This window comes from Camellia sinensis, chromosome 12 (assembly GCF_055761805.1).
Source record: "Camellia sinensis isolate YWXY chromosome 12, ASM5576180v1, whole genome shotgun sequence".
Taxonomy (NCBI): Eukaryota; Viridiplantae; Streptophyta; class Magnoliopsida; order Ericales; family Theaceae; genus Camellia; species Camellia sinensis.
This window is the reverse complement of record NC_138972.1, coordinates 48,235,826-48,380,004: the sequence shown is the minus strand read 5'-3', so window position 1 is coordinate 48,380,004 and position 144,179 is coordinate 48,235,826. Positions and strand designations below refer to the sequence as shown.

The following is a 144,179-nucleotide window of genomic DNA, read 5'->3' as shown; positions in this document are numbered from 1 at the left end:
TACACACATGCACATGTTAAGGCCTAAATACTCAAGCATCAAGGGGCATCTTTCAAGCACACTTAAAAGGGAATAATCAAGGACATGGGGCATGCATTAAGCTCTGAAATCATGCAAGGACATGGTGCCAAACCAAGCAAACAAGATAGGCTAAACATGCAACAAATGGCCCAAGCATTCAAGGCAAGCTAAAGGGGTATTTGACCACACTTAGCAAGACCAAACATGGCATGAATTTAATGACCAAAAACAGAGTTTTAGCACATAAAACAAAGCCCAAAAGACCACTTAGATGGCATCTAAATGGCTTGAATTCAAAAGCATGCACAAATGCACTTTCAAGGAGCATACCACACAAGCTCATAAGACATCAAAGGGGCATCCAAGGCAAGCATACAAGCATGCAAAGGGGACTGAAATGATGCCATAAATGGTGCCAAACCATTAAAATAAAGCAAGTAATGCATGCTACACACTCACACACTTAAGGCCAACAAGCCAAAATGCAAAGGGGCTATACTAAACATGCCAAAGTCGACCCAAACAACTAAGGACAGACCTCAAACATAGCAAAATAAGCACAAAAGCTTCACAAAGCTAGACCTAAAACATGCTCGAGCAATGGTTTACAACCTAAGGCATGTTAAGGCCTAAACATGGCATTACAAGGTAGGTACGCTAAGCATGCATGGTGTACCAAAACCAACATACAACAATGCTATTTCATGGCAAAATAAGCATAAATAACAGCCAAGGTATGGTCAACATGAGGCTTAGCTAGGTGCTCATTAAAGAGGCAAAAATGGCCCTTTTCAAGGACAACAAGGAGAGGGGGGGACCCTCTCCTTCTTGGGACTTTAAGGCACCATCCTTACCACTGAAATCCCTCAAGATTTCAGTGGTGAGGAGGCCCAAACACCAAAGTCCCGGAGCTCACTCAAAATGGCACAAAATGGAGCCTCTCAAGGCTTAAGAGGGGTCAAACACCTCCAAACCACAAAACACTCTAAACAAACTATTTAGAGGGCCTAAAAAAAGAACTTTTTTATATTATACACTAAGCTCAAAAATAGTTCTAAGATAGGTAAAAATAGTATGCAAAAATGGGGAATAAAGGAGTAAGATTGTTACCCTTGAAGACCCTCTTCACAAATGAAGCTCCAGCAGCTTCTTTGAGCTCAAAACAGCTCCCAAGCTTCAAGAACAAACCTCTGACCCTTCAAGAATCAAGCAAAGGTGTAACACTATGTGTTTGTGTGCAATAGTAAGACACAAACACACTTATACACACACAAGAGAGAGATATAGAGATAGGATATGTATGAAACCCTAACCCTAGAACTCAAACCCTAGAATGGCTGTCTAAAATGTTTAACCCTTTTTTTTCTAACCCTCAAGCCAAGAGAGGAGGGCTCCTCTTATAGAGAAGCCAATCTTGTACAACTTACTCAAGAAGCTAACAAGGAAGCCATCCCTCCATACACGTGTATGGAGGGGAACAAAATGCAAGCCAGCTGTATTAAAATATCTGCAAAAGCAGATGAACAGTAGTCGACTGCTCAAAATTGCCATTTTGACAAAATGGACTGCCGACCGGCAACAAAGAATGCCGACCGGCAATATACATTGCCGGTGGCAACAAAACACCAGCCGGTGGCCTCTGGCCATGGCCGGTGATGTGTGGGGATGCCTCACAAGGCATTCCCTGCCCCTCCAAGGCAAAACACAAGTGTTTGGTGCAAAACCAGACACTAAACAGTCGAGTTCGGAGATCCTGAGGCAAAGCGCGTACCCGAGACCTCCAGGAACTCCAAACGAACACAAACATGGATGATCACCGGGTGTTCAAACGGTGACGTCCAAGTCTTGAAGACGGTCAAAAATGGGGTTCTACAATCACACTGCCAAAGATTTCACATTTTGCACAAAAGCATTCAAAACACCCCTATGAGAGGTTAAGGTTTCTTGTCCTAGCTTTGGAGTGATCTACAGTTCCACTATTTCAAACAAGTGGTATCACATCATCCTACATAGGGCGAGCATCCTGTCCTATGTTGACTAGTCACTAGAGCTCACTACATACAATAGGCCGATTGGTCCAAAAGGGTACCTCAGAAAGATCACCTAATATACCTCTCACACCTAACACTGAGAAGTGAAAGGAGGATCAAGCGGTACAGCGGTAATCCAGATCCGAGGGTTATGTTTCCAGCATGGCAGAGCCCATGACCGGTCAGTCTTTTGGCAACCTTTTAGGCAAGCCTTTGGCAAACCATCCAAGAATACCAGATGGAAAATACTGTGACTTAAAAGTAACAATGCAAATACAATGCAAAGAACATATATAGGTAGATAAAATTTCACATCATAAATTTCAAATCAAGTTCCCTAATTCCCCAGCGGAGTCGCCAGAAACTGTAGCTTGCTTTTCGTGCTTCTTTCGGATACGATTAGCCCTACAGTTCGGACTCCCGTGGTTCTGAATCTGATTTCACAAAGTGCAATGTGAAACAATGAAAACACAAAAAGAGTCCAAATCTGGCAATTCTTTTGGAAAATCGATGTTTGAATCAAATGCCAAAAATGGACTGCTTTGCCAGATTTTAGAGTCGCCACCTAAATATTTTTGAAAAATTTAAGAAACCCGAGACTCGTGCCAAAGGCCACTTATCCGTCATCACCTAAGTGTCTCGGCTCGGGAACTTAGGTACAAGAGGGGAAAGTCATGAATTGAGCACCCCACTCACCCGATCAAAGATTGGCCTCTACTAATCATGATGTGATTTTTATTTATGTTATATGCTCTTGTTCTAGTTATTAGACTAACATTACTATGTGACGCACATAAGTATAGACTAATTTGCAAAGATCAAAACATTTGATTTTATGTTCATTTTGAAAATTGTTTTTGATACTCGTCACTTGAAAAGGTAAGTTTGTATGCACATTAATCAACTTATCCCAATTTAAGCTATTAGCCTTCAATCACCGGCATTCAAACAGGTATATCATTTAAACAATTACCCTCATGGAAAACATGCTTGACATGGCAACACGAACATTCAATGCAAGATGCTAAAACAATAAATTCTCACCTAGTACTCCGAGCCAAAACAAAACAAAATAATTAGAAAATATACATGCTCCTAACTAATGCAATATAACTAAAGCCAACACACACGTTATGTAATTTTAATAGGCTCGGCTATGAACATAGCATATGATTCCATTCAAGACATGTGATAAATCACGTATTGAAGCAATGAATTTAAAACATATGGGTTGATATGATGAGCCAAACCTTAGATGCATGCACGACAATGGATGCAAAGCATAAAGATGCTAATTTGAAAAATGATGTTCTATACTAACCATCGTAAGCAAATAAGTAAAAGGAAGAAAGATGTGGGGTTGGAAGACATACTACTTATTACAATTTGTGCTCGCACAAGAGGGTCTGAATGAATGTCCAAATGTCCGAAATAAACTAACTATTACAAAACCAAATGAATGAATAAAAAACTAATTAGCTAAGTTATTACAACAAAGGCTAATAATGAATAATAAACTAACTACCTAATTTAACTAGCTAAATAATTACAAATAAACCAGTACTACAACAACACTAATTACAACAAGAATAATTTACAACACTAATTACAACAATAATATTACAACATTTAATATGAACTAAAGATGCACGGTTTTCAAAAGCTACTATGTTGCCTTCTGTGCAATTACTTTGTTTCACCCTCAGCCACTGTCTTCTGCTTCTACCAAAAATACACTGCTTGCCAAAACATTGGGGCCTGGCCGGCCCCTAATGAGGCCTGGCCGAGTCCAAACAAGGCAGGTCGTGCCCTAATTTCATGCAAAACCTATTTTTGTGCTATGATGTGAAAACAGCGTAGACAAAGCAACTTAAGCCCTGTTTGCCCTCTGCTCTTCTCCGTCATGTGGAACTTTAAGAGAAGAGCGGATTTGGTTCCAAAATCATCAACAAGCACATGTTGATGGCTTGATGATTTCGAACACAATTGGACAAAAAATTAATAAATGCAATAAAAAGGTGACCACCCCTCCCTCTTATCATTAATTTAGCTCAAAGAGGAAGGCAATGACGCTTCAAGATTCATCAAAACATCATGAATTAACATATGACGACCCTCGACATGATGGACGCAGCATAACGTCCAGCCGAACCCAAGCAATACAACTCATTTTCTTTATGTCGGTTGACTTGCTTTTAAGCCAATTTTATTAATCCTTTTTTATTTACCTTTCCATTACTTAATCAATTTGTCCAATAATGAGAGTTATGTCCACTAAAAGGAGAGAAGCATCAAATGAGAAGTTGTTTTCAACATTAGAGAGATGTAATGCCCTAATAATGAACCTTCAAAGAGATTAAACCGTTTAGCATTGTATGTATCTTTCTCATGTTTAAACAATATTCGGTTGAAACAGCTCTCAAGAAGAAGAGAAAAACCAAGAAAGAAGGAAGGTTGGAGAAATGATTATGCAAGGTTGATTTACTACACAAGTGAGACTCTTTACATAGAATTAAGTAAGAAAGAGCTATCAACTCAAATGACTTGGTGTCTAAGGCCCAAACAACCAAAGCGATGAGGACTTACAACACAACAATCATAATATTCAAAGCATAAACTATTTAAATAAATTAAAATAGCCCTAAAACAGCCCCTGAAGTGTAAAAGCCAGTAGCTAAAACCATGTTAAAAGAGCCCAAAAAGATAGGAAAAAACAAAGAGATACAAAGCCAGTAAGCAAAGCTAAGGAGGGGTGGCTAACCCCTTCACTTTTGGGACTTCTAAACCATATTTTAACCTCTAAAAATAGTCCAAAAACAGTCCAAAACCAGCCCAAAAACAGTGGCTAAAATCAGAGAAATAAGTGGGAAACACAAGGATATAAGTTTGGAACAAGGTTCGAGGAAGGGTGGTTAACCCATGCACCTTTGGTGTCTCTACAATCACAAATTTCAGCCCACAAAACAGTCCCAAAATAGTGTACAAAGCATGTAAAAGAGAGGAAAAGAGAAATAAGGAAGAAGATGCAAAAGTTATACCTCTTGAAAGAGAGGATGCTTGTAGTTAAACAAACTTGATTCCAACACCCTCAAGTTTTATGAAATAAGGCTTGAAACTTCAACAAAAACTTCAAGAATAAGCTATAATGGTGTATGTATTGTGTATGTATAGCTAAAGAATGTTTGAGGGTCAAAGGAGGAAGGAAGATGGAAGGAGGTCTATTTAGCTCTTCAAAGCTTTTGAAATTTTTTCTAACCTTGAATTCTGAAGGAATATAGAATTTGAGCCAATTTGGTTGAAAATATCTTCAAAAAACAACAGCTGGCGAATTCCCGCTAGCTGTCCTGTTTCTCGCCACAGAAACCCGGTTGGGCCCCAAAACCCACGGCCGGGCCAAAAAAGCAAGTCTGAAAAAGTTTTCATTGAGGCTCAGTCGGGCTTAAATGAGGCAACGCTGATTCTAGTGGACCCAGCCGGGTCCAAAAATCTACATTTCAGGCCCGACTTCAAATGGACATATCTCCCTCATCTAAACTCGGTTTTACGTGATTCTTGAGTCTAAATTGAAGCCTCGATAGTCTAATTTCCAATAGTGGTGACCTCACATCTAAATTATAAGTGGTCATAGCGATATTCCTAATTTAGTGAAGGTTACTCATTCTTTTTCAACAGTTTGATGCCCGAGCTCTTCCTAAATGAGGGTTTTAAGGTCTAAAATAGTTTGGCCAAAATGGGGTGCAAGGTTTGGGATTAGATCTTGAATCCAAATTTCTTCATTGAGAATTCAAAAGATCGTACAATATAACTTTCATCATTGGGTGTTCGAAATAAAGCGCCCAAGTCTTAAGGCAGTCAAAAATGGGGTGTCTACAGTGGCAAGTCGTGAAAAGGAATGCTTTACCAAAAACACTCATTCTGATTCCAGTCCCAAGCCCATGAATACCCAACCAACACCCGCTAACCCATTTGCCAATATTTCCAAAACTAGTGCTCCCTGCTCCCAAAATCGAACCTTCGCCCATCTCCATATGAGCCTAACCTGTGCATTGAAGGTACTGACAAAGAAAGGGTATCTCAAATCTCTCAATCCTTGACCTCTCCCTAACCCTCTCCCACCTAGCCATGACTTTACCTAGTGTTGCATATTCCATCAACAGTACGGTCATCACACTAACTATTGCTTTCGCTTCCGCCACGAAATTCAAGACCTGATTGACAAGAAGGTCATAACCCTACTGTAACCAGTCCGCATGGGGCCCCGCTACAGTTCGGACTCTCGATTTGTATCACGGTTCTTAATCTGAACCAAAGAGTCCAAATCTGGCAAATCGTTTTGAGAAACAGATTTTTTGAAAAGAAGTGCCAAACATGGACTGCTTTGCCAGATACAGAGTCGCCACCTAAATATTTTTTAATGGGGAAATTTAGGAAACCCTGACTCGGTGCCGAAGGCCACATGTCCGTCATCACCGGAGTTGTCACGGCTCGGGAGCTTGGGTACGATCGGGGAAGGTCAGCTATGAGCACCCCCTTTCGCCCGGTTCGAAGACCGACCTCTACTAACCGTGATATCTGATTTTGAAAACGTTATGTGTTCTTATTCCATTTATTAACCTAGAATTACTATGTTATGTGCACAGCAAACAAGTATAGACTAGATTGCCTAATTTGGAGACAAGCATTGCATATCCGTTTATTTTGAAAAGCGCTTTGGAATTTGCTACTCGCAAGTAGGCTAAAACACGGATTTCAACGAGTTTTTCCAACTCAAACAATCCAACCTTCACCCACAGGCATTCAAACAGTTTATCACATAAGCATCTAGCCACATGGTAAACATACTGTCATGGCAACACTCACACGCATGCGGGATGCTAAAGCATAAATACTTACCTCGTACTCCGTGCCAAAACAGTAAACTAGTTTGCAAACATGCATGTCCTAGTTCATGTCAATTTGACTAATGCAACACATACAGGATGCAATTAGATAGGCTCGGCTAACCTAAACATGGCATGTGAAATGCGATCAATTGATGCACGTATTCAATTTGGAATTGAAGTACAAATGCAGTTAGCGTGATGTACCGAGCCTAATACATGCAATACAAATGCATGAATGCACACATGCACATCATAAGGTATGCTAATTTTAAAAATGCCCTAGTCTACCACCATAAGCAGGTAAATAAAAGGGAAGAAAGACGTGAGGTTGGAAGACATACACACACTCACGCACACTTATTACATAATTGCCCTCACTCAGAGGGACCAAATAAATATTACAGTCCAAATAATAAGCAAATAAATTATTACAGAATTTCTAATTAATTAATAGAAAGGATGCAAAAGAAAGAAGAGGATGGCCGCAGCCTCTGCCTCGGGATGCGCGAATGATGCGTGCTCGAAACCCGGCTTTCCTGGAAAACCCGTACCGCACCTCTGCCACCTCTGTTTATACTGCCCTGTCTCTTTGAAAATTGCCAAATCCCCAGGACAGGTTCCCTGTAGGCTGCAGAGTACCACCGGCTAGGGGAAATTCCCACCGGTAGTGTGTAATTTCCACCGGCTGTCCCTGGATTTATCGGCCATTCAAAAAGTGCCGGTCGGCACTAAATTCTGCCAGTCGGCAGAAGCTCCCTGCAGAAGACAGTTTTGACAGCAACAGAGAATAGACAGTATACGGCATGGGATTTTCAAGCACATGTGAGCATGGTCATGCTTCCCATCATGCTTTGAACTCAAGGAAGCATGACCCTCGATCCCCGAGCCATCAATGGTGCATGATAGCCCAAAAAATCAAGTTTACCACTTGATGTAAAAATGCATGCAATCACACAAATGAGGACCAAGACCTTATCATGTCGAAGTCAAAGGCCCCGCTGACCGAGAGTTAAGGTACGTTTCATCACTTATGGTATGAACGCCCCTTAACCCTCACACTTGGTTTGACACCCCAAACCAAGTAATGCAATGCATGTTATGCAAACATTGTTCAAAATGCAACATGATAACAAGATGCAAGGCATGCCAAGGGTCATGCAACTAGTATGACAAGCATGCAATGTTAGGCATACAAGATGCAAATGCAATGTAAATATGGACACTTTAAGCAATAGGATCAACGCAATACCACATCCGATGAGACAGTCATACAATGGACATAAGACAAGCATGCAAGAGAGCCTTATACCATAAAGGGACAGGCCTTGATCCACCCAAAAAAGTGGCCAAAAGTGTCTAAAAGGTGGACCAATACTCATGCTAACAAGCAAACTAATGGTCCTAAGGTTAAGGCACAAAAGGGAGGCATTTCACTCCTACCAACATGACCACTCATGGCATGACTTGGACAAGCCAAAACAGAATTTTTACATGCAAAAAGGGGCTCCAAAACCTCCTAATATGACAGCTTAGGTGGCTCCCATGAAATGTATGCACCAAGGCTCATGTGTAGGCATAAAAGGGCGCACCCTCAAGGCATGAAAGAGGTCACACATGCACACATACAAACATGATTCTTGGACTAAAATATGGTCCTAAATGATGCCAAATCATGAGGATGATCACAACTATGCATGTTAGAGGTCAATATGCTCAAAGCTTACAAGCCAAAACACAAAGGGATGACATCAAACCATGCAAGCATGACTGAAATGAAGGGCCAACAGACCTTAAACATGGTAAAATAGTGCCAACACCTTCATGGAACCAAGCCAACACATGCAAGAATCATGGCCTAATCATGAGATACATTCCTAGGCCAAATAGGGGGATGTAAAGCAAGTATACTAAGCATGCAAAAGGCCATAGATCCGACCAAAAACAGAGATTACAAATGACCTAAAAACACCCAAAAACCTCTGAAGTAGGGCCAAAAATGATCAAGCATGCATGTTACCCTTTTGAGCCAAAATGCAAGGAAACAGGACAATGAAGGGAGAGGGGTGTCCCTCCCCTATGCAAGACTTCAAACCACCTCCCTCACCACTAAAAATCCACTGGTTTTCAGTGGTGAGAAGACCAAAACACTTAAGCAAACAAGGCCTTACCAAAGAGGCACAAAAAAGGCCAAATAAGGCCTAAGAGGGTGAGTTTGAACTCAAACCATGAAAGACTCTTAATGAAAGTTCTTAAGCATGAAAATACAAGCATTTTTTATGTTATGCACAAAAACTAAATCAGCAAGTAAGATAGGTAAAAGACTAGTGCAAGTTTGGGGAAACTAAAATAAAATGCTCACCCTTGAAGCACACTTCAAGAACAGCCAAGGCAGCCCCCTCCTTTTGATCAAGAACAGCCCAAAAACTCAAAAATCAACCCTCAAAGTCCTCAATCTCGGAGCAAGGTGTAATAGTGTGTGTAATGGTGCAAAAGTAAGGTAAAATCACACTTTTAGGCCAAGAAACACACACAAGGGAGGAGAGAGAGGGAGATATAGAGAGAGAGTGTATCTATATATGTAAGCTCTGGTTTTTGCCTTCCAAGTCTTTAACCTAGAGCAAGGAGAAGGCCTCTCCTCTTATAGAAGTCCCTCTTGCAAAGCTTACACAACAAGCTTGCTTAGAGGGACATCCCTCCATATACGTGGAGGGAGGCAGAGTTGGTGCCAGCTATCACAGCTGGCACAAAATATCTACATAAAGTAGATGAACAGTGGTCGGCTGCCCAAAAATGTCATTTTGACAAAATTTAGTGCCGACTGGCAACAAACAGTGCCGACCGGCAATAAAAAGTGCCGATGGCATCAAAAACCAGCCGATGACCTTTAACCACTGCCGGTGGTGTGTGGGGATGCCTCACAAGGCATTCCCTGTCCTTCCAAGGCAAAACACAAGTGTTTGGTGCAAAACCAGACACTAAACGGTCGAATTCGGAGATCCTGAGGCAAGGCGCGTAGCTGAGACCTCCGGGAACTCCAAACGAACACAAACATGGGTGATCACCGGGCGTTCAAACGGTGACGTCCAAGTCTTGAGGACGGTCAAAAATGGGGTGTCTACACCTACCTGAAAATCCAAAGCTATCAATAAACCTCTCCCTCACCGTAATAGATTGCCACCCCATAACATAATCACATCCATAGCTTGCCAACAACCAACCTTGACCCCAGAAAGCATGGTAAATGAGATGTGTGGGGACAACCGGGGTAATTGTGAGGCTCAATCTGTGAGACCCAATTTGAAAGCCTAAAATCAATCCTGCTGGGTGTAGATGTTATATTAAAGGCAAGTTTGGACTCTCCTATGGGCTACTTGAAGTTGTTTTTGAAATTTATAGATGGACTTGGAGAGTGAAAGCCCCTTTATGTCTCAAGGATGTTGATTTTGTTTTGAGTTGTGTCCTACAAATAGTTGTGCTGTGAGTTTATTTTCTTTCTTTTGTCTTTTCTTGTGTTGTTGCGTCAATCGAGTCTTTTCCTTTGAGTCGCTCCCATGTACCCTCAGGTCTTTGTTTTGTTGTTTTAATAAAAAGAAAGTAGGAGTCAAGTTTTTGATCATTTTGTTGTGCCTACAGTAATGCATGTGTGACCTTTTGAAAATGGGAAAACTTTGAAATTATTTTTTGAATGAGATTCTATTAATAAGCTCGAGTGTTGAGAAGGATCCTTCAAATGGTTTGAGTGAGTTCTGACTTATCGGTGCAAAGTCCTTCATGTTTCAAGAATTTTAAGTTGTTTCTTTTGCAAACTTGCAAAGATAGGTTCAAAATTATGCGTGGTATTCTACATTGTCCTGAGGATTATCTTCATCGTTAGGCAATCATTTTGGCAAGCACAAGGCAGCTTTCAGACCTGCAAGTACAAAATGACTTTCAGACCTCACAATCATAGAATTTCTCCCCCTAGTGTTTTCATTACTTCAAAAATAAATGCATAAAAGAAACCTAAAAAAAAGAAGAAGAAAAAAAAAAGAAAGAAAAGAAAAGAAAGAAAAAAGGAAAAGAAAAGAAAAGAAACAAAGAAAAAGAAGTCAACCATCGAGCCAGGGGTATCCACTGGAATGAAATCCAATCAACTATGAGGAAATGAACTTTTGTCTGAATTCGAGGAAGCTAATACAAGAAGGTACCACATTGCAAGAAGAACCAACTCTGAAAATGGAGCAAAAGAAAAGAAGAAGATATGCATAAGGGATGGAGAGCCAAGTTCCACTCAAGATGAAGCCAATTCCAGTGTTAGGGCAAGGATGATTATTCACCACAAATGTTATAACACTATCCTTGAGATGCTCGCTAGGCCGAAAACTCGAAAGGGCGACCTAGGCAAAAGTTAGAGCATGAAAAATGAGAAATCAAACAAATAAAGCTCGCAAGGTTGAAAACCCCAAAGGGGCGACTTTGGCAGAAGTTAGAGCACAAAAGGAGAATGTCAGTACCCGAGTGAACCTTAGCCATGAACTACGTTGACCTAATTCTCATTCTTGGGATATGTAGGCAACTTTATCCTGAAGTTCAATTTCAACCATATCCATCTCATCCATCTCAACCCAATCATCTTGCCCAATTCATGTCATCAACTTCACATCAATCCATGAGCTACACCGACTGCTACGCATATCATACTTGCGTTGGGTAAGAAATAACTAGCTTGAATCAACAAGTAGAGCAATTTTCAATACTTGAACTTATCAGTGGAATCTCTATCTTAAGCAAAAAAGAAATCAAAACTCTGGTTTTACAAAATTGATTTTTAAAGGGAACATAAGTAATACTAGGGGCACTATGAATGATTAATTACCTTAAGTCTTTTCCTACTTTTGGGTCAGTTGTGAGTTCTATTGTGTCGTGCCTGATGTTTGTTTTAGTCTATGCTATTCATCGAGTCCCCATAAACGTGTTTATTTCTCAAAAGTGCTCTTCATCGAGTCATCATAGCATGTCTATCGCTCAAAAGCGCCCTTCATCGAGTCACCCTAGTGAGTCTGTCGCTCAAAAGTTCAATAGAGCGGCATCACCAAAATTCCATACACGAGCGTTCGCTCCAAACTTAAAAACAAGTCCATGTGTGGAATTCATAAACAAACTGAAAATGCCCATACAAGGGGCATCGCATTCAATATCATTGCAAAGTGCATGTGAGGAATCTATCACTACCTTGTAGAGGATTGGAGTAAGTTCTCAATATGTTGGGAAAGAAAAGAAGCATGATTCTGATTAGTTGGCCACTGTTCTAGGATTTGATGATCCCCATCACACATGCCTCCATAATGTTGAAAAATGTGGCCAATGGCTGGACACTAGGGTCAATTTTTAGTATATCTAACTGGGACATCCATTGAAAAATGGGCATGAACCCAACCGATGGCCAATGACTAGACACTAGGGGCAATTTTCAGTGCATCTGATCGAGTCATCAATTGAACAATGGGCATGGATCCAACCTTTCTCTTCATCCTCTCAAAGCCACTTGTTGGGCACTTTCCCCTAGATTAGGGTAGTTTACCCCCATGATGATTCTGATATGATTCAGCTTTCGAAAGTTGTCTCCAACCATTTCAAAACTCTCTTGGGATTGTCATCTTCCCTCCGATTAATACATGTGCTTTGGATTATGCATGCATGCTCATACACTCTGGTTAACTTGAATTGTGTGATTAATTGCTCTTGCTCTTGACTTTGTTTTGTTTTGTACTTAATAGTGTTTCGCTGAGTTGCCTTCCTTTGTGTTACATTTCAATAAGCTATGGCAAGTTGCCCGACACTTATTTCATAAGGTACATGTTGCACTACTCTATGTACTACTCATTTCCCTCTACATACCATACATCTTTCCCATGTACTACACTGTTTTGTGCACCTTGCATCGCACTATTTTGTGCACCTTGTATTGCACTATTTTGTGCACCCTGTATCGCACTATCTTGTGCACTTTGTATCGCACTGTTTTGTGCACCCTGTATCACATTGTCTTGTTGTAGACGTCCCCGAACGCCCCGGGAGGATGAGTGCCGTTCTGTTCGTTGTGGGGCTCACTACAGTTCGGACTCAAATTGTCACGGTTCTTAATCTGAATCAAAGAGTCCAAATCCGGCAAATCGTTTTGGAAAACAAATTTTTGTAAAGAAGTGCCAAACATGGACTGCTTTGCCAGATACAGAGTCGCCACCTAGATATTTTATTTTGGGAGAATTTAGGAAACCCTGACTCGTTGCCTAAGGCCATGTGTCTGTCATCACCAAAGTTGCCTCGGCTCGGGAACTTGGGTACGATTGGGGAAGGTCAGCTATGAGCACCCCCTCTCGCCCGATCCAAAGATCGGCCTCTACTAACCATGATATCTAGTTTTGAAAATGTTATGTGTTCTTATTCCGATTAATTAGCTAATCTTACTATATGACGCGCACAGCACAAAAGTATGGACTAGATCGCCTAATTTGGAACAAAGCATCGCATATCCGTTCATTTGGAAAATGGTTTGAAATTTGCTACCCGTGAGTAGGCTAAAACACGGATTTCAATGAGTTGTTCCAACTCAAACAATCCAACCTTCACCCACAGGCACTCAGGCAGTTTATATCACATAAGCATATAGCCACATGGTAAGCATGCTGTCATGTTAACATTCACACTCATACGAGATGCTAAAGCATAAAAAGCTTACCGAGTACTCCGAGCCAAAACGAAGAATTTGTTAGCAATCAATGTATGATCTAAGTCCATGTTAAGTGGCTAATGCATTGCATACAAAATGCAACTAGAATAGGCTCGGCTAATCCTAGGGTGGTATGTGAAATGCACAGATAGCATGTATTCAAGTTAGATTTGAAATACTATGCAGTTAGCATGATGCGCCGAGCCCAGTGCGTGCAATACCGATGAATGAATGCACGCATGCATAGCATGAGGTATGCTAAATTAAATATGCCCTAACACTAACCATCAAAAGCAGGTAAGTAAAAGGGAGAAAGAAGTGGGGGTTGGAAGACATGCACACACACACCCACGCTTATTACAAATTCGCCCTCGTTCGGAGGGGCCAAAAGAATAATACAAATTAATTAACCTACAAGATAATTAATTAAATTATACAACACTTAACTAATTAACGAATCAATTAAGCTACTGAAAGTAGTAAAAAGGCCTCGGGAAGAGGGATGAATGCATGCATGTTTGGCTTCGCCCGGAAATCCATCGCCATGTCACAGTTGCCTCTGTTTGCACTGCTCTGCTCTTTTGAAAATTGTGCAAGTCTCAATGATGCTTCTGAAATGCTCCCTGAGTGCTGTGGGAGATCACCGGCTAAGAGGCAAGGCCACCGGCCATGGGAAACTGGTCATCAACCATGTGTGAGGCTCTCGGCCAAATATGGATAGCCGGTCGGCAATAGAGATGGTCGACCGACCATTTATTCCTGCAGAATCGTGTTTTGACAGCAGCAGAGGACAGACAAGGCATGGCAATGCATTTCAAGGCAAATGTTTGCACAACCACACTCCATATCATGTTTAAGACTCAAGGGAGTATGGTGCTCGACCCTCGGACCACCAATCACGCATTTCAATGCATGATGGCCCAAGAAGCTAAAGTGTGCAATTTCAATGTGGAATGAAATGCACAAAACAAATAATGGGTCCCAACCTCTATCATAATCAATTCAAGAGGCAAGAGATGCATGCTATGATATGCAACCTAAACCTGCAAGCTAAGCATGCAACATGAGCATGTGAACATGCAATATGCAATATGCAATAGGCATACAACCTAAACATGTGGACGTTTATAGCATACAACAACATGCACAATGAAACAAGCATGCAACAACATGGTGAGATTGACTTAAACTAACATGGGTAGCTCTCAAGCATGCCAAAATCAGTGGCCAACCATGATGAAAACTAGGCACCAAAATGCACACAAGCATGCACAATGCAAGGGCTCAAGCCTAAGGCACAAAACTCAACTCTCCAAGAGCATGGGAAAGATGAAACAATGAACACAATGGCATATATTCCAGCTCTGAAATAGCATACAAAATGACTCCAAAATGATGCAACAACTCACACGAAGCATGTTGGATGGCTTAAGCATTGAAACTAGTGAAGTGTGTTACACTATAGGTATGCAAAGCAAGCATCATTCGACCAAGGGGCCTCAAAACCAGAGCTAAGGCGGCCCAAATTATTAACAAAATCAGTTTAAAACATGGCCAAAACATGCTAGCATCAAGGGCCAAAATAACATGCAATGTGAGCTAGTAAGCATGGTTTACACTACAAGCATGTGAAGCAAATGAGGGACCACCAAACCAGCCAAAAAAAGTTTCAAGGCATGCCAAAATAAGCCCAAAAAGCCACTGAAACATAGTCAACACATACTAGAATGGGGTGCTCCTTTGATAAGCCAAAAAGGGAGTTACTCTACACATGCAAGAGGCAAACAAAAATGGACCAAACCAGCTATGGAAAGAGTCTATGCAAGTCCCAAAAGTCACCAAAAAAGGCTTGAACCAAGCCTCCAAATGATCTAAACATAAGCCCCTTTGTAAGGCTAAAAATGCCAACAAACAAGACAACAAGGGAGAGGGTCACCCCTCTCTGATTTAGGCCCTCAAAATAGCAAGTCTACCACTGAAAATCCACTGGATTTAAGTGGCTAGGAGGCCAAGCAAAGACTAATACAAAGGCTTCAAGGTATGGCACAAAACAAGGCCGAAACAAGCACGCAAGAGGGTAGACGACCCCCAATAGTAAAATGATCTTAAACAAACATCAAAAGGGCCTCAAAACAAGGATTTTTTCAGTTTATGACAAAGATCAAATATGCTTTCAAGTATGGCAAAGATATGGATCAAAATAAAGCCTTATAAGGGAGATGAAGCATACAAGGGGGTAGATGACCTCTAACAGAAAAATGTCCTTAAACAAACTTCAAGAGGAGCTCAAAATAAGACCTTTTCCAGTTTATGACAAAGCTCGAAAATGCCGGCACATTGTTCTGGTCGGTCGGCACAATGTTTGGTTGGCCGGCAGGAAAAATCTACTCTGCATGTCCAAATTCAAACTGGCATAACTCCTTCATATGAACTCCTTTTCAAGTCATTCTTGTGTCCAAATTGAAGCCCCGGAAGTAAGCTTTCCAATGGAACCAGCCTTTCATAAAAATTCCTACTGTGAAAAAAGTTATGCTTGTTTTGGTGAAGGTTGCTCAGTTTCGGTCCAACCGGGATGATGCCCAACTTCAACCAATCATATCTTCCCCATCCGGACTCGGCCTTAAGAGATTCTTGAATGAAAAATAAAACCCCGAAAGTCTTCTTTCCATCGATGGTAGCCTCATAGCTTAACTTCAAGTGCATAGACAGATAAGCTTGATTTAGCGAGGACCGCTCGACTCTCTCTTAGCGGTTCATACCCAACTTCTTCCTCAGCTAGGCTTCTTCTCTCTTCTCCTCTTTTCTTCAACTCCAAACCCCCGAACAAGGTGTTTTGAAAGATTTTTCAAAGATTTCATCTCTCTTTCATTCATTTCCACTTTGTCCTTGCTCGGTTTATCGAAAAGCGTATCATTTGACAAAATGTGAGCCTCGAAACATTGTAGAAACTTTATTTCAAAAATGTTTTGAAAGAGAGGGTTTTAAGGTCTAAAAACCATCCAAAATAGCTTTGGTCCAAAATAGGGTGTGGAGTTAAGATTTGTCTCTCTCCTTGCCGAAGAAACTGAATCTTTGCCCTGCACACCTTTCTCTACCAAGTAAACCATCAGTAATGCCCAAGTCTTGAGGGCGGTCAAAAATGGGGTGTCTACACTTGTGCACTTGCATCGCACTGTTTTGTGCAATCATCTTACATAGCACTGTTTTGTGCATTCACTAGCATTGTACTATTTTGTGCACCTTGCATCGCACTATTTTGTGCATTCATCTTGTATCGCACTATCTTGTGCACCTGTATCGCACTATTTTGTGCACCTTGCATCACATTTTTTTGTGCATTCTACCTTGTATTGCACTATTTTGCATTCACCTTGTATCGCACTATTTTGTGCACCTTGCTTCGCACCATTTTGTGCATTCACCTCTCCCCGCACTATCCTGTGTACTCACAGGGTCTAGGAGACCTTAAAATCCTCTAAAGGTGCAATTCCTTTGGTTTTTGTCATGCCCAAACGGCTTTAGGAGGTCTAGTATAGCCACCTGACTGTGTTTGTAGTGAGTTCCCAGGAGATCAACTGAGACGGTGGAAACTAGAGTTCGAATGGCGATGCCTAGAGCGCAAAAGTTTGGAATTTTCAAGACTAAAGTTTGGTTTAAATACCCAGGGGTGTATCCTCGAATTGAAATCTGTATGGTAGCCCCATAGGTTGAGGTTGCTTACATGCGCCTTAATTCTGGATACTAAACCAGCCTAGTCTGTCACCCTGTTGGAGAATAGGGATAGTTACAAACATAGCCAGGGAGAAAAGTAGTACCTATGGTTTGGAAGCACGTGAAGATGAACCAAGAAGAAGTGAAAGATCTCCAGCAGCATGAGGTGAGTCATCGCCAATTGCCTCTGTAAGGTACTTTCACTTCCCAGTTGCTACATCGTATCTATTATTATTTATTACCTCTATAGCATTGCATATGGCATCTATCGCATGCATCTACAACATTATCCATCATATCCATTACATCATGCCATTTTATTACCTGCATCCTTTCCATGTTAAGCTTAGTTCGACATGTGCTCATACCTTTCCCTCGTTGAAACATCGTTCTGACATATGTAAGTACCCACGCTACGCTAAGGCCAATATTGAGGGTGTCAACTCCTTTTCTGTGTTAGACGTGGTTTGTTTTGTGTCCATGCCTTTTCTAAGTAAGACGCGGTTTGGCCTTCGCCCCTTATTCACTTCATCCATTGCATCCATTGCATTGTACTTTGTCTTGTTGCATTCAGCATTTAGGATCATTACCTTTCCCCAGCAGATCATCCTCACTTATATCATACCACCAAATTACTTGTACTCTTTCTGTGAAAAGCATAGTTTTACATGTGCTCGCACCCCTTTTATTTAAAACATGGTTCTGTTATGTGGAAGCATCCATGCTGCGCTAAGGCCCGTATTGAGGATGTAGGCACTTAGCCTGTGTTAGGTGTCATTTGGTTGTGCCCACTTCTTTTCTATATAAAACGTAGTTTGATTTTGCTTCTCTATTCCTTTGTGGTATTCCTGTGTTTTGCATTGCTTGTGGTTTGATTATTTTGTTACATTATATATCATTAGATTGTTTTGTTGCATTATGTATCATTTTGCATTCTGCCCCTGAACTACGCTGGTTTGACTCCTTGCAAAGGGATATGTAGGCAACCCTCGTGTTCAACCAACTATATTTGCATTTTTTTTGTTTGCCCAAGTCTTACGGCCATGTCAAAATGGGTCGTCTTCAGGCTTTGACATTCACTCACGTCATTTCATGGCTTCAAGCTCTGTCAAAGAGGGGCAACTGTAGACACCCTATTTTTGACCTCCCTTAAAATTTGGGCGCCTCAGGTTGATCACTTGATAATGAAAGTTATGTTATACAAACGTTCAATTTATTCAGCAAGAAGAGCTTCTACATCCCAACCTTACACCCCCTTTTTAAACAAAACTATTTTAGACCTTAAAATCCTATTTTCCAAAATATTTTTCCAAATGTTTCTACAATGTTTTGAGGCTCGCATTTTTTTTAAATATTACACATTTTGGTAAACTGAGTAAGGACAAAGTGGACATAAGTGGAAGGGAGGTGAACTCTTTGAAAAATCTTTAAAAACATCTTATTTATGGGTTTGGATTTGGAGGAAATAGGAGGGGAGGGAAGAAAACTAGTTGGGGAAAAGATCGAGCATCAAACCATTAAGAGAAAAATGAGCAGCCTTCACTAAACTAGGCATATCTGTTTGTACACGTAGAATTTAGATATAAGGCGACACCATTGGAAAGTAGACTTCTGGGGCTTCAATTTAGACTCAAGAATCACCTAAAACCAAGTCTAGATGAAGGAGATATGCCCGTTTGAAGTCAGCCTTGAGAGTAGTTTTTTGTGTACGACCAGCCACTAAAAGTGTATGGCCAGCCAGTTGTGAAAAATTAGGCCATTTTGAGTGGGTTGGCCAGCCAAGTGTCCCCATAGGCCAGAAATGAGTATACGGCTGTCCCCTTTTAGTGTACGGCTGGCCACTAAAAGTGTACGGCCGGCCAGTTGTGCCAGCAGAACAGATCTTTGCAGATATTTGTTGCCAGTTGTTCCCACAGGTGCATGCACTACACCAGCTGTCTATATACAGATATTTCTAAGATAGTAACATGTTTTTCTATATATAAGGGACCTTTTCTCTTGGTTTTACGTTAGAAAAAATTCCAAAAGCTCCAATACTTCTCTATCTTTCAACCTACACATACTCTCTCTCTCTACACTTCCTAAACCAAAAATTTAGCTCTTCTTGCTAAGGTTCTTGAGCTCAAATCTCAGTCCTTGAGAGTGAGAACTTGTGGGTTTGTTAACAAAGAAGGTACCTTGCTTCAAGAGGTATAATTTTGAGCATCTCTATACCACTTCTTTCTTCTCTTTTTATTGTTGTTTTTGAACTATTTTTATACTATTTTATAGGCTGAAACTTATGGTTTAAAGCTATCTAAGGTGGGGGGGTTAACTGCCCTTTTTTAAACCTTGTTTTTTCAAGCTTTTACCCTTGTGTTTCCCATCTCTTGCTTAAATTTTTTCCAAATTTTTACACTGATTTCCAGAGGTTTTCAAAGGCTAAAAATGTGGTTTTGATGTCCCAAAAATGGAGGGGTTAGCCTCCCCTCCTTATGCTTGTTTACTAGCTTAATTTTCTCAATATTGTAGCTAGCTTTTTCAAACTTTTCCATGTGAATTTCAATGCTACTTTTGACTGTTTTAGGTTGTTAGTTTCATTTATGCTTTGTATAGCATGCTTCTAGTGTAATGGTCCTCATGGGTTTGGTGTTCTAGGCATTAAACACTAACCTATTTGAGTTGATGGCATTTATTTAGTGATTTCCACTTGTGTTCACCTCTAATCACCTCTACAACCTACCTCTTTTCATGGCTTTTTCTTCACTTTGAGAGTTGTTTCAAACAAGTATTGTTTAAACATGAGATAGAGATCCTTGTGCTTAATGGTTTAATCTCTTCAGAGGTTCATTACCAAAGACATGGCATCTCTCTCATGCCCAAAACAACTCTTTGTTTGACACTTCTCTCCATTAGTGGACTTAATCTTCATTATTAGACTAAAATGCTTAATGAATGGAAAGGTAATTAAAAGAGGTAATAAAATTGGACTAAGAGATAACAAGATAATAAAATGGTTTGGGGTTCAATCAGATGTTAATTGACCCCATTGAGTCTTGAGTCATTTCATACTTGTTGGTGATGAAAATGGTTCAAGAGTCAATGTCAACCACTTCCCTTGATCAATATCATGATAGGGCGGGTTCATGAGTCTTTCCTTGTCATATATCGAAATTGTATCCCTTGATTCATAAGCCATCATGCAATGAATTTGCATTGATTGATGGTTTGCGAACCGAACCTACCCCTTCTTTGATCTGTTTGATGATAAGGAGAGGCAGGGTGGACAAACATCCCCTGAAAATACACTATTTGTGCTCTATTATATGTTTGTTGTAGCAGGGAAGTACCAAACATTAGTGGCCAGCCGACCACCTTTACTGTTCGGTCGACCACTTCTTCTAGCCGGCTGACCACCTTTTTCAGCCAAGCAATGTCCTTTTTCTTTGCAAAACAGAGGAGAGGTTGAGGCAAAAAAGTAGTGCAATTTTCTGACTATGCAATAGAAGCATTCTTACAGCAAACACAGAGCATTTTCGGGTGGAAATCTGCATCCATGCATGAACCATCCCTCGTTTCTCGGGGCCCGTTAAAATAATGTTTTAATAGTAGTATGTTGTACTTAAAGTAATGGACTTGTAATAATTAATTCCTTGGTTAATTAATTCTGTTTTATAACTAATTAGTTAGTTTAATTAATTTGTGTTAATTAGTTAGAATAGCTAGTTATGTTTTATTTTGTACTTAATTAATAGCTAGAATAGTTAATTAATTCGTGGCGTTGTAATAATTAGCTTAATTAGCTAAGACATTCATTTGGACTCTCTTATGCGAGGGTAAATTTTAATAATGTGTATGTCTTCCAATCCTCATTTCTTTCTCCCTTTTATTTATTTGCTTACGATGGATAGCTTAGAGCATCATATTTCCTTTAGCATTTTCCATGACTTGCATCCATGTGTTTTGAATGCATAAGGTTCGGCTCATCATTCTAACAAATATTGTCGTTTGAATACTTCTTTGAAAACGTGCTTAAACCACATGCTATCACATTGATTCACATGCCATGCTAGTAGCCGAGCCTATGATTGCAGATTGCATGTGTTGCATTAGTCATGTTGCATTAGTTAGGATCATGCATTTTTTTTCTAACTAGTTACTCTCTTTTGGCTCGGCTCGGATATTGGGGTAAGCTTTTATTGCTTTAGCATATTGCATGTGTGTAATTGATACCATGTCGAGCATGCTTTCCATGAGGCTAAGTGCTTAAATGATATAACTGTTTGAATGCTGGTAGATGAAGGCTTTTTTGCTTAAGTTAGGATAATTTGATTAATGTAAATATGAGCCCACTTTTTCAAGTAGCACATATTCAAAACAAACATGAAATCAAAGCATTCCAACATTTGTGAATTAGTCTATACTTGTGTGCATCAAATAGTAAAACAGCCTAATAATCAGAACAAGAGAGTATAATGTAAATAAGAATCACATCATGATTAGTAGAAGCTGATCTTTGATCAGTCGAGTGGGGTGCTCAATTCATAACATTCCCCTCTCGTACCTAAGTTCCCAAGCCGAGACACTTTCGTAATGACAGATAAGTGGCCTTTGGCACAAGTCTCAGGCTTCCTAAATTTCTCAAAAATATTTAGGTAGCGACTCTATAATCTGGCAAAGTAGTCCATTTTTGGCATTTTTTATTCAAAATCGATTTTCTAAAAGATTTGCCGGATTTGGACTCATTTGTGTTTATCTATTTCAAATTGCACTTGTGAAATCAAATTCAAAACCACGGGAGTCCGAACTATAGGGCTATCGTATCCGAAAGGAGCACGAAAAGCAAGCTACACCTTGTCTGTGTCAAAGTTTTCACTTTTTCCAATAGAGGAGCTTATACAAGATGTTTACCTTTGTCCAATTAGGTGCTTGATGGGGCCTTTTTCTATTACTTGGATGCTTTCCATATATGACACCTATCCCGTTGTCCAACTGCTCTTGTATCTTTTCCACTGACAACTCCAAAAATCTCTTTCGTTTCTCAATCTTACCATTGTAAGCCCTACTCTTTCGCCTTTCTAGGTGGTCCTCAGACAAGTAATATCGATGGTTAGCGTACCCAGTCTTACTTCTCAAAGATTCAAATTATGGTTCATCAGTACAAGTGTAGCAAGAATAATGACCCTTTATTCTCCACCCAGATATGTCACCAATCGTGTATTGTCCACGACAAAGTTGCATGCATTCAAAAAGTCTTATTGGTGGAGGCATCGTAAGTTAGTGCATCATTTGTTCATAATTCATTCAACTCATCCACTAATTGTCGCATGTAGACGTCAATATCAATCCCTGGTTGCAATTCTCTAGGAATAAGTAATGACATCAAACAAAATGGATCCTTCATAACCAACCAAGGTGGCAAGTTGTATAGAATGGGCATGACAGGCCACAAACTGTAAGAGTTGTTCATGTTCCCAAAAGGGTTAAGCCCATCAACGGCCAACCTTAGCCTCACATTGCGAGACTCAAAGGAAAACTCAGGATGTTGTGCTTCGAATTCCTTCCACTCATCACTGTCAGTGGGATGCCTCAATATCTCGTCGTCCACTCATTTGTCTTTGTACCATCTCATGTCCTCAGCCCTCTTCCTTGACATGTACAATCTTTTCAACCTTGGTGTCAAAGGAAAGTACCGCAATACTTTATGGGGGATCTTCTTACCCCTTCCACAAATGATCTTGTATCTAGATGTCTTACAAGTCAGACATTTATCTAGTGTTGCATTCTCCTTCCAAAATAATACACAATCATTTATGCAAGCATAAATGAGCTCATATGAAAGCCCAAGTCACATAGTATTTTCTTAACTTCATAAGTTGACTTTGGAACCAAATTTTCTTTCAGTAAAAGTCTACTTAAAAACTCTAGCATCATGTCAACTGACTTATTGCTTCAATGATTTGTTACCTTCATATTAAGCACCTCGATCACAAACTTTAACAAAGTATAATTTATACAATTAGGGAACACCTCACGCTTGGCATCAATCAACAACTTATCAAAAGTTCTCACTTCCTCCCCTTGGGTTGTATCAGTCGAGTCCCCTCTTATTCGATCTTCCACTAAGGCATCAATACCACCTAAAATTTCATCACCATCAAGTTGCATCTCATCCTCATGATAAGCCTCGTTTGAAACACGGGGTTCCCTGTGCTAGTGCCATATAGTGTAAGTTTGCATAATCCCATATTGAAGCAAATGAATTTCCACATTTTGCAAATTTTGTCTATAAACATTTACACACTTTATACACAGGCACAAAATATTACCATTTTGGTCAAAAACTCCCACTGCAAATTAAAGAAATAACTTGACCCCATCATTATATAGAGTTTACTCATCCTTCCATCAGTCGTCCTACCTAGGGCAATCCAACTTTTATCCATGTCTGATCACAAATGAAAGATTAGGGACAATATAGGATAATGTAGATTTGTGTATTTATGAACTATTTAAATTGAAAAATTCAATAAGAGATTCACCAAATATATGTACAAATCTTTAATAAAGATTCTTATACAAGTTCTAAGGTTATATGCAAGCAAGGAATAAAAACTAACAAAAATGGTCATTAATAATTTTAACACATCTTTAACAAAAAAGATCATTCAAAATCAACAAAAATCACCACATGTCTACACATCTTTAATATATAGATATATTTCGTTTAAAAGAAATCAACAAAAAGTGAAGTTTAATTCAATGGTAAAGATTGGATATAGTGTCTATACAAACTAATGTGTACACAAGGTAAGTACCAATATTTCGACAAAACCAACCACACAAAAAAAAAAAAAAAAAAGAAAGAAAGAAAAACAAACAAAAAACAAACAAAAAAAATATTAAATGAATCAAAATTAAACACTTACTCTCCTATAGATCACTAACCACTTGACCCATCATTATATTTGTTTTATAACATATTGACAAAATCATATTTTAGGTTCCCTAACAATGGTCAATTTGACTAAGCATAGCAACATTTTGCCACACACATTTGACGAACAATTAATTCGAGCTAGTAGGTGAACAAAAATACTCTCTGTGATTGATTGAAATAGCATAATAGGTGTAACTATTAGGTCCTATTTAAAATGTAATAGATTAACTTAAATAGAAAATCCCACTATTTGAATCAATTACAAAGTATGTTTTGTTCACCACCAAAACACTAGATCCCTACACAATTCCATCTCACCCTCTCACTGTTCACTACCAACATGTACATTCAAAGTTGAACATAAACCAATAAATAAGAAAGCGTTAACTTGTTGAGAAAACAAATGAAAAGGAAAAAAAATCAAAATTCATTGCATACTTGAACTTTCTTATTTTTATTTTTAGCAAATAAACAAAACCCAATTCAAATGATTTACATATATATATATATATGGAGGGGAGTATTTTGCGAATGACAGCACGTGGCGAAGGTGACGCCGAAGTGTTGGCCAAGATGCCACGTGGCCTGGTCACGCTACCAAGATGATCTTGGCTAGGCTGAGGTTATCTGCAGAGATGACGGAATCTGAGATAAGCAGATAAGAGACAAGAGTCCTAGAACAGGGGAGGATCTCAGCCTGGATAAAGATAAGGCTCAAGGAGAGTTTATCTCTATCTAGCTGAGTTTATCTCTATCTAGCTGAGTGACTAGAACGAGCATTGAGCCTGAGTCCATTGAAGTGAGGCTTCTACGGGAACAGGTCACTGCTAGTTATAAAAGCATGGCACCCTCGTGGGTCTAAGGTAAGTTCTTTCTTGTGAATTTAAGTACAATTTGCTATTTTTGAGAGATATTGATTACTGACTTGATCGTCGGATTGCCCCCGAGTGGATGAACCACCGACGGCTTCTCATCTTCTAGTTACAGGTTGTTGGACTTAATCTACTTTGCCAGTGCTCTCTAGCTGAGTTCCCCTTTTGATTGTGTGGTCGGAAATCAACACCCACAATTTGGCACCGTCTGTGGGAACTTAAGGAGAATAGATGGACAACAATGGGCAAGAAGAAAAGATTAAGGATGACATCCACAATGAGAGCGGGGAGCATAGAGATCCTAATATCGAGAAAAAAAATTGTAATGAAAAAGTACAGGATCCGAATCTCAGGGAAAAGAACGTCAGCAAAGAGCACAATGCCCGGAAAAAGGGAGGCCGAGATGAGTATTATAATGAAAGCGACCTCCAGGTGTGGAAGGATAGATGCCTGAGGAGGGATAGAGAGATGAAAGAAATGGCAAACAAGTTGGTTGACCTACAGTCAGTGGTCAACTTCATGATGCAAAACAACGAGATACAACCACCGTTCCCGTTTACACGTCAGCACCAACAACCAAGCCTGATGCCCAGAAAGGGGGACAGAAAGCGATCCCAGTAGTTCCACAGCATGGCAAGGGACATGAGCACTCACATTAGCTATCACGAGATGTCGGGCGCACGGAGTTAGTACGAGGTGAGTCATAGAAAACACCGTGAACAAAGGGGACTGGTGTCAAGGAATCTTGGCATATCCAAGGGAATGGACTGTGTTTTGATGCAATGGATGAGAGGAAGTCCAAGAGGACGTATAACTACACCGGGAGCCACATGCCAAAGAAGCTGAAATCTGTTAATAACCGAGCTCCCAGTAGAACAAAGGAGGATTTGAGAGACTACCTCTAGAGGAAACGACTCAACGCCAAGATCACATCCACCGTCAAGCCGAGGACGTTGTTCTCGGTGGAGTTGGATACGTTTGCGGCCCCAAAGAGGAAACATATTGAAGAAACAATAAGACTAAAATTTAAAAGAAATTAGTGACTTACCGATTAAAATAAAGGAAACGAACGCCGGGATAAAGATTGCCGAAGTCAAACAACGAGAATGATCAAAAGTAGATGATGAAAAGTTCGCCGAAAGTGGTGATGAGGCAGTTGTAGGAGCTTGAAAACATGAAAATGGTGGTTCGAGAGGGAAAATTTAGAGAGAGAAAGTCTGAACATAGATAGAGAAATCAAGTTTGCAAAAGCGAGAAGACGAAGAGAGGGGTTAAATTTTTTGTCAAAAATTGAAAAGGCGGAAAACCAAAATAAGATGCCTTGGACGACGTGCTTGTCAGGCGGCGTGAACAAAATCAACGTGACTTGATGGCGCGTGCCAAGTACGAGCCAATAAGAATATGACACGTGGAAGAAATGGTTAAAAAGATTGTGCGTGATAGCTCATGTGCAATTAAAACTCTTGAGATTCTTGAAATAATGAGGCAATAACCTCAGCTAGAGGAGCAATCTCGGTTGAGATGCTTAAAGAACTTGATTCTTGGTTCTTGGTCCTTGATAAAGTGGCCAATTGAAGTCCTGGTCACTTGAGACCGACGAATTGTGATCTCGGTCAGAGAAAAGAATGAATTTTTAGCCGACATGTAGTGCGAACAAACGATGTAGGTTCCATTTCCTCAGGTTGCCGAGGTAATAGAACCTAGGGGCAGTTGTGGGGGAGTAATTTGTGAATGACAGCATGTGGCAAAAGCATGGCACCCTCGTGGGAGTAATTTGTGAATGACAGCATCTCAGCTAGGCCAAGGTTATCTGTGAATATGATGGAATCCGAGATAAGCAGATAAGGGACAAGAGTCCTAGAACAAGGGAGGATCTCAGCTTGGATAAAGATAAGGCTCAAGGAGAGTTTATCTCTATCTAACTAAGTGTCTAGGATGAGCATTGAGCCTGAGTCCATTGAAATGAGGCTTCTAAAGGAACAGGTCATTGCTGGTTATAAAAGCATGGCACCCTCGTGGGTCTAAGGTAAGTTCTTTCCTGTGAGTTTAAGTACAATTTGCTATCTTTGAGAGATATTAATTACTAACTGGATCGTCAGAGTGCCCCCTGGTAGACAAACCACCACCGAATTCTCATCTTCTTGATACAAATTGTTGGGCTTAGTCTATTCTGTCAGCACTATCCAGCTGAGTTCCCCCTTTTGGTTGTGTGGTCGGAAATCAACACCCACAATATATATATATATATATATAATACATATGTCCCCAACAAAGAATCCAAAACCCAATTCAATTAATTTTCAAATTTGCTTAACATATAAATATATATAAATTCATGGAACTTATGGCTTTTATCCTAGTAACAAATAGAAAACCCAATTCAATTCACTTTGTATCTCATATAAACAAACAATATACCCATTGAAACTTATCTTTTTGATTGACAGCAAAGAATACAAAACATGACTCCCTCATTGGAACTCCCTTATTTCAGTTCCACTTCTTTGCAGGTTGAAGAAGTTTTGTATTTAGAGCTTCCTAATATATTAAGTTGGTGTTCTCAAGGGTTTCTAGGTGCCTTGTGTTACAGTTTGTAGCTGTACTCCTTTCTTGTTAAAAAATGAAATTTGTTTATAAAATAAATTATTTATCAAAGAACTAGATTATAAAAAATAAAAAATATTGAACTCTAGCAAATATCTTCTAAATTCCAAAGATTGAACATTTGTAAATAACAAGCATAGAACAGAACCCATAATGCTTTTTTTAAGCAGCTATGTCTTTAAATTTTCACAGAAGTAATTTTTCATATATTTCAGGAACAACTAGAAGAGGAAAGAATTCAATACATGCCTTGCAGTACTTGTATATTGCCTTTGTTTCTACCAAGGAAGGGAATAATCAAGTGCGGTGTGGGAACAATAAACCTAGGCAAAAATCAAATGAATAAAGGTTAGCAAGGCAACACAAGTAGATATAGAATTAATCAAAATAGAATCAGCAAATTATTTGCAAATGAAGAACACCATTCAAAGTTATTGAACATACTAATGACAAGCACTGATGATGGGGAATAAAATCAGTGTCTATAGGCCATTTACTTATATGTAGTCATGATTTTTTATTTAAGTGCTATGGGCTAGGCTGGTCAACCCAAAACATCTCAGATGGTAAAGGTTGAGAATTTTTTTTAAAATGGGTAAACAAATGGGAAAGTTACTCTTCTATCATTTGAGCAGAAATACTAAATACTAAATAAAATAAATCCTTATAACCCATTAATGGTTGACAACACTTACTTTAGTCTCCCTTCAATAAATTATAAAGATCCTCCATCCAATATGAGCTTCAGTTTCTTCATTAAACTAATCTGATCAGTAAACAACATATGGGAACATTCAGGGAAAGAGAACTTTATCATATGTCAAGGCCCATAGAAAAAAGAGTACTTTTTTTTTTAATTTAGAGGATTTAATTAACATGGCGAAACGACCTCTGGTCCATCACATGGCAAAACGACCTCTTGTCCATTTCATAGTAAAACGACCTCTGGTCCATCACATGGCGAAATGACCTCTAGTCCAATGTACAACAACTGTACAGAATGACCTCTGGTCTAACACATTGTGGAACGACCTCTGGTCTAACATACAACAGTTGTATGGAACGACCTATGGTCCAACATATTGCGGAACAACCTTTGGTCCAATTGTAGCTCGGTTTTTTCGCTCCCCCTTTCGGAAGCTCGAAAGAAAAGCCCTACAGTTCGGACTCCTGTGGTTCTGAATCTAATCTCACAAGTGCAATGTGAAATTGATAAACACCAAAGAGTCCAAATCTGGCAAATCATTTTGAAAAATTGATTTTGAATCAAAAGTGCCAAAATTGGACTGTTTTGCCAGATACAGAGTCGCCACCTAAATATTTTTTATTTTGGAAAAATTTAGGAAACCCATGACTCGTGCCAAAGGCCACGTGTCCTTCATCACCAAAGTTGTCTCAGCTCAGGAACTTAGGTACGAGAGGAGAAGGTCATGAATTGAGTACCACCGCTCGCCCGATCAAATATCGGCCTCTACTAATCATGATATAATTTTTATCAACATTATGTGCTCTTGTTCCGGTTTATTAAACTAGCATTACTATGTGATGCGCACAAGCAAGTATAGACTAGTTTGCTCAATTTGGAACAATTCAACTCATGTTTGTTTGCGAAAATGGTTTGAATTTGCCACCTCAAGTGGGCTTAAGGTTTGAGAATTTGCCACTAAACATAGTGGGCTTAAAACTCATTTTCCACTCAACAAAGTGGGCTTAAAACACACATTCGTTGAATCGTTCCAATTCAAATAATAAGCCTTCATCCACAGGCATTCAAGCAGTTTAGCAAGTAAGCATTTAGCCTCATGGCAAGCATGCTAGACATGACAACATTCACACTCATGCAAGTATGCTAAAGCATAAAACTTACCTAGTACTCCGAGCTAAGAAAATATGAGTTAGAAAAACATGCATGATTCCTAACTATACAAGATGCCTAATGCAACACATGCAAAGAATGCAATTAATAGGCTCGGCTACTAATATGGCGTATGATGCAATTTGATAACATGCGGTTAACACGTATTCAAAGAATTAATTGAAATGACAACGCAGTTTGAATGATGCACCGAGCCTCGGTGCATGCAATACAAGCTGAATGTATGCAAGCATAAGGTATGCTAATTGAAACATGTCCCTAATCTAACCATCAAAAGTGATTAAGTAAAAGGGATAAAGACGTGGGGTTGGAAGACATGCACGTTATTACATTACGTTCTCACAAAGAAGAGTCCAAATGAATAAACTAAGCTAACAAGCAACTAATTAGGGCTAAGCTAATTATGCTAATCTAAGCTAATTAGACTAATTATTACAAACCAAATGAATAACTAGCTAGACTAATTAACTAATTATTACAACACTTTTAGTTGAATTAATTAGTAAACTAACTAATTAAATTTCAACACAAGTGTAAGCAACTAAGCAATTAAACTACGCTGCCACTACTCTGCCTCGGGAAGTGGAAGATGCACATGCTCAGTTTTTGCCCAAAAAGACCTCCATTTTTCTCTCGAGAGCCTCTGTTTGCAGAGTTGAACATTTCCAGAACCTTTCTGCTCCACCTTACCAATATTCTGCTGAGGTTTACATCAGTGGCCAACCGGCCATGGATGGATGCTGCCAACCATCTGCCGACCAAAAAGATAGTCTGCCGGCCATCTATGGTGCACTGCCGGCCATGGATGGTGGCCTACTGGCCATTGATGCACTGGATCACCATGCTGCAACGAAGTACAAACAGAGCAAAAAAAGGGTTTTTCCAAGGATTGTCTGCACAATTCACCCCTCCTTTTCATGGATAAGCCCAAGGAGTTATGAACTTAAGTCACAAACCACCAATTCAAGAAATTTCATTTCATAATGGCTTGTGTTTCAAAGTGTGCAAGCTCAATGAATGCAAAACAAGACACTCAAGAACCATCACCCTATCATACATAATCAAGGGCAATGGAGACCTAGGAAACTTGAGACATTTCATCACTTTGAGTATGAAATGTCCCAATTTTCCTTGTCTTCAATTAACGTCCGATTGAACACACAACACACAAGTTATTATCTTGCTCAATTTTAGTCCCAAGTTGTTAGTCACTCATTTTAACTTACCAACCATTACTTAGTCAATTAAGTCCAAAAGATGAGAGTTCTCCAAAGAGAAGGAAGTGTCAATCAAGAGGTGGTTTAAGGCATGAGAGAAGCTTCATGCCGTTGGTAATGAACCCTCAAAAGATGATTAAATCATTAAGCATGGACCTCAATATCTCAAGCTTAAAGAATCTCAAGTTTGAAACAACCTTCAAAGCAAATTAAAGAGTGAAGAAATGAGGGAGGTTGCAGAGCTTTAGGTACTGAAATGAAGTGCAAAACAATACCAAAATATGCAATCAACTCAAACAAGGGGTGCCTAATGGCCTAAAGCACCAAACTTGTAAGGACTATTACACTACAACCATGCAAAACAAGACTTAACTGACCCAAAAAACCCAAAAAAAAAGAGCTAAAGTAGTTTAAAATAAAGGCAAAAATATGCTGGAACAAAGCTACAAAAAGCTAAAAAATCATGCTAACACATGGAGTTAACTAGGCTAGCAAACAAGACACAAGGAGGGGAGGCTAACCCCTCCAATTTTGGACTTCAAAACAAGTTTTTTGCCACTAAAAATACTCTGAAATTCAGTGGTTAAAGGCCCAAAAAGGATGGTTTAAAAAAATGGGAAACACTAGTGGAGAAGCCTTACAAACAAGGTACAAAGAATGGTGAACCATCCCTACCTTAAAATGGCTTCAAACCACAAGTTTCAGTCCATTTTGACATAATTTTTATGACTCAAGAATGGCCCAAAAATAGTGGGAAAAGATGGAGAAACAAGTGTACTAAAACAAGTTTGAAGCCAAGCACCACTTTAGGCACAAACACAAGTCAAAACTACCTTCAAGAGCTCAATCAAGACCTCAAAGGACCTCAGCTCAAAGGTGATCACTTTAGGTTGAGGATTGATATGCAAAAGTATAGTGTATCAAACAACTAAGCACAAAATTTCAAAAGAGAAAGAAACGTGGAGAGAGAGAGAGAGAGAGAATTTTGAGTCTTAAATCTTCCAACCTCAAAACATGAGAGACGGCCTCCCTATATATAGAAAACATGAATTCTATACAAGGAGATCCAGCCCTCCACGTGTGGACAAATGCAAGCATCTGTGCAACCAGTTAGCACAGCTGGCATAAAATATCTGCAGAAAATACTAGTGGCCGGCCGGCCATCAGTGATGGCCGGCAAGGCACATCAATGGCCGGTAACCTTCATAGATGGTCGGCAGGCCACCAAAAACTGCAAGGGAGGAAGACCAAGATATGGTCCAAAAAGGAGACAAAATGGATGCAGGGTTTGAAAGGCTCAAACCTGTGGCATTCCACCGAGGACTTCGAACGCTTGGCGAGCAATCAGACTCGTCATCGGATGTACCTACAAGAACATCCAAGTCTTGAAGGGCTGTCAAAAATAAGCTGTCTACACCAATATACAACAGCTGTCCGGAATGGCCTATGGTCTAACATATAGTGAATAAGACAAAACGACCTCAGGTCCAACATATTATTCATACAGAATTCATTTAAGGATGTCACAACAAATTATCAAATGGGAAACTCATTCATTCATAGCAAAACAGAATTTTAGAAAACATAACTTTTCATAATGTTTCAAATTAAACACTTAAGAACATAATTTCAAAAAAACTCCTCATATCATAAGTATTTCGAATTTCTTAGCATATCTTATCATTTTGAAAGTACTTAAACTTGTCATATCATGAACAATCAGAAATTCATAACATATCTTACTATTTCAGAAAATGCTTGTCTTATCAAATATCTCATAAACAAAATATAGGTTTCATAAATCATTGAATCATCGTATAGCAAAGTCAATTTTGAAGTCGTTTATACGAAAATATCTTTACAAAAACATTACTTACCTTGTCTAGTTCGATGTTTCACCTCAACATTCCAACCTACATATTGCACATAACCAAACAAATTAAAACACAATCTCAATCAAATACTTTTCTCTTTAATTTATTTACGTATGTCGATTTCTTACTTTGCTTCTATAATCAATTAACTTATGTTGGTTATTAACTCAATAATCCTTAATGAGGCTTAACTCGTGTCTAGGAATGCTTGGAAAGAGATGAGGACGAAAATACAAATAAGATGCAATATCTCTACATGTGCTAAAATAGGCATGATCGCTCAGGCGGACCTTTGGTCACTCGAGCGAACTGTGTTGTCTGCAAAAATACTAGATGCTTGTTATGTGCACTCGAGTGATGACTATACGACTCAAGCGGTCGGTGAAATTCTAGATTCCGAAATGATGTAAAAATGGCATCAGACACATTTTCAAAATTTGTGGTCATGCATGACTTACTCAAAAACATATGAATACTTTGGAAAACACTAGTACATGACCATTTATAATTTATTTACTCAAAATCTCATCAATATAACAAGATTTCAATTAAAATCTCATGCATGGAAAGATTTTCCGACCTCTCTCTTTGTTTGAAGAATAAAGCATGAAATTGACTATGAAAACTCATGAATTTATAAAGCAACAAGCAAATTATAAACTTTCATGCATGCAAATTATTTCATAACTCAATATTCTAGCTCAAATTCTTTATGCATGCAAAGATTTTCTAACTCTTTTCCCTTAGCTCATCAAAACATGAAACGGAGACCACAAATTCATGAATTCCTAGAACATTATGTAAGGCATGAACTCACATGCATACATGAACTTCAAAATTCAAACTCAAAATGATGAGACCTTACAAAATCTCGCATAAACATGTAGTAAACTTAATTCTTACTCAAAACCCAATTTCTTACAAGTTACAAGAACTTGATTCCATAGCTTTCTTAATTTCAAGTAAAATTTGAAGATTCTACATAAATTAAACATAAATTTCTTACCTTAAGCTTCAATTTCAGAAATTATTGTTGATTTCTCCTTGGTCTCTTGTTTTTCTTCAAAAACATGAACTTCCCTTCAATTTTCCAGCACAATTTTTGGGTTTCTCTCTAAGTTTATTTCACTCTTTCTCTCTCAAGACTCTCTAAGTTTCAACACAAATATAACGAATACAAACCCACCTCTTAACTTAAGGAAATTCTCAACACCTTACACATATACACACAGGGGGTTGGTTCAGTGGATAAGACCTTTGAATCGCTTGCTTAAGACTTGGGTTCGAGTCTCCATAGCCTTTTGTTAGGGTTAAACATACTCTTTAGTGCCTAGAGCACGCAGGGGCTGAAGCTTCAGCCCTGACGTAAGTGCAGTAGGATTCCCTCCAAATATGCTATAGGTGATAAGGGGCAATACTCCCTGACGGATATATTGGAGTAACCTATCTGCATATCCATTTTTTGTATCAAAAAACATATACACACACCCACTTTGAAACACTACACATGAGCACACACTCAGCACAATGCACAAATACACACAGATTTCTTAGCGCGCACACACAGATTTCTCAATACACCCACACTCACATACACCTTCAAATTCTAGACCATTCCACAATTTCATTTATGATTAAGATTAACTTAATTAATCAACACTTAGTCTTAATAAATCTTGGTTAGCACATAATTTAATTAGTCTAATTGACTTCAATTAAGATCCAATTAATTATATTTAAGTTTTACCAATCTGAATAAGATTTTTAATCAAACTCCTAAAAGGCTCCAAATATCAAATTAAACTTATTGGCATTGTCAATTTTGATTTCTCAAATCATTAAGTCCTTCAATTTCATATCAAACTCAAAATCTCTGTCAATAGATTACATATTCAAATTGGACACCACATGAGTAAATTTAATTCATAGTAATTATAATCCCTGATCCTCATAACTTAATTAACTTAATTAACTACAATTCAGACTCAATTAATCAAATCTTAATTTTACAAAACTGAATCGAATATTTAATTAAACTCTCATATGGTTCAATATTTGAGATTAAACTGATTCAACTCACTAATTTCACATTTTTAAGCCATTATAACAATTCTGATTTAGACCCGAACCATTTGATATTGTGAATCCGAGTTTTCTTGTCTTGAACGAGTGTTGTTGTCTTTGTTCTCCTTATTCTTCATTGAGTTTGGTTATTGAGGTTTTTTGGTTGCATTTAGAGTAGGTTGGTTGCTTTTTTTTTTTTTTTTTTAAACTATTGTTGCCCTGAATTTTGTCTCTACGCTCGAGCGGTGTTTGAAAACTCTCAGTACTTTTACAGGTTTGCAAAACTACTAGGAGAGCGCATTCTTCGCTTGAGCGGTGATTCCTGCGCTTGAGCGGTCACACCTTATTGTGTCTGGACGCTCGAGCGACACTTCTTTTGCTCGAGTGGTCTGTCTGAATTCAGCAACTATAAAAGTCACTTTTGGTCACATCTAGATCACTTTTCTCTCTCTTTTCTCTCTCCTTCTGCCATTGTTGAGCTTTCCAGCTCTATTTACCTGGTTTTCATCTACTTTTATACACCTTTGACCCCTAGTTCCATATACCAAACATAGAGCTTGACAAGGGCGTCCGTTTGATCTAAGCGGATCGTGTTTTCGTTGAAGTTGGATTTTCAGGCTTTCTTCTCTTCATTGCTTAAGGTAGGGATTTCTTTGTTCCTCTTCAATACATCGTCTATGGATAAATATGTGGTAGATTTTATTGCATGGAAATCAAGTCCATTATGGACTTCTTTGAAAAGCATATAAGGAGATCTAAGGTTGGAAGTGTTTGGGTTAAAATTGTAAAATTTATGGTTGTTTAAAGGATAGATTAACTTGTTTATTTTGAAAATGAGAAAAAACCCTAATTTCATATTTGACCTAATGAATTAAAAAGGAGTAAAATTGAATAATGTTTGTGTTTAATAATTTGAGTTGTTTTATTGTGTTGTTAACATAAAGGGGGAAATTAATTTTAGTATTGGAACTTATTTGAATAAACATATTGAGTTAAGCTGGGTTATGGCTTGGAATTCATGAATGAGGTTTTATTGAAATGTGGAAATTGATTTTTGGAAAGAAAAGGGCTTGGGTATGTAAATTTGGAAAATAAAAGAGTTGGTTTTGAAACCATTGAATTCTGTTATTATTATCATCGTTGTTGGACTAAATGTCAAGTAAGTATCGGATTATCTTATTACATGTGTTTATATATTTTGCTTAGAGGTTTTGTCCTTGGTCATTAGTGGAGGATGATAGTGTGATGTTGAATAGATTTTGTGTATGTAGTACACTCGGGTTATTTATATCTGTGAGTTATGTGGTAGTTGAAAATGTGTATGTGCTGATAATAAGGGGTACCATTACCTTCCAGCTAGTGCCTGGCAAATTGGCTGCGCTAAGAATGTGGGGTGCCAGTACCTTCCAACTAGGGCCTGGAGAACTTGGCAGAGGTACCGTTACCTTCCAGCTGGTGGCTGGTAAATTGGCGTGAATATTGGAAAGGTGTATCCTTGGTTTACCGTACTTGAGGTAGGTAGAGCGTTGTTGGGCTTCTCGTTATTATCTTAGTTTTCTTTATGTGTTTCATGCATAGTGATGATTATTTTGTGGAGGATATCATTTGTCTTATATGGTTATGTGAGGAGTGTTTTATATGTATTGATGTATTATCTTCCTGTTTGTTTGGGATAATTCTATTCATAAATTGTAATTTGGAATTGGGCATGAGTTCAATAATTAGGATAAGTAATTGGATTTCACGGGTTTGTTTTCAAATACTTGTTATAGTTTGGAAAATGTAAAGTAAAGAAGTAACATGAGGAAAGAAAAGAAAATGGTTTTGGTTGTTGGATAAATTGAATGATTTTGAGAAAAGTACCTAGGTAAATATGTCGTCATGTATCAACCGATACTTATGTATATGGTATGACTTAAAGCATTCATGATCATAGCTATCTGTATGTTGTTATTGTTTAGGATCATGTTAGGATCCCTACTGGACTTTATGTTCATCCTACGTTGCTAATCCTTTTTTAGGTGAATGTCAAAAAACGATTCTAGATCGAGGATCTTCATTATCTATTGGCCATGGGGCCCTTTAATTGTTGGCCGGATGTCATTGTTGTAAAAAGGGTTAAACCCTTTCTCTTTCATATAATGATGTAAGCCTGCGGGCAACTTACTGTAATTATGTCACATATTGCATCTATTTATATATGAATGAGAGAATCTTCATTGTGCTATCTTTATTAAGATATTGGAACTTCTATTTGTTATCTCTGAAATTGTTTATAATAATGATTTGGCAATGTTACCCGAGTAATAAAAAGTGGGGCGTAATAACTTGATATTAGAGTGAGCCGGGTTTAAATACTTTGAGCTCGTGGGAAGTGTTTTTACCACACCAGGGTTTGCTATGCTTGGTGAGGATGTTGCATATAGTTAGGATAAGTGTTAGGATTTATATGTTGCATTTATGTGAGCATGGGATTAAGTTTCTTGGATAGTACTTGTAGCCAGTGAACTTGCTTTGAGGTTTTATCGGAAAACACACCTTGATCAACGTGGTTTCTGATGAAAATTCCTTGAGAGTTCCAGAACAAGTGATTATCCTTGTGAACTTAATTCGATTATTTGACTAAGTGTTTAATTGTTTATATGTAGTAGAACTGTGTGTTTAGGAGTTAGTCTATCTTGTAGCCTAGAGGTGGTGAGTGTTTGTGCCTTGGGGAAAGGCTATGGTGTTGTGCACTAAGTTGGTCTTGTTTTGATTTTATAGGATGTCTACACAAGGAAATAGAGGACAAGTTACATATAAGAGTGCCGGCAGAGGCATAGGGGTTCCAAGAAATTTGTCTGAAACAAAAAGTGAGGATGGGGACTCCTCATATGGCTTTACTAGCCTTCAAGAATCAGATGAGGATGATGGGTGGAAAATGCATAAGTACAAAGAGTTCAAACCTATGTTTGGTAAGCAAAATCCTATTTTTGAGTTGGGAATGATTTTTAATGGTAGAGCATAGTTTGTTGGGGCTGTTAGACATCATGCCATATTGAATGGTAAAGACATTAGGTTTAAAAAGAATAAGGGCTGCAAAGTTAGAGCAATTTGTAGACAAGGCTGCCCTTGGACAATTTTTGCATCTTTGAAACATGGTCATAACAAAACATTTCAAGTAAAGACCTATGAACCTAAGCACATTTGTGGTAGGATTTGGGTAAATAGGCTGGTCAATTCAAGTTGGTTAGCAATGGTGTATTTGAATAAATTTAGATCAAATCCAACAAGTTTTGTGTCTTTACTCATTGAAAGGATTAGGGTTGATTTTAATGTAATGGTTTACCAAAGTCAGATGTATAGAGCAAGGAAAAAGGCTCTAAAAAAACTTGAGGGAAGTGTGAGTGAACAATATGCAAAGTTGTGGGACTATTGCCAAGAGATTGAGAGGACTAATCCAGGTAGTACTATTTACTTGCATTTCAAGCCATATAGTGATGGAAATCCAACTAATTTGTTTCAGAGGTTCTATGTTTGTTAGGCTACACTTAAGAAAGGGTTTATTGAGGGTTGTAGACGTATCATTGGTGTTGATGGTTGTCACTTAAAAAGTGCTCTTGGTGGATTGTTGCTCACTGTAGTTGGTTTGGATGGAAATAACCAATTGTATCCTGTGGCATATGCACTGGTAGAGGTCGAAAACATAAGTGGTTGGACTTAGTTTCTACAATATTTGATAGTTGATATTGGGATATGTAATGATCCAAGTTAGACTATAATCTTTGATAAGCAAAAGGTAATATTTATTCATTTAACTATGTCATTTGGTTTGTTTACATGATTATAATGAAATTTGTGTTTGTTGTTTTAATAAATATTAATGGATGATTGCAGGGTTTAGAGAAAGCAATTAGTGACTTACTTCCAGCTGTTGAACATAGGCATTGCGTAAGGCATCTACACAATAATTTCAAGAATGCTGGATTTGTAGGGCAAAAGTTTAAAGGACAGATTTTGGAACTTGGCTAGAGCAAGTTATGTGGGCAGATTCAATGCTAAAACGCAAGAACTAAAGATTGAGAACAAATGGGCCTATGAATGGTTGGTTAAGAAGGATCCAATCTATTGGACAAGGTCACACTTTAGTGATAATACAAAGTGTGACATTCTATTAAACAACATGTGCGAATCCTTAAATGCTTCCATCTTATTTGCTAGGGACAAACCTATCTTATGCTTTGAGAGAATAAGAACATATTTGATGGATAGATTAACTAAGAGAAGAGAGTTTTCTATGAAATGGCATGATGACATAGGCCCCAAGATTCACAAAATACTAGAGAAGAATAAAAGTAATGCTACTTCATATATCCCTGCATTCGCAGGAGATATGATATTTGAAGTTAGGGGAATGTGTGTGGTGATCAGTTTGTTGTGGATCTTAATGAGAAGACTTGTTCTTGTAGAAGATGGCAATTAATAGGAATCCCTTGTGCAAATTTAAGCTATATGGACTTCAATGAAAGAACCTGAGTCCTATGTCCATGATTGCTATAGGAAAGAGACTTTTCTCAAAGCATGCAACAACATCATGTACCCTAACAATGGTGCTAAGATATGGGAGAAGACAAGGAAAGAGGCAGCTTTGCCTCCAGAGTACTCTAAGCCACCTGGTAGGCCAAAGAAGGCAAGACGAAAGGAACCAGGTGAAGCACCTAAAAATCCTACCAAGTTAAGAAAGTTTCATAAGAATCTCAGCTGTAGAAAATGTGAACAAAATGGCCACAACACCAGGACTTGCAAGTTAGAGGTGCAATCTTTAGTAAGTTCTTCAAAACACCTCTATTTTGTTTAAATTAATTTTTTTCCCAATGTTTTCCTCAAGTCAGATTTTTTGGTGTTTGTAACAGAAGAATAACAATCAAATGCCTCCACCTGTGAGGCCTCCACAAGCATCGCCTGTACCATTCAACCCTCAAGGTCCTACGCATAGGAGGCCACCACCATTCAACTCTCAAGGTCCAACTCCAAAGAGGCCACCACCAGTTGCAGGTCCAACTCCAAAGAGGCCACCGCCAGTTGTAGTTTTCAACTCTCAAGGTCCAACTCCAAAGAGGCTATCGCCAGTTGCAGTTTTCAACTCTCAAGGTCCAACTCCAAGGAGGCCACCACTAGCTGCAATGTTCAAGGCTCAAGTTCAAGAAGGCCACCACCAACTGCAATGTTCAACATTGAAGGCCTAATGGGTGGAAGACCAACAACACTTGCACCACTTACACTCTTTGCCACTCAAGGGGCAATGCCTAGGAGGTCACCACCATCTGCACTCTCTTCCATTCAAGGGCCAATGGATGTCAATCTATCTACTAAAAAAGGTAGCTCCAGTTAAGGGTGGCACATCAAAAAAGAGAGGGTCAACACAGTAAAGCTGAAATATTTTTTGTAGCATTACCTATTTGGTGTGCATTCATGATGTCTTTATATTATCTAGTTTTTGGGATGTAATAACAACAACTAGAGGCAAAACTTGAAAAACATTATTTAGCTTTAGTTTTAAAGTGTTGTTACTTTTGTGTAATCAACTAGAATATTTTCATGAATGCAATGATGATTATTTTGTTTAAAATGGGTGGGGTAACGGTTGGTGGTTCTTGATTGCTTTTGTTGATTAGCTTTTGTGACTTTAATTATTTGGTTGTTGATGTGTTTTAGTTTATGAAATAGGTTCAATGTCATATTAAAGTTCTAGTGTGATTAACTTTTGTTATTTTATTTACTTTGTTGATTTGTTTTTGTTTATGAAACAAATTCATTAAGCAAAGGTTATGGTTAGTCATGTTGGTCATGTTGGTTCTTTATTTAGATCGTTTGGAGACAATACATCATAACAAGTTCATGGACAAAAGGTATTTAGTCTCTCCATTTTTTTCAAACCTATAAATCCTCTTCTCTCTTTAAATATAAATAGATATGCTTAAAATATAAATTTTAATTTTGAATTAAAAACATATCTTTTATATTGTTTATTAAGTTCAAGTTTTGTGTCCTTGCATGGAAAGAAAATTACTTGGTAAAATGAGAAAAGAAAATTCATGGACACTAATATTGACACTTAGCGCAAGGAAAGAAGACTAGTTGGTAAGATGAGAAAAGAAAATTCATAAACACTAGTAAGTTGTTCACGTTTAATAATAATATAGATATGGGGTGTTTAGAAAAAACTCTTTTTAGTTTTTTTGGCTAAATAGTACTAAAAGACAAAATAAACTAAAATAATCAATAAGACAAAATGTCATATCAAATCCATAATCATTTTACTTTTTCTTTCACAAATATCACATCCAATCTAACTATAAAAAAAATTAATTATCCTTTCAAATATAAAAATTTTAGCCTCTTAAAATAATTAAAAAGGAGATTTTTTTTAAGGTCCCTAATAATAACAATTTAGAGCATAAAGGACACCCAAAAAAATAGTGATGCATCAGGTCCCTGAACAACTTGGCGCGCATTTTTAATTATTTTGTGGACCAAAATACCCTTGCCAAAATCAACACAGAAACGAAACTCATTCCGACGTCTGAGTTTCATTCCAAACATCCAACATCTTCACGAACAGGAGAACAGCAGAATTAGGGTTTCAACATCATCTGCACCATCGACATTAGAGCTTCGTTATCGTCTCCAAAAATCATTCCCATTCCTTCCTCACAAATTTCTTTGACCTAGGTTAAAGCTTCGTTTTCACTGCTCATCATCATCTCAGTCCATCTTCGTCACGTCGCATCTTCATCTCGAGCCATATCAGCTCGTCATTCAAGTTTCATCCTAACTCTGGTCAGTTTTTCTACAATACAACTAGATTTTCTCTGGAAACACAGTTAATAGCATTTTATAATAACCTTCCATAAATTAGGGTTTTAATTTCGTAATAAAAAGCTACCTGAATTTGGAAAAAGTTATTTCTGTGTGTTTTGAACTTATTCTTGAACATGTTCGTGTGATTTTATCTGTAAATTTCTCTGGTATTTGAATTTCTCTGATTTTTGCTTGATGTATGTTTCTTCTTTCAATTTTCTCTGGCATGTTTATTTTCACAAAAACAATTTTCTGTGTTTTTATCTTATTCTTGAACATGTTTCTGTAATTTTGTCTATAAATTTCCCTGCTCTGTAAATTTCTCTGTAATATGTATTTTTAATTCGAATGTCTATCTTTCTCTAGAATGTCTATTACTCTCTTGCCTTTGTCTAAGTTTCTCTTGTATTTATAATTTTCTCTGACCACATCACATCACTTCCCTCCTTTGTGTGTCTCTATCATTTTTAATTTTCTCTAGAATTTTAATATTATGGACTGGAATGAATGTTTCTTCTTTGAATTTTCTCTGCCATGTGTATTTTGAGAAAAAGTTATTTCTCTGAATTTTGATTTTATTCTTGAACATGTTTCTGTGATTTTGTCTATGAATTTCTCTGCTTTGTAAATTTCTCTGGAATATGTATTTTTCTCTGCAATGTCTATTACTCTCTTGCCCCTGTCTAAGTTTCTCTGGTATTTATAATTTTCTCTGACCACATCACACCACTTTCCTCCCTTGAGTGTCTCTATCATGGTTAATTTTCTCTGGTTGTGTATGTAAATTTCTCTTGCATTTAATATAATGAATTAAAATTTTCTCTGGAATGGAAATTTCCTCAAGAATGTGTAATTTTCTCCGGAATGTGTATTTTTCTCTGGTATGTTTATTTTGTTCAATTCTTGGTTTCAATATGGTGTAATTCTCAGTGGCATGTTTACATTACTTTGTTTATTTTATCTTGCTAATTGTGGAATGGAAATTTTCTTTCGCTTGCCATGTTTACTTTTTTCTATCATTCATTTTCTCTGGTATGTTTACTTCTATATGTAATTTTAACAATTATTGAAAATTTCTCTCCCATGTTTATAATGCTGTGTTGATTTTCTCTGACATTTAATTTTTAATGTCAAATTTTCTGTAATTTTTCCTTATCTGTAATTTTCTCTGGCATCTCCAATTTTCTCCCTTATCTGTAATTTTCTCTGACATGTCCAATTTTCTCTGAGATTTAATGTTGACATCTTTATGTTTTAATCATTGTCTAGAAAATGGCAAAACGTAAAAGCAGCGAAACACCGGAAACACCAAGCAAAAAACAGAAACTCTCTCAGTCTTCTTATAGACTAAGATCAAAAACCAGCAGCAAAACACTAGAAACACCAAGCAAGAAAGAACAACTCTCTCAGTCTTCTTATCATCGAAGATCAAAAACCACAAGCAAAACACCACAAACTCCTCACCAAAACACACAAGTCCAAGCTGATGAAGCAACTAGCATCCAGATGAGTACCCCAACTTCAAAAGACTCAAGCTCAAGGAGGAAAAAACCTGTTAAACTCCACAGAAAGAGAGCTCACTACAACATTCAATTCCGATCCAACCTCTCATCTGTCGTCTCCTTTTTTCAAACACTTAAATTCAATTCAAAACAACTTCTAAAGCTTCAAAAGACCCCATTCTGGTATTTGATCCAAGCTCTAACCACTGGAAGGATGGATCCAAAGAAATCTAGGAAATCCAATGATGATGTAGTTGCCATAATCCAATGTTACAATGAAAAAAGAAAAACATTCACAGTTGGTAAGAAGAACCTGACCTTTACAACAAATGACATGACCTTGATTTTTGGTTTGGAAGGAAGTAAAGGAGCCATGTCATTAAGATACTCTAAAAAGCCAAAATCTGCATTCCTTAGGAAAATATTCCAAAAGGACACAAGGCTCACTGGTCCCGTTCTTAAAAATGCCTTGGTCAAAGCAATGAAAGGCAAGCAACCAACTGACTTCAAAGATGTAGCAATCATTGTTACATTGTACTTGTGTCTCACCCTATTTTTTGCAACAAGTGGGAATTCAATAGGTTGGGTTTTTATAAAATATGTAGAACCTCTTGAATCAATGAAACAGTATGATTGGCCGGAAGCAATCACATCAACATTGATTGATTCTATCATGGCATTGCACAAAACTCTAAAAAAAGTTATGGGGTGTGTCATTGCATTGCTGGTAAGTATAATATCCATTCAAATTTGCAGTTATTTTACTTACAAATTTGTGCGTTTAGAAAATTTTATTTACTTTCATTTTCATCACAGTATTGGCTATGTGAACATGCAACTATCATTGACTCGGAAGATAGTAACACAACTAACTTCCCAAGATGTGCCAAGTGGAACCTGCAAACCTTGACGAAACAGCTGCAGAAGACACCAGTCCAATCTCTTGCACCTCAGCAGGTTAGATTCCAATTGCTACTGAAATCTCAATGAAATTCTAAAATTTCTCTGACCACTGCTTTGTTTCCCTCCTTGTGCATTGATTGATTAAGATCAATTTTCTCTGAACTATCAATTTATGTTTTCTTCTTTGGTTACCACTGGTCTATTTCTGCCATTGTAATCAATTTTCTCTACCATCCAAATTTCTCTGACCACAATTGTAATACATTAACTTATATGCCCTGATTGATTTTCTCTGATATTTAAATTATGCTGATTGTTTCATAATTTTCTCTGGCCCATCAAATTTTATCTCCTTGTGTGTAATTTTCTTTGCCCATAACTTATGTGCCTTGCATATTTGATAAACACTGTTTATTTCTACCTTTCTAATGAATTTTCTCTGGAATCCAAATTTCTCTGACACAATTGTAGTAAAACATTAACTTATATGCCTTGAATGATTTTCTCTGATATCTAAATTATGTTGCTTGTTTCATAATTTTCTCTGCCTCATAAAATCAACTCCATGTCTCTAATTTTCTCTGGCCCATACAATTTTCTCTGAAGTTTATTTCCCATTAGTATCATTTAGATGAATTTTATTTTCCTTATTTGAATTTTTTCTCTCAGTGAATTTTGTAATATTTCTCTAATAAAAGAGTCTCCTGTTACAGATAGATAACAAGTAGCTAGTCAAAAACCCATCAGAGGAGTTCTGTCTTGGCAAAAAGACGAAGAAAGAATAAAAAAAAGCAATTGTCAAATTCAAGGAGACATTACAAGATCCATCTGAAGATGGAGGGAATGAACAAGCAGAAGGCAACATAGAAGAATACGAAGCCAGCAATGGACAAGAACATCAAGCAAGCAGCAGAGAAGAAGAAACCAGAGAAGAAAGTGAAGAAACAGAAGCAGAAGACAAAGAACAAAATGAACAGAAAGAAGAAGACAGTGAACAAGAAGATAAAGAAGAAGATGAACAGCAAGAAGAAAACAAGGATGAAAGTGATGAAGAAGAAAATAATGAGCCGATGGACCAACAACGTGATAGCATTTGTGGCTCAACAATGTATCAGCCTGAAGAATTTGAGGAATCAAAGGATGCCCAAATTGCTGATCTACGTCAAAGACCGAAGGCACTTTCTCAATCTAAAAAAGAAGAAGACAGAAATTGGATTGAATTACTTGTTGAAAAGGATATTTCAATAAGAATCCTGACATCACTTAACTCAGAACTTCAAGAAAAAGAAAGCACAATCCAAATGAAACTAAGGATGTTGGAGATTGATAGAGCAGACGATACAAAAACAATTCAACAGTTGAGGTGTTCAAATTCAGAGCTTGAAACTGAAAATGCTAAATTGCATGAACAAGCTCAAGAACTATCCGTCCAACTAGCAACACAACTATACCGAACACCAACACAACTTCAACCACAAGATCAGTGAAAATCTTGAGCCACAAAAAGTTATGTCCTTGTGTCAACATAACTCAGAGAAATTTCTATTTATTATAATTTTATCTAGAAGTTATATTTCTCTGAACACATTATTTATATTTCTACTGCTCATTTCATTTTCTCTGTATATTTTCTTATTCCATTTTTGGGGCTTGTTTGATTTTCACTGTGTATAGTTGGAATGCAAGTGAAACAACAACCAACAACCCAACAAGAACAAATGGCACACAAAGAACAACCGAAACAAAAGACAAAAGTCTATGGTAACTGCAAAATATTGAATCAAATAAATTTACATATTGAAATATCATCTGTTACTTCAGAGAAATTTCACTTTTCCTAATATTTTCACTATCTACAGTCAAAAAAGATCCGACGTCAATGATAAAAAATTTAAAGGCAAAAGAAAGGAAGAAAAAGCAGCATGATCCAGAATTCCAATATCCCAAAGTTGCGAAAGTGACTAGAGCTTCAAAACAAGCTGCAAAGCAAATTGAGCAAAGCACGAAGGACAAAGAAGTGCTTGATGCTGATGCGTACATCTTGCCTCAACCTATAAACATCAGAAAATCTTGGGTCTTTCCACAAACTCTTCCGATTTCAAGATTGATAAAAGATCATGTAAAAGACATCTTGCAGCACATATCAAATGTGTCTGGGCTTGAGTAAGTACAACAAACAAAATAGAACATAACAAACAACAAATTACAAACTTATATTGCATTAACAACAATTCAATCCCTTCTTTGTCATCTTGTAGCGCTTTAATTTGGACAAGTGAGTTGAATCTCATTACCTTCGAAGACATTGGAAACCTAATAAAGCAAAAAGAAATTGCCAACAATGTAAGTCTTTCCCTTTCATCAAAATTTCTCTGCAATGTTCCATCAGCCTTTATAAACCAATATTACAATTATAAATCATATTTTTCAGGTCATTGATGGCTATGGAGAGATCCTTTTGGCTGACCAAATGAGAGAAAGACAGCAACCAACCTCATTTTTTTTCACATCCATGAGCTTAGTATGTTACTATTATTTTATTTGATTTTCTCTGGAATTTACTAACTACTTTCTCTTCTTAATATACTTCTTGAAGCCAGTTGTGTCACTAGTCACAACAAAACCATTTTTTGATTTTCTCTGAACATAGAATTTCATCAAGATGACAGAAAATCAAATTTTTCAAGTGTCCTTATTTGACAAGCATATCGAAACAGCATGGAGGAACTACAGGTTCCTCCATTTCCCAATAAATACTGGAGGTAATGAAAAGTCCACACATGGAAATCACTGGACCTTGCTTGTCCTGGACAAACAAGACAATTTATGGAGGTTCTACAACTCACTAAAGCCAATGAGGGATGATGCAGAAGACAAATATGTCAAAGATGCAAAAGAATTGGTAACAAGTGCAAATTTCTCTGATGATAGTTTTCATACAATTCCATTGATTTATCCGTAAATTTCTCTGTTATTTAAAAATTATTTTTTTGCAACAAGATTACGTGGAGAATTTTTTGAAAGCTTGCCTTGAAAGAGACGCTTAATCACAACTCTCTTTCAAATTAATAAACTCACAAAACACAAGTTACGACTTTGAGTATGTCAACAGTGCTCCACAACAAGAAAGTGATTCGTAAGTTTCATACATCTATAAATAAGATAATCTGATTTGCATGTTTCTTAAAACTAACCATACCTGCAGTCTGGATTGTGGCCTCTTTGTCTGCTATATAATGAAACAATATAGCAAGCATGAACCTATCAGCTCCAAATTGTCCACACAAGAGATAAGATTGATGAGGGCAGAACTCATAGAAAGATTTGTGATCGAAGTTGGCTGGTCATGGACTGAACCAATTGAAATACCTCCAGAAGAACCACAAATGTAATAGTGAAACTAGTGAAAGGAAAACAATGTACATAACCACACAGAGAAAATTGTCTCACATATATGTATATATCCATACAGTATTAACCATTCAGTTTTTTGTTGATACATTGAAGGAATGATGATCCTTGACATATATGTATATATCCTTTCTTGACTAATCTAAATTTCATTTTTTTTATTTCGACTAATGTGAATTTCATACCTATCGATGGTTAAATATATATATATATATATTTTATTGTCATTCACAGAGAAAATTGTCTGCCAGAGAAAATTGTCTGCAGAAATTTCTCTGGTATGAACTACCAGAAATTCACAGAGAAATTTAACTTGTATCGTCCCAAGGGGATGCCTATATGATCATGTAATCTGTAATACTTTGTGTTGGTACAAAACAATCATCAAACTCAACAAAACACAAAGCGCACAGTAATTTTATCTGCCACTGGAAAATTTCTCTGGATGAAATTGACGGATTCAAATGGTGACAGAAAATGGAATTTCTGAGTTATGAATTTCTCTGGGTTGAGTGATTTGGAGAGGAGGAATTTCTCCGTGTTGGCGAGGAAAATTTCTCTGGCTTTGGCACAAATTTCTGAGTTGAAGTGAGTCCAGAGAAATTCTTCCCTGGTCCAGAGAAATTCTCAACTCAGAGAAATTTCAAAAGAGCTTAATTTTGTTTCTTGGTTATACAATAATTTTTTGTATGCTCTGTCTGGTGTGCACATTTCTTGAAATGACTGGTATGAAGCTACCAGAAATTCACAGAGAAATTTAACTCATATCTCGCCAAAGAAGGTGCCTATATGATCATTCAATCTCTAATGCACCGTATTAGTACAAAACAATTATCAAATTCAAAAAACACAATCCACACATTACTTTAGTCTGCCATTGTCAAATTCATGTGGATGAATATAAAGTTTCAAAACACAATACACAGAATTTTCTCTGCCATAAGAAAATTTCTCTGGATGAATTTGACAGGTATTACAAACCCACTGCCTATAGTATATATCAACAAACACAATGTACACTTTAACTGATATTGAAAAATTTCTCTGGATGAATTTGATTGATGTTATTATATACACTGTCTAAAAAATACATTTCACAAAACAAAATACACAAAGTAATCATCAAATGTATTATTCAATCAATAAAATATATAATCCTCAACTATTTAACAAAGGTTCCTTGCATGTCCTCTTATTATGGTGACCAATATTCTCACAACGACTACACTTAATCACCCTTTTAAACTCTCCACTAGAAGCAATTCTGTTTTTCTTCGGCCTCCCAGCAGGTCTCTTGCTCAATGGAGGTAAAATCATAGCATCTTCAATACTACACACAAGTTTTTCAACGGTTGGAACTGGGCCAATCGAAAACGAGTATGCTTGACGATACATATCAGCATGAAAAAATGGTTCAAAAAATGAATTCAAATTCTTTCCACTCCTAAAAATTGCAGCAACAGCATGCTGACATGGATACCCATTTGTTTCCCATTTTCGACATGAACAAGTTCTCAACCCAAGATCAACCATAACCGAAGGAAAACAATGCACTTCAAAGACATTATCAGATGATAAGCTCACATTCCATGTCCTCCCATCCAAAAAAGACTTCTCCAACACACTATCCATACGAGGACAGAGAATTTTATTCCATTTACTAGAGAGCAGCCTCCTATCAGACCTCATATTCATGATTTGCAACTGTATCATGTCCACCAAATTTGTTATTGGCAAGTGCCGAGCTTCTCGTATCCATGAATTGAATGACTTAGCAGCATTTGAATACATCTCACCATAACGTTTCCCCGCAAAATATGCATCACTCCAATTTTCATATGGTAAACTTCTCAAGAAAACACTCACAATGTCTCCTCCCTCACTTTTTAATTCATTTAACTTGAAATGAAATGATGCCTTTGTTGGAGCATATGCACATTCTGAAAACTTCGACACAAGTGTATCCCTAACCAAATTTGTGTTTCCACATGACAACTTATCCCTCAAATTTCTTTTCAGATGTTCCAGACAAAATCCATGAAAGCAGTTAGGGAAAAACCTAGCAATTCCCTCCACAATACCACAATGTCGATCTGATATGAAACTTATCACCCTTGCTGATCCCAATACTCCACATAAATGTTCAAGAAACCAACACCAATTGTCTTTATTCTCAGCATCAACAACAACAAAAACTATAAGAAAAAAACCTACAAAACAAATAGGAATAAGCATATTAGATATACACATGCAGAGAAAAAATAGAACAATAAACAACCAGAGAAGTTTGACACTGCCAACATCCAGAGAAAATTCACTTAGTGCCCAACTCCAGAGAAAATTCACACATTGGCAACATCCAGAGAAAATTGACTTAGTGACCAACTACAGAGAAAATTCACACAATCATAATATCCAGAGAAAATTCACTTGGTGACCACTTACAGATACAATTCACACAATGACAACATCCAGAGAAAATTCATACACTGACCAAAATCCAGTGAAAATTCTCACAGTGGCCAAAACCAGAGAAAATTCACATTCACTCAATTCCTACATGTATAGAAAATTCACATACTTAGATAAAATTAGATATATTTACAATTACCTTCATTCCTATCTTTCCCCGTTACAGCAAGCATAACTCCTTTGTATTGTCCTTTCAAAAATGTTCTATCAAGAAAAAGCAATGATCGACAATATTTGAAACCAGCAATGCATGCATGAAAAGCCACAAACACTCTTTTGAAACGCTTGTTATCTTTAAAATCTAACTCAAAACGACTACCTGGATTGTTCTTCAATGCCTCATCAAAATACCACCGTAATTGATCAAATGACAAACAAGAATCCCCATATGTACTACATTTTGCTTTTTCAACACCCAACCAACCACAGTTATAACTGATTGAGACCCCATACTTGTCTTTCATTTCTTTCACAACATCCACTGGACGAGTTAAAGGTTTTGCACTTACCTCTTCAAGTATCAGCCCAGAAACGAAGCTGGAAGTCATCCTCGAATGTTTACTCGTACGAACTGCCACACCACACGTATGTTCATTGTTCAAAGTCCTTATGTAGAAGAACCCATTTGTTTTTTCAACAGAAGCATGTACACGCCACATACATCCCCTTGATTCCTTATATGCACATTCTGCCGTAACCCTCAGCTTGTCATTTTTAACATACGTAAACTGAAAACCAACCTCAATAGCATACTTGCATAAAAAAGTACGGAACTCAGCCACACCACCCTCAAACTTTTGTCCAACACTTGTAATATTATTCCGCCAACTAGCCGACAATAACACCTTTTCTTGGTGAGAACAAAACTTAGAGAGTGAATTCCTTTCAATATCCACTAGCCTATCACACTCACCATCCACAACATCTATCCAATTACACCCCACTTCATCCTCTTCATCAGAAGTACTACATCTAGTAACTGAAACATCAACTATATCAACACCGCGTGCACAAACAACCCTCAACATATTCAAAAAATCAATATTATTTCGAACCATACAATTCGGATGACCCAAAATAGAATATGAAATACACATAGTCTCAGGTTTCAAATTCTCCCATGTTTTACACAAAATGCCAACCAATTCCTCAAAATTCAATTCGCATGAAACATTAATGACAATAGTATCATTCCCATATTTGCACAGCAACAACACTGCACTGTCCATAGAAACACTTTACAAGAACAACATAAAAGTCCAAAGAAATTTCTAAAAATTATAATTTTCTCTGAACTTAAAATAAAAGTCCAAAGACATCTACAAACTGATATTCACCTTCAAGATGATAAAAAACAAAATCACAGAAACTTAATGAATCACAGAGAAATTTACTACTAACTATTAAACACAATCATAGAAAAAAATCACACAGAATATCTGTTATGAAATTATAGGCTTCTCCATGATTTTCACCTCACTACAACCTAACAATTTTCTATGCGTCATTCTGTAATATTGCATTCATAGAAAAATTCAGAGAAATTTACAAACTTATATACACCTTCAAGATAACAAAAAACACTGCATTGTTCATCTAAACTGAAAGAAAAAACACAAGAAATAACTTTTGCTTAAACAAACAAAAACTTCTATTCATCTTCTACAAACATATAATTTTCTCTGAACTACAAACTGAAAGTGAGTAACAAATTTACAATTTTCTCTGAACTACAAATACAAGTCCAGAGAAATTTATGAACTTACATTCACTTTCTCATATTCTATCTGCATTAGAAACTTCTAATAATATGTCTATATACACTTATAATTTCCTCTGGACTACACAAATAAAAGTGCAGAAAATGAAATTTCTCTGGTTTGAAAAAACATATAACAAAACTTATCATTGATCAACATGTTGATAAAAAACAGAGCACGAAAAATGAACTCTAAACATCAAAATCACCTACACTGTCAACACTATTTGAAATTGATCAAAAAACAAAGAATGAAAAATTAATTAATTACAAATATAAAAATCAACTCTATCAAGCTGGCCTCTCTCTAAACAAAAATTCAAAACAAAAATCAAAATCCATGTGGAATCTAAATCGAAAACAAACCTGATTCAACTCCACTAAAAAACCTATGCGATCAACACACTGTCAACACTCTTTGAAATTGATTAAAAAACAAATAATAAAAAATTAATTCCAAAAATAAAAATCAACTCTATCAAGCTGGCCTCTCTCTAAACAAAAATTCAAAACAAAAATCAAAATGCATGTGGTATCTCTATCGAAAACAAACCTGATTCAACTCCACTGAAAATCTACGCGATCAACACACTATAACACCACTGAAATCTCCGACGAAATCTACACGATCGTAGCAATCTTTCTCGTCAACTCCACTGAAATCTCCGACGAAAACTCCGACGAAATCTCCACTACAAATTCGGTTTTCAAAATCTATCAGTTAAGTCAACAATATAATATTCAAACAAATTTATGTTATAAAAGAAGGATAATTTTGGTACTTTACAACCTAAAATAAATTTGAGAGACCTTAGCCATCAAATCATATTATTTTGGACCTCTCCTCCTATCAAAAGTAGAAGGGGATCTTAGGCCAATTTTTTTTAATTAAAAACTAAAATAACCTATTAAAATATTAACTTTCCAAACAACCATATAGATAGATAAAAATCACAATAAATAAAATTTTTGATAAAAGGTTAGAAATGGTCCCAATGAGTCCAATTTGCGGTCTTGTCCCCATAGTCCCTTCCCAGGATCATACCCCCATCAATTTCCAAACTCCACGGAGACAGAAGAAAGTCTCGCCACATTGGGTGTTTGGTGTGAATTAAAAAGTGATTATTACTTATTTTAATTTAAAAATTTGTATCAAATTATTTACATTTTTTAAGATAATTTAATAAATTAAGAAAAATTCAATATTTAAAAATTGAGAAACAACGCTTGGTTACTATTTTTTCAAAACACTTTTTAAAAAATTTTACTTTCTTATTTTTCGTGTTTTTTTGTTTTTATTAATTTTTTTTAATATTTTGAGCAATTTTTTTAATTTATAGACATACTTAACATAAATATACTTAAAAAGTAAAAAAAATTAAAAAAAACCTTTTAAAAATTCACTAAATACCAAAAATACAAAAAAAATATGAGAATTCAGTACATTTTTTATATTTTTATGTATTTACTAATTTTTAAAAATATTTTTTCACAAATTTTTTACTTTTTAAATACGTCTAAATAAAGTGCATCAAAAAAAAATTTAAAATTTTAAAAATATTCACTAAAAATAAAAAAACACAAAAATTAAAAAATTCAATTTCTATACAACTTAATTCAAAAAAACTCGAACTAAACGCACTTTGTTCTCAATTTTTAACTTGGATACGCTGTACCAGACACCACCATTTTCTCTCTACCGGCTTACTCTCTCGCTGCTTTGGTCTCTCTCTCTCTCTACTCTCCAATGGCGGAAACACTGCTCTTCAACGTCACAGGCCTAGTTCTCTCTAAACTAAGCTCCCTTGCTCTTGATCAGATCGCTATTTCTTGGGACACCAAAACCGAGAACACGCTCGAGAACACGCTCTCCACTATCAGAGCTGTGCTTCTCGATGCGAATGAGCAACAAGCGACCAACAATGAAGTCAGAGACTGGCTCGAAAAGCTTCAAGATGTTGTCTACGATGTCGATGACTTGCTCGATGATCTTTCAACTCACCTCTTACTCCGAAAATTGAAGTTCCAAACCAATCTTCTTCAAAAGGTATTGATCTTTTTCTCGTGCTCGAATTTGATTGCATTTCGATTGAAGATAGGTTATGAGGTGAAGCAAATTAGGGAGAGATTAGATGAGATTGCCTCTAATAAGAGAAATTTTCACTTTATAGAGCAAGTTGGATCGACCCTAATTGCAAACAAAGTGAGGGAACAAAGTCATTCATTTGTGAGAGCATCGGATATTATTGGAAGAGAAAATGATAAAGAGGTTATTGTAGAGCTCCTGCTGAGCTCTACTGATAATCACGACAATGTTTCGGTCATTCCTATTGTTGGACTTGGGGGCCTGGGAAAGACTACTCTTGTTAAATTGGTTTATAATGATGAAAGGGTAGTGAAGAACTTTGATTTAAGAATGTGGGTGTGTGTTTCGGAAGATTTCAATCTCAAGCAGATCATAGAGAAAGTTGTAAGATCCGCAACTGGGGAGAGCTTTGGCCATCTAGATATGGACCAGATGCAAGCTCGCTTGCGAGATGTTTTAGATGCCGAAAAATATTTACTTGTCTTGGATGACGTATGGAATGATGATTGTAATAAGTGGATGGAATTGAGAGATTTGCTAATTAATGGTACTAGTGGAAGTAAAATTGTCGTTACTACGCGTAGTAAAACTGTTGCAACAATTACAGGCACGGTGAATTCCATGTACAATTTGAGGGGTCTTTCTGATGATTACTGTTTCTCGTTGTTTTTGAAATGTGCATTTAGGGGAGAGGGCAATTGTGACCCTAATCTTATGGAAATAGGGAGGGAAATTGTGAAGAAGTGTAGTGGAGTTCCTTTGGCTGTCAAAACGTTAGGGAACTTGTTATTTATGAAGAATGAGGAGCGTGATTGGTTGCGCATAAGGGATAATGATATATGGGAGATGGAGCAAAAAGAGAATGATATTTTGCCTATATTGCGTTTGAGCTATGACCAAATGCCATCCTATTTAAAGCAATGCTTCACTTATTGCTCAATTTTTCCGAAAGGTAATGAAATACCAAGGGAGGAATTTATAAATATATGGATTGCACAGGGGTTCATTGAGTCGCCCAAGGGAAATAGGCAATTGGAAGATATTGGGAATCAATATTTCAATGAGTTATTATCAAGGTTTTGCTTTCAAGATGTAGTAGAAGCATTTGATGGCGAAATATTGGCATGTAAAATTCATAATCTTGTACATGAGCTAGCGCAGTCAGTGGCCGGTACAGAGTTCTCATATGTGAAGTTTCATACCAAAGCCATAACTGAAAGAGTCCGGCATGTATTGTTTCAAGAAGAAGATTTTTCAGGGAAAGAACTTCCTGAATTTTTACTTCAAGCAAGAAATATGCGGTCCTTTTCTTATTCATTTAAAGTTGGATCTATTGGAAAATCCTTTGTTGAGACCATTACATTGAATTTTAGGCACATGCGTGTGTTAGTACTGATTTCACTAGAGCTTGAGGAGATGCCAAGTTCCATCGGCAAGTTAAAACAGTTGAGGTATCTTAACCTTAGCCGCAACTGTAACATTAGAGCTCTTCCAAGTTCATTATGTGGGCTTGTGAATCTGCAGACTTTGAATCTCATTAACTGTGAGCAACTTCAAGGTTTGCCCAGAGACAGTGGGAAGTTGGTTAACCTCAAAACCTTATATTTAACTTCAAAACAGAGGTTTTTACCAGATAAATGTCTCCAAGGCCTCAATTCTCTTCAATGTTTGTTGCTTTACAAATGTGACCGCCTAGCATTACTGCCAGAAGGAATGCATCACCTCACTGCTCTACGAGTACTACGTATTTATGAATGTTCCGAGCAGTATCAAATATCTGACTGCTCTAGAGAAGTTGTGGATTTGGGATTGTCAAGAGCTTACTTTGTTGGAAGGGGAAGGCATGGAAGGCCTAACCAGCCTACAATCTCTACTTCTAATGGGGCTCCCAAAGTTGATTACTCTACCCGAAGGACTTAAAGAGACAGCTGCAAGTAATCTCCAGTATTTACGTATAGCTAATTGTCCAAGTTTGACAGCATTGCCAGAGTGGCTGCAAAACTTCACAGCGCTTCTAAGGCTCTACATCGAGGATTGCCCTAATTTGTCATATTTACCAGAAGGAGTGCACCACCTCAGCGCAAAAGTGCACATTAATGGGTGTCCACAATTGAATGGAGGAAACTGAGGGAAACAGGTGAGTATTTGCTAAAATATCTTTTCTTGTTACTTTGGGCTCTCTGGATTATCTTATTTGTGATAGTTATCTGATCTTACTTTTCTTGTTTAAAACAAAAGCCAAAACTGTACTCTGTAATGGCTTTACAAACTTTACAATTTTCAATGTTAAAATGTAGAACATTGAACTAGGTGGTTGGCAATTTCTAATGAATGCATATTGAAGAATTTTCCTCCTATGAACTTTAAGGTGGTTTAATACTTTATTGTGCTGTGATTCATTGGAGGCCTTTCATGTTCTTTGATGTTTCATTTGGCTTGAATAGACTAGAGGTTTTTTCTTTCTTTCTTTATTTTTACAGTTCATTGTTCAATGTCTCATGTGTCCAGATAGAAATTGGAATAATCAAGCCTTAATAAATGTGTATGTACTTTATGTTGTATGCGACACTGTTTTCTAATTTATAATCTCTCTCTGTGCATTGCATTCTATCCTTCATCTGCCTATATCAAATTCTACCGGTTATTTTTTGGCTTGGATATCTAGCACAAAGACGGACAAACCTTATTTATTTATTTTTTACATTTGTGGTTGTAATGGTTTTTCAATTTAAGAAGTCCTTGTGTTTCCTTCAATTCTCAACTCATATATTTGTGCATTGTCCATTTTTATTTAAACTGAGTGACCGGGCTAGCTTATGCGCATCTTAACTAATCCTAGGGACCAATCCCACCCCCAACTTGCTGGGGGCCTAGTTAAAGCCAGAGCAAACGCCTTGAGACCTGGAGGGAGCACACCCTTAAGCCTCAAGTTGTGCCCACTAGGAATGGCAACGGTCCGGGCCGGGGCCGAGGATTACACTTCCCGTTCATGATCCCCGAAGGTATAAAATTCCCTGTCTCCGCCCCTTGATCCCCGGCGGAGAACCCATCACCCCCTTGCTCCCGCCCCTTAACGGGGATCAGGTTTCCCCGCCCTTAAAAAATCCCCGTACAAAAACAACAAAATCATCAACATCAACATCATCAACAACATCAACATCATCTGTGTATTTGAGTGTGTCACAGAGAGAGAGAGAGAGAGAGAGAGAGAGAGAGAGAGAGAGAGAAATTTGAGAGAGATTTGCTCAAATCTGCCGTGGCGGAGAGAACCGACGCCAAAGTATGGAGGTTCGGCGACTCTGGCATCGTGGCAGTAGCGGCGACATGGAGGAGGCGGCGACGGTGACTGCATTGCTGCGGAGAGAAGAGAGAGAGTGAGAGAGAGTAGAGGGAAGAGAGAAAGAGAAAGAGAGAGAGAGGGGGGGCGAGCCTTGCCTTGCCGGTCTTCTCCTCTGGCCTTTGCTCGTTGATTCGGTGCTCTCTCTCTCTCTCTCTCTTTGCTCTCAACTCTCTTTCTCTTTGCTCTCTCTCTGTCTTTGCTCTTTATTCTATTGTCTAATGGTGGATAGAGGGGTATATATATGAATGGATATAGGGGTACATATGTAATTTCAGTTCGGGGGAAACGAGGACGAGGCTTGGAAAACGTATCACTGTCCCCGGCCCGAAAATTGTCGGGGATTTATTTTCAAATGCCATTCCCAGCCTGTTGGGAGTATTTTTTTAAAAAAAAACCATTCTAATCGGGGTTAGGGGGTCGGGTCTCTGTCAGGTCGGGTTCAAATTGCCATCCCTAGTGCCCACTAGGCCAACTCCTTGAGGTTTCCATGTTTTGTTTTCCAACGAATTGCTGAAGGGAAAGAAAGTAATGATAATGAAGAGATTAAGGGAACTTCACTTCTAAAGCTCTCTCATTAAAATTCTCTTTATCTTTTAAGTTTTGGTCTATATTTCACTTGGCATGTTAGAGCAAGAAACATTATTGATAAAAATCTTGTTTAATTCCTCTTCTCGTCCTCTCTATTTTTCATTTGTAGCCATTAACTTTCCATCTTGTTGCTAGGTGCTTGCATTAGATGCTGAATATATATATATTTTTGATAAATAACGTTAGATGCTGAATATCCTCATATCAAATGCAATATAGGTTAAATGTTTGCAACCAAGTTCCCATGTTAGAACATTGTGTTGTGTTAACCTTATATAAAAAGCAGCTAAGGCTTTTACTATGGCAACCAAGTCTCATATGTTTGTGTTACTTCGGGTCCAACCAACAACCAACCTCTCCTGCTACTATGGGTGTTCAAAAATATCAATAGAACCAATAAACCGATCCAATCCGGTCCAAACCGCCAGTTTGGTTTGGTTTTTATTAGTTTCGGTTTTGGTTCCATTTTCGAAAATGGTGGAACTATTTCAAATTAGTCCAGCTCCTAGTTCTAAGGCTTTAGCTATGGTTTTGAACCGGACCAAACTAAACTGTGATATATTTGTTTACTATTTCTTAATATTTTTGGATGTAAAAATAAAAATGTAGAAGTTACTAATAAGATTTGACACAAGTCTTATTTTGAAATTAACAATAACCAATTTAACTAAACTAATTGTTGTTAGTTTATTTACTATTATAAAATAAATATGGAGCTGCTATTCCCACTCCACTTTGCTCCAAATAAACTCCCTTTTTTGCTCCAAATACATTAATGCCCTTGGAATTTTGGTTTTTTTAGGAAATGTATTTTGTATAAAAGGGTATTAATGTAACTATGTATAATAAAGGACAAGGAAGGGAGTGTATTTGGAGCAAAGTGGAGTGGGAATAGTGGCTCCCAATAAATATTATATTTCTTGTTATATTAAATTTCTAGAACTGAACCGAATTAAATCGGTTTCTATGGGTCGGCTTTGGTCCAGTTAAATATAGGTTTAACGGTTCGATTACGGTTCTTATTTTTCTAGAACTGTAGGGACCCATTCAGTTCCTGATTTATTCTAAAACCAAACCAATTCGATGCTTGAACACTCCTACCTATGATTGAAAATGCCCCAAGTAGATGTTCAGAATCCCAAAATTGTGGCAACCCACCCTTGTTGGCAATATATGTGTCTTTGTTTTGCGACTATGTGTCTTCCCATTGTCTCTCCATGTGGTTGTGGAGAAGTGCTACAATGCCCTACTGATGGCATAGCCAACCAAAAGCTCCTTGTTGCCCCCAGAACCTTCCTCTGTTTGGTGCATGGTGCACCATTCTCAAAGAGTAGATAGGTGCCATCCTATTACAACAACGTCGTCCATCCAACACAAATCTTGGAGAAATCCCCTTCTCACCCAACTCAACACCGTCCTTACACTCGACATTCCCACCTTTTAGAAAATTCTCCTCTTTCAATTTCTCCAACAATTCTCCTTTGCCCTCCTTGAGGCTATGTTGCATCCAACTTAAAAGTGACATTACCTGATCAACCAAGTTTCCAACGGCTGCCTTGCACCACTGCTCTGTCTTCTCATCTGTAACTAGAAGAGAAAATGGTCATTTGGTTTAAGAGCTAGGGTTGCTACAATCATGATAGAGGTTAGTTGGCTTTAATGATGCAGAATGTTGTGCCCACTAATTACTTGACATTTTGCGCATGAGCTATGCATGATCTTTTTGGCGAGGGATGAGATTGAGATATGCTTTCTAATGAGGAAAGATGGTATTGATGTGTTGCATGAAACGTATTTGTTGTATTGATATAGTAGACTTTCCTCCAAAATCTTGGATTGTAATTTGATATGTAAGCTCTTTGTCTTGCATTTACATATTTATTTATAGGGTTATGTGCACTTTAACTTGCTATGGTTTAGCGCGAAAACTCATAGCCTCCCTAAGGTCTCAAAATATGCACATAACCTCTCTACTAGTTTCGATTAAAGTGCAAAGTCCAACTCCATTGATCATTTTTGACAAAAAGTCTATATTGCGCTTATTTTTATTTTTTTTTTCTATTTTTGACTTTATGTCTTTACTACCACAACATCTCTTTGTCCCTCTGAAAGCATCATTTGGACTTTAAGAAATTGAATCTTTCGCTCTCACCCATCACCCAAGAATACTGTAACGTTTCGAGTTTCCAAACATTATTTTAAATAAATTTTTTTCCAAGATCCATGGGTTGGCCAATTTACGAAGTTAGTTGTTTATTTTCTCTTGTGTTTCCGAAGTTAAGCATGTGATTGAACCTCAATCATTTCAATTATGGCATTGCATTTCATTCCCGTGATTAGTGAGAGTTGTTGGGGGATTTTGGAGGTGGCACTTTCACTTAGTCTTTACACCAAAATGCTTGAGTGATCCCTTGAGTGGTGGTTTGACCGCTCGAGCAGTCTTGTGCAGCTGCAGAGATTTGATGTTATGAACTTAGGTTCATCATTCAAGTGGTGGTTTGACCGCTCTACTGGTCATTGCAACTTCTTTTTATTTTGCATAGTGCAAAAATTTGGAAATTAGAGGGATTGCTTGAGCGGTGCGACATATTCAACTTAGATTTGGGCCACGTGGCCCACTCTCCTTCACCCATTTTTACCCTCTTTTTTGTACCTGGGCAATAATTTTTGCAGGATATATCATTTTCCACTTTCCACTCTCTATATCTCTATTTTTCTCCTCTTTACATTTGGCCATTGTCAACACCATCAAGCTTGGATTTGATCTACCTAGAGTGAGAGCCGGTCTTCCATCTGAGAATCAAAGTTGTAGATCTCAACGAGGGCTACATTTCTGAAATTTCAATTTGTCAAATTTCGCACTTAGGGTTTCTCTATCTCCTTTGTTCTTGAGGTAAAAGGTTTCTTCTCTCTCTCTCTCTCTATATATATATATATATATATATGTTATTATGCATTTTCTTTAGTTTCTTTTACATAATCATGCTATAGTTAGGTTTTAGTTATATTTGTTCATATCATTCATATTTCATAGCTTATTCATGGAATTGGTAGTAGATTGGTGGTTGTTATTTGTTAGATTAGTGCTTGGAACTCCCTTGGTGGAAAACTCCTAATTTTGGCTAAGTTGGGGCTTTTGTTTAGAATCTTATTTATCTCTCATATCGAAATTGTTGTTGGAGCATGTTTATTAAATCACATGAATCACGTCATCGAATATTGTTCATCACACTTCATGAAGAATTGTCAAAATTGAATTCAATAACCATGTGTGGGTTTGATTTTCATATTGGGAACTACTCAACGCGGTAGGAATTTGTGTGAGTCTGTTTGTGGAATAAAGCAGCTTGGGTTTCAAGCTCCTAGTGAAAAACTCGAAACTTGGCCAATGGGACCACCACGGGTCCTTCTAGCTAGCAAGAAAGTCAGAATATTATATGATTTCTCCGTAGGGAAAGTGCATGGAATTGGTGTCACGCAAATCGAGAGCGTGGTGTGGTGTGCACGTGTTTGTGAAACCACGAAATTCATTTATGAGGAGTTGATCAGATATTGGTTTTATTTTATTTAATTATCACAATTCATACACTTCACAACATTCACATTTCATAGGCCAGCATTGCATCATTCATATCTTAATTGTCGATTTTGTATCTTTCTTATAGGTTAGCTCAGTATATAGAACTTATCAGGGGCGGAGCTATGCTTTGAACAGTGGTGTCAATTGACACCACTGAACTTCAAATTTTTGATAGGGTATATGTAAAAAACTATGAATATTTACAAGTTGAACGTAGTGTGCCTAAATAAAATAAATTAATTTTTAAACTTTTATAAATTGACCCTAGTAGGTAAAAACAAAATCAAACTTTATTAAGAAATTTAGGCTTCTAGAAACAAATCAAACGTTTGTTTATTCCTCTTGGAGACTGGACATTGACTTTTGGTTCTCTCCATCGACTATTGCTTTGGTTGTCTCTTACTCTCACGTTGCTTCTTCCTTCATTCTTTTTCTCTCCAATCTTGTTCATTTGTTCGGGTCTTCATTCATTCGTTGCGGTAGTTGTGATTGCCAAGACTTTGATCTAGTTTAGGCCCTTTGGTCTTTGATTGTGGCACCAAGGTTAGCTTTCTTTTACTCTAAAACCTACTCTCTCTTTTTGTTCTGTGTGATTCAATTATGTTGATGGGTTTGTCAATATTTGGGATTATATAGCAACTATGGCTAGGGTTTATTTGGGTGACAGTTGGGTGAATGATTGTTTGGTTACATATATTGAAAAAGATCTGTTTGATAGAATAACTAATGAGGCCATTATGCAGCGATTTCAGAAAATGAAAAGTCGTCACGGACAATTGTAGTAGTGTAGATATTTACTTATTTTTGTTGAAGTAATGGTGTTAATATCCCAATATTTTGTTTTTACTTGTAATTTCACTAGTTTAGGTCACTTTTGTCAATGTGATTTGGGAATATATGAAATTTACAGAGTATTATGTGAATGTTAATGTTGACAGATTGTGTAGAACTAAAAATATGATATATGACATTGATGATGCTTTGTTAAATGACCCCGCTAAAGGAAATTCCTGGGTACGCCACTGCGCACACTTAACAACACCGTGTACCATGATAGCATATAAGTTTGTAGAAGATTATTCTCTACTAGGCTAGTTAGCTCACTCCTTCGCTTTTAGGAGATGAGCAGAGGGACTGCATTAAGCTTGTTCAGGATTTGAAGAGTCACTTTCATATTTAGGTATTTTGTTGTAATATTTGTAATAGTGAACTCTTAAGACTCTAACTTCGTTTAGACTTGTTGTTTATGTTAGGAAAAGAGGGGCTTGGGATAGTACTCAATCTGGGTGGGGTTCCCGCCGTATGTTTTGGTATGGGATTTGGAGTCATTATGGGCGGTCTTGGATATTTTATTTCTTTAGTTAAACTCATGTATTTATTACTTGGGAGGCTTGGTTTGTAAGCCTGCGGATCATTGTAATTTGTATAACTTTATAGTTTTATGAGAACCACTTGGGAAATGTTTGTATGTATGCTTGTGAAGGTGAGTGTGAGGTCACAAAACCATTCCATAGTGATTGTATGTAACCATAAATCGAGAATGATAAGTTTTCAAAATGTCACTTTTAAATGTTTAATTAATAAATGAATCTTTATAAATTATTTGTTACCTGTCACCTTAAGTTACTGTTACCGTTACTGTTATTGTTCACGGTTTTGGGTCATCTGATTTAGGGCATGACAAATACAATTGCCTAGGTAACCAAAGTGAATGCTTTTATCACTTCCCTCTATCACAATTCCAAGCAAGGTTTTAAAAAGCAACTGTAACTGCTACATAACGGTTGTGGTGGTTATCGCCACTCGTTATGGCAGCTATAGCGATGTGATAGAAATTCACAACTGTAACGGCCGCCACCATTACGTATAGGCTGTAACAGTCATTACATTGCTGCTACAATACCGTTACGACTGTTATGCTTCTATTTTTAATTTTTTTAATTATAAATTTTGTATATAATGCTATTTTCTCTTTTTATTTTCTAGTTACATAGAACTCAAGTAAAAGTCTTATCTGTTCGTGTTTTGAATGTCCAATCTTCAGGTTCTACAAGATTTCATTACTTTTTCACTTAATTATATTTGATTATTAAATTTATTGAACAAAATTTAGATTTCATGTTATGCACCTTTACATTATTATATTGACATTTTGTATTTTGAACTTATGTTTATGAGACTATTATTTTTAATATTAAACATACTTCATTTTTTTTTTTCTTAACAAATTGGAAGTTTTCCATAAGTACAATTCGTAAAACAAAGAAAATTAAATAAATCTAACAAAAGGAAAATTCTCCATAGCGACTTAAAACTAATATAAAAATTAGTGTATACATATTGGATCATGTTTTAAAACTAAACAAAAATACTAAAAATCATTTTGAACCTCACTAAATGTGATTTTGAAATAAAAACATGCGTATCGTTATGTTTCCTAAAGTTGTGTGAATTATTAAAAAATTCACTGTTCTAGTTGCCGCCACCGTTACACTACAGCTGTTACACCCCGCAACCGTGCCAACGCTATTGTAAACACCTCATTTTTTACTGGCCTTAAGACTTGGGCGCTCCATGAAAAGCTCCCGATGATGAAAACTGAGATCGCTCCAAGCAACAAGTTAGGGATGAAGAAAGACAAACCTTCCTACGCCCGTTTTGGCCAAAGAGTTTTCTGGACCTTCAAAACCTATTTTCAAAATGTTTTGAAGGCGAGTGGAAACACGACGGACAACTTGGGCCCGGCTGGACATGTCTTATTCGATGAAAACCATTTGGTGTTAGCCAAACAGGCTTCTTATGAGGTGTCCCATGGCATCTTGGAATATGCCATCCATCCCAAGGGATCAATTGTCATATTCCAAGCCCCCAAGCCTATAAAAATCCCTCTCTTTGGAGAATTAGGGGTTCTATTTCCCAATTCTAGGCTTCAATTCCCTAAATTTCAGATAATTACTCTCTAAATTAATTATTTGATTAGGTAATTTTAATCAATTAATTAATTTGAGCGAGAGCTAGTGAGTCCTGGACACTAGTATTCATACATTTGGACTATTTCTTCATCCCTTTGCTTGGAGTTTTGGAGCTAGAGATCTCTATTGGCTAGAGAGAGCTTGGATTAGAGTTTGTGACCAGCTTGGGCCTTGTCTCTGCTAGCTTAGAGGTAATCCCTACTTCCATTCTTGCATTTCTTACAATATTCTATCTTCTCTGCCTCTTTTTCTTCATTATTGGAGCCTTCTTGAGATTATTGTTGAGTCGTTGATAGTATAGTTGGATTCTCTCTTTTTCTACCCCCTTTCTGTAGTTAGTGGAGGCCTGTATAGCGACTTTGGCTCCAAATTCCTTTTTCTTTTTTTTTTTTTGATGGGTTGAAAGCCCAGGTACGGCTTCCTCTATGAGAAGAGGTTGGTTCTCTCCTCTCGAACCTCTTTTACGTGAATTTGAGTAGTTTATACTCATTTTCAAGAGTGGGAGGAGGAGGAGGACCCTTCTCTTCTCATTAGAGTCTTCCCCTTTTCTCTTTTCTGATTGATTTTTTTTGATAGAGAAACCCAGGCACGGTTTCCTTCGCAAGAATAGATTGAATCTCTCCTCTCGATATCATTTCATGAATTTCGATAGTTTATATCCCTTTTCATGTGTGGGTGGGAATCTCTCTATTCTCATTGGAGTCTTCTTTATTTTGTTCTATTGCTTTTATTGGATTATTGAGGATGTAGAAACCCATACACGGTTTCCTCTGCGAGGATAAGTTGGACCTACCTTCTCATCCTTTCACGGATCCGGGTAGTCTATACTTGTTTCCATGTGCTTGAAGGCTAGGACCTCTTTATCCTCGCTGGAGTATTTTACTTTGTCTTAGCTTTATTTTAGTATTCATTTGTTATACTTGTCGAGTGTGTCGGAATGGGTTTCTTTTCTCTCTACCCTTACTTTCCTCTTCCCTCTATCTAGCTTATTTCGCTTTTCTTATTTTGTCATCATGGCATTCATATGTTTAGCTTAGGATCATGCATCTGAGCTTGGACCATTTTTATTTTGATAGTTACGTGGTGTGTAGCTTTTGATGATTCATATGTCATCCTAATAGTGTTCGAGTTCGTAAGACTCATTTTGTATGAATCCTGCATTTTATAGATCTTTTACATATAGGATCATGCATATTTCTAATTGGTTGTCTTTTGTTGCACTTGGTTGGAGTACCCGGTGAGTCTCTTTATTTTTCTTTGCATACCATCTAGCCTAGTATCTAAGATCATGTATTGATTTCTAACCCTTTATGCTCATGGCATGGTGCGGAGGAGTACTAAGTGAGCCTCTTTCATCTTTGCATCCTCTGTGTGATTGCTTCTTATTATGTCCAGCATACCACCATGAAGCTATGTGCTTACGTGTTATATCTCTATGAAGGCCCCATTTCCTAAGTTGGGATGATTTCGATCTCTTTGCACATCAGTTATCCCATCTTTTTTTATGAGATTTCTGCTTTCAAATCCTTTTCAAATGGCGAGAGATTAGAACATTCCAAAGTAGGTGATTCGGTCTATATTTGTCTGCTCCACATAGTAAAGATAGCATTAATAATTGGGTTATATGATATAATTCTCATATCATGAATTAGTAGAGGCTAATCTTTGATTGGGTGAACAGGAGTGCTCAATTCATGACCTTCCTCCCTCATACATAAGCTCCCGAGCCGGACACTTTGGTTATGATGGACAATAGCCTTTGACACTAGTTAGGGTTTCCTTGTTTTCCCAAAAAGATTAGGTGGCAACTCTGAGTCTGGTGACGTGGTCCTTATTTGGCATTTCTTGTGATTAGTGGATTTTCTATGGATTGCCAGATCTGGACCCTCACTTGCTTCGCATTGCACATTTGTGAGCCAAATAGGGTTTTTTTTTAATTGTGCGGGCATGCCGGATACCCTCCGGAGGAGATCCTACAACTACCATTACTGTTATGGTAACTGCCACCATTATTTAAAACCTTAGTCCCAAGCTAACTACATCAACTGTCTATTGCATCCCCAACCTAACTACATTAGCACCAAGGTTCAATTTGACATCCTCCAAATGACATCCTCCAAATCCTTGATGCAATCTCTTAAGCCATGGGCAATGCTTCAACCACTTATATAAGGCTGCTTACTCTTACTGTTCGTCTCATTTTCCCCCGCTAGCTCTTTATTACCATCACATCCAGCCTCCATATCAGTAACTCATCGGGCTTCCCTCAGCTCCATCCTTTTGGTTCTTGAGGCCTCTTCTTGGATATGAAATACACCTTCAACATTCCAAGAGACTATTGGAATGTGTCCCACATCGTTTGGAGTTGTCCCATTTGTGCTGGTTATAATACTCTAGTTTCCCTCTCTTCAATACCTGGATTTTAAGGAGAAGTGTGGATTAGGCTTTTCAATTTGCTATCGAAGCTTGGTTGGGCCTGTGACTGGTGTGCCATTTGTCTGGCTATTGTATGTTGTGGTCTAGGAGGGTGTGTTGGAATGTGTCACATATCGCTTGGAATTACCCTATCTATGCTAGTTGTAAGACTTCAGTTTCCCTCTCCTTAATACCTGGATTTTAAGGAGAAGTGTGGGTTGGGCTTTTCAATTTGAAGTAACACAAATTAGAAGAAATTATTATCTTTTTGTTTTTGTCATTTTAAGTAAATTAATGTCATACATTTTGGTGTTTGGGCTGGCTACAGGGCAGCCATGGCTGCTGTTAGGAGGGGTGTAGGTGGTAGTTTCTACCGTAGGTTTGAGGTTGATGGTGGCCATTGGTGGCTGCTGATTGGTGTTGAAGGGTGGGCCTTTAGGGGGATGCTCTATGGTGGTTTTGGGGATGTAAACAGAACCTGATGGTGGTGGGTTGAGGCAGTAGAGATGGTGAGTGTTGAGGAAGAAGATGGGAAAATATTTCAATAGGGGCAATATAGTAATTTTCTCCCAAATTTTATTATAGCACAATTGTCACGCACCTCACCAACAGTTGACCGAAATGAGCTGTTATCTTTAATGGAATCCATTAGTTTTGCATTTTACTTTAGACCACATGGTGTTATGTGTACATTTTTAAACGTTAGGGAGGTAACGTGTTTTTGGATTAAACCACATGAGGTAAAGTGCAATAACCCTTAATTATATTTCAGAAGCTAGTATAACGATTCTAGTTTAGACCCGACTCATTTATTGCTTTTGGATCCGAGAAACCGTGTATTCAATTGTTGTTCAACTCATTTTCAATCTTATTGCTCATTTAGTTTGGCTATTGGGAGTTTTGGTTATGTTTGAAACATGGTTGGAAGTTAGTTTTTCAAGGTGTTGTTGCCCAGGATTTTGCCTATTCGCTCGAGTGACGATTCCTGCGCCCGAGCGGTCTTTTACAGTCTATAAAACTTCTGAGAGTTTGATATCTTCGCTCGACCGTTCCTTCTTGTGCTCGAGCGAACTTATGTAGGTCTGAACTTCTGGGAGGGGTTCATTGTGCGCTCAAGCGGTGGTTTTAGTCGCTCGAGCGGTGTCACTTTTTGTGTCTATCGCTTGAGCGATCATTCTTGTGCTCGAACGATCTGTGCGTATATCAGTCCGAGAGACGGACCTTTTTGATGACTTTTTCATCTGTTTATCTCTCTAAACATTCCAAAACCATATATCTACTCTGTCTCTCTCTAGTTCTTGAGCTGTTACTCCAAATACTCTCAATCTGTTGATTTCCTAACCCTCACCCTTTGGAGTAAAAGATGGAGCACGTTGAGGGCTTCGTTCTAATCAGAGAAGTTGGCGTTTTTGACTCCGTTGAGTTCTACCCATTGTTTCTTCTTGTCTTCTACTTAGAGGTAGGAATTTCTTTGACTCTTTTTATGATTCTTAGCTTAGTTATTTGCCTTTTGAAAACAGTTATGTGTTTGAGAAAATTTTGGTTAAACTTAGGGTTTGGTTGAAATCAAAAGAGGGATTTTTCAAATTGACGTTTGAAAATGGTGGTGAGAATGTGGTGAAAATCTATTCTCAAAATTGATTTTGAAAAAAAAAAAGTGGTTTTGCCCAAATTTTGGATATTTGAATTCATGAAAAGGGAAATGGAAAATGAGGTTGGATATTGTGAAATTGAATTTAATGCTATGTTGATGAAGATGGTGGAGTTGGATATGCAATATTACTCCCATTGTAATTGATAAAATTGTATTTTTTGATTGGAAGTTATTTATTGAATAGAAATATTTGTTTTGGGCTATCGGTGGAGGATAGTCTTGATTGTTGTAGACATTGTATGAGGATTAGGTTGAATTGAAACTAATTTCTCATCCATTGTGCATTGTGCATCATCATACATTGAACATTGTAAATGTATTGATTTTTGAGAAAAATAGGTGAATACCTTGGTGAATTTGGTTAGAGGGTGTGGTTGTGGTTACGATGTTGACTTGTGTGTCCTTGGTGAAAGTTCAGAAACTTGTACGGTTAGGTGCCGATCCTTCTGGTTAGTACTGGTAAAATGGCTTTGGTAGTACTTGTATAGGCTACTGGTAGACACGTACCTAGAGAGTCTCAGTGTTTTGTATCCATTGCCCTGTTTTCTCTATTAAAAAGAATTATTTTCATGAATTGATATATAATCTGGCATTGCATTATTTTGAGATGGAAAATGAGGAATGTTTGAAAAAGAGCATGCATGTGTATTCAGCTCATGATTTTGCTAAGATTCATATACTGTCTTAGAGTATTCTTACTGGGTTTTAGCTCACCCTATGTGGAAAACAACTTTCAGGTGCTGATGATATGCCTCTGCCAAGGACATAGCTTGGGAGGAGTCGGAGCTTAAGGCTTCCTTTTGTTTCTTGTTGTAACTATTTTTGTTCAAGCCTCGGGTTTTACTTGTATTGAGTTAAAACTCATTTTGTTGTAACCAAGCATCGTCTTGAAAAGTTGTAAGCCATTAGGGCATTTATTTATTTGGTTTTATCTGTCTTTTACTCTTATATCCATGCCATATGCTATAAATTCAGAATCTAGGATTTGTGAATGTATATTGCATATGTCATCTTTTGTAACGACCATAGTTAAAATGAACAAAGGATATGAGATTGTTGATCTATTGTAGTACTGTTGTGAGATGGGTTTATGTTAATTATTTCGGGGCGTTACAGCTAGGGTTTGTATTTAGCCAATGTATGCGAATAATGGTCCACTGTAGTTTTTGTATTAAGCATTCATAGTGCCCTTATGAAAACTTATTTATTTCTGGACTTGCTTATAGGCTGCAAGCCACCATTGGCACTGCAATAGTTTTATGGTACTTTTTTTGTTCAAAGGTTGAATGCTTGCCATGATAGATTTGTGAGTTTCTCATCAGTCGTGCTTATTTTTTGCAAAAGCATTGTAAACTTTCTCTGTTAGATACTACTGAGAAATTACAAAATAAATTCATATTCTTTACAAAACATCCTGGTATAGTTTGTCTTGGATTGTGTTTTGTTCTTGCACATGTGACCTTTCTCTGAAACGTAAATATAATTGCCTTAGAGCTGGAAGATTTAGACATTCTTATGCAGTGTTTAAATCACTTTTTTTTAAAAAAATTACCTTGTTGATCTATATGTGTGTGTGTGTTAATTTTTCATTCGGGCATTTTCCTGGTGGCAACCCATACTGAGTGCTTTGTGCATAGGGGATTGCTAACCTTAAACTAATGAGAAGTTGGTTGAGTATGGCATTTGTTGAAACCTGTAAATTTTTTTTTTACTATTTTATAAGTTGGGAAGGAATTACAGAGTATAGGATATACAGCTGAGAACCTATCGCTGTTGTTGTGTTATTTTTACATGTGAAATCCTTTACCTGTAGGCCGTAGTTAATTTTTTTTATTGACAATGCGAACCACGTAGCAAATAAGAATCAGTTTCTTTCTTTTCTATGGATTAATAGTCTCTGGGCATAATAATTAAGTTTGCTATTGTAGTCATTGTTTCCTTTGGAAATTGCAGCTTTCATGCAGTCTTTTATTACACGAGCAAGCTTTATTTTTCACAAATTTAACTGTTGTAGTCTTTTCAGCCATACATTGAAGTCACTAAACTTTGGATTGTTCCTCAAATATATAAAGCTTCTTAACTTTGATGTTGGCTCTGATGTATTTCCTACCTTTACAGTCAGACCTATGAGTCACAATTCTTGGTAATTACTTATTTTTAATTCTAAAATTTGGTGCCCATCTGCATGCTGTTTTTTGACACCTATCTTGCAAGAAATGTTCACATGATCTACTCCACCAAACATACAATTGCAGTCTTTGAATTCCACACTGCTAATTATGAAGAGGTTTACTTCTTCAGCCTACAAATAAGGTTATGAAAAAATGTAGGCACCCCGCAAATGTTGGTTAACACTATTAAAATGTGTTCCAGTTGAATTTTTCGACATAGGAAATGCCATAATTTCATTTATATGGGACTGTTCTAGCCCTTTTGAAATTCTTTTTTGTTTTTGTATGTTAAATGACTAAAAGGTATGCAAATTCCTGATTGTGCACACCTGCATCATGCAAATGCTGAAGATGATTTCGCCACATTTATGTTGGTGCATTTGCTGTCTATTGTTTCTTTTGACTTGGCTAATTAGCAACTGTTATTTCAGTTCTCCAAGCAATATAAAAAACTCTTGACCTTCTCAAACTATGTGACAAGAAGACCATGTTTGAAGGTTAGTCAGTCCTTTGGTTTGTTGGAGTTGCTCTATTTGAGTTCTATGCTTTATGAGATTTTTTTAACTATTGGTTGTTAATGACTTTTAACTTCTCTCGGAATTTCTTTTGGAGCATCCCAATTCCAATATAATGTTTCTACATTGTTAAAGTTTGATACTTGAAAGTCCGAGTCAACTGATTATGCAATTGGTGCAATATTTTCCTTTGTTTCTGTTTATGGGTGCAAATTTCAAGTGTTCTCTTTAAGAACAGTTTGGGTTATTTTAACTGCAAGGCGACCCCACATGCGTAGTGTGTGTAACATCCCCAAATAATTAACGTATAATAAATAATAATCCTGATTGAATCCTTTTCAGTTAAATAAACATGAAACTCCGGTCATCATTATACTAATCAAGTCTCTATAATTGTATTTCCTTGATATATGAGAGATTTACAAAAGAGGTCCACATGCAATTACATATTCAATCTTTGTTTTCTTTTTGAATAGCAACAAAAACAATTTTATTGAAACAAAGATGATAACAAAGGGAGGACAAGAAGTCCTCCTACAAAGTTAGAAAATACAAATCGCTAGACCAAAGAAACAAAACCAAACCAAGACACATCACAACCAGCACTAAGCATGACAAACAGCAGCCCAATCCCTAGAGATTAAAGACAAGGGTATGTCCTTGACAGGAGGAGACACACAAGCCCAAACTGATGCCATATGTCTCACCCTATCCCACAAAGCTTTCTCTGATCCTTCATTCTCATTAAATGATCCAAAAAATAGAACAAACAATGCAAGACCACAATGTTTTGGCCTTCCTATTCCTTCCAAACCCTCCAAAATAAACTAGCATCATGTGCATGCACTCCCGCGGGGCAACCCACTGTACATCACACAGATCAAAGAGTCGCTGCCAAATTGCAAAGGCCACCGGGCAGTGTAGAAGTAGGTGATCCATCGATTCCGCATCCATTTTGCACATTATACACCATTGAGGACCAAGAGCATGATTGGGCCTTCTCCTTTGGAGCTTATCAATGGTCATGACACTCCCATGAGCTAAAGACCATATGAAGAACTTCACTTTATAAGGAACAATCGCTTTCCAAATTTTTTTGTGGCAAGGAAATAAACGAATAGAAGACACATCAAAAATTTGGTCAAACAGAGATTTACATGAGAAGATTCCTGACGAGATGATGGTCCAAACCCTCCTATCCCCCCTTTGAGGCACCAAAGAAACCTCTTCAAGCAAAGACAACAAAGAAACCAACTCAAGTGACTCTCTATTACTAGGATTCCTAACAAAATTGAAGTTCCAACAAATTGGTGCCAAAATAGAGTATGCCACCGACGCAATTGAAACATTCTGAACTCGAACCAATTGATAAAGAAGCAGAAAAACAATCAAAAGAGGACTCCCCCACCCACTCATCCTCCTAAAATCGAATACTTTCCCCATTTCCCACTTTTAAAGACATGGATGGAGACACGATAGGTAATAAGCGAGAAATAGATTTTCATGGTGATCAACAATTGCTTTTATTAACCACAACAGAGTCTCTACCATTGGCCTGAACCTCATACTTGCTTTTAATAATGGAATGCCATTGTGAATCGCCTTCGAGAGAGAATCTCCATAATCATTTGCTTAAGAGAGCAATGTTCCTTGCAATAACATTCCTAATAGCAAGACCTCCCTCATTTCTAGGTAGAGTGACAACCTCCCATCTGACTAAATGAAACCAGAACCCCTCATCACACCCTTCTCACAAGAAGTCCCTCATTAACTTCTCAATTTTTCTGGCAATTCTAACCAGGATCTTAAACAAAGACAAAACACACAGGGATACAAATCAATACGGATTGCACCAAAGTATATCTCCTCCCTCTAGATAACAACGCTCTCTTCCACCCTTCCAACCTTTTCCTAATCATTTTGAGGACAGGATTCCAGAAAGCCTCCGACCCAGGATTTCCCCCAATGGTAGCCCCAAGTATTTTAAAGGAAAACTTTCAATGGGACACCCCAAGATGATCGCCAAATCCTGCACATAACTAGACTCGAAGTTTAGTCCCACAACACTACTCTTAGTGAGATTGACTTTGAGTCCAACGATGATTCAAAAGCCCTCAAGAGTGCAAGAAGATTGCTGACCTTCTTCTCCTCTTTTGACGAAAAAAACATGGTATCATCTGCGAATTGTAAATGAGTGACATATATCTTATCCTTACCCACCACAAATCCCTTAGTCTCACCTTTTTCTTTTGCCTTGTTCATCAATCTACCCAACACATCCACTACCAAAATGAAAAGGAAGGGAGATAGTGGGTCACCTTGCTTTAACCCCCTAGTTGCTTGAAAAGACTTCCCAGCTCTACCATTTACAATAACAGACATGTTACATGAAGACATGTACCCCCAAATCCATTTCCTCCACCTTTCTCCGGAGCCCTTCTTCTCCATGACAAAATCCAAAAGCCCCAATCTACATGGTTATATGCTTTTTCAAAATCCACCTTAAATAAAATTCCTTCCTTGTGCAAACTCCTATATTCCTCCACTAATTCATTGGTTGTTAGAACCACATCCAAAATTTGCCTTCCTTGCACAAAAGCTCCTTGTGATGAAGAAACTGTCCCTCCTAAAACAGCTCAAAGTCTCTTTCAAAGCACCTTTCCCAGAATTTTGTAGAGAGATGTGACCAAACTAATAGGTCTATAGTCCCCAATCTTCACTGATCTCTATTTCTTAGGGATCAAACATATGAATGATGCATTAGTGCAAAGGTTAACCTCCCCACTTTCAAAGAATTCCTCGAACACCCCCATAAGACCATCTTTCACTATATCCCAACAATCTTGTGAGGTTGCCATAGAAAATCATCCGGCCCTGGGGCTTTATCTCTCTCACATTCAAAAACCTCTACAGCATGTGAGACAGACAATATAACAAAAGAAATAAACACAAAATAAAGTCCTTCGGGCCACAGGTTCCAAGGCTGCCCGGTTACAAGTAAATGGTTTACAAAACCCAAACACATAACCCCTTGGCTTGTCAAAATACAGCAAATAAGCAAAAGAGCCTTGCGCTCTAAAAAACATCCACTCGCCTTCACTAAGGCAGAATCACCACATCCTTTCTTGCACAAATCCACTAGGGGTGAGTGCAAAATCCAGTAGACAAATCTTAACAGAGTATATATGTTTTAAGCAGTCTTGAAATATGGATGCAATGTCATGTTGTGCTCCAAAACCATGTGTTTTATTCCTTTGAAATCACATGCAATGCTCTTTTCGAAAACACGTTATCTCAATGAGTTCGAAATACAAATACGGGGCGGTAAATACGACTCAGGTTAGTGTCTGCAAGTGTATCAAGCACTATTAATCGCTACTTTACCCGCTCCTAACCATAATGAAGTTTGGAACCTACCACGCTGGTTTCTAGACTTTCACCAAGGACCTCAAGCCAACTTAACAAATACTACACTTCACCCCTTATCCGGACTTACCAAATGTATTTACCCCAAAACATTTCAAGTTCAAAGGTTTCTCAAAACCATAATTCGATTTTCCAAATTGTTACTTTAATAAAACAAAACTCAAAAGCTATGCAATGAATGAAATGAAATGCAATAGAATACATTCTCATTACGCAAATTTCCAAAATTCACAAACATTCTCTTGATGTAACACAATGTTCAACATCTCTCAAATTACTTCTCAAAATGATTTGACAATATCAATAGATATATGTGATATATGACTGAGAGGGAGATTTATGATTTGAGATTGGGCTGTGACGTTAGCCGGATAGATTTGGGCCGAGGTATTGGGCTCCAAGATCAGGCCGTGATATTGCTCGGTAATGGAAAAGCCCACGTGGAACCGAGCTATATGATCTCGGTTCCGCGAAGGGCGGACAGGTGGAGGAACAGCCCAGATGAGGCTCCCCGGCTCACGCGTTGCAAGGTTGTAATGCACGCACCTTAACCCGGTAGGAAGGCCGGTGCTTGGAGCTTGGCCGAGAAGGTTGTTGGCTGACCGTCACGACCAATCTCCAGCTCAGCTTTGCTGGAATATAGTTGAGCACGGCCGGAATTAGGCCCGGTAGTAGGACACTATCAACTGCATTTCGGCATGATCAGTATGGCCGTTGATAGCCGAGATAATGTTGCCCGGCTGCCGTGCTCCCAGCAGAGTGGGCTGGCAGTTGGATTAGGTGATGTATAGCAAGATTTGTGCTGACAGATGGGATAACAGAGCCACGTGTCGAGAGACCAATGGGAGTAGATTTGGGGCGCAGAAGGGTATATGAGCATGTCTGCGCCCCCCATACGGCAGACAGGAACATTTTGTAAGGAAATTCTTACACTCTAACAGTCCTCTCTCTCTCTCCCTCTATCCTAAGGTGTGTGCTAACTTGATCGTCGGAGGGTTTTTCCGGCCACACCGCCGGGTAGCTCACCGTTATTTGCTCGCAGGTGATCGGACAGAAATGGAGCTCGGAAGAAAGGAGTACGGGCTCACCGGAATATTTGCTCCCCGTACAATTGGCGCCGTCTGTGGGAGAGCTTGACAGACAAAACCTTGTCTTCCAGGCTAGTCTGATCGCCGTCCATGGCGAACAACGACGAGTTTCTGTTGTCTGCCATAGACGGAGCCACACCGGAGTATATACCCGAAGGAGAGAGGGACCTCCCGCCATCCATTCAATGGCGGACTTGGAGACGCCCACCGGAGGACAGTCAGGAGACGCGTGGGATAAGCGCGGAAGAAGTTATGGTCATTCACGAAGTCCGGACGGTCATCGGCGGTGGAGAGAATCACATGCCCGACGTCTGGAACACAAGTTGAAGGACCAAGACGCTGTCATCTGGCGAATGGCAGTGGAGATGGAGGAGCTCAAGCGGCATGTCAAAGGGGAAGGTGTAGCTGGAGTGGGTGACCACAGTGAGCGCACCCCATCCCGCCGTTCAGGCGGACAGAGTCAGCGATGCACTCCGTCCATTTCTATTACCAGAAGTTACCAGGTTGGTGATTCCGACATGCATGCAGAGAAGTCTAGCGCGCAAGACAGCACCTACCGGCCCTCACGTTCGGTGACGACGTCGAAGTACTCTTACTCCGCTCATTCAGAGGATTTGCGGGCGGTCTTGAAAGAGCGGGCTCGCCGGCGCGAAGCTCAGAGGATACCGGTGTTCCAGCGGTTATCCTACGGGGTTCACGCCAGCGAAGAGGTCGGAATGCCTCCACCCCGCCAAGCAGCGCCACTCCTAGTGGATTCAGATTTGGCTAGGTTGAGTGCCACCCCTTTCTCCCTGGAAATAGAAACAACACCGCTTCCGGCGGGCTTTCACCAGCCAAAGTTCACGCTTTACGACGGGAAAACCGATCCTTACATGCATGTAAGTCATTTTCGACAGGTCATGGCCGGACATAGGCGGAATGACGCTTTTATGTGCCTCATCTTTCCGTCAAGTTTGGGCGAACTGGGCTTGAAGTGGTTTGAAAGGCTGCTGGGGGGGAGTATTGAGAGGTGGCATCAGCTGGCCGAAGCTTTTGTCACGCGCTTCAAAACCAACACAAAAACACCAAAGGAAGTCGATCATTTACTGAGTGTCAAGATGGAACCGAGCGACACATTGAAGGCATACAACTCTCGGTATTGGGAGACCTTCAACGAGATCTTAGATTGCCCGGTCAACCTTGTAATCACTCAATACAAGCGTGGTCTCCCGGTCGGATATAGACTGCGGGACTCGCTTACTATGCACCAACCGACGTCCATGGGCCAGCTCATGCAGCGCATCAATGAGCACATCCGAGTCGAGGATGACGCGTCAGTAACTACCGTGAAGGCAACTCCGGTAGCAACAGACAAGAAGACAGCAGGCAAAGTGCACGCAGTTGGGCAAGAGTCCAGCCGCTCAAGTGATCGAGCCGAGGAATTGGACCGTGGCTCGAATCGCAAAAATCGGGGTAGAGGACGTCGGAATGACCGGGATGACTACCCCCGAGATGACGTAGCGGATGCCAACAGAAGGTTGAAGGCAAGGACTGGCATAACCACGGTCTTCAAGATTCCGATCTATCGCATACTTAGTGAAATTCGAGACGAGGAGTATGTCCGGTTTCCTGCTAAGTTGGGCGATGAACAAAAGGGCTACAATCCGCGGTATCGTTGCACGTTTCATCGGGAGCGAGGCCACCGGACTGAGGATTGTTTGCCATTGAGGCAACACCTGGAAGAGCTAGTTGCGGTTGGGCACCTGGATCTTTACATTGATGGGGGTGTCAAGGCAAATCAAGTTCCGGTTGATCCGCGGGGACCGGACGACAGGGATGCACCTCCTCAAGGGGTTGTGAATGTCATCCACGGCATAGTGGAACCGGCGCGTGTTTGCGAGCTACGTGGTATGATCAAGAAGGCAGAGCACATGAGGGAAGTTTTGTCAGTACAGCCTGCGCTCAAGAGGGGGAAGACGGAAGCGAAAGATGTGATCAGTTTCTCCTCAAGGGACTTGGAGCGCATTCAGACACCGCACAATGACGCCTTAGTAGTCACACTCCGCGTCAAAGATTTTGAAGTAAAACGGATCTTGATCGATCAGGGAAGCTCGGTCGAGATCATGTACTACGACGTTTTCCAACAGCTCAAGCTCCGAGATGCGGATTTGGCCCCGGCGACATCGCCGTTGGTTGGTTTCAACTCACAACCGGAGTGGCCTTTGGGAAAGATTATCCTGCCAGTCAAAGCGGAATCCGTGGTCAAACAGGTGGATTTCTAGGTATTACAGGTGCCATCTACTTACAATTTGATCCTTGGAAGGGGGTGGCTTCACGCTATGCAAGCCGTGGCATCGACTTTCCACCAAGTAATGAGATTCCCCTCGGCTATGGGGGCAATCGAGGAGATTTGGGGCGATCAGGTCATGTCTAAGCAATGCTTCGTGGCGGTCAACGGGAGCCGGGCTACCAAAGGATTTGTTCAAATGATTGAGGGACCGAAGGACCAGGGTGTCTTGGATGATGTGGGCACCAAGGCCGAAGACAAAGCTGTCGAGGAATTGGTGGAGGTGCGAATTGATACTGAGCAGCCGGACAAGTTCTTCTTGCTCGGCTCAAGCCTTACAGCCACAGAACGGACCGAGATGGTTGAGTTTTTGATGGCCAACATCGAAGTTTTTGCATGGTCGCCTTACGACATGCCCGGCCTCGATCCTAGTTTTATTTGCCATTATCTCAATGTCTTCCCCGGTGCCAAGCCAGTCATTCAGCGAACGAGGAGATCGGCGCTGCATCACGCCGAGGTAGTTGCGGAAGAAGTCAAGAATTTGCTAGAGGCACGAGCAATTCAAGAAGTACACTATCCTCGTTGGATCTCAAATACAGTGGTGGTACCGAAGAAGAATGGGAAGTGGCGGGTTTGCGTTGATTACAAGACCGTCAACCGAGCTTGTCCGAAAGATAGCTTCCCTTTGCCTAGAATTAACCAGCTCGTGGATTTGACGGCTGGACATAACAGGCTAAGTTTCTTGGATGCCTACCGCGGCTATCATCAGATTGCCATGCATGGCCCCGACCGAGAAATCACCTTGTTTACTACACCAAGGGGACTCTTTTGCTACCGAGTTATGCCTTTTGGTTTGAAGAACGCCGGGACAACTTTTCAGAGGATGGTGACCAAGATGTTTGCTCCTTTGCTGGGCCGGACAATGGAAGCCTACATTGATGATATGGTGGTTAAAAGCCGACATCAGGCAGATCATTTGTCTGACTTGTCCGAGATGTTTGCCATTCTCAAAAAACACAAGCTACGCCTGAATGTGTCTAAGTGTGCCTTCGGCGTGAGATCCGGAAAATTTTTGGGATTCCTAGTCACGAACCGAGGTATCGAAGCAGATCCTACACAAATCCAAGCCGTGCAAGAGTTAAAACAGCCTAGCTCGGCAAAAGACGTGCAACATCTGGCCGAAATGGCCGCCGTGCTTAATCGATTTATAAGCCGGTCATCAGATTGCTGCCGCCCTTTCTTTCAGTCCTTAAAATCAAAGTTCTCCTGGGATGAAGAGTGTGACCGAGCCTTGGCCGAGCTCAAGGAGTATATGTCTTCAGCGCCACTGTTGGTCACACCGGAGCCTGGGGAAGAGCTCTATCTTTATTTGGCCGTATCACAGCATGCAGTCAGTGCGGTGTTTGTCCGGGCTGAAGGAATCAAGCACCTCCCCATCTTCTATGTTAGCAAAACTTTGCTACCGGCAGAGTTGAGATACTTGCCGTTGGAGGAGCTTGCTTTGGCATTAATGATGGCTTCAAGAAAGTTGGCGCACTATTTCCATGCACATACCGTCATCGTCTTGACCGAGTTCCCCCTCAAAGCTTTATTCGAGCGGGCAGACTTCTCCGATCGGATTTTAAAGTGGGCGGTCAAGTTGGGACAGTTTGATGTGAAGTTCTAGCCGCGCACTACCATCAAAGCCCAGACTTTGGCGGACTTCGTCGCCGAATTCTCACCTGGAACTCATCCGATATGCCCGGTCGATATTACCGCGGCCGATGATGAGGTGCACGCAAGACCTTCCGAGATACAACCGGATGGTGGAGGTAGCGACGCGGAGTTTGCGCGCACCACTGAAGCACGCTCAGTTTGTACGGTTTTACCACCCGGTAATGCGATGACGGGGTTGCATATCACCGACCAACCTGCTCTGTCCGGTCCCGCATCACCAAGGGGGGAAGAAATGGAACCACACAGCTCAGAACCTGCGGCCGGCATAATACCGCAACCTGGTGATTCGCCTACAAACTTGAGCATTGCAGATCAACTTGCTGAGTCCGGTGTCGAATCATCAAGGGTGGCTGAATTGGAAACAATCAACACAGAACTCAAATCCGAACGGCCAAGCAATAGTGATCCCATCAACCTTCGTAACTCTTAGGACCCTTAGCAATGTTGGAAGCTCTTTGTGAGGGAGATGTGGAAACTTTTCGTTGATGGAACATCGAACCGCCACGGTGTCGGGCTAGGTATCGTTCTTATCTCGCCGGATGGCCTAACTATTGAACATTCTATCACCCTTGGCTTCCCAGCATCCAACAACGAGGCTGAGTACGAGGCACTTTTGGCCGGACTCAAAAGCGCCCTTCAGATGAAGGCTTCCGAGCTAATGGTGTACAGTGACTCCCAGCTTGTGGTTAACCAGGTCGCTGGGATTTATGAAGCAAAGGACGACAGAATGGCAAAGTACCAAGCTTTGGTCAGGGAGCACATCAAGCAATTTCAGGCAATCAGAGTTCAACAGATTGGCCGAGAAGAGAACAACCGAGCTGATGAGTTGGCCGGCCTCGCCTCAATGGTTGATTGCGCATCTCCTAACCCCCTGTTAATTGAATATCTTCCACGGCCGAGCATAAAGGAAGCCGGACAGACAGATGTATTCTGCACCGCGCTAGGTCCTTCCTGGATGGACCCTATAGTCCTGTTTCTCAGAGATCGGATTCTGCCAGCCGAGAAGAAAGAAGCGCACAAAGTCTGGGTGAAATCAGAGCGGTTTTGGCTCTTTCCATCTGGAGCGTTGTATAAAAAATCCTTCACCGGTCCTTATCTGAAATGCGTGCACCCGAGTAGCGTGGAGGCCTTCTTGTACGAAATTCACGAAGGCATCTATGGTAGCCACATAGGGGGCAGGTCCTTGGCCTATCGCGCTATTTCGCAAGGCTATTGGTGGCCGTGCATGCAAGCCGACGCCCAGAAATATGTTCGCAAGTGCGAGAAGTGCCAGAAGTTTGCGCACCAGATTCATCAGCCGGCCAGAGAACTTCTTCCCCTAACCAGCCCTTGGACTTTTGCAATATGGGGATTAGACATAGTGGGGGCCGCTCCCAACAGCACCAGGCAACCGGGAGTTCTTCATCGCGGCAACAGACTACTTCACCAAGTGGGTTGAAGCCGAGCCTTTGGCAACAATCAAAGAGAAAGACGTGAAGCGGTTTGTCTGGCAGAATGTGGTAACACGGTTCGGCGTCCTTAAAATTTTGATCTCTGACAACGGCACCCAGTTTGACGGTCGCCTATTCAGAGGGTTTTGTGAAGATTTGAAGATTGAATTCTACAACTCCACTCCGACTTACCCGCAGTCCAACGGTCAAGCCGAGGCGTCAAACAAGATTATTCTTGACGGACTGAAGAAGAGACTTGAGAAGGCCAAGGGAAAGTGGGCCGAGGAGCTTCCCAGCATCCTTTGGGCATACCGAACTACCCCTCGGCGTTCTACCGAGGAAACTCCATTCGCTTTGGCTTATGCCATGGAGGCGATCATACCTTTGGAAGTAGGTATGCCCACTCTCAGAAGTGAAAGTTTTGAACCCGAGCTAAACCCCGAGGCCATTGCTCTGGAAATGGATCTGGTGGAAGAGCGCCGGGAAAAGGCTCTCATCCACATCGCTGCCCACCAACAAGAGCTCTCAAGGAAGTACAATAAAACGGTGCACCCCAGACCGTTCAAAGTAGGTGATTGGGTTTTGAGGAAAGTTATGGGCAACACCTTGGTGCCCGGTGAAGGCAAACTAGGGGCAAATTGGGAAGGACCCTACAAGATAACCGGTCTGGCGGGCAAGGGGGCATACCACTTGGAGGATCTCGATGGTAAAGGAATACCCCGGCCATGGAATGTGGCCAACCTCAAACTGTACTATTTCTAGCTTTTGTTTTCTTTTTGTGCAAAGGAATTTTTTGCCTTTCACTTCAGAATGTATTTCTTTTTGTCAATATATAGAGGTGTCTTCTTTGCCTTAGCATTTTGATCGATTGCTTTAAAAATTAGAGATTCTCAACCGAGATGATTTATTCCGGTTGAAAGAGTTGATGTTTTGTTCAACTTAAGTATTCTCAACCGAGATGATTTACTCCGGTTGAAGGAGTTGGTGGCTTGTCCAACTCAGAGATTCCAACCGAGATGAATTATTCCGGTTGAAGGAGTCGGTGGTTTGTCCAACTCAGAGATTCCAACCGAGATGAGTTACTCCGGTTGAAGGAGTTGGTGGTTTGTCCAACTCAGAGATTCCAACTGAGATGCCCTACTCCGGTTGAAGGAGTTGATGGTTTGTTCAATTCTCAGAATTAAAACCGAGATGTTAACTCCGGTCAGGTGAGTTGGTGGTTTGTCCAACTCAGAGATTCCAACCGAGATGAATTATTCCGGTTGAAGGAGTTGGTGGTTTGTCCAACTCAGAGATTCCAACCGAGATGAGTTACTCCGGTTGAAGGAGTTGGTGGTTTGTCCAACTCAGAGATTCCAATCGAGATGCCCTACTCCGGTTGAAGGAGTTGATGGTTTGTTCAATTCTCAGAATAAAAACCGAGATATTAACTCCGGTCAGGTTAGTTGGTGATTTGTACAACTTCGTGATTGAAACCGAGATGTTCTGCTGAAAATAGAGTTCGAGAAAACCGTGCGAACACTTGTTGCAATTAAAGTTATTTATTGATAGAAAGTTAATACAAAAGGAGGGGCAGAGAGCCCGGTTACATGTGCAAAGCAATTAAAAAAAAAAAAAAAACTACGCTAAGGGGGAGAGATTGGTGAATTCATCATCTGGAGTTGTCTCCAAGTTCACTACTGGAGATCGGTCCTCAACACCGGGCTCAGTTCGGCCGGGCTGCTCCTGTTCTGGTTGCTCCTCTCCGTCAGTATCTTCCCCGGCCTCTTCCTCTTCAAGCCCTTCCTCGGCCTCAGCCTGCAATGCACTGAAGACGTCATTGGCATATGGCACGAGGTAGGCCGGTAGGGAAGCAAGCGGCAGGGTGGCAAAGACGTCAGTATCAGGTCCCTGACCGAGATGCTCGCAGGCAGACTTCCAACCCGCTTTGAAGTAGATGTCTTGGGTAGCGAAGACCTGCTTCTTGTAGCTTCCCTCGGCTTCTAGGAAGCCGGCGTTGTTTGCATCTGGCAGTCCTTCTTCCTTGACTTTTTCAGGGCATCCAGCTCGGCCTGGAGCTCATCGCGCTTCTTCTCGGCCTCGTCAAGCTGACCGTGCAACCTGTTGTTGTCAGCATTGGTGATTTGGAGAGATGCTTTTGCCCGGCCAAGCTCGGCTTGGAGGCTTTGGACTTGGCTGTCAGTGTCGGCTGCCTTTTGCTGAAGTCGGTGGATGCGCTCCATGACTAAGTGTTGTTTTTGGATGGCCTGCAAAAAGGAAACCTGATCAGAGAAGAAGAAACCGTGCAAACACTAAGAAAATTGGAGTAGAAGGTTGAGACTTTTACCCTGGTCATAGACTTCACGGCTGATTTCACCAGCCGGGTGTCAGGAACGTGGTCGCTGCCAACCACGTCGCTCGGCAGGAGAAGGGCTTTGGAGAGATCAAAGGCAAGAAGATGTTCTTTGTCTCCCTTGACGGAAGCCGTTGCCGGGATCTCTTTTCCCCGGTGCTTGAGCTGCGGTCTCCATGCCGGCGTTGGTTCAGCTGTGACGATAGGTTGCTTAGTGGATAGTTCGGTAATCAGCTCGGCAGACGGGTCCGCGCGAGCTTTTTTGCCAGCCCGGCGTGTTACTTGGCTTGACTCCTCGGCAGCTTGAGAAGCAAGGGCGACCACGGTGCCCCTTGACTGACCGGCGGCTGGAGAGCGGGTGGCGACACTCGGTATCTCGGCAGACGTTGCGATGAGCAGGTTTTTGATTCGGCTTCGTTTGGCCATTTCTTGCTCTTCTGTCAACCGGATTAGTGGAACGTCTGGCAAAGTTGGATCTGGTGGAGGTGATGGAGCACGGAGGAAGTCTGTAACTTTACTCCGGTGGGGAGCAGAGTATCTGTAGGTTGGAGTGTAGCCGAGCAGCTCGTTGCAATCTCGGTTGCGATGACGGAGCACGGTCCGAATTGCCTCTACGTTGGAAAATTGGTAGTTGGCTTGCAAGGCTTGGATTGCTGCAAAAGAAACAAGAAAACTGGTTAATTACAGAATAAAGAAGGTAAGCTGACCGAGCAAGTTTGAGCGGCTTACATGAGGAACCGAAGTTCTTGCTTATAAACCAGCCCGGTACCTCGGCTGTTTCGTAATTACCCGACACCCAGAAAAAATCGTCATCATGCAAGTCTTTATCCGGGGTGCCGGTTACAAGTTTCTCCTTGCCTGGTCTGATTTTCAAGTAATAGGCTAGGTCGTCACCGGTGTGACCCATAGTGTATTGCCTTAATATCTCGGCTAGACCTAAGTTGGTACCTAGCCGATTGTTCAGTTCATGGACGCCGTTGATAATTTGGTAAGTGTTGGTGGACACTTGTGTGGGTGCCAGCCCTGTGCGGCGGAGGAACTCAGTGATAAGTGGGTTGAGTGGGAAGCGGAGGCCTCCTTCGACGATCAACAGCACGGTGAAGGGGCATTGTTCTGTTTTGTCCCAAGGCGTGGTCTCTTCTTCTACGAGCTCTAGGTAGACATCGGTCGGGATGCCGCACTCCTCCCTGAATGCAGCTAGTGCAGCCGGAGTATCTACGAGGAAGCGGAATTTCTCCATTTACGACCGGCTAAATTAGCTCGGCTTTGGTTTGGCACTGTCAGGTGATTTGTGGCTGCTTGGTCTTTAGGAGCCTCAGGATTGGACAGTGGTCTCCTTGGACTCTGCAGCAAAAGGAGGGCAAGTGTAAGTGGGAGCGCGGTCGCGCAAAGCGAGCTTGACTTTAGCTCGGTCGTCACGAGTGCCAAACCACCTCGGTCGTAGAGGCTGACAAGGAGCTCGGCCGCCCAAGCAGACCAGATTTTAGCCCGATTGAGTGGCCAAAGACCTTTGTTATCCCGATTCTTGCTACGGTTATATCTAACAGGTTATTTGCTCGGTCGAGATGGTTTTTTGGATCAAACGAAGATCGGGAGCCCGGTCCGCCCCAGTTCTTCGAAGTTCATCAGCGAAAATAAAGAACACTATGAACAGTGGGAGGTTTGGGATGATTTCTATGGCCTACGTCCTAAGAACTATGTTTTAGTACCCTAATGTGTGAAATATTTAAGAAGATAGCAACAAAAGAGGAGTTGAAGGACTTACCAGTGAAGGGCAGGGACTATTCCTTCGAGCACGAAGAATGGCAGATGAGGCTTGGAGAAAGTTGCTTGAGCTCTGAAGCGTCGGATTGCAGAGAGGCAGTAGGAGCGAAATGAGGAAGAGGAGGCTTGTATGTATAGACGGAGAAACCGCCAAGAATTCAAATTCTGGCGGACGGCTGGGTTGGCTGCTCGAGGTCCAATGGAAGCCTGCCACGTGTCCCCATTTATGACGACGTCAGAACTGAAAGGACAGGTTGAAGAGTCGAGGAGAAAACCGGGCAATTTTTGAGGAAGAGGACGTCTACCGAGGAGTATAACCGAGCAAGTTTGCAGATAGGAATGTCAACTAGCCTGGTCGCCATTTCGCATTCTGAGGACTGAGGAAGTGTTGTCCCGGTCGAAATAAGTAATCCCAGTCACGTTTTTGCGGACGGAATTAAGGGGCAATTGAGAGGGAGATTTATGATTTGAGATTGGGCCGTGACGTTAGCCGGACAGATTTGGGCCGAGGTATTGGGCTCCAAGATCAGGCCGTGATATTGCTCGGTAATGGCAAAGCCCACGTGGAACCGAGCTATATGATCTCGATTCCGCGAAGGGCGGACAGGTGGAGGAACAGCCCAGAAGAGGCTCCCCGGCTCACGCGTTGCAAGGTTGTAATGCACGCACCTTAACCCGGTAGGAAGGCCGGCACTTGGAGCTTGGCCGAGAAGGTTGTTGGCTGACCGTCACAACTAATCTCCAGCTCAGCTTCGCTGGAATACAGTTGAGCACGGCCGAAATTAGGCCCGGTAGTAGGAAACTATCAACTGCATTTCGGCATGATCAGTATGGCCGTTGATAGCCGAGATAATGTTGCCCGGCTGCCGTGCTCCCAGCAGAGTGGGCTGGCAGTTGGGTTAGGTGATGTATAGCAAGATTTGTGCTGACAGATGGGATAACAGAGCCACGTGTAGAGAGACCAATGGGAGTAGATTTGGGGTGTAGAAGGGTATATGAGCATGTCTGCGCCCCCCATACGGCGGACAAGAACATTTTGTAAGGAAATTCTTACACTCTAACAGTCCTCTCTCTCTCTCCCTCTATCCTAAGGTGTGTGCTAACTTGATCGTCGGAGGATTTTTCCGGCTACACACCGCCGGGTAGCTCACCGTTATTTGCTCGCAGGTGATCGGACAGAAACGGAGCTCGGAAGAAAGGAGTACGGGCTCGCCGGAATATTTGCTCCCTGTACAATGACGATATTCCATACTCATAATAAACATCAAATTTTCATAATCCTAGCAAATTCAATCATGCTACCAAAGATAATTTCTCGACAACACAACACAACCCATCCATCTCATGGGTGCCACAACAATACATCACTTACGAAAGTTAATCATTTTTCTCAATGAAAATCCAACATTTGCGTGAGTCCTTCACAAATCAACTTTTCCCCAATTTCCAAAATCTAGGGTTTAACAACTTTCTCTTATTTTCAAAATATGTTTTTCTCAATGGACTTCCAAGAGTCTCATAAGTTCATAAACATATCAATTTGAGCTAAATCATGAGAAAAATCACTTTGTCAAACTCTTGCAAAACCCAACACTTCCAAATTCCAAACTTCCAACACATCACATTAAAATAGGCCAAGACATGCTAAAATCATATATGTAACTCTAAGAAACTCCCTAGCTCAAATTTGGGGGAGAAGGATGAGAAAAATCCTAAGATTTTGTCGGTGTTGAAAGCCGATCTCCACCGTACAAGATGTAGCCCTTAGGGAGCTCTCCAAAATTGATGAAGGAACTAGGGTCAAATCTCCAATGGATTTGAAGAGATTAAGAATTTATGGTGGTGATTAGGTGTTTTTTAGAGAGAGGGGAGAGAGAATGAAGTTTAGAGATAGAGATGTAATAGAAGTTAAAAGGAAAGGAAGTGAAAAGGAAATTTTTGGACTTCACTAAACGTTCCTGCACATGCGCACTTTTTGCCGCACTTGCGGCGCCCCTTTCCCGCAGTGCGGCCCCAGGCCACACGTGCGGTTCCTCTCCTCTGCACATGCGGTTTTTACCTCCCGCATGTGCTTTTATTCCGGAGGCTACGCAACAAAACCTCCCCCTCACTGCACGTGCGACACTTCACCCCGCACGTGCGGCTTCCTAGCAGAAAGTGATTCAAAGTTTAACTAGGTGATTCTCCACCCGGTCCGCCTCCTTACTCGAAATAAGAAAATTCCAAATCCGGGAAATGATCTAGGACTACGATATAAGATCACAAGGCATGAGGAGCTCACACGGCCTGACGAGTCCTCAGATTGAAATCGAAAGCTTGGATTAAGGAGTTAAACCAAAAAAATGAAAAGGAAGAAATTCCAAGTTAAGTATTTGGGACATCACAACATGTCGGGTCCAACACATATATACAAAATAACATGTATACATCTATTATAAATTTATAATTGGTCTCTTTGTAGTTGAATAAGATTTTTCTCTTTCAACCTTGAGCTAGTGATGACTGGTCTTTAAAAAGTTATTGCTTGATTGAGAAATTTCTTTCTTGCCAACCTTTGTACTAATATTAAAAGATGAATACAAATACAAAGGAAGCCATGTGCCATAACTCTTAAAAAGTTGACTTTACTTTTTGGCAACTTCATTATTAATTGAAAGAATTTGCAAGATTATATGATCAAATCTACGATAATAGAATCTTCAAGATACCACTATTACATTGCAGGATGCATAGAGTAATATGAGTTTCTGGTTTTTTTAAGACGTCTAGTTGTGAATCTTGGAAATGAAATCAAGTCAGTGTAAGTGAAATCATGAAGTGCAAAGAACATCACTTTGTTTAAGTGTACCCTAAGCAATTCTTCCCTCTGAATAATTAGATTCAGCTTTTCTAGGCAGAAGATAGGAAGCTGGTTGAGGATGATCACTTGCTAGAAGTAGTTCTTGTTTCTCTGGGTACTGCAAAGCATTTTATTGCAGAACTAGAGGTGATGGTGAGAGTATGAAGAAATAAACAACACAACCAAAAGAACAATTGATGGTTGGGAAGATGTCTCCGGTTTGTTTCTTTAACAAGAAACAAAAGATATTATATAAAATAACAACTTAGTACATAGTTGAAGTTTAGATATAAATCTTAATCGAGAAGCTTTGGACACATCCAATAACAAAATGGGGCAAAAACATAGGTGCCGAATTTATTTTTATATCTAAGGATGTGTATTGAACTGCTTATTTAGCTAGTGCATCGGCCGCGAAATTTGCTTCTCGGTATACAAAATGAAGCTGCAATGCCTCAAACCCTTGTGCTAGAGCTAGGCCGTCCAGAAGTAGAAGCTCCAGCTTGCGATGATGAACCTCCTCCTGCGAAAAGCATCAAAACAAAAACCATAAGGGAATCAGTTTCAATAGTGAGTCTAAATATTCCGTGTGCTCAGTCATAGGATAATTCTTCACGGACAACCCACATTTCAGCCATGGCATTAGTAATGTAGCTAATTGTTTTAGCAAATGCTAGTTTAAAATTGCCAGCCTTATCACGGAAGATTCCATCAAAGCCCGCTAACCAAGGATTGCCCATTGCGGTGCCATCAACATTTAATTTTACATACCCTTCAAGCGGTGCAACGCAAGTGATAAAAATAGAAATTTGATCCCTCATAGGCTGTTCATCTCTCCTTTATTTATCCAGCCATGTAAGTAGTTAGCATATAAGGAATTGGTGTCCGGATCCTCAAGAGTTCCTTCTCTAGAGTTGTCATGCCGTTTCTTGAAATGTCGTCGTTTTGGTCAAAACGATGTCGTTTCACTTGGTGCAAAAAAAAAAAAGAAAAAAAATACGCCACAAATCTCCCCCCTCTTCCTTCTTCCTCCTCACCCTCTCGCTGGCGGCCGGCGATTGGCAGCCACCCATCCCCAACCTTTTCAAGCTACTGGCTGTTGAATTGGCTACAGATTCTGGAGGTCACCCCATGTGAAAGGGGTGATCCTCATGTCAACAATGGAAGGCCACCAACCTCATGTCAACAATGGAAGGCCACCAACCATGTCAAAAGTCAAAGAATGAGGGCTCTCCCACCTACTCCTTTGTGTATAAATAGAGACGGGAGGGAGAGGATATAGATATCAGAATTTGGAGAGCTGAGAGGTGTGAGCTGAGAGCAAAGAGAGAGAGAATTACAGAGAGTGTTGTAATTCACCATTTTGTTCAATATAGTGAATCCGCTGCCCGTGGACGTAGGCGACTTGCCGAACCACGTTAAATCTTGTGTGTTATTGCTTGTTTGAGTTCCCTGGTGTGCCCCCGATCCTCAACAATTGGTATCAGAGCTCGGGTTGCGAAAAATCGAATTTTTCCCGAAAGTGCCCAGATTTCGAAGTGCTCAAAATCCACTTTTGACCATACCAGGAGGAAGAACTCCCCGAGAGGAGTCCAAAACAGCAAAAACAGAGCCCAGAAGCCTTCACACGCGCCCTCACGCGCTCTCTGAACAAAGCGCGTCAGCCCCAGTCGCACCACGCGCCACCACGCGCCGTTGAGGCAACCGGCGCGTGATCCCAGTCTCATCCACGCGCCACACGCGCGTCTCCAGGGAGAAGACGAGCCACGTGGCGCCACGTCAGTGCCGCGTCATCGCCACGTCATCCGCCACATCATCGCCACGCGGCCGACAGTCAGGCCACGTGTCAGACACGTGTCAGCCACGTGTCAGCCACGTGTCAGCCCAGTCAGCCTGAGCCGCTGACCAGCCGCGTTGACCAGCCGTCAAGCCGTTGACCGCGCCGCCGATCCTCCGTTGACCGCGCCGCCTGCGCCGTTGACCGAGCCGTTGACCAGCCGTTGACGGGAGAAATTATCCGGTGCATCTCAGCGCACCAGATTCTGCAGATCTGACCTGTCCAAAGTATTTTTGCCAGAACGGAGCCATTCGGAGTCCGTTTTTGACGATCCAATAGTGCTTCCCAACTATTTGGAGTATTCCGGACACATCTGTATGGTCAATTTGTTGAATTGAAGTTTCTAAAAAATGGAAGAATCTAGAGCATCCGAGTCCGTAAGTAATCCAGCCAGTACAAGCACTTCTAGGCATTGGACCCCGGTGTCCCATGCCAAGTTCGAGGTAGAGAAGTTCGATGGAAGCAGCAACTTCGGCATGTGGAGATGCGAAGTTAAGGATATGCTTGTCCAAATGAACCTGCACTTCACTCTGGGAGACAAACCAGATGACATGGACGAGATAGAATGGGAGAGGGTGAATCTCCTGGCCTGTAGTTCCATCCGACTTTGCCTTGCAAAAGAGGAGAAGTATGCCTTTACAGAATATGATATTGCGAAGAAGCTTTGGAAGGCGCTGGAAGATAAGTTCATGACAAAGAGCATTGAGAACCGGCTCTACTTGAGGAAGAGGTTGTTTCGTTTCGACTACGTTAAAGGTATTTCGATGAACGAACACCTAAATAACTTCAACAAAATTATTACGGATTTGAAGAATTTGGATGATCATGTTGGTGATGAAGATAAAGCACTGTTATTGTTAAATTCCTTGCCTGACTCGTATGATCATCTCACTACTACTTTACTGTACGGTAAAGAGAAGATCAAGTATATTGATGTTGCAAACGCCTTGGTGAACAATGAGTTCAGAAGGAAAGATAAGTCTGCAAACAGGGACTCAACATCCGAGGCATTAACAGTCAGAGGCAGAACAAATAACAGAAGAAATACAGGGCGAGGAAAGTCTCGCTCAAAATCCAGGGGGAAACCTTCAGACAAAAGACGTCTTGCAAAAGACGAGTGTGCAGCTTGTCGCCAGAAGGGGCATTGGGCAAAAGATTGTCCAAATAAAGACAAGACAGAAGAGAAGGTGAATATTGCACGAGATGGAGATAATGATGAAGGAGGAGCCTTCACAGTTTCATCATATGGCCAGTCGGATGAATGGATAATAGATTCCGGATGTTCATTCCATATGTGTCCTAACAAGCAGTGGTTCTCGAGCTTACGAGAGTTCGATGGAGGAGTTGTGCTGATGGGCAACGACCAAGCTTGCCAGACAAAGGGGATTGGAACAATTAAACTGAAGATCCATGATGGAACAATCAGAATTCTTGAAGATGTACGGTATGTACCAGATCTAACCAAGAATCTCATCTCAGTGGGAGTTTTAGACTCCAAAGGTTACAGAGTAACCATGGAAGGTGGAGTTCTTAAAGTTGTTCGAGGAGCATTGGTTGCAATGAAGGGTACTCGACAGGGAAATTTATATTTCCTAGATGGCTCTACAGTCACAGGGAGAGTGGCTGTCTCCACCAGTTCCAGCTCAGAAAATGATGCATCAGACACTTCCAAACTTTGGCACATGCTCCTAGGGCATGTCGGTGAGAAGGCTTTACAAGGATTGGTAAAGCAAGGCCTGTTGAAAGGCGCCAAGACGGGGAAGCTTGAGTTCTGCGAGCATTGTGTATTGGGCAAGCAAACAAGAATCAAGTTTGGTACTGCAATTCACCGTACCAAAGGGATTCTAGACTACGTCCACACTGACGTATGGGGTCCTTCCAAGAATGCTTCGTTGGGAGGTAAACACTACTTTGTGTCGTTCATTGATGATTTCTCTAGAAGAGTTTGGATTTATACAATGAAACACAAAGATGAAGTCTTAGACATCTTTCTTACGTGGAAGAAGATGATTGAGACCCAGACAGGCAGACGGATCAAGAAGCTCAGATCTGACAATGGTGGAGAATATACATCAGATCCCTTCTTTGAGGTTTGCCAGAATGCAGGGATAGTGAGACATTTCACAGTTCCTGGAACACCGCAGCAGAATGGAGTTGCAGAACGCATGAACCGCACTTTGGTGGAGAAAGTCCGGTGTATGCTGTCACAGTCTGGATTGAGCAAGGCATTTTGGGGCGAGGCATTGAACTATGCTCGTCATCTTGTCAACAGACTACCTACTGCAGTATTAGATGGGAAGACTCCCATGGAGGTATGGTCAGGAGTCCCAGTTACTGATTATGATCAGTTACGTATCTTTGGATGTCCAGCATATTTTCATGTTACAGAATCTAAGTTGGATCCAAGAGCCAAGAAAGCCATCTTATTGGGCTTCGGTGACGGTGTCAAGGGATACAGACTGTGGTGCCCTGAATCAAAGAAAGTTCTCATCAGAAGAGACGTTACCTTTGATGAGTCTGCAATGCTGAAGCAATCAGATCCTCAACAGAATGAGGAAGCATTGAAGAAGTCAGTGCAGGTGGAGTTTGAGACTCCAACAAAGACTAGTCAGCCAATCAACCATCCTGAAGAAGTCTCAGAGGATAGCTCTGAAGAGAGTTCAGATGAAAATGAAGATCCAGAGGCTCCGCATCAATCAGAACCCATTGCAATCAGGAAAGGGAAAAGGGTGACTAAGAAACCCAGTTGGATGACCGATATGGTAGCCTATGCACTTCCAATCATTGAAGACAATATTCCTTGCACTTTCAAAGAAGCCGTGCATAATGTAGAAAGTGTCAAATGGAAGGAGGCTATGGATGAAGAGATCGGGTCACTTCACAAGAACCAGACTTGGGAGTTGGTGCAACTTCCAAAAGGCAAGAAAGCAATTGGGTGTAAGTGGGTTTACACCAAGAAGGAAGGCATTCCAGGCAGAGACAACATCAGATTCAAAGCTAGATTGGTAGCTAAAGGCTATGCTCAGAAGGAAGGAATAGACTACAATGAGGTATTCTCACCTGTTGTGAAGCACACGTCTATTCGCATCTTGTTAGCTTTGGTTGCACAGTTTGATCTCGAGCTCGCCCAACTCGACGTCAAAACTGCCTTCTTACATGGAGATCTTGAAGAGGAGATATACATGTCCCAGCCAGATGGTTTCAAAATTGCTGGAAAAGAGAATTGGGCCTGTAAGCTGAACAAATCGTTGTACGGATTGAAGCAATCCCCGAGACAGTGGTACAAGCGATTTGATCGGTTCATGATAGAGACAGAATACACAAGAAGTCAATTTGATCATTGTGTATATTTCCGTAAGCTTCCCGACGGTTCCTTCATCTATTTGCTCTTATATGTAGATGATATGCTGATTGCATCTACGAGCAAGGTGGAGATTGACAAACTCAAGGCACAGTTAGCAAGGGAGTTTGAAATGAAGGATTTGGGAGAAGCAAAGAAAGTTCTTGGCATGGAGATCAAGAGAGACAGGAAGAAGGGCACGGTTTGTCTGACACAAACCCAGTATCTGAAAAAGGTGTTAGACAGATTTGGCATCAATGGGAAAACCAAAGCTGTAAGTACACCATTGGCCCCTCATTTCAGGCTTAGTGCTTCGTTGTCTCCACGCACAGAAGAAGAACGGAAGCATATGGCACAGGTTCCATATGCAAATGCAGTTGGTGCATTAATGTATGCTATGGTTTGTACACGGCCTGACATCTCGCATGCTGTGAGTATGGTAAGCAGGTATATGCATGATCCAGGAAAAGATCACTGGCAGGCAGTGAAATGGATCCTAAGGTACATACATGGCACGGTCAATCTGGGATTGAAGTTCGAGAGAGATAACCGACTCGGGCAGAATTTGGAAGGATATGTGGACTCAGATTATGCTGGTGACTTAGACAAACGCCGGTCAACAACAGGGTATTTATTTACGCTTGCTAAAGGGCCGGTAAGTTGGAGGTCAACGCTTCAGTCAACGGTGGCTTTGTCTACTACAGAGGCAGAGTACATGGCAGTGACGGAAGCCTTTAAAGAAGCTATTTGGCTACATGGGTTGATTAAAGACTTGGGAATTGTTCAGAAGCACGTTGAGGTGTTTTGTGACAGTCAGAGTGCCATTTGTTTGGCAAAGAACCAGGTTCATCATGCCCGCACCAAGCACATTGATGTCCGTTTCCATTTCATCCGAGAAATAGTGAATGAAGGGGATATTCTGCTTCAAAAGATTGGTACTGCAGATAATCCGGCCGATATGCTCACAAAGGTAGTTTCTGGGATCAAGTTCCAACATTGTTTGGACTTGGTCAACATCTCTCGGAACTGAGCACCTTCGGGTGCATGGCAGTGTTGATCGATCACTATGTTGGATAAGAGAATCCTCGCCAAGGTGGAGATTTGTTGAATTGGCTACAGATTCTGGAGGTCACCCCATGTGAAAGGGGTGATCCTCATGTCAACAATGGAAGGCCACCAACCTCATGTCAACAATGGAAGGCCACCAACCATGTCAAAAGTCAAAGAATGAGGGCTCTCCCACCTACTCCTTTGTGTATAAATAGAGACGGGAGGGAGAGGATATAGATATCAGAATTTGGAGAGCTGAGAGGTGTGAGCTGAGAGCAAAGAGAGAGAGAATTACAGAGAGTGTTGTAATTCACCATTTTGTTCAATATAGTGAATCCGCTGCCCGTGGACGTAGGCGACTTGCCGAACCACGTTAAATCTTGTGTGTTATTGCTTGTTTGAGTTCCCTGGTGTGCCCCCGATCCTCAACACTGGCCAACCCTCTCTCCTCCTTCTCCTTCCCTCCTTCCTTGCTACCACTCCATCCGCCACATTCGTGACCACCACTGTCGCCGCCATCGTGACCTCTGTTCTTCTCGCTCTCATCATAGCGATTGGCGATGGCAGTGGGGAAACGGATGGGAGGTGAGATCTTAGCGGTTGGTTAACGACTATCTACTTTAAAAACTTAAATTAGTGGAGAGAATAATAACTTTATTATGCATATATGCAACAGAAAGAGAATGCCTCCTATTTGGTCTAATGTTGGTTTTTTTGTCATGGATAGTCTAAATCTCGACTAATCACATTGAGTATATTTGATTTAATATTGTTATGACAAATTCCAAAACCCTTATGTAAAATTTTGATTGCACTGAAAAATTATATAAAGTAAAGGGGGAGGAAAATTAGGGCCATACCTGGAGATAGAATTGATTTGAGAATATTGAGTCTTTTAAACAGATTGAATCTTCATATGTAATCAATTTCAATTTCAGGGACATGAGCAATCTTGGGCCAATCCTCTCCTATTCCCTTTTCACATCTTCTACTCAAGTGTTTGCACCCCTTGATGCTCAGACAACGTAGTTCAGTGAGATGTTGCATATCTTTTGGCAGAGATAGCAAATTAGGGCAATTATAAATTTCAAGTTCTTGAAGTGATGTGAGACATGGGAGGACGAACTCTGATACTGTTGTCAAGTTCTCACAACTTTGAAGTTTGAACTGATTGAGTGTGTCAGCAGCATCTTGAAGTCCCTTGGGCAAACTCACCAACCGCGGCAGATCAACCAATGTTAGTGATTTAAGTCTTCTCAGCCCCTGCAAATCATTATCCCCTGAGAATTTGAGAGCAAAACAATAGCTAATCTTCAGATGCTCAAGGGCAGTGAGGTATCTCATGCCAAATGGCAATGAAGTTAGCATTGGACATAGTTTAATTTCCAACTTTCGTAGGCAAGTGAGTTTTCCTATCCCTTCACCTAAAGCAGTCAGTTCAAAACTATCATATAGCTGTAATTCCTGGAGAGAAGTCAACCCACCAATCTGTTTCTCAGGCAAACATGTCAGCATTGATGATAAACCCAAAAAACGTAGGTTAATTAGTTTCCCAAAATCTTCAGGCAATTCACATAGTGCTGAACCATAAAGATTTAAATATTGCAAGTTTAGCAAGCTATTGCCAAAGCCTTTAGGGAGTGTTTGCATACCATAACAGTACTTCATGTTAAGGTACCTTAAGTGCTTCAAATTTACTACGTTCTTGGATAAGAAATTAAAATGTTGGCCATGGTTGTCTTCAATGTCAGGGTTGTTAAAGTTTACCACTCGTAAGCATCTAAAACTCGAGATTATTGTTTCAACTGATGATCCAAAGGTGGACTGTCTTTTGCTCGGAAAAAGAATGGTTCGCAACTTCTTTGCTTCAATTAAAGGCCTTGGAAGTTCACCATATGAGCTCGAATCGAATGATACATGCCGAACCTTGTCAGGATTTACCTTGCTATTTGTCCTTTTCACAGTCAAGCATTCACTACCGGCCACATATTCTGCTAGATCATGAACAAGATCATGCATTTTATATGCTTCACCCCCCTCATATTGAAGAAAGGACCTCCTGACCAGCTCATCTATGTAATTTTGACCCGTATCTTCTAGTTCTTCATTATTGTCCAAAGACTCTATAAATCCTTGTGCCATCCAATAATATATCAACTCGTGTTTGCCGATTATTTGATCCTTCTCAAATAATGAACAATAGGCAAAACACTGTTTTAAATACGATGGCATTTGATCATAACTCAACCTTAGAACTGGTAAGATATCATTCTTATTTTGTGCATAAGCCCAAATTTCGCTATCCCTCACAGACAACCAATCACGCTGATTAGTTTTTGAATGCAATGCCGCTCCTAAGGTCCTTGCTGCAAGGGGAACTCCCCCACATTTCTTCACTATATCTCTACCAATATTGATTAGGTTTTGATGCTTGCTCTCTTCTCCTTTTTCAAATGCCCATTTTACCAATATAGATAAACACTCATCGTCTGAAAGACCTTTAAGTTCATATGGGTCCATGGTGTGAACAATTGAAGCAACTTTTCTACTTCGTGTGGTTACAACAATTCTGCTTCCTCTTGCCCCGACTATCAACATATCACGAAGTTTTGCCCATTCTACGGGGTCCTCATTCCATACATCATCTAGGACGAGGAAATTTTTTTGATGACTTAACACTCCTCGAACATGACTTTGCAACTGGTCAATTTCCACATTATCACACGTGTTGTCCCCTAACGCTTTCAGTATTTTAACTAGGATCCTTTTGATGTCAAAATCATCTGAAACACACACCCATAGTCTTTTGCTAAAATGGCATTCAATTTTGTTGTCATTGTATATCGACTGTGCAAGGATGGTCTTTCCTAGACCCCCCATGCCCACTATGGGAATGACATCAACATTTTCATCACCACTAGAGGACACTAACAATTGTACTATAACTTCTTTTTCACGTTCTCTCCCAATAACCTCCGCACTACGCACAAAGGAGGAGGTTTCCTCCCTTCTTTTTATCTCAATTGTCCTATCTTCACTTCGAACGACAAACTTAAACTTGCTCATGTCTAAAACAATCTCATCTAGCATCTCACTAATATCCTTTAGCTTATGAGCCACATCACAATGAAATTTAAAAGGATTTGAGGGTGTAAAGAAATAGCATACCTCTCTCATCATGCCCCTGTGAGTTTCCCTTTGTCTTTTCAAGGCCTCGGTTGCAACTTCATCCAATAAGTCGTCAGCATCATAAACTACAACTTTGAGCCTTTGTAGCCATTCTTTTACAGCAAGGTTGCTCACTTGCTGCTTTTGTGCATCTACAAGGACATTTTGTATGGTCAACATCGTGTTCTCCATCTTCTTCAGCTCCTTCTTAACACCCCATGCTAATCCAATCTGTTGGAGAGCATACGACCCCAACTTTGATAAAATATTTTTGGCAATGCTAAATATAATTTCTTCAGCCATATGTTACTTGCCCAATGTTGTGGATATGTTTATTTTTGGCAATGCTAAAGAGAAGGATATGTTTATTGTGAACTAGATGTGTTCATTTCAAACCCTTTTAAATGCTAACTACTATAGCTGGGAATGTGATGCACATCAGAATAAAAAACAAAAAAGGAAAAAGAAAACTTACTTGGGGTACAGGGTGAACTTTGGATTTTGGAATAATTGGCTGGATATGAGGAGAAAGAACCCTTACTTGGGGCAAGGGATGAACTTTGCTTTTTGGAATAATTAGCTGGAGGAGGAGGGAACAAACCTTACTTGGGTCTTCAGCTTTGCATCTTAGAATTAGGAGGGTATTCCCTTTTATCCTTCCGCACTCCACTTTTTGAATGTATATGTATAAACTAAATTTTCCTTCCAGTTATCGTGCACTCATCTTTTATCATTTTTCTTTTGCCAATGGACAGACGAATGGTATAATTGTTGATTTAGCATTAAAACAAATGATTGAAGGACAATTGGAAATGTGGATAATAAAAATAGAAGTGGAGTGAGGGAGGATAAAAGAGGAATGCATATATAACACTCCACTACAATTTTTACCAAAAGAAAACTTTTGTTTAGGCAAGGATCATTGGCCCATTCGACAACGATGACAAGGCTAGGGGACCCTTTGAATTCTCAAAAAAATATACATTGCCCGATTTACGATAGGTTGTTTGGTGCGACTTATTTGAGTTACTTATAACTTTTTTTTATTCATGAAGTTTGTGTTGGATTATTTGGTACAATTTCTGCTTACAACTTATTATGCTTATTACTTATTTGATAGAAATAGCTTAAATAAATTGAAAACAAATTGATTATCTACAAGCTGGAGAATGAGTACTATTAGTTTCTAGTTTCTAATTATCAGCTTTTAGGTTACAATAAACTGTACCAAACAATTCAACTAACTTGAAAAAAAATGATTGTTTGAGTTGTTAAGCACACTATAATTGAAGAAGAATCCCAATCTCTCTAACAGCAACTATGAAAAATCCCATTTTAAACACCAATAGGATTTTGTCATGCATGTCCATCTTATGAATGAAAATCCCTCCCTTTTTTTTTTTTTTAAACTGGAGATCACATGTGATTTCTTGTACCATGGAATGTTGTCAGCAATGTCTCAACACTTGATGCATACACTTGCTCTTTAGAGATAATTTTAGAAATACTCAATCTAGATGCAACTGTTAATCTTGTGACAACGTTAGTTACAAAGATGGTTTTAAGTCAACAATACTACTCAAGTTGTATTTTTTAGGGATCAAAGTAAGGAAAGTATATTGAAAGCTCTACTAACAATACTTCCTGAAAGTTCCGCCACTCCAAAAAAAATAAAAAATAAATAAATAAATAAAAATCCTCAAAGAATAAAATAGTGTGGGAATCATGCCGTGCCATATTGTTTTTGTGTCATGTGCGGGTTCGTATCAAAAGCGACCCCAACACTAACACGACTTGTTTAACTAAACATGTCAATTATCTTGACATTGACTTACTCGTAATCGTGTTAATCTAAATACGACACACTTGACACAGTTAGCATAAGAATATGTTTAAGATTATAAGCAAATTGTACAGTTCATTGCAAGCAAATTTGTTTCGTATTGCATGCATAGTGGTAACTTGTTTATGAAAATAATTCAAAAGATTCATGACGAATTCACTAAATATCTAATCTAAACTATTGTTAATTATTAATGTCCAAATATCTAACAAGACATGTTTTCCTCTAACACCAAAATATAATCCAATTGTTAAGAATAAAACACTTAAGATCATATGACTACCAGATTCGGATTGCATTTGGGTTACTTGCAGGTCAATAGTTTGTGTCCACGTGTCAAGACAAATTTTTTACATGGGTAAGATGGGTTGTGTTTGAGTTACGTGTGTTTAATGCGAACATGACTCATTTAATATTTTTGTATTGTCGAGTCGTGTCATATTTGTGTGTGTTGAAAATAGATGAACCGTAACCCTCTAAATATGTGTACGATTTAAATTGTATTAACGAATTGCATATCTAATTCCCATGTAAAGAGACAAATTAAGAATATAGAGTACATGCACGTTTGGTTGTTTTTATTTTTATTTTTGAGTTTCTGAAAAACATAGAAACTTGTTTGGCGAATTATTTTCAAAAACGTTTTGGGCAAATATTTTGAAAACAATCTACTTTTAGGAAATACTAAAAAAATGATTTTGCATAAACATAAAAACAAGTAAAATTGAATTTTGAACTCTTCCCTAGAATGTGTGTTTTTTGAGTGTAAACAAGTAAAATAGAAAAAAGAAAACAGTAAACTATAATGGTGAGCATCTTCTTTTTTATTTTTATTTTTATTTATATATATATATATATATATATTAAGGTACCCTTTAAAAAGTTGTTGCCAAGCCCAGGTAGAAACCAGGATAACTATCTAAACCAAAGGGAAAGAACTCTGGCAAGGTCTGGTCTATCATCTCTATTCATCCACATCAAATATTTGTCTTTTTTTCTTTGTGAAATTTTGGAGGGAGTATTGGTAAAGGTGAGAAATAGTGGTGAGAGCTTTAACTTTTTCACCAAAAAGATGAAGGGTGCAGAACTTTGGTCACACGGTTGTTTTTTAGTGGTAAAAAAAAAGTATATGAATCATGTAGTCACATGCTCTACTACCAATATGCCCAAAACAACAACTGAAAAAAGCCAAAAATGATTTGACAGAAAATGCTTTTAAAAAGTAAAGTAGGCAGCACTGTAGATACAAAAAATGAGTTTTGTTACTAATTATGATTATACATACACATACACATTTTTCTTCTTTTTTTATTTGATTTTTATATTGTTTTAACTACCAGAGGCTTGATAGTTGAAGTAATGCAATATTAAGCATCATTAATCCCAACTAATTATAGAAAATGGATGGCTTGAAGTATAAAAACATGCCTCCTCACTGTCCAAATCATAATGAGTTGAAAACTTTTGCTCCCTAATTTTCTTCTCCAAATCATAATTCACTGTAGGGAGAGTGGGTGAAGGAAAAGATGACATGTAGCACTTTAGAACCAAAGATTAGAACCGAAGACCTTTGATTGATTAAGAGCCTTGTTGATTGCTTCTTTAAGTACCCTCTTTATTTGTTTATTTATTTATTTATTTATTATTACTTATTTTTATTTTTTTTCTCATTCCATTATGAGATTTTTCTTTTGCTGCTTTTAATTGCATGCAAGCTCCTCCACATTTAAGTATGCTTTCCACATTATTCACTTAAAACAATCAGAACTCAGTAGCACCCATGTTTCACTTGGATTTAGAGGTCTACTTAAGAGAAAGTGTGGTTGTACTAGAGGTTCAATGGCACAATTGCAATATGATTTAAAAAAACACCTTTACATGGCAATACATTTGCCATTCTTGTTATAATTGTTCAGTTTAAAACTTTCAATCTATTTGAATATTGACACATACAATCAGTAAGTGGGTCCAAAGGGTAATTTCCCCAACATCAGGTACATACAGGTCCCTTCAATTATTACCTTCAATTATTAAAGCTCACACAGTGAAGCCTTAATTTCTGAAATCATTGTCTTCACAACTAGCAGCTTCTTCATCCAAAACCCTTCATTATCAAAACTACTCACAGAATCATGGCAGAAACACTTGTGTCTAACATTGCAGGGGCTGTTCTTAAAAAGATAGCCTCCCTTGCTCTTCCAGAGATCAACTTGGCATTGGGTGTGAAAAATGAATTGAGAAAACTCGAAAACACCTTATCCACTATCAAATCTGTACTTTTGGATGCAGAGAAGCAACAGGCAAAGAACCATGCTGTGAAGGATTGGCTTGAAAAGCTTAAGGATGTTGTTTATGACATCGACGATGTGTTGGATGACTTCTCAACAGAAACCCTGCGCTGGAAAGTAGAGGTTCGCGGGAGTCTGATCAAAGAGGTAAGCAGCTTCTTTTCAAGTTCAAATCCACTTGTTTTTCGTTCTAAAATGGGGCAAAAGATAAAGAAAGTAAGGCTTAGACTAGATCACATTGCGGCAGACAAGAGAAATTTTCACTTCACTGAGCAAGTTATGGATATCCAAGTTCAAAATACAAGGAGGGTACAAACACACTCGTTTGTTCGGACATCTGATGTTATTGGAAGGGACTGTGATAAAGAGACTATCATAGAACTTCTATTGAGCTCTTGTGACCATGAAAATTTGTCTATTATTCCCATAGTTGGACTTGGAGGCCTTGGAAAGACCACACTCACAAAATTGGTGTATAATGATGAGAGGGTAGAAGAGAACTTTGAACGTAAAATGTGGGTCTGTGTGTCGGAAGATTTTGATCTAAAAATGCTAATTGAGAAAATCATCAGATCTGCAACCGGAGCTAATTGTCCCCAGTTAGATATTGATCAGTTGCAAACTTACCTTCGCGATAATTTAAATGGTAAGAAATTTTTACTAGTGCTTGATGATGTTTGGAATGAAGATTTAATGAAGTGGAAGGAATTGAGAGATCTGTTGATGGGTGGTGCCAATGGAAGTAAAATCATTGTAACAACACGGAGTAAGAAGACTGCTTCTATTATGGGTACCAACACATCATACAATTTAGGGGGTTTATCATCTGATGAGTGCTTGTCTTTGTTTATGAAATATGCATTTCGAGGAGGAGAAGAAAAAAAGCATCCAAACTTAGTTGAAATTGGAAAGACAATTGTAAAGAAATGCGGAGGAGTTCCCCTTGCTGTTATAACCTTAGGAAGCTTATTGTATATGAAAGCAGAGGAACGTGACTGGTTGTATGTAAGAGATAATGATATTTGGAAATTAGAACAAAAGGAGAATGATATCTTACCTGCATTGAGGTTAAGTTATGATCAAATGCCATTGGACTTGAAACAATGCTTTGCTTATTTGTCGTTTTATCCAAAAGATTATGATATGTTAAAGGATAATGTGATCCAAGTATGGATAGCACAAGGATTGATTCAACAACCAGATGGAAACCAACTGTTGGAAGATATTGGAGATACATATGTCAATGAGCTGGTGTCCAGGTCATTCCTCGAAGTTGTTGCCGATGATGATGAAATTGAACTAAGAATGCACGATATTGTTCATGACCTAGCTTTGTCGATTGCTGGAGCAGAGTGGTTAACAATGAACTCTGATACCACAAAGATCACTGGAAGGGTTCGGCATATAATGTTTCCCGAGCATGATTTATCAGAGAGAAAATTTTCTCTTCCCTTGCAAAATCTGACGAGGGTGAGATCCTTTTCATTTCAAAATGTAGAGACGTCTGTTAGCTTATCCTCTCTTGATATGCTTATGTCAACTTTCAAGTGCTTGAGAGTGTTGGCTATAAAAGGAGCAGATTTTGAAGAGTTGCCAAGCTCTGTTGGTAACTTGATTCATTTAAGGCATCTTGACCTTAGCTGTAATAGGTGCATCAGAAAACTCCCTGATTCCATCTGCAAGCTGCTGAATTTGCAAACCTTAAATCTCTTCATGTGTATGCAACTTCAAGATTTACCTAAGGGCATTGGAAAGTTGATTAACCTCCGGGCTCTATATTTGACTTCATATCAATCATGCTTGCCTGAGAAAGAGCTCGAAGGCTTGACCTCACTTCAGTTCTTGTATATTTTCCATTGTAAACATCTTACATCTTTATCTTCTGGGATGCAGCACCTCAAGGCCCTCCGAACTTTGGTTATATCACACTGTCCGGGGCTGACTTCTCTCCCTAGTGAAATGAAATATTTGATTGCCCTTGAAACACTGCACATATTCTTTTGTCCAGAACTTGATTTGTTGGAAGGAGAAGGTATGCAAGGCATTAAGAATCTTCGATCTCTAATCCTCGAAAGCCTCCCAAAGTTGGTTGCTCTGCCAGAGGGACTTCAACATGCTGCTTCTACCTTGCAGTGTCTACGTATTCTACGCTGTACTGGTTTTGCAACAATACCAGAGTGGCTGAGAAATTTCACGTCTCTTCAAAAACTTGAATTGGAATACTGTCCATTGTTGTGCCCGTCAGAAGGGATGCGTTCACTTCCTCCAGTGCAAGAGTTACGTATTAAAGGGTCCTCCAACTTGAGTAGAATATGCAGAAGGGAAATTGACGATGCAATAGATTTACAATCAGAGCCAGACAACCATTCATATCCGTGGCGTGCTATTCACATCCCAGATGATGTCAGTCTTGATTCAGATGCATATGACTTGGACATCTATTTGGAACATAAGGATTTTGAAACCGATTCATATGACATTGGTAACATGGATGATGATAAAAGCGAAGATACCAATTCGGCTTATTCCTTCTCCATGCCTGATTGTTGATTTTCACTTTGTCTCTGATGTTGTTGATATTTGATCTTGTTGATATTTCATTAATAGTATGATGTTGCAGGCTTCAACCTCATTTCCCTGGAAGCTTTTTTTAAGTTAGTGCTCTGTCTCTTTCTCTCGCCTATAAATATTTGTCAAGCATTTGTAAGATGGGTATGTTGTAATTTGCATTTGAAATGTTTATCGAACTTGTTTTTACTTGTGATCCTGTTTTTTTTTGGTGCTTGTGTTGAGAGACTCTATGGTACAACCCTTTAAAAGGTGTGTATCATATGCACCTGTTATGTATTTTTGTGGTTTATGTTATATATTTTTGTAGTAAATGTTATGCAATTTTTTGGTGTTACAATCACTTGTGGTTTAGAAATAAAGTTAATGTTATGCATTTTTGTGATAATATTACATATTTTTTTATCCAAACATTTTCTAACAAAAAAATGTGTAACATTATTAAAAAAGAAATACGTAACTTTATCATAAAATATGTAACTTTATTTCTACTTACCCAAAAAAAAAAAAAACTTTATTTCTAAACCACAAATTGCTGTAACTCTATCAGAAATTTTTTGTAACATTTACTATAAAAATACATAACATATATCACAAAAATACGTAATAAAAATGTATATAGTACACATTTTTTAAGAGGTGTGTACAATACTAGTACCCGCTTGTGTTGGGTGGAAATATTTTCTTATTTCTCAATGTCATGACATCTTTGTTCGATATCATTTGCATAACAAGCTTTATTCAATTTCGTGAGGATGATTTTGACTAATTAATGGAGCTGTATGGGTGATTGAGAGTTCCTAAAATTAAGTTGGTAGGGTTGCCAGTAATTTCCATTTCCTCTCAAACAGCTCTGACAAATGCTCGTGTACATATATAAATTTTAATTTTGTTTTAAAGGCCTACATTGTTAAATTTAAATCTAAAAAGTATAAATTTTGATTTTGTTTTAAAAACACACATTATGTGCCGCGGTAAAGATCTTGTCTACTAGATCGAAGGTTTTAGTTTTGAGTCCTAATCTCGTCAGTGATTCTTATGTGTAGGAAAAGTAGAAAAATAAAATTTGTGAAAGCTATATAAATAGTTAGGGAAAATTGTGTATTTTACACTATTATTTTGGTTTTTGTACTTTCATTGTAACAATTTGTCCTTTAATTTTACAATTTTCCTTTACGTATTATATCTAATGGTCAAATCAATAATATTGGTCAATATTTTTAACCCAAAAAAATGACTATTTGGTAATTAAGGCCTCATTTGGGTAGATGTTATTTTAGTAACTTTTTGACCTTTTAGCTAAAATATAATGTGAAAAAAATTAGTATATTTGGAATGATTTTTTGATTTTTTATAAAAAGATATGCAAAAAGTACAGAGAAAATGAAATATTTGACTTTTTAGTATAGATTATAAGCTTTTTGATTTTTTTAGTAACTTTTTAATTTTTATGCTAAAACTATTACATGCCAAACCAAGCCTAATTATCGGCAAAATGGGAAAATCATTCGTTTATTTCTCTCTTTACTTGGTCACCAGCCTTGGACAACGGAAAATTCTATTTTCACACACCAAATCTCCTTAATCCACACACTTAATGAATTTTTCTTATATTACATTTTTTTCCTAAAATAAAAATACTAAAATATCCTCATCTTTTCAACCTAAACCCTAATTCTCAAACTAAAACACAATTGTGCCGTCCGCGATCATTAGCCTCCACCTTCGGTGAACTTTCTCCACTGTCACTATCACCACATGTTGGGTTTTGCAAGATTTTGTGCCCCCGTTGACTATTTTGTTTTTTGTTTCGATAAATACTAGCTAGAATGTGAATGATTAATAAATTTTGGGTCTATTACATAATTTCTTGGAAAGTCAAGAATCTGGTTTAGATGTTTTGAGTTGTGAGTAAGTGAGGGATAAATATAATGGACAGTTTTGGGAATGGTGCAAGTGGACGCAATTCTAAAACATTATGTGATCTTCTTGAAGGACTTGAAATTCATTGAATCTGGCAAACTTGATCACAAATTTAGAGACTCAGACATGCGTCCAAGTTGACCAACAATATCACAAGTATTACCCCCCTCTCTCTTTCTCTCTGATGCACACACTCACAAAACATCAGTTTATGTTTGGAAAATTATAGAATTTTTTTAAAACTGTAAATAGAGAATGTTATGGGATGGGCTGGGCTGGTAATGGCGACTAGTGATGGTAAAGGGATGAGAATGACAATCATGGCATACTTTTCCAGCATTGGTTGGCCGTCGGTGAATGGAAAATGGTGAGCTAGGGTTAGGATTAGGGTTTAAAAAAGGAAGGAGATGAGGGCATTTTTGGTATGATAAGTTGTGTATTGAGTAGAAGATGAGATCTTAAATTCATTAAGTGTATGCCTTGAGAAATAATGTGCACAGAAAATATTTGGTATGTGGAAGTAGAATTTCCCTTGGACAACCATTTACTTGACAACCAAAAGGAAATAAAAGACAATAAACCCATCTTGTCATGTAGGGTTTATTGTTAATTTCATATTAGTGTTTTGAGAAACAATATAAAGAGTAACAAATAGTGATTGTCCTGGAGCAATGCCCCAAGGCCCCGTTTGTTATCCGCTATCACAGTCCACTCCGGATTGTGATAGATGAACAGTGAACAAAGCTTCCGTTTGTTTTGATTTTGGAACTTCGGATTAGTAGTCTGAAGGGACTATGATGGGCCTCGCCAAAGGGTATTAGTAATCCGGAGTGAGAGATGGTATTAGCAACTAGTCCGTTCGGATTGGGTGTTACGGGACGTCTGCTCTGAAGTTCGGCTGGTCAACCGATCAGCGCAATTTTTTTTTTATTTTACTTCTTGGGCATTTTTTTTTTAAAACATTAATGTTTAATGTTTTTGTATTTTTTGTTAAGTAAAAATCATAATTTTATTTGTTTTATTATTTTATATAAAAAATAATTTAACAATCCTCTCACTAACAAAACAAACACAATTTTACTAATCCCTTCACTATGAAAACAAACACAATTTTACTAATCCTCTCACTATCAATCCCATCACTAACACTCCTCTCACTATTAATCCCCTTACATGTTATTTTAATAACTTTTTGACTTTTTAGCTAAAATATGAGGTGAAAAAAATTAGTACATTTGGAATGACTTTTTGATTTTTTATAAAAAGATTTGCAAAAAGTACAGTGAAAATGAAATATTTAACTTTTTAGTATAGATTACAAGTTTTTTGATTTTTTTAGTAATTTTTTGATTTTTATGCTAAAACTATTACATGCCAAACCAGGCCTAATTATCGGCAAAATGGGAAAATCATCCGTTTATTTCTCTCTTTCCTTGGTCACCAGCCTTGGACAACCATTTACTTGACAACCAAAAGGAAATAAAAGACAATAAACCCATCTTGTCATGTAGGGTTTATTGTTCATTTCATATTAGTGTTTTGAGAAACAATATAAAGAGTAACAAATAGTGATTGTTCTGGAGCAATTTTTTTTGGGTAAATATTGTTCTGGAGCAATGCCCCAAAGAAATTCAATAATTTCCTTTATCATCATGTAGACCTCTGAGTATATGAACTTGTAACATTGTAAACCATAGCTATACTTCGTTTAAATGAAACCTAGTTGATTATTATGAATAAAAATGCAACTAAAAATTGATTTGTTGTGTCAAAAAAATAAAAAATATATTCTGTATTGAATTTGTTTCTATTTGCAAGAATGGGGTGGGTAAAATAATTATTTACAACTAACAAAGAGTTGTTTGGAAGATTAAGACAGTCTGGATTTAAGGCACAATAGCTTGCTCTGACCCTTCATTGGGGCTGAAATTAGGTCTAATTTAATTATCTGAACCATTCATATTGTAGGATTTACCGGTAGAGTATCTATTAAAAAAATGAAATTAATCGGACATTCGTAACCACATGATCATGGTATAAAAAATGGATAGTCTATTATCAAAATCATGCTTACTATTTATTTTTTAAAAAAACAAATGTGATATTGTTATGTGGCTACAATTGTTTGATTAACCTGATTCATTAAATGATCATTCTACAATATGAATGATTCGGATTATCGAAATAGACCCCGTATCGGCCCCATGAGGGGTCACAATAGGTTGGTGTGTGTTAAGGCACAACATCATCCCTCAAACCTATGAGAACTTAGATGCTCATATCCGCCAATGATAATCCTTTAACAATACAAGTGTAACATTACAAAAAAGAAAAATATTTGGTAGCCTAAAATTTTGTGGTTCAAATGGCTCAAATCTGTCAAAACGACGTTGTTTTGAGTGATTTGAGCCATTTTGAGCTACCTAGCATTGTTGTACAAAAAATTTGTTTGGTTATAATTTTCAGAAATTATTTTTAAATGGATTTTCGTTTGTCTTTACTCTACTTTTTTTTTCATATTTTTATCATTTTTTATTTTATTTTATTGTATATCAAAGATTGGATGCATCTAAAAAATAAAAAAGGTTAACTAAAAATGAAAAAAATTCACAAAAAACAAATGAAAATCCAAACAAAAATACATACAGATTTTTGTTAAAATTTTCATCAATTTTTACTTATTTTTTAAAAATATTTTAGTTAATTTATTTTATTTTTTAGATACATCTAAAAAGTACAAAGAATTGATTAATAATAATAAAAAAAAAAATCACTAAAAATTAAAAAAAAAAAAAAAAACTCATCTAAAAACAGTTTTTGAAAAATCAAACCAACCATACATTTAACTTTTTGGAATACAACATGATAATGCATATTTAAGTAATTTATGGCCTTCATTAATATACATACATATAGTTCCAATCATTCATTTAATTTTTACCTCTTTTTAGGATGGGGGGATGACGAATGTAATATTTTTTTTCCTGAAGTATAGTTAATTTATTTTGTTTGTGAAAAGTTCTAATCATTAATTTCAATTTTTTTTCCCCACTCTTTCTATAGGGCAATTGAATAATATGGGGTCATAACAAATGTAATATTTTTTTTCCCATTAATTTCTTTCTATTCAGTGTTTCACAAACATGAGATCAATGATCCATTCTTATCTTGTTTTAAAAAACAGCAAAATCATAAAGTTGAATGCCTAAACATTCGAATTTGCCCAAAATATATCGTAGCTCATGACGAAGCAATGTGTATTGGTTGCCACATAATTTTTCACAAACCGACCAAATTCCACGTCATTCCGAGCACATGTCATCATATGTCTACTAGTACCTTTTTGCCTTTGCCTTATTTAACTCTAACCACACTCTCTACTTTTTATTAGTTAAAGTACTCTTTATTTTACCTAATTACTTTAGCTATTGTGTTCTCTAACCACACTCTTTATTTTAGCTAATCATTTCAACTAACCTAATTAATTTTTAAAACAAAAAATACTAATTACTGATATTTTACTAATATAAATTTGCAATAATAATAAATTTTCCTATACAAACATACAAAACCTGTAGAATGAGGAGAAAAAAAAAATACAATACAAAATAAGTTATTTCGTAATTCATCAAACAGAATTGAAAGAACATATAAAATTGCTACAGACACATATACATATATAAAATCTCAAATCTAAGACATAAATATACAAAAATTCAAGATATATACATGCATATTTATTTGGAGAGCCTATGGGGCTCTTCAATTGTAGCCACCAAAAAAATAGAATGGTAAAATAGCTAGCCTAATAGCCAGCCCACTGGAGCTCAAAATTAGAATTATATTAGCTAAAATACCTAACAAGCCTTTTTTACCTATCCCCTTGGATCCATGAGTTCTTGAAATTCTATGGTCAAGCACTCTACATCACAAGCTACGTCCAGAATTTTTTGTCAACTTTGGAGAAACCTCGGAAATCATGGTCTTCCTTCACATTTAAAACTCTACTCCAACTTTGATCCTGTCATGATACAAGTTCAACAACATCAAAGATCTAAGATTTTGCAGTAAGACCTATAAATAGTTCTTATTATTACTTAACAATTCTCAGATGTAAGAACCTTTTTTTTTCATTCACCATATTTACAAAAAATAGAGTCGGAAAGCATGGTATGATATTATATTTTATTCCCAATCCTCTATTTCTTAAGAATTTTCATGGTTTGATTTGATTTCAAATTTTATAGAATCATAGGTAGTGGTTCAGACTTTGATTTCCTCCTAACCTGAACCATGGTCACTCCTATTTACATGTTTAATTAATATCTCGTGCGTGTGTGTGTTTGAGACAGAGAGGTATTTATTGTGCTATCTTGATAGGTCTTGTGGTTTTCTATACTGGAAATTCTAAACTAATTAACGCTTAAAGCTACGTATATGATAATGAGAAAATTTATGAAAATACCTGGAGAAAGAGTTGCTTGCCTTGCTTGCTGATGTTGTAGTGAGAAGGTTCAAATTTTGCCCCATCAATATAAATTTCAGGCACATGAGCTATCATGAAGAAATCCCTTTCAAAACATCTTCTAATCAAGACCTCGCACTGCGAAATTTTTAGAGAATGTAGCATAGTGAGAGACTGCATCTCTTCTGGTAGGAAAAACAAACTATAACATTTCTCAATTTCAATTACTTGAAGTGATTTGAGATTTGGGAGAACAGATTCTGAAAGGGTCTTCAACTTGACACAATTTCGAAGTGTCAAGCTATGTAGTGAAGTAGCAGCGTCTTGAAGCCCCATTGGCAAACTCACCAACTCTCGGAGATCAGATAAAACCAATATTTTAAGACTTCTCATCCCTTGTAAATCATTATCCGAGAATTTAAGAGTATCACATTTTTTAATTGACAAGTTCTCGAGGGAAGTAAGGTGTCTAAAGCCAGCAGGCAGTGAAGCCAACTTTGGACAATTTCCAACTATCAAGCTATTTAGTGAAGAAGCAACATGTTGAATCCCCAATGGCAAACATACTAATTCTGGAAGATCAGTTAATACTACTTCTTTAATACTTGTCATCCCTAGTAGATCATTATCTTCTGAGAATTTAAGAGTATCACACCATTTAATCGACAAATACTCAAGGGAAGAAAGGTGTTTAAAGCCAATAGGCAGTGAAGCCAACTTTGGACATTTCCTTATAAACAATTGTCGGAGGCAAGTAAGGTGTCGTATCCCTTCGCTCAAAGACGTCAATTCAGGATTATCATAAAGTTGTAGTGTCCGGAGAGAAGTTAAGCCACCTATCCCTTTTTCTGGCAAACATGTCAGTCTGGATGATAAGGCCAAAAACCGCAAGTTGATTAGTTTGCCAAAATCTTCAGGTAATTCATGAAGTCCTGACCCATACAGATCCAAGTACTGCAAGTTTAATAGCTTGCAAAGAGATTTAGGATGTACCTTTGAGCCACGAAAACTAAGATACCTTAAATGCTTCAAATTTCCAATGGGCTTACGGTGTACATGTTCAGTGGAATAAAAAGGTTGTTCAGTGTCATCATCCAATTTCGCATCTGTACATTTGCAATTTAGCACACGTAAGCGACTAAAACTTGACAATTCTGCTTCAATGGATACTGCTAAGTCAGGTTCTATTTTTCTTGGTACAACAATGGTTCGCAACTGTGCTTCAATCAAAGGTCTTGAAAGTTTGTGATAAGATGTTGAACCAAATGATACATGCTGAACCGTATTAGGAATTACCTTGGTATTTTCTCCTTCCAAAGTCATGCATTCACAACCTGCTACATATTTTGCAAGATCATGAACAAGATCATGCATTTTATATGTACCTTCCCATTGATCGGGTTGAAGAAACGACCTCCTCACTAGCTCTTCCATATACTCTTTGCCTATATCTTCTAATTCTTCATTTCTCTCTGAAGATTGTAAGAATCCTTGTGCCATCCAAAGATATATTAACTCTGTTCTGTGAATTGTTTGATTCTTCCCAAATAATGAACAATAGGCAAAGCATTGTTTTAAATTAGATGACATTTGATCATAACTCAACCTTAATACTGGTAAGATATCATTCTTATTTTGGACATGAGCCCACATCGCGTTATCCCTCACGGACAACCAATCATGCTCATTAGTTTTTGTGTACAACAAAACTCCCAAGGTCCTCGCTGCAAGAGGTACTCCACCACATTTCTTCACTATTTCTCTACCAATATTGATCAAGTTTGGATGCTTACTCTCTTCCCCTTTTTCAAATGCCCAGTTCACCAATATAGCTAAACAATCACTATCTAAAAGACCTTTAAGTTGGTAAGATTCCATAGTGCGCACAATTGAAGCAACCTTCCTACTACGGGTGGTGACAACAATTCTACTTCCTCTTTCCACTGACATCAACAAATCATGCAATTTTTGCCATTCTACAGGGTCCTCATTCCATACATCATCCAACACAAGGAAAATTCTCTCTTCACTCAGCATTTTTTGAACAAGACTTTGCAATTGCTCAATTCCTGCATTATTGCAATTATTGTCCCCTGCAGCTGTTAGTAACTTTCTTAGTATCTTTTCTATATCGAAATCATCAGAGACACACACCCACAATCTTTTGGTAAAATTATCTTCGATCCTATAGTCATTATATACCAACTGTGCAAGCGTGGTCTTTCCTAGACCCCCCATTCCCACAATGGGAATAATGTGAACGTCCTCTCCCTCCTCGGAGAACAATAACAATTTTATTAAATCTTCTTTATCACTTCCTCTCCCAATAACCTCCGGAATACGCACAAAGGAGGAGGTTTCTTCTCTTCTTTTCATCTTGATTGGCTTTTCTACAACTTGCACAACAAAATTAAAATCTCTCATCTCCGAAGCAATCTCATCTAGCCTCTCCTTGATATCCTTTATTTTACGAGCCACATCAAAACGAAATACAATTGGATTTGAGCTTGTAAAAAAGTGGCTTACCTCTCTCCTCATCATGCTCTTGTCAGTTTCCACTTGCCTTGTCAAAGCCTTGGTCGCAACTTCATCCAACAAGTCATCAGCATCGTAAAACACAAGTTTGAGCCTTCGTAGCCAATCTTTGACAGCAAGGTTGGTAATCTGCCTATCTTGTGCATCAAGAAGAACATTTCTGAGGGTGGAGATCTTGTTCTCTAGCATCCTCAGGTCCTTTTTGACAGCCCATGTTAATCCAGATTGTTGGATAAGAGACGACCCCAGCTTGGACAAAATTTCTCTGGCAAGGTTGAACAGAATTGCTTCTGCCATATCGTACCAGTCTAAGGAGGCTGCAAAAGACTTGAGGATAAGATAAGGTTTCAAGTTTGACTCTCCTTAATGAGCGAGGTTTGCTTGGTTGTTAATTTAAGGAATTGAGATTACTCAAGAGCGCAAACTGATTCAAATAAAAAAGGAGGATGCAAATGGAGATTAGAGAAATGATATATGACGTTCGTTGCTGCTATAATTATGAGAAATATTAAGAATCATGAAAAAAAAATATCATGAAATCCTTCACGAATATTTCTCCTCCTTTAATTAGTATATGGTACTTTTTGTATGTGTAATCTAATAGTCGAGATTTTTTCATGATCATTCTCATGATATTTTATATAGATAGGATTGCGGTCGGGGCTAAGCGGGGCAGGTGCTTGGTGCTACCGTTTTGTTTATTATATTATAAATAAATAAATAAATAATTTGAAACACGCCACGGTCATGGTTTAGGTGGAAAGAGTTTAGAACGACATTTTAAGTCGACTTTAGGAAAATAAGGGAGAAGGTATAAACAAAACAAAAAAATAAAAAATAATAATTGAAACACCCCACCGTTTTCTGTTGAGTTCAACTGTAGTGAACGGATTTAGGTGAAAAAAATAGAAATAAAATTCACATTTGCTATAATAAATAATAGGTTTAATTAGTTGGGAAAAATAAGTAGAACATAGTATAGAAATTGAATTTTGTAACTGTTTTTCATCAACTAATTTAATAATTGTTTTTCATCCAAAATCCAAACGTCATTATCAATTAGACTAAATTGGCATAAAAATCTAAAAAATTAAGAGTCAAAATTGAGTCAATTGAAAGTATAGAGACCAATACGACACAAGAGACAAAATTTAAGGGCTACCGATGTAATTTATTCTAAATTTTAAAAGAAAACCAATGTTGAAATATAAGTCACTTGAAACAAATGGTACTTCAATTATACAACCTATAACAACCATATAATATAAAAAGTACATATAGCTACTATATATATAACTGTAACAATTAAATTAAATCAAAATAAAAAAATAAAGTTGAATTCAAACTGTGAACCAACCAATAAATTTAATGTTCAATATCATTCTAAATCTAATTCATTCCCATACCAAATCATAGAAAATTCAAATTCTAAAATCATTAAAATAAGTAAAAAAGTAATATGATCAAGCTCAACATTTTTGAAAAGTAAAAAATTACAGTAATGATAAGCCAATAGTTACATATTAATCAAACACCATCTCTTTCAATTTTGTAAGGATGGTTGTGAATTGCTAAAGAAATTAAAAAATATATCCGTGTCCAAACTTGACAAAGCCTCCATGAGAGTTTGCACTATTGGATTAACTAATTTACTTGAAAAAAAAAATAGAAGAAAATGTATTAGAATAAAATTTATTGACTATTTTTTTTTTAAATTAAATATATTAAATAGGTGAGAAATTGGTCTATTACATCATAAATTTCAATTATTTATTTATATTTTGTTTAGGTGGTGTGACAGCGCCTACCCGCTTCCGCCCATGGAGGCTCCGTCAAGTTTAGATAAGGATAATTTTTTTAATTTCTTTAGCAATTCATAATTATTCTTACAAAATTAAAAGAGAGGGCATTTGATTAATATGTAACTATTGTCTTATTATTACTGTAATTTTTTACTTTTTAAAAATAATGAACTCGATTGTATTATTTTTTTAACTTGTTTTAATGATTTTGGAATGATTTGGTATGGGAAGGAATTGAATTTATTGGTTGGTTCACGGTTGGAATTTAACTTTATTTTTTTTATTTTGATTTAATTTAGTTGCTACAGTTATATATGTTGTAGCTACATGCACTTTTTTTATTATATGATTGTTACAAGTTGTATAATTGAAATACCATTTGTTTCAAGTGACTTATATTTCAACATTGGTTTTCTTTTAAAATTTAGAATAAATTACGTCGATAGTACTTAAATTTTGTTCCTTATACCGTATTGGTTCCTATACTTTTAATTGACTCTATTTTGATCCTTAATTTTTTAGATTTTTATGCTAATTTGGTCTGATTGATAATAATATTAGCATTTTCGATGAAAAATAGTTACTAAGTTAGTTGATCTAAGTCAAAAATATATAGTCAAAATTAAATCAATTAAAATTACATAAACCAAAATGACACAACAACAAAATATAAGAATTATCGGTGCAATTTACCCTAAAATTTATTTTCACAAAAAAATGTTTTTGAGACAAATAAAAATATTATAAAATTCAATTTCTATACAATATTTTACTTATTTTTTCCAACTAATTAAACCTATTATTTCTTATAGCAAATGTGAATTTTATTTCTATTTTTTTCACCTTAATCCATTCACTACAATTGAACTCAACAGAAAAAGGTGGGGTGTTTAATTATTAATTTTTATTTTTTGTTTTAGCAATGATATATATAATTCTAATTTAAGAGTTCCAAATAGAATTCTAATGAGTTAACAGATCAAAAGAAGATGAAAAAATTAATAAAAAGTAATAATAATTACATATAAATTAGTGTCACGTAATTAAAATTCTTTTAAAATTCTTATTTTAGAATTACTAGACATTTTTGTTTATTTATAGCTTCTACCTTATTTATTATTATTATTATTATTATTATTATTATTTTGAACGAGCTTCTCCCTTATTCTACAAAAGTCAACTTAAATAAAAGTGTTGTTCTACATTCCACCAAAAGCAAGACCGTGGCGTGTTTCAAAATTTTTATTTTTATTATTTTTATTTTTTTAAATATAATAAACAAAAGAAAAATGAGTGGGAGCACTAATTAGTGCAACCATTAATGATGTGGCAGTGAGTGGGACCTACTGCCACAATGTTTTTGTGCCTTGTTTTTTTTTTTTTTTTTTAAAAATGGTGGGTGCCAACTCATTAGTGGTGCTTTAGAGCACAACTTTTAGTGGGATGTAGCATTACTGTAAACAAAACGGTGCTGTTGTGCTGTCACAACACCATGACAGCACATTTTTTAAATAAAAAAAATAGACGACAAAAAAAATAAATTATATATTTTTGGTGAAAAATACAGTAAATTGTACTGGTTACAGTAATCAGATCGATCTAATTTTTTTATGGATAAAATACATTAAAAAAATCTAACGAAATAAACGATTTGAATTATCAAAATAAGACATGTGATGGATCCCACAAGTCGAAACAATCTCGTCCAATCTAAAATAGTTACTAGAGAGATTAACAAAATGAAATACATGAAATAAACGAAAAAATGAATAGTTTAGATTATCAAAATGAAATTCGTGATGGGCCCTATGGATCGAAACAGCCCGGGGGATCCTTCTATGTGTACATACCACTTATAATAATAGAAGAAAATGGCATGATTTCATATTTTTTGAGTAATAACTAAAAAAATGTCATAACCAAATATTACATGATGCATAACTAAAGGATTCATGAGTTATAATAAAAATAATATTATAATTAAAGAAAAAAATTGATCATAGCTAAAAAAGAAAATGATATAACTATGCACACATTTCAAGGGTGTGCATGTTAGAATTTCCCTTACATTTTTAGTTTGTTTTAAGAATAATTTTACATGTATTAACAATATTACTCAAAGTCTTACTAAAAATGCACGAGGTCAACTATGATTGGATGTCAAAACAAACAAATAAATAAATAAATAAGGGACAAAAAAAAAAAAAAAACCCCTTGGATTTGAACTTGGTAACAAAATAAACTCTAAGTTTTCAATTTTGTTAATTTAAATTCTAATCTTTTGATTTATTTTTAAGGGATTTTTATTGATAAATCCCATTTAAAAGTGTTTTAACCCAAAAAGTCCATGAATGAATTTTTTAACCCATTTAGTCTCATACATGTATAGTTTTATTCTATAAAGTCCTTTTTCTTGATTTATACTATTTTCTTGGACACTTATGCCCTTATATTTAATTTTGATACCCTTATAAATATTTTTTGAACAGTTAACAATTTTATGATGTGAACATTCATATTTTAAAATTCACATTGGTAGGAATGTAAAATTGGCCCGTAGACGGCCCAAAACCCGCCACGAGCCGGGGTGGGCTCGGCCCGTTGACAATGTGAATATTCACATTGACATGTTAACATTCACATATTAACTCACATTAATAGGAGTGTAAAATTGGCTGTAACAAGCCCGCGTGGGACCTCGCTACAGCTCGGACTCGATTTGTGTCACGGTTCTAAGTCTGAACCAAAGAATCCAAATCTGGCAAATCGTTTTGAGAAAACAGATTTTTAGAAAAGAAGTGCCAAACATGGACTGCTTTGCCAGATACAGAGTCGCCACCTAAATATTTTATTTTTGGGGAATTTAGGAAACCCTCACTCGTTTGCCTAAGGCCACGCGTCCGTCATCACCAAAGTTGCCTCGGCTCGGGAACTTGGGTACGATTGGGGAAGGTCACTTCGTGAGCACCCCCGCTCGCCCGGTCAAAGACCGGCCTCTACTAACCATGATATCTATTTTTGAGAACATTATATGTTCTTATTCCGGTTATTAGCCTAGGTTACTATGTGATGCGCACAACATAGAAGTATAGACTGGATCGCTTGAATTGTAACGAAACATTTCATGTTTATTTTGAAAAACGGTTTGCTACTCGCAAGTAGGCTAAAATGCAGATTTTGCCACCCGCAGGTGGGCTTAGAAAAGATGGTTTTGCCACTATCTAGTGGGCTTAAAACAAACAGTTGATGATTTATTCCAATCCAGATAACCCAACCTTCACCCACAGGCATTCAGGCAGTTATATCACATTAGCAATTAGCCTCATGGTAAGCATGCTATCATGGCATTCACTCACACGCATGCAAGGATGCTAAAGCATAAAACTCACCGAGTACTCCAAGCCAAAACACAAACTCATTAGAAATCATGCATGATCCTAAGTATATAGAAATGCTTAATGCAACACATGCAAAAATGCAACTATAGCAGGCTCGGCTATTCTAAACATGGCATATGAAATGCTACAACTAACATGTATTCAACTTGGAATTGAAAATACAATGCAATTAGTATGATGCGCCGAGCCCGGTGCATGCAAAACAGATGAATGAATGCAAACATGCTGTCATACTGTATGCTAATTGAAATATGCCCTAATCTAACCATCATAAGCAGGTAAATAAAAGGGAAGAAAGACGTGGGGTTGGAAGACATGCATCACACTCACGCACACTTATTACAGTTGTGCCCTCGCGCAGAGGGTCCGAATAAATAATACAGTCCCGAATAAAAGAATATTACAGTCCAAATAAAAGAATATTACAGTTCGAATAATATACAAATTCATAATTAATTAACAAATTAACTAAGAAAACTGTAAAACTGGCATGCAAGCCAGGGACTGCCTTGCTTCTGATGAATGATGCATGTCTGGGCTGCCTTGCGCGGAAATCCACCGGGATGCCCCAATTAGCCTCTGTTTAGCAGTTATTCTTGGAAAGCGTGCCGAGCTCCGAAAAGTTGCTGATTCTTCATTTTGCTGTAACAGAGAGCAGGAAAGGGGCATAGCAATGTATTTTCACAGATATATGCATGCCTTGGTCCTCGTGCCACCAATCACGCATATCGATACATGATGGCCGAGGGGTCGAATTATGCAATTCAATATAGAATGAATGCACGTATAAACACAACAAGAACCTAACTCCATCATGGATGATCCGGAGCGTCGGTGACTAGGGAATTGAGGCACGTTCCGTCACTCGGAGTACGAAACGCATCTCGTTTCCCGTGTCCAGGCTAACTCCTATCCCGAACACGATGCAATATGCATGATATGTATGAATGCAGCTAAGATACAGCCTAGCATGCACAATGCTATGAAAATGAGATGCCTCGAAATGCGTGCACACGAGCACACAAACCGAGAAAATGCATGAATGCGATCTAAGATACAACCTAGTATGCACTATGCTGTGAAAATGAGATGCCTCGAAATGCGTGCACACGAGCACGCAAACCGAGGCGATGGCATATGCAATGCAATATGACATGGAAATATGATATGGGCCTATACCAACATGAGAGAGCCTCAGCCACACTCACATAAGAGGCCGAAGGATGAAAATGAAGTGTCTCGAAATGCGTGCACACGGGCACGCAAACTCAGGCAATGGCATACGCAATGCAATATGGCTAAAATGGCATATAAAATGCAAAATGGACTTATACTAACATGAGAGAGCCTCAGCCACACTCACATAAGAGGCCGGTGGATGAAAATGAAGTGCCTCGAAATGCGTGCACACGGGCACGCAAACCGAGGCAATTACATACGCAATGCAATATAGCTAAAATGACATACAGAATGCAACATGGACTTATACTAACATGAGAGAGCCTCAGCCACACTCACATAAGATGCCGGTGGATGAAAATGAAGTGCCTCGAAATGCGTGCACGCGGGCACGCAAACCGAGGCAATGGCATACGCAATGCAATATGACATGGGAAATGATATGCAGACATGCTAATGGAATTTCAGCACTAAAATGTGGGGGAAAACAGCCCCGAAATGAGGCGAAAATACACCCGATGCATGGAATAGTCCCGAAACATGAATTTTGGCACTCGAAATGGCCTATAGCTATGCAATGCGTGCACAATTGGTACATGGAATGTAAAGACAGAAGCAAGGAAGCCCCAAAATTAGCATTTTACCAGTATAAAACATGGCCAAACAGCAAACAGAAGCAGGGCAAAACTAGCATGCAAGAAATGGCCCTAAATGTGAGATTAAGAAGCAACTCATAGCTGCTGGCCCCAAACAGGTTAGGGTCCTTCAACAATATTGAAGAGGGACCCAAAATATGATGTTTTTCAGAACTGTAAAAACCCCAAAAACCAACACAGGTATGGCTGCACTCCTATGCAAGAGAAGGGGCCAAAAGATGGCCAAAGAAGGAAGTGGTAGATTCAAAGCCCAAACAGAAAAATACCCTTCTACAACTTTGAGTAGGGACCAAAAATATGACTATTTACAGTTTATGGCAGCCCCAAAAACAGTATACAAGTTTGCTCAAAATGCCATGCAAGATAGGAGCCAAAAGAGGTTAAAACACAAAATATACAAAACATTCATCAAACAGCCAAAGACCCTTAATAAAACATGAATATGGGGTCAAAATAAGACTATTTTCAGTTCTGTAAATCGTCCAAAAATGGAAGAAAGATAGGCCAACAAATCATGCAAAAATGGGGATTAAAAGAGAGATATAACATGAAGTGTATAAAATATGTCTCAAACCATGAAAGGCCCTTAATGAAACATGAAGAATGGGCCAAAATAAGACTTTTTATAGCTCTGTAAAATGACCAAAAATGGAAGCAAGATAGGCTGCCAAGTCATGCAAAAATGGGGGACCAAAGATGGATATAAAGACAAGTGGTGCATGGAGGTCCCAAACAGTGATGAGCCCTTCTTCAATGTTGAATAAGGGCTCAAAATAAGCCTACTTACAGTTTAAAACATGCTTCAAAACAGATCACACACAAGCTAAAAATATCATGCAAGAAAAGGACATTCAAGAAGGATATTGAAGCAAGTGCAAGATGGAGGGCTCAAACAGGGTTGAGCCCTTAATGAGACATGAAAATGAGCTCAAAAAAATGACCTTTTTAGTTTTGGTCGGAGCTCAAAACAGTAGGCATGCTTGGCTTACAAAGGATGCAAGGAATGGACCAAGAAAAGGGGAAATGCAACTCACCCTTGAAGACAAGCCTTTAGCAACTCTTGGCTTGAGTTTGTAGCACCCTTAGGCCTTGGAGAACACCTTCAAACTTCTGGAATGGAGGATGGAAGGGTGGGGGGTGGTGGTGTAGAAGAAATGGTGGTGTAGGACTTGGAGGTTTTCAAGGAAATGAGAGAGATAGAGGGAGATTTGTGTATCAAGGCTTGAAGGTAAATTTTTCTAACCCTTATCACCAATGCCACCTGCTAGTTATAAGGACCAAAAGGAGAGGGGGCATGGAAGGAAAGGGTGGGGGAAAAGGACCAAGGCTTTCCCCCACAAAATATCCCCCGGATACAGATCTTTTCTGGGGGATACAGCTATACAGCTGTAAAGTGTGTTTTGTGAGGATCATGGCCGGCTGGTTTTTGGAGCTCCAGGTGGCCGACCGGCCACCTCCCCTAGCCGGCCGGCTAGGGGTCAAAAGGGTCAAGTTGAATTAATGGCCGGCCACCACTTTTTAGGGTCCTCCCATGTGTTTACAACACAACCCTGTGGTTAAAAAACTGGAAACTGTGGAACAAGAGGGACAACAAGCCACTTCTAGGGGGGGTCAAAAGGGTCAAGCAACATTAGTGGCCGGCCACCAACTTTTAGGGTCCTCCCAAGTGTGTACATCACAAATATGTGGTTCAAAGTTCAAGAAAAAGGGCTCAAGTTGTTCAACATTAGCTCGGAAGTGAGAAAAACGGGCGTCGGAGGGCGAAAATGGAATATAACTGGTTGCTAAGATAATTGCTGGCCTCCCACCCTCCAGTGACCTTCCCGGTGATGAAACAGAGGTACCTGCCAAAAAATGAACAAAAACCGATGCAAAACGAATGTTCGGGGGCCAAAACACGCAGTTCGGGGTCCCGAAAATGGGTTGTTAAGCACCGAAAGTGGCATTCGGCCACGAAGTGGGTTTCTCCGACCGCAGTGTCCCTCAAAAGGGAGTAAAAAGGAAGCATGCCAAAAATCGGGGCAAACGGAGATGGTTAGGCAGTCCCGAACCGAGGCACACGGCCAACGATTCCGAAAAACCGGAAACCGGGCTCCGAAATGGGCAAAATGGCCTACGGCCACAAAATGTAACTCACGGCTACTGAGAGATGGTCTACAAGACCTCCCCCTCCCCTCAGGGAAAGAAACAGAGAAAACCGAGTCTGGTTCGCAAACCGAGGCAAGGCACAGCAGAGGGTTCGGAAGTCCGGGGGCAGGGCTCGCAGCCGCGACTCTGAGACTTCTGAACAAGCACAACATGCAATATCACCGAGTGCTCAACTGGTGACGTCTGAGTCTTAAGGTCGGTCAAAAATGGGGTGTCTACAGTTGCCCCTCTTTGACAGAACTCGGAAGTCATAAGTGACGGGAGTGAATGTCAAAGCCCAGAGACGACCCATTTTTGACAAGGCCGAAGACTTAGACAAACATACAAGATAAACAGAGATGTGCCCGCAGGCATGCCTGCAGGCAGAGGGGGCAAAATGCAATGTGACAATGCAAGAAGCCGAAGGTAACTTAATGATCGTGCAAATGCAGCAAGCTGTAATGAAGCAAGTATTCGCAAATAGATGCGACAGTTTTAAGCAAGAATGCAAAGCAACAGCTACACTTTATGCAGTTAAGAATGCGGAGGATTATTCAATCCTTGCCACGTCTCACACGGAGAAGTTATGATACCTGCGCGATTCGTCTGGTCACACCAGCCTCAAATGAACCGTACATACAATATCGTGCCTGCAAAAAAGAGAATTTCAACAAGCACAATATGCTAACAACATATATTCAATGTGATTCCGAAAGTTTGACACACGTAGTGTCCGTGAGTGAATGCATCGCGATGCGAGAAAGGAACGTGCGTGACAACGCATGCTCAAGCATAGAGGTATGGCAATATCAAGAAATGTGCATAACAATGCAAGTATGCTCATGAGAATGCAAGTTATGTGCATGATAGTGCAAAACGAGCATGAATCAACGCGCCCGTTTGTTACGAAACAACGAGCAAAGAAGCGCGTGTTTCGGCGAAGGCAACTCGATCACGATCTCCGATCCTCTTCCTGGAAAGGCTACAACACATTCAAAAGGGATACACTTTGACTTTGATGAATGATGATGAGACACATGTCAGAATTTGAAGCTGAAGTTCCGGCGGAGCAATTTCGCGACAGAAAGTACACTTTCCTTGAACTTTTTCAGGTCCCGGGAACTCCAATCTTCCTCAAAATTTGCAGAGAGCTAGGTGAGCATGTGGGGGACATGGCCGGCCATTTTTCTGGAGGGTGGGAGATGACCGGCCGGTTTTGCAAAAGGTAAATGGCTGGCCGGCTGGAAAAGGGGGCCGGCCGGCCATCTGCCCGAATCTAGGGGCATTTTGGTCTTTTCACCTCCTTTCTTCATGCTCTCTCACCCAAACACTTTGGGCCTATAAATGCAGCCGAGATCTTCTCTTCTCTTGCCTCCTACACAATTTTCTCCTCCAGATCTGAGTTCCATGCGCGTTTTCCAATGTCCCACGCAAGTTGTTTTCGCGAAAATAGTCAGTTTCAAGCACCTTGAAGCGATTAAATTTTTGGTTTCAGGGCTTCTTTTCTCGTTTTCGTCACTTGAGGTGAGTTTGTCTCAGTATTTGGAAGATTTTCTTGGGAGTTGACCTTTTGTTGGCTTTTCATTTCCCGAGAGTTGACTTTTGTTGACTTTTTCCAATTTTGGCTCATTTTTGCAGATTTTCTGAAAATGGCGAGCAATTCTCCTCATGGTGGAGGTTTCCCGGGTGCCGGGGACGATTTTGATGCCATGACCTTGCCCCCGAGGGTTCGCCCTTTCATTCCCGGGAGGTACGCTCCGCCAGCACACGTCCTTCCCCGCGCCGTCTTCCGTCATTTTACTGATTTTGACGATCGAGCCCCTGGGGATCTACTTCTCCGAGAGCCAGAGCATCACCTCTCCTATGAGGCTCGAGAGGTATTTACTTCATTTTCTGCATTTTTCGTACATTTCGTGCCTTTGCCATGCTTTGAACACACAGTTTAGCTTATGACATAGTACTCTACTTGCATCCTGAACATGTAGTTTAAACACTTGAATTTCTGAACACTCGGCTCATTAATTGATTGCAAGCGCACGGCACACATTAGTTAAAAAATGAACACACGGCTCACACACTGATTTGTCGAACACACAGCCCGAATTTGAAGATGAACACACAGCACACACTGATTTTCTGAGCGCACATCCCCAATTTGATAGTGAACACGCAGTCCACATTTTAATAGCGAAATCTGAACACGCAGCCCAAATTTTAATTTCCTGAACACGCAGCCCACACTGATTGAAAGTTGAACACGCAGCCCAAACTTTAATTTCCTGAACACGCAGCCCAGATAGATGGCGAACACGCAGCCCACACTGATTGAAAGTTGAACACGTAGCCCAAACTTTAATTTCCTGAACACGCAGCCCAGATAGATAGTGAACACGCAGCCCACACTGATTGAAAGTTGAACACGCAGCCCAAACTTTAATTTCCTGAACACGCAGCCCAGATAGATGGTGAACACGCAGCCCACACTGATTGAAAGTTGAACACGCAGCCCAAACTTTAATTTCCTGAACACGCAGCCCAGATAGATGGTGAACACGCAGCCCACACTGATTGAAAGTTGAACACGCCGCCCAAACTTTAATTTCCTGAACACGCAGCCCAGATAGATAGTGAACACGCAGCCCACACTGATTGAAAGTTGAACACGCAGCCCATTCAATTCATTTGCACGCAGCTTATTTCGTTTCATTGGCACACAGCCCATTTCATTTCATTGCTGACACATGTATTCATTCTGAATGCAGGTTGGTTCTCGTAGTGTACGGGGATATGGCTCCACTGCCGCGAGGGATTGGTACGTTGAGCTCCCGGAGGGCGTCCGGGATTTAGTAGACTTGGCAGGGTTCGGGGCCTTCTGCGTTGGATTATCACGTTGTCCTGCCAGGAGGACATTGATGGCAGCATTGGTAGAGAGATGGTGGGACACCACCAACTCCTTTCATTTCTCTGCCACTGGGGACATGACTATGACGCCTCTGGATTTTGCTGTGTTGACCGGCCTGGACATAGGAGGTTGGTCTATTCCTTATGACGAGGACATGGGCGAGTGGGAGGCCGCCTGGATGTATCTACTAGGGGCTCGCCCGCCTGTTGACAGGGCTTTTGGGAGAGTCCGATACACTTGGTTCTCTTCCCACTTCCGGCGGGGGGAGATGGTGCCTGAGACTCCTGAGGAGACAGAGCAGTATGCCCGTGGTTTCCTTATGTTCCTCTTCGGGACTACTCTGTTTGCCGATAGAGGGAACACGGTCGGGCTATATCTGTTGAGCGCTCTGGTTGACCTATCACAGGTCAGTCGATAAGACTGGGGTGGCGCCGGCCTGGCTACCCTTTACTGCTACATGAGCGCGACCTCCCGCGGGCAGGGAGACTTACTCGGCGGCTACTGGAGAGCCTGGGAGGTACTGTCTGTCCCCTTGATTTACATTTCTGCTCCTCATTACTTGTACATTGCACACACGGCGCACTTTTCAGTCTGTATTTTGCCCTCAGCATTTTGTACTTATATTCTGCACTGTTTTTCTCAGTTATGGGTATACGTATACTTCCTGACGCTAGGCCCAGAGTTGGAGGTGGCAGGGCCTCCCATGACCCCATATTCATTGGTATTCGAGAGCCCGCACCGGCCGAGACGCCGAGAGTCTCTCCTTTACCTGCGATAGTATTTTGACACTGTGCGACAGTCACAGGTATTTCAGAACTTTCAGTTCCTTTCGTTTTCATCTTTGATTTGCCCCGCATATCCCCGATTTCTGATTGGTTTATGCATTTGTTATCCGCAGATTACATGGCAGCCCTGGGCGCCCTTGGGTGATGGTCTCCGACTTCAGTATACCGGAGGATCGGACACCTCCCAGTACAGGACTCTGCTCGAGGGACCGGTTGGTAGAGCATGGTTTCTGGGGGAACGCTTCCTACGTCAGGTATGGGGATACACCTCTCAGGATCCTCCCGCAACACCCCCAGTCAGTATGCGGACCGCTGACAGGCTCTCTCGCCAGGAGATAGTTGGTGCTATGCTGGGTAGCGATGCTCTATTACATCTCGAGGAGGGGGACTACGCCACTTACCGTCATACATATTTGATGCCTCCATTGACGAGAGCTCGTACCCCGATGACTAGGCCTGCTGGTATGTCATCCTCGAGCCAGGCCCGGGCTCGGGCCGCAGACGCCCCTTCCACTAGCGGGGCTGGTATATCTAGAGGTGGGGGTAGATCGGTTCCTCCGATTCCTCCGACTTACCCTCATCCTAGATGGCCGGATATGCCTACTGAGTTGATGGGGTGGCAGTATGGGCCATCTCTCCGACTCCGATCCCGCTAGAGCCTCCGATGCCCGGTGATCGATACGCCATTGATCCCGACTCACCGCTGGTATGCTCCACTGTTTTTCATTCATCATTCAAACATTTAGACATTCCTTTATTCCCTGATGATTATGAGCTCATATTTGCAGCCACCCCGAGAGTACATGGAGGAGGTGGTTGGATTGGTGGCCACACTCGAGGTCATGGTCCTGCGGAGGGAGGCACAGTTGTCTATCGCGGGCATTCAGGTACCCTTCAGCTTTCTGGCATTTATCATACTTCTGATGACATGCTGATTTCTACTGCATTGATAGGCTACTTGTGTAGAGCACATCTGACACACACCCCACTCGTACACTGTATTTACATGCACTCATTTCATGTAGTTTCTGCTTGTATCTGCATCCGATGTACATATTTGGACTAATGTATTTGAATTGAACTCTTTATTTTCAGATGCCCCCATGGTCCGGTCAGCCGCAGGCCAGGCCACCTGGGCCTCCTTGGGGAGCTAGGCCATCTGGACCTTTTCAGGGAGCTGGGCCATCTGGGCCTTCTCAGAGAGCTGGGCCATCTAGGCCTTCCCAAGGAGTTGGGCCATCCAGGCCTTTCCAGGGAGCTCGTGGAGGGTCCTCCCGCAGACGCAGGGCACATGTCATAGAGCCGAAGCCTGATGAGAAGGAGGAGGAGGAGGAGGAGGAGGAGGCCACGGATCGTCAGTCAGAGACATCCGCTGAGGAGGGAGGCTCCGGTCTTGGTTCTGGGAGTGGAGACGAGGCTGAGGGGGATCCAGAGGATGACAGCTCCGACTTGGATGATGATGGCGATGGCGATGGCGATGGTGGCGGAGAGCCCGTTCCGCAGAAGAGGACGAAGAGGGCCTCTTATTACTGCTCTTGAGAGCATAGATGTAGCCTGTTTCCGGTTTTATTTATCTTTTTGCTAGTAGTCGTAGCACATTTGTACATTATCAAGCAGTTTATTTTTCTATAAAACTTGTGCCTTAGTCTGTAAAATGTTGTAACAAACGAGACATGATGGGATGAAACAGCGTTTGAAAAAAGTATTGTATTTTAAACACTTAGCATCATATCGCATCGTTTTGCACCAAAATGAGATTGAGTGGAAACGTGTATTGCGCATTTTGTCCAGGCAGGTAGTGAACCGACGCAACAACTTAACTTTCCAAGATATAACAAAAAATCTTAGCAAGTTTACAACTCGATAAGCAAAATACAATAGTGTTGACAGCGCAAATAAACAAGACTAAAATAAAGATTGCTTAAACAGAGAGCAACGACTCAAAACACGAAACACGACAGCTCGACAAACAACTCGATAAGCAAAACGACAACTCGATAATCAAAACAATAACTCGATAAACAAAACTCAACAACACATAGTGTACTCCGGACGATCTGGACAGCGGAATGCATCCGAAACAGAGGGAAATGAAGGCCTTTGACATATCCGTTGTATGGAAATGCTCGAAACTTTCCCTCGGAGGGTAAAACAGGGCCAAGGAGATACATTGGAGCATGGCCGGCCACCTTAGGGAGCCGGCCGGCCAGTTTTCTTGGAGAGAGGGACGTGGCCGGCTGTTTTTGAAAAAGCAAATGGCCAGTCAGCCAGAAAAGGTAGCCGGCCGGCCACTCATTCCTGCAGCCAACCAGTTTTTGACATGTGTCCCCCTGAATAGTGTTTTTCCTCCTTTAAAAGCTCCAACTGCAAGGTTCATTCAAATCACTTCAGTTTTGTATCAGAAATGGAAACGTTTCTTGTTGAAAACCTCACGGCTTGGATCGCTTCTCTAGATGGCTCCGAAAAGCTAAACTTCCGGGGTTTCGGCTTAAATGCACTTTTCACGCTGAGCCGTACTCCGCTGCACCTTCCTTTCCTCCATGCGGCGGCGAGGTTTTGGAACCTAGTGACGCACGTCTTTAGCTTCGGCGGGTAAGAGGTATGTCCGACTTTTGAAGATTTTCATGTTTTGATGGAATCTGAAGGCCTTGAAGAGATCTTGCCCCAGATTCGCTTCGGTCATGCCCAGGCTCTGGGGCGGATGTGCGGACTCACCGCGCATGATGCTCGATCTCTGGTCTGTAATGGAGGGCTGGACATCCTTGGTCTAATCCATCGTTTTTCTGACGTCGGTGACCGCAGCAACCATTATTGGCAAGGTTTCCGGCAACACGCCCTTTGTTTGTGCTTGTTGTCCCACTTTCTGCTTTCCTCGGGCTTCGGCGGAGCTAGCATTCGTCTGATCGAAGTTGCCCAAGGTTTGAGAGAAGGGAAGAGTTGCATTGCCATGACTTTGGCTGAGACGTTGATGGGCTTGGATGCTTTTCATCGTCGGGAGACGACTAGATTTGCCGGGAGTCCACTGCTGTTGCAGGTAGTGTTTCCCACCCCATCTTACATATGTATTTCCTCACATCACTTGGCCCTCAGGCTCGGTTTTTCTCACAAAACCTTTGTCTGACTTTTCTCTCATCGTACATCTCTCTGTTCTTTATTCTCTCATTTTTCATTCCTCCCCAGGTATGGTTAATGGATAAATTACAGGTCGTGGACTCTTGCCCGGCCTACTCAGCTAGAGGCTATTTCTTTCGACAGCACCTAGTCAATGCCCTTGATGAAAGGTGGTGGTTTGACTGGATGTGCAATTTTTCCGCAGATACATTGCTTGGCGTTGTCCTTGGCTTAATCTCCCGGCAATGAGCTATAGCATGTCCCGGCTGATCGGGATCCAGTTGATTGGTTTGACCCACTGTGTGTTTTACTTCCCGTTTCGGTTCCTGCGCCAGTTCGGTCATGATCAGATTTGCCCACCAGAGGGGATTGAGTACCCGGCTGCTTTCCCGGTCCGAGGCGCACAACTTGCCCGGTATGCCACCGCATGGAGGACTAGAGAGCTCCTGGCCCCTGCTTCATCTTTCAGTTGCACTTTGTCTGACGAGTGCTTGGATTGGCTCAACGAGGAGGCACAGGTTGGGCCTAGCTTGGCATCAGAGGCTTCGACCAGCTCTGAAAGGGGGCGCAGGGGTGCTTAACTCGACTATGCCCCAGTTTTATTGCTTTATTAGTATTTTCAAGTTTTCTCAGTTACGAATGTAATGAAAAGCAATTTCAATTGTATGTAAGAGTAGGAGAACTCTGTTTTGAAATCAATGAAATTGAAAGTTGTGGTACTGAAAATTTTCTGCTTTGGTCCAAAAATGGTCTAAGTTGTAAAAAGGATTAATTTGAACAAAATCAACTTTTACTAAAACTTTTCAAAACCATTTTCAATATAGATCAGAACTGGACACGCCTAAGATCTGTCACTGAAATGCACAACCCCAGATCCCTGCAACTGGAAAGTTGCCCCTAGTTTGAAGAGCACCGCGGCATTGCATGGCAACAGAAAGTTGTCCCTAGTCTGAATGATGCTGCACCGTCGTGGCAACGGAAAGTTGCCCCCAGTCTGAATAGCACTGTACCGGAGATCGCGATAAATGCTGATGGATGAAGATGACTGAGATGGTCAAAATGGACAAAGTTGATCGAGGAAAAGTTTATAGCTGAACTTCAGGGCGAAGCTGCCTACGTATCCCAAGGATGGGAATCAAGCCTTATGTAGTTCAGGCTTAGGTTCGCTCGGGTATTTTCACTCTCCTTTTACGGTCTAACTTTTGCCAAGGCCGCCCTTTGCGGGTTTTCAACCTTGCGAGCTCAATTTTTATATTTTCTAATTTTTTGTACTCTAACTTTTGCTTAGGTCGCCCTTTCGAGTTTTCGGCCTAGCGAGCCTCTCAAGGGTAGTATTTCTTCAACTTGTCCATATTGATCGGTTGTGAGAACTCCAAGCCATCTAGATCCATCAGAACCACAGCTCCACCTGACCAGATAGCTTTGATGATGTAGGGACCAGTCCAATTGGGTCTGAACTTGCCCCTTGGGTCGTGGATGGGAGCTCGGTTGTCCTTGAGTACCAAGTCTCCTTCCTTTAGATTCCTCGACTTAACTTTCTTGTTGAAAGCCCGGGCAATCCTGCGTTGATAGCCTTGAATATGGTACAGTGCTTTCAGTCTTCTTTCATCAAAGAGCATGAGTTCCTCAAATCTGCTCTGCTGCCAATCTGCTTCGGCTATTTGACACTCAGCCAATACTTGTAACGACGGAACCTCAATCTCAATAGGTAGAACGACCTCCATCCCATAAACCAATGAAAACGGAGTCGCCCCGGTAGAAGTTCTGATTGAAGTCCTGTAGCCCCACAGAGCAAACGGCAGCTTATCTGGCCAGTCTCGGTAGGTTTCCACCATCTTCTGCAGTATGCGTTTGATATTCTTGTTGGCGGCCTCGACCGCTCTGTTGGTCTGCGGCCGGTATGTAGATGACTTGTGAAAAGTCACGTTGTATTTCTCCAACAAGTCTATCACTTCCTTCTTGAAGTGGGAACCATTATCTGAAATTATCTCGTTTGGGACCCCATAGCGACAGATGATGTTGTTTCTGATAAACTTTGCGACGTGTGACGCCTTCAACACCGCATATGATTGGGCCTCGACCCACTTCATGAAATAATCTATCGCTACCAGGATGAACTCATGCCCATTTGACCCCTTCGGGGTAACAGCCCCGATCACATCAATTCCCCAAACTGAAAATGGCCATGGCGAAGTCATGTTGTACAGCTTTGACGGCGAGATGTTCATGCGGTTTGCATGAATTTGACATTTGTGGCATCACCGAACAAAACTAATACAATCCTCCTCCATGGTGGACCAGTAGTAACCCTGTCTGAGGATCTTTCGTGCCAGCATTACCCCATTCATGTGTGCGCCGCATTCTCCTCCATGGATGGCCTCCATTAGGCGCTTTGATTCTTCAGCTTCTAACACAGCTTGTGCATTCCCAGATGGCCTCTCTTATACAGTTTATCCCCACAGATGATGAACTGGACGGCCATTCTTCTAATTGCCCTTTTATCCTTGGCATTTACCCCTGGCGGGTACACTTCCTTTTCCAAGAAATTCCAAATGTCATAATACCAGGGGTTTTCGTCCTGAACCTCATCTATAGCGGCGATCGACTCATAGGCTGGCGCAAATTTCTGGTCAATGACGACTGGACGCATCCGGATTCCAAACGGGATGTCTATCATAGAAGATAGAGTTGCCAAAGAGTCTGCGAACCTGTTGTTCTCTCTTGGAAGATGAGCGAAATTTAGCTTCTCAAACCGAGGGATTAGCAAGTCCAAGGTTTGGTGGTACATCATCATCTTTTCTTCCTTGACCTTCCAGTCTCCGTTTGCTTGAGATACAACAAGGTTCGAATCCCCAATGACGTCCAACCGTCTTGCCCCTAGTTCCAGGGCGGCTTCCAGGCCGGCAATGCACGCCTCATATTCAGCTTCGTTGTTCGAGACTTTGAATCGGAGTTTGAAGGCTAGAGGGATACGGGAGGGTGCTATCAGTAAAACTCTTATCCCATATCCGTATTGATTTGACGCTCCGTCAAAGTACATCGTCCAATACTCGTCGTCGATATGCAAAATGGCTTCATCTGGGAATAAGTACTCAACTGCTTCACCCCCTTCCACTGGATGGTTGGCCAAGAACTCTGCCACTGCTCTTCCTTTAACTGACTTGCGCGTCACATATTTTAGATCAAATTCGGAGAGCAACAGCAGCCAACGAGCTAGCCTACCCGTAAGTGCTGGTTTCTCGAAAAGGTACTTGATTGGATCCAATCGTGAAACCAACATTACGGAGTGAGCTAACAGGTAGTGCCGCAGCTTCCTGGTAGCCCATACCAGAGCTAAGCAAGCCTTCTCAAGTGGAGTGTAGCGGGTCTCATAATCCAACATCTTTTTGCTCAAATAGTAGATTGCCCTCTCCACCTTATCTTCTGATTCTTGTGCGAGCATGCAACCCATTGTGGTCTCAGTCACTGAGAGGTATATCAACGGTTTTCCCGGCTCCGGCGGCGACAACACAGGCGGATTCTGCAAGTATTCCTTAATCTGTTCAAAAGCAGCTTGGCATCGGCCGTCCCATTGGAACTTCTTGCCTTTCTTCAGTAGACCAAAAAGTGGTTCACAAGTCAAGGTTAATTTTGAGATAAACCGTCTTATGAATTGCACTTTACCCAGAAAGCCTCGCACCTCCTTTTCAGTCCTTGGTGGTGGCATTTCTAAGATGGCCTTAATCTTTGAAGGGTCGACCTCGATGCCCCTCTGTGTAATCAGAAACCCCAGCATTTTCCCCGCTGTGACACCGAAAGTACATTTCTGAGGATTTAGCCGCAACCTAAATTCTCTGATCCTTTGAAAAAACTTTTGCAAGGCGGTGTAGTGGCCCTCTCTTTCTTTGGACTTGACAATCATGTCGTCTACGTACACCTCAACCTCCTTGTGGATCATGTCATGTAGTATTGTGGTCGCGGCCCGTTGATAAGTAGCTCCGGCGTTCTTCAACCCAAATGGCATTACCCTGTAGCAGTATGTCCCCCACGGGGTGGTGAATGCAGTCTTTTCTCTGTCTTCTGGTGCCATCACTATCTGATTGTACCCTGAGAAGCCATCCATGAACGAAAGTAAAGCATGCCCTGTCGTAAAATCCACCAACTCATCAATATGCGGTAAGGGAAAGTCGTCCTTCGGACTAGCTCTGTTCAAATCCCTGAAATCCACGCATACCAGGATCCTGCCGTCCTTCTTTGGCACTGGAACGATGTTGGCCAACCAAGTCGGGTATTCGGATACCTGCAGGAAGCCTGCGTCAATCTGCTTGGTGACCTCTTCCTTAATCTTGAGAGCCCAATCGGGGCGGATCCTTCTGAGTTTTTGCTTGATAGGTCGGGCCTCGGGGTCAAGGGGGATCCGGTGCTGTACAATCTCAGGATCGATCCCAGGCATGTCTTCGTAGGACTACGCGAAAACATCTTTGAAATCTTTTAGTAAAGCGACTAAGTGCTCGCGTTCCTCCGAAGACAGCGTGGACCCGATCTGGACCAGCCGCGAGTCCTCCTCAGTACCAATGTTCACAGTAATGATTTCATTAGTTAAGGGCTTAACAAACCTCTCCTGCTCCTGCTCAATTAAGCGTTGCAAAACCGGAGGAATTTCGTCCTCGTCGTTTTTATCAAAATTTTGAAAGTCTGAATTTAAGCAATAAATTAAGGGCACAGAGAAGTACTCAGAAACCACAGTCACCTGATTCTCATTAAGCTCATCCAAATCGTCCGAAATCTCGGTTACATTAGACTCAAATGAAAAAGAGAAAGACGACCTGGACATAACTGTGGTATCCGGGTTATCACCCCCAGGATTACCAGACTCAGACTCAGTCGAGCTGGAACCTGATTCCGACTCACAAGACTCGGTGGAATCAGATTCCGGCTCACTACCCGACCCGGTACTACTGGACAAAAATCCCTCTTCATATTGCCATGTGAGAGAGGGTGCGATAGATGCATCCAAGATAGTCGCTGGAAGGCCCGCAGCCGTTTCATCCCCAATCATGGAAACTGAGGAGTTATCCCCCAAGCACATTTGGCCGATCGAAGGATCTAAGAGTAGACTTGCCAGTGCTACCCCCATTTCAAGTTCGGAGCCCTCAAACTGCACTTTCTTGCTCTGTTCAACCTCAGCTGATGGGTCTGTCTGCTCTTCGGCAACGTCATCCCCGGGTAATTGCAAGTCGAAGAAGATTTCGAAACCAGGCACGCGCTTCCTCTCCGCGTTCAGCCATGGTTCTGGGAAGCCGCAAAATGGAAAGTCTTCCCCCTCCCGGACGAAGCGTCCGTTCAGGGTACCCCAGATGGGTCTATGCATTAATTCAAAAGGCTTCCCAGCCTGCTTAGCTCTGGCTCTTCCGGCCATTTCCTTTCCCTTCCTCACCCAGTCCTCTTTGGTGGGCAGATAACCCAGTCCAAAGGTGTGAGGGTTGTGTGGCACTTCGGCCAACGCTGAGACGCCCTTCCGGCCGCTCCTTCCCAATCCCATTCCGGGGATGTGTTGTAGCTTGTTCATGAGGTAGACGGATTGAGCACTGACGTACATTCCCTCATTCACAGCCATGATATTCTGTACCACTCGAGCCTCAGCCAAAGTGAACCCGGATAAGAACACATCCTCAGTGCCGTGTTCGATTTCTAGTACTGGCTTGGACACTTCTGGTGGTGGGTGGATTGATGAGTTCCCAAAAACAATTGTTACCCCCTTCCCGTGGGGGTACTTCAGCATCTGGTGCAAAGTGGAAGAGACTGCCTTGACCTGGTGCAACCACGGTCGCCCCAAAAGTAGGTTAAAGGTTGCGGGAACGTCCAAGACATGAAATTCGATGTTGTGTTGTCCTGGACCAACCTGGGTCTGGATCTTGACAGTCCCCATCACTTCTCTGCTAGTGTTGTCGTAGGCCCTGATGACCTGCGTAGTTGGCACAAAGTCCACGGGTTTCAACCCGATTGCATATGCTGTTTTGGCTGGGCAGACATTAATAGCGGACCCGGTATCGACAAGTACCACCGGTATCCACTTGTCTCTACATTCCACGGAAATGTAGAGGGGTTTGTTATGATTTATGCCCTCAGGCGGTAGTTCCTTATCTGAAAAGGTCAACGCCGGGGAACCTCCTCTCGGAAAGACCAGCCCAACCAGTTGCTTTGGTGTAGTATCGATGGAGAGTTTGGATTTGTCCATTGCAGTTAAAACAGCTTGTCTATGTACCCGCGAAGCCATAAGCAGTCCCCAGATGGAGATGTCTGCTTGTATCTTCTTTAGCTGTCTCAGCACAGCTTCCTCTTCAATCTGTTTCTCCTTTTGCCTTTCAGCTTCCTTGTCTTTCCCGGATGCCTCGGGTTGGTCCAGGTGTGGGGGCTTGAAATACCGCCCACTTCTCGTCATGTGATCCACTTCATCAAGATACCAAGTGTCATCCGGTTGGCCACTTCCCCAGTCTTCATCTGTTTGGGCAAGACATAAATCGTCGTCTTCCCACCACATTCCGCTGGCAGCCAACAGGCACCTGTCTGGCTCCGGTCCACTCGCACTTGCAGTGCTCTCCGTCCACATGCTCGCAGCATTTTCTAACTTTGTGCACACAGCACTCTCAGTCCCCTCAGGGCCCTTGGCTTTCCTAGTTCTCTCGGCCTCCTCAAACTTTTCTTGTTCCAGCTACGTCAGTACAGCCGGTTGTTCAACAATTCCCGTATCCATAATGCCCAAGTCTCGAGCGGAATTCTTAGCACTGGCGCTCTCCGGCGATATCACTTGACTTTCGGCCCTTCCGGCCATAGCTGATACTCTTGCCCCTGCCGGGCTCTGTTCTGGTTGGGGTTCCCCCATTTCATCTGGTTGATCCTCGAGCTATCCAGTGGCCTCCGCCGATTCCTCATAGTTGAACCAGTTGATTGCCGAATCCCCCGGTTCCTGGTCGTCGAAAAATTACAGGTTGGCAAAGTCTTCCTTTATAGCTGCCAAATCATCTGCCCCTTGCCTGAATCCATCCCCCTGGATGACACATAGTTCTCCCGTCTCCGGCAATTCTATACCCAGCTCATTCTGGCTTGTTGGTAAGATGTATCTGCTCGGATTGTAAGCTCCTCCAGCAAGGCTCTGTTCATTCCCAGATTCAGCAATCCCATTCTCTCCCAGAATCTGCCCTGTCCCATCTTCGGTGGTCACCACCGTTGGCTCTGGTTGGGTTATGGAGATGTCCACCACGCACAAGAAGTCAGTGCAATCGGGGAGGAACACCTCCGGCTTGGGTAGGTGGGATGGGGTGATATAGATACTAGGATCGTAAGATGCGACCCCAGTTTGGATGAAATTGATTCTGTTGGGAGGGGGAGCTTGGTTATGTGGTGGGAGAGGGTTGGTTGTGACATTGGGTTTGTCGGGAGGCGCAATCACCTGCTTGTCAATAAGATCCTGGATCTCATGACGCAATCTGAAACAACGGTCGGTGTCGTGACTGTGTTGTTGGTGATATGCGCAGTACTTTGACGGATCATGAAAGGAAGGGAGTGGATTTGGTAGTGGCTTTGGCTCCAGGGGTTTCAAATGCTTTTTCCTGATCAATACCCCCAGAGCTTTGGACAGGGGCATGTATAAGGGTGTGAAGGTTCTTTGGCCCCGAGGTTGGAATCTGGTGGTTTGTGTGTTGCTTCCGGACGCGCCGGAGAAAGGTGTGGCCGCCATGGGCCTTGGAAGGGGAGGGGGAATGGTGGTGACCACGCTCACCTCTGAAGTCCTTGCAGTCGCGGCGCCACTCGGGCCCGCATTGTTGTTTCGGTTAAATGTTCTCCGGGGTTGCTCCCGGTCTTGGTCTATCAGACCTTGTTTCATGGCATCTTCAATTTGCACCCCCATCTCGTATAAATCTGAGAAGGTGGGGAAGGGGATTACAATCATTCTCTGCATCAGCTTTGGTTGGAGATTGCGCACAATCATCTGGATTTGATCTTTATCAGTAGGCCTCAAGGTCATCATCGACGCCTTTGCCCTCCACCGGGTTACAAAATCAGAAAAGGCTTCCTTGGGCTCCTGCCTTGTCGTCTCGAGATCACGAGTCGTGACCTCGATTTGCGTGTTATAGGAATACTGCACAACGAAAGCCTCGGCCATCTCATCCCAGTTCCTCTTTACTTCATCCTCTAGCTTTGCATACCAGTGGGCGGCCACTCCCGACAGGGTCCGACCAAATAGTGAGAGCTTCTGGGGTCTAGTCAGGCCCATTGGCCTCAGAATGTCTGAAAATAGCTGAAGATGAACCATGGGGTCCCCGGACCCGTCAAAGCGGTCGATTTGCGGCATTTTGAACCTGTCGGGCAATGTCACGGCTACATCGGTATATCCATCCCCGATGTCCGGAATAGCTTTCACCCCTTGCGATTTCTTGAAGAGCTTCTCAAGTTTGCTCAATTTCAGAGCTGTGTGGTCAATCTCAAACTCAAAGGGGGAGTCTGGATGATTGGGTGTATTGGCCTTGGACAGTTGTGGCGGAAGCGGGGGCGGGGCCGGCCCCGTTGAGAGGTTCGTGTCCTCTTGTAGGTTCTGGATAGTTGGCACAGTATTCTGGGTGTTTGGAGGAGCGTTCTGAACAGCAGGTATCTGCTCAGGTAATGGAGCCCCTGCCGGAGGAGGCACTTGGTGTGAAGCCGATGCTGCATTCTGTTGTTGCAGTCTGGTAATCAGCTCAGCCTGCTGGGTCATAATCTCGGCCTGTTGCTTGGCTAACTCATCCCGGCGCACGGCATCCTGCTGCATGGCCCGCATGGTTTCTTGCATTTGGCGCACCATCTCCTCAATTCCTGTTGGTGCCGTCATACTGTTTCGATCTATCTGAACTACTGGCAGATCTATCTCTATTGCAACAATGGGGATCTCAACCCGACTGTCCACTGATGAGGGAAACCACTGTTCTGGTGATCTCTGTTCAGATACACTGCGTTTTCTCTGCCTTCTTCTGATAACAGGGGGTAGAGAATGGAACACTGGCTGTCCGTCAATTAGATCCTCAGATCGATTGAGTCGGCGACCTCGCGTCCAAAGTGCTTGGGGGGTATCTGCTGGGTTTGAAGCAATTGTGCTAGAACTGCCCTAGACAAAAGATAAATAAAGCGATAAGGAAATAAATAAACAGATAAACGGACAGCAAAACAGCGTAAAGTAAATGCATGACACACAGTCAGGCATAACAACACACAGTCAATAAGCTGAATACACACTGTCCTCAAACACTGATTATTATCCCTGTATCACTGTCCCCCAAAACTGAATCTGATACCCGCAGATAACTGATTCTCGAATACTGACTGATGCCCGCAGGCCTGATACCCACAATACTGAACTGATGCCCGCAGGCCTGATGCCCAAAATACTGAACTGATGCCCGCAGGCCTGATGCCCAAACTCATATACTGATACATGCATTCCTGTAGAGACGCACTCTAAAGCACATAACAGATAAGTGAGAGCCAAAACACCCCTATGTTGGGGTTGGGTTTCCCTGTCCTATTTTGTCAGGAGCTAGGGTTTCACTACACACACAGCGGTTTCAAACAACCTATAAACGGGTAAGCAACCTGTCCTAGTTTGGAATGGTCACTATGGATCCGAATATGCACTAGGTCGAATGGTCAAAGAGGGTGCCCCGGTAAAACCGGGGTTTGTGTTCCCATACTGGCAGAGCCCACAACCGGTTAGCCTTATGGACATCCCTTGACAAGACAAGCCTCCGGCAAACCGTTCAGGAATAACAGATGGCAAACACGGTGTCCTAGGCGCACCAATGCAAATGCAATGCAAAGAGACACACAAATGTAGTCAAAAACAGATATTATGAGTTTTGAGTCAAGTTCTCTAAATCCCCAGCGGAGTCGCCAGAAACTGTAACAAGCCCGCGTGGGACCTCGCTACAGCTCGGACTCGATTTGTGTCACGGTTCTAAGTCTGAACCAAAGAGTCCAAATCTGGCAAATCGTTTTGAGAAAACAGATTTTTAGAAAAGAAGTGCCAAACATGGACTGCTTTGCCAGATACAGAGTCGCCACCTAAATATTTTATTTTTGGGGAATTTAGGAAACCCTGACTCGTTTGCCTAAGGCCACGCGTCCGTCATCACCAAAGTTGCCTCGGCTCGGGAACTTGGGTACGATTGGGGAAGGTCACTTCGTGAGCACCCCCGCTCGCCCGGTCAAAGACCAGCCTCTACTAACCATGATATCTATTTTTGAGAACATTATATGTTCTTATTCCGGTTATTAGCCTAGGTTACTATGTGATGCGCACAGCATACAAGTATAGACTGGATCGCCTGAATTGTAACGAAACATTTCATGTTTATTTCGAAAAACGGTTTGCTACTCGCAAGTAGGCTAAAATGCAGATTTTGCCACCCGCAGGTGGGCTTAGAAAAGATGGTTTTGCCACTATCTAGTGGGCTTAAAACAAACAGTTGATGATTTATTCCAATCCAGATAACCCAACCTTCACTCACAGGTATTCAGGCAGTTATATCACATTAGCAATTAGCCTCATGGTAAGCATGCTATCATGGCATTCACTCACACGCATGCAAGGATGCTAAAGCATAAAACTCACCGAGTACTCCAAGCCAAAACAAAAACTCATTAGAAATCATACATGATCCTAAGTATACAGAAATGCTTAATGCAACACATGCAAAAATGCAACTATAGCAGGCTCGGCTATTCTAAACATGGCATATGAAATGCTACAACTAACATGTATTCAACTTGGAATTGAAAATACAATGCAGTTAGTATGATGCGCCGAGCCCGGTGCATGCAAAACAGATGAATGAATGCAAACATGCTGTCATACTGTATGCTAATTGAAATATGCCCTAATCTAACCATCATAAGCAGGTAAATAAAAGGGAAGAAAGACGTGGGGTTGGAAGACATGCATCACACTCACGCACACTTATTACAGTTGTGCCCTCGCACAGAGGGTCCGAATAAATAATACAGTCCCGAATAAAAGAATATTACAGTCCAAATAAAAGAATATTACAGTTTGAATAATATACAAATTCCTAATTAATTAACAAAATAACTAAGAAAACTGTAAAGCTGGCATGCAAGCCAGGGACTGCCTTGCTTCTGATGAATGATGCATGTCTGGGCTGCCTTGCGCGGAAATCCACTGGGATGCCCCAATTAGCCTCTGTTTAGCAGTTATTCTTGGAAAGCGTGCTGAGCTCCGAAAAGTTGCTGATTCTTCATTTTGCTGTAACAGAGAGCAGGAAAGGGGCATAGCAATGTATTTTCACAGATATATGCATGCCTCGGTCCTCGTGCCACCAATCACGCATATCGATGCATGATGGCCGAGGGGTCGAATTATGCAATTCAATATAGAATGAATGCACGTATAAACACAACAAGAACCTAACTCCATCATAGATGATCCGGAGCGTCGGTGACTAGGGAATTGAGGCACGTTCCGTCACTCGGAGTACGAAACGCACCTCATTTCCCGTGTCCAGGCTAACTCCTATCCCGAACACGATGCAATATGCATGATATGTATGAATGCAGCTAAGATACAGCCTAGCATGCACAATGCTATGAAAATGAGATGCCTCGAAATGTGTGCACACGAGCACGCAAATCGAGAAAATACATGAATGCGATCTAAGATACAACCTAGTATGCACTATGCTGTGAAAATGAGATGCCTCGAAATGCGTACACAAGAGCACGCAAACCGAGGCGATAGCATATGCAATGCAATATGACATGGAAATATGATATGGGCTTATACCAACACGAGAGAGCCTCAGCCACACTCACATAAGAGGCCGAAGGATGAAAATGAAGTGTCTCGAAATGCGTGCACACGGGCACGCAAACCGAGGCAATGGCATACGCAATGCAATATGGCTAAAATGGCATATAAAATGCAAAATGGACTTATACTAACATGAGAGAGCCTCAGCCACACTCACATAAGAGGCCGGTGGATGAAAATGAAGTGCCTCGAAATGCGTGCACACGGGCACGCAAACCGAGGCAATGGCATACGCAATGCAATATAGCTAAAATGACATACAGAATGCAACATGGACTTATACTAACATGAGAGAGCCTCAGCCACACTCACATAAGACGCCGGTGGATGAAAATGAAGTGCCTCGAAATGCGTGCACGCGGGTACGCAAACCGAGGCAATGGCATACGCAATGCAATATGACATGGGAAATGATATGCAGACATGCTAATAGAATTTCATCACTAAAATGTGGGGGAAAATAGCCCCGAAATGAGGCGAAAATACACCCGATGCATGGAATAGTCCCGAAACATGAATTTTGACACCCGAAATGGCCTATAGCTATGCAATGCGTGCACAATTGGTACATGGAATGTAAAGACAGAAGCAAGGCAGCCATAAAATTAGCATTTTACCAGTACAAAACATGGCCAAACAGAAAACATAAGCGGGGCAAAACTAGCATGCAAGAAATGGCCCTAAATGTGAGATTAAGAAGCAACTCATAGCTGCTGGCCCCAAACAGGTTAGGGTCCTTCAACAATGTTGGAGAGGGACCCAAAATATGATGTTTTTCAGAACTGTAAAAACCCCAAAAACCAACACAGGTATGGCTGCACTCCTATGCAAGAGAAAGGGCCAAAAGATGGCGAAAGAAGGAAGTGGTAGATTCAAAGCCCAAACAGAAAAATACCCTTCTACAACTCTGAGGAGGGACCAAAAATATGACTATTTACAGTTTATGGCAGCCCCAAAAACAATATACAAGTATGCTCAAAATGCCATGCAAGATAGGAGCCAAAAGAGGTTAAAACACAAAGTATACAAAACATTCATCAAACAGCCAAAGACCCTTAATGAAACATGAATATGGGGTCAAAACAAGACTATTTTCAGTTCTGTAAATCGTCCAAAAATGGAAGAAAGATAGGCCAACAAATCATGCAAAAATGGGGATTAAAAGAGAGATATAACATGAAGTGTATAAAATATGCCTCAAACCATGAAAGGCCCTTAATGAAACATGAAGAATGGGCCAAAATAAGACTTTTTATAGCTCTGTAAAATGACCAAAAATGGAAGTAAGATAGGCTGCCAAGTCATGCAAAAATGGGGGACCAAAGATGGATATAAAGACAAGTGGTGCATGGAGGTCCCAAACAGTGATGAGCCATTCTTCAATGTTGAATAAGGGCTCAAAATAAGCCTACTTACAGTTTAAAACATGCTCCAAAACAGATCACACACAAGCTAAAAATATCATGCAAGAAAAGGACATTCAAGAAGGATATTGAAGCAAGTGCAAGATGGGGGGCTCAAACAGGGTTGAGCCCTTAATGAGACATGAAAATGAGCTCAAAAAAATGACCTTTTCAGTTTTGGTCGGAGCTCAAAACAGTAGGCATGCTTGGCTTACAAAGGATGCAAGGAATGAACCAAGAAAAGGGGAAATGCAACTCACCCTTGAAGACAAGCCTTTAGCAACTCTTGGCTTGAGTTTGTAGCACCCTTAGGCCTTGGAGAACACCTTCAAACTTCTGGAATGGAGGATGGAAGGGTGGGGGGTGGTGGTGTAGAAGAAATGGTGGTGTAGGACTTGGAGGTTTTCAAGGAAATGAGAGAGATAGAGGGAGATTTGTGTATCAAGGCTTGAAGGTAAATTTTTCTAACCCTTATCACCAATGCGACCTGCTGGTTATAAGGACCAAAAGGAGAGGGAGCATGGAAGGAAAGGGTGGGGGAAAAGGACCACGGCTTTCCCCCACAAAATATCCCCCGGATACAGATCTTTTCTAGGGGATACAGCTATACAGCTGTAAAGTGTGTTTTGTGAGGATCATGGCCGGCTGGTTTTTGGAGCTCCAGGTGGCCGGCCGGCCACCTCCCCTAGCCGGCCGGCTAGGGGTCAAAAGGGTCAAGTTGAATTAATGGCCGGCCACCACTTTTTAGGGTCCTTCCATGTGTTTACAACACAACCCTGTGGTTAAAAAACTGGAAACTGTGGAACAAGAGGGACAACAAGCCACTTCTAGGGGGGGTCAAAAGGGTCAAGCAACATTAGTGGCCGGCCACCAACTTTTAGGATCCTCCCAAGTGTGTACATCACAAATATGTGGTTCAAAGTTCAAGAAAAAGGGCTCAAGTTGTTCAACATTAGCTCGGAAGTAAGAAAAACGGGCGTCGGAGGGCGAAAATGGAATATAACTGGTTGCTAAGATAATTGCTGGCCTCCCACCCTCCAGTGACCTTCCCGGTGATGAAACAGAGGTACCTGCCAAAAAATGAACAAAAATCGATGCAAAACGAATGTTCGGGGGCCAAAACACGCAGTTCGGGGTCCCGAAAATGGGCTGTTAAGTACCGAAAATTGCATTCGGCCACGAAGTGGGTTTCTCAGACTGCAGTGTCCCTCAAAAGGGAGTAAAAAGGAAGCATGCCAAAAATCGGGGCAAACGGAGATGGTTAGGCGGTCCCGAACCGAGGCACACGGCCAACGATTCCGAAAAACCGGAAACCGGGCTCCGAAATGGGCAAAATGGCCTACGGCCACAAAATGTAGCTCACGGCCACTGAGAGATGGTCTACAAGACCTCTCCCTCCCCTCAGGGAAAGAAACAGAGAAAATCGAGTCTGGTTCGCAAACCGAGGCAAGGCACAGCAGAGGGTTCGGAAGTCCGGGGGCAGGGCTCGCAGCCGCGACTTTGAGACTTCTGAACAAGCACAACATGCAATATCACCGAGTGCTCAACTGGTGACGTCTGAGTCTTAAGGTCGGTCAAAAATGGGGTGTCTACATTGGCTCGCATCCCGTGGCGGCGCGAAACCCGCTGGCGGCCTATGGGCGGCCCGGGGTGGGCCCGGTCTAGCCTGTTGACAATGTGAATATTCACATTGACATGTTAACATTCACATTGATAAGAGTATAAAATTGGCCCGCGGCCCATGGGCGGCCAAAAGCCCCCCCCGACGGCCCGTTGACAATGTGAATATTCACATTGACATGTAAACATTCACATTGATAGGAGTGTAAAATTAGCCCGCACCCCGTGGCTGCCCGAAACCTGCCCACGGCCCGTTGGTAGCTTAGGGCGGGCCCGGCCCAGCCTGTTGAAAATGTGAATATTCGTATTGACATGTTAACATTCACATTAATAAGAGTATAAAATTGGCCAGTGGCCGAGGGCGAGCCCAATCCGGCCTGTTGACAATGTAAATATTCACATTAACATGTTAACATTTACATTGATAAGAGTGTAAAATTGGCCCGCAGTCCGTGGGCGGCCCGAAGCACGACCCCAGCCCGACCCGTGACATT

At 40.1% G+C, this 144,179-nt stretch overlaps 5 protein-coding genes across 5 annotated transcripts; 2 read left to right on the top strand and 3 right to left on the bottom strand.

Moving 5' to 3' along the window:
- Window positions 1-53,347: 53,347 nt before the first annotated feature.
- Window positions 53,348-69,364, top strand: LOC114290936 (putative disease resistance protein RGA3). Its single transcript, XM_028234953.2, is given in 3 exon segments — window positions 53,348-55,510; window positions 55,512-55,890; window positions 69,040-69,364. Coding segments are annotated over 2 exon segments (2,466 nt in total). The 5' UTR covers window positions 53,348-53,414; the 3' UTR covers window positions 55,882-55,890; window positions 69,040-69,364.
- A 3,676-nt stretch (window positions 69,365-73,040) lies between these two features.
- Window positions 73,041-73,436, bottom strand: LOC145803551 (putative mitochondrial protein AtMg01250). The gene has a single exon (XM_082896849.1). The coding sequence runs from the start codon at window positions 73,434-73,436 to the stop codon at window positions 73,041-73,043; it is 396 nt and encodes a 131-aa protein (XP_082752975.1).
- A 21,552-nt stretch (window positions 73,437-94,988) lies between these two features.
- Window positions 94,989-97,936, bottom strand: LOC114290928 (putative disease resistance protein RGA1). Its single transcript, XM_082898472.1, has 2 exons — window positions 97,720-97,936; window positions 94,989-97,475 (listed from the first exon to the last, which is right to left on the bottom strand). The coding sequence occupies exon 2, from the start codon at window positions 97,434-97,436 to the stop codon at window positions 94,989-94,991; it is 2,448 nt and encodes an 815-aa protein (XP_082754598.1). The 5' UTR covers window positions 97,437-97,475; window positions 97,720-97,936.
- LOC114290927 (putative disease resistance protein RGA1) lies at window positions 97,861-104,139 on the top strand. The gene has a single exon (XM_028234943.2). It carries the CDS (start codon window positions 101,220-101,222, stop codon window positions 103,923-103,925), a length of 2,706 nt encoding a protein of 901 aa, XP_028090744.2. The 5' UTR covers window positions 97,861-101,219; the 3' UTR covers window positions 103,926-104,139.
- A 5,324-nt stretch (window positions 104,140-109,463) lies between these two features.
- LOC114297863 (putative disease resistance protein RGA4) lies at window positions 109,464-113,291 on the bottom strand. Its single transcript, XM_082898471.1, has 2 exons — window positions 110,332-113,291; window positions 109,464-109,887 (listed from the first exon to the last, which is right to left on the bottom strand). The coding sequence occupies exons 1-2, from the start codon at window positions 113,161-113,163 to the stop codon at window positions 109,801-109,803; spliced, it is 2,919 nt and encodes a 972-aa protein (XP_082754597.1). The 5' UTR covers window positions 113,164-113,291; the 3' UTR covers window positions 109,464-109,800.
- Between the last annotated feature and the right edge of the window lie 30,888 nt (window positions 113,292-144,179).

Coding starts and splice junctions, on each gene's coding strand:
- LOC114297863 (XM_082898471.1), bottom strand. CDS start 113,163: ATGGCAGAAGCAATTCTGTTCAACCTTGCCAGAGAAATTTTGTCCAAG. Junction 109,888..110,331: donor GCAAGCAACTCTTTCTCCAG/GTATTTTCATAA, acceptor GTATCATGACAG/GATCAAAGTTGGAGTAGAGT.
- LOC114290928 (XM_082898472.1), bottom strand. CDS start 97,436: ATGGAGAACACGATGTTGACCATACAAAATGTCCTTGTAGATGCACAA.
- LOC145803551 (XM_082896849.1), bottom strand. CDS start 73,436: ATGGAGAAGAAGGGCTCCGGAGAAAGGTGGAGGAAATGGATTTGGGGG.
- LOC114290927 (XM_028234943.2), top strand. CDS start 101,220: ATGGCAGAAACACTTGTGTCTAACATTGCAGGGGCTGTTCTTAAAAAG.